The sequence below is a fragment of the Neodiprion virginianus genome, chromosome 7 (genome assembly GCF_021901495.1).
Source record: "Neodiprion virginianus isolate iyNeoVirg1 chromosome 7, iyNeoVirg1.1, whole genome shotgun sequence".
NCBI classification, from domain to species: domain Eukaryota; kingdom Metazoa; phylum Arthropoda; class Insecta; order Hymenoptera; family Diprionidae; genus Neodiprion; species Neodiprion virginianus.
In genome coordinates, this window is record NC_060883.1 from 17708909 (window position 1) to 17852169 (window position 143261).

A 143261-nucleotide genomic window follows, 5' to 3' on the forward strand; every position below is an offset into this window, starting at 1 on the left:
AATTACAATTACATCGAATGGTTATAATAATTGTACCATATTTTCTTACAACTCCAACAATATTTAAGCCGTTATTTTACAATGGTACCCGTTTCACTAAAATTTTCTAGTCGCTGTAAGAATTGGAATTTTTCTCAGTGTCTTGATGAAAATTATTAGTGCACGTAAAGACAGGTGCAACGAAGAATCTTCGTTATTAACTTGTTATACTCGTTTCCAGAGATTAATGAGGCCGATGCATTTTCAACTGGGCCTTAAAGTTTGAACAGGTAATAAAGAAACCCTCAACGTCAACGAAAGAAAATTTTATTCACTTGTTGGCGTTTTTTTCTTATTTTTTTTCCAGACACTCCACGATCATAAACACGAATTATTCTTGAAAGTTTGTTTCTGAAATATTTATGTAAAATCAAGTACTATTTCAGGGGAAATTATATGTAAAAAGAAACGACAATAACAAATACTGGAATTATAAACGAAAGTATATATATATGTGGGCTATTCCGCGTCAACCGGATCAGTCATCTCTCAGATATTTTTTTAATTTGGCATGTGGATTGTGTGGGAGGAGTTAGATTTTTGTGCCAAAGCGCGAATCTCATAATGCAAAATTCGATTTTTTATTAACAATAACAAATTAGACTCCCATTTTTTTCAAAAATTCATAACTTTGGCAAAAAATTAGATACAATCTATTTTTTTTTTTCAAATTACGCGGAAAGCTCCATAGAATTTAAAAAAAAATACGGAATGGTAAAAAAAAGTTGTTATCAATTGTTTATTTAACAATTAATTTTTCAAAGATTTTTAAAATAGTGACTGACACGATCAAAAAATTTTTTTAAAATTCTGACATATTCCTTGAACTGTACTACAACCTGTGAATTAATTCCAGAGGGGTGTTTTTCTTCGTTTTTGAGTTAAAAATCATTAAAGGTGTCGATGCGCATGAAATTGCGGCGCGCCGAGTCTCTACGTAACGGCGGGCGGCCGGTTGTCGTCCACCGCTACCCCGCGGTGGCGTCGCAGCGTTATTTTAGAGTCATTTTCACGATGTAGGACATGATTGAAGAATCTGAAAAAAATACTGTACCTTCACAAGGCCTGCTCGAAGCGATAAGTGAAGTTTCAGGAATGTATTTTTTACCATTTTTTTATTACAGAGATTCAAAATAACGGTTACACACCATGAGAGTGCACATAAATGATAATAATTACATAACTTGCTACGTATTTCAAAATAAAAACACATTCTTGAAACTTCACTTATCGCTTTGAGCAGGCCTTGTGAAGGTACAGTATTTTTTTCAGATTCTTCAATCATGTCCTACATCGTGAAAATGACTCTAAAATGACGCTGCGACGCCACCGCGGGGTAGCGGTGGACGGCAACCGGCCGCCCGCCATTACGTAGAGACTCGGCGCGCCGCAATTTCACGCGCATCGACACCTTCAATGATTTTTTACTCAAAAACAAAGAAAAACACCCCTCTGGAATTAATTCACAGGTTGTAGTACAGTTCAAGGAACATGTCAGAATTTAAAAAAAAATTTTTGATCGTGTCAGTCACTGTTTTAAAAATCTTTGAAAAATTAATTGTTAAATAAACAATTGATAACAACTTTTTTTTACCATTTCGTATTTTTTTTTAAACTTTATGGAGCTTTCCGCGTAATTTGAAAAAAAAAAATATATTGTATCTAATTTTTTTCCAAAGTTATGAATTTTTGAAAAAAATGGGAGTCTAATTTGTTATTGTTAATAAAAAATCGAATTTTGCATTACGAGATTCGCGCTTTGGCACAAAAATCTAACTCCCCCTACACAATCCACATGCCAAATTAAAAAAATATCTGAGAGATGACTGATCCGGTTGACGCGGAATAGCCCATATATATATGAATGATGCATGACGAATAATCAAACGATATTTGATTATACAATCGATCGGCGATGCCATGGAGGTCCATAAAAAATCCCGTCTTTGCTATCGGATAGTGAAAATAAATAAAATATATATAATTAATTCAATATCATTAACTCTTGCGTTACACGTTTCTTGTCGTTAAATCGATGGAATATCTCCAAATTCTTTGACCCCGTCGTTGTTTCCAGTATGCGAAAACGATTTTTAATTAATCCCTCCTATACTGGGACAACCTCTTGAAACTTTAAAATCAACCGCGCATGCGCCAAATAATCCAATCTCATAGGTTGGTGAAATCTTCCCGCAGCGATATTCTTGCCTGCAATGCAGGCGGGCCAACATACACAAAATGTGTACGTTTGTATTTTCAAATAGCAAAGTCATTAAATTCCGACCTTTCTTTGAAGAATCAACTTTCCGACCCAACAACAAATGCTTCTCAAACCTTTCCGAGTCACTACCTCAATTATTTGCGATTCTAACCTCGAAAATTCGTATCAACTACAATCGCCGCCAGGAACAGAGTTTGACAGCTGAAACTCGGCATGGCCAGCCTGCGCGAACAGCCGATAGAACTCGCGCATGCGCGGTTGACTTTCAAGCTTCAAGAGATTGTTACGGTATAGTCGCCGCGTTGTGCCGAAATCGAATTCTTTGCCAATTCGGTAAACAGTGTGTTTGCGAATATGCATTAACGGCAATACACGTGAAAATAATGGATTAAACTCGCCTCCTGCAATCCGGCGCGTAATTAACGCCTGTGTAAACAGGCACATATTGTCCCACTCTGCGTCGTGATTTCGCAACACGGGATTAAAGCTGGGAAAGCGCGGGTTTTTTGTTCCCTGATCGTGTTTTTTTTTTTTTTTAATCATTACTGTTGTTACCGTTATAATTACCGTGGTCTCTCTATCACATTAATTAATGCATTAACTAATTGATGCCGCAGTGCAGGATTTATCATCAAAAGGTACGCAGAATATTTTGTATTAATTATTGGTGTACCTTTAACATTGTTATACATATCGAAACCGTCCTGAAAACCTCAAGATTGCGGTTGTATTAATTAAATTGCAAAACTCAGCGGGCAATATGCTTGCCGACGTTAAATTAGCGCACGCTTTAATAAAATGTAATTATAGAGGTATGAAGTGAAAATTTAATACATCGCACCTCGCTCTCTTTGTTGTCTCTGTTTTTCTTTTTGTTTTTCTTTTCTTCTTCTATCAACCGACTTAGTTTAATAACGAGACAAAACATGTCAAAGACATTTAGAAAAGTATATTCATTATTTTATGCCCTCAAATAATTTGGAAGAAATTGAGAGTTTTCCATTCGTCCTATAGTCTGGTCGAGATCCGATTAGGAATTAAGGTAATAAGAAAAACAAGATGAAATGAAATGTACGGAATAATAATTTAACTTCGTTTCATCAAATTGTTCGTCCCTCTTTCTCATTCTCTCGTTACCTTTCTCCGATTCATTGAATATTCATAATTACTAAACTTTTATATTATTCTACGCAAGTAAGGCTACTAATTGATGCACGGTTTTTTATATTAAATTATTGATGCGCCGTAATTTTAAAGCAGAACCGCAAAAGACATGTTTCAATCTTATTTCACAACGATTGATATAAAATGTAGCGTTTTGGCTGTCCCAAGAAAAAAAAAAATAAAGATAAGTAAAAAACTTTGCAATCGCAACTAGTAATTTTCGTCAGCAAATGGTTGAAAAATGTCACCAAAGTACGAGCGAGCTTGAGCTTTATCGAAAATCTTTTTTAATAGAATTCCAAAAACGTACACGGAAGCTTCGCTTCGATGGAAGTTGACGCGTTCAACGGCTTAAAAAATACACTGCGTCCTATCTCCATACCTCGCGGCCTGGAAAACTCATCGATATTTGTTGGAAAACTGCTCACTGAACCGTAAGTATACGCATAACATATGTAAGCTTTTACGTTATGTACAAACTATAACTCCACAATTGAAATCGCTAAAACGTTGATGCGTAACTTATGATTACTTTTCTGCTTCGATTCAACAACCAAAATCGTGGCGAATATACATGGATGACGATAAATCTGTTTGCTCGCATTATAGAAAAAAAAAATTGCAAAAAGCATTATTAGTTAAAAAAAAAAAATCTGAACTTCTGTGCATTTTTTCTTTTTTATTTTCTACAAATTCCAATCAACTTGACTGTTCAACTTTAACACTGTGGATGTGAATTAAATTGACAACACATTGAAATAGTATTAAAATCAAGATATTCTTGTTAATCACAACAATAATACATAAGACAATAATCGAAATAATATCTTTGAGCATACATTCAAAATAGTTGATTTTATAATACATCGAACCTTTTATGTACTTCAACTCATTATCAGCTTATTAGTCAAAGATAATTTTTTTACAATATTACGTATGTTAGTAAGAATGAAAATCGTTAGAATCCTGCAGTCGAAAAGGTCTCACCCGTAACCTTACATTCGGAAGAAAAAGCCATCTAATAATAAGGTTTAAATAGTGTTCAAATTATTTCATTACTAGATCTCAATAATTATTTAATCATATGACCATTCACTCGAGATTAAATTAAATGATTTCGTCCGCAAAAAAGTATTTTCTCTTCGAAAACTAACGTAAATGAAACTAGGTATACATACTTTGTAATAAAGCAAACCCTAACCGAGCTGAATAATTGGTTGTTGAGATATGTCACCAATCTTGACCCACTTTTTTTAGCCGCTTACTCGTATATTAAATATACATTACTACTATTCTATAACGTGACAATACATTTTTATTGGGTCAATAGGCGAATACGAATAGACTTCTGTACCGTTTTACATTTCCTACCTCTATACCAGTTCATATTTCGTTTAATACACATATTTAAACGGCAGTAACTTTCTTTATTTTGTTAATCCTGCCATTCACGTCACAAAGATCATTAAACAGCAACACCAGCAATCGGTCAGCTACGCGTAAAAAGATTAGACTACGCATCCGAATTTACCGCGTTTCCGAGTACTTCTGCCGTAGTGAATTCTATCGGAATATTTCGGAACTAACGTTGAATTATCAACCATTTGCTTTTTTGTACGTCATAGTGTACAATCTTCATTTACGTTATTTACGATTTTCTCGAGATATGCTGCATACCAAATCATTGTGAAGTATGTGAAATCGCGCTAAAATTTTCTGGCAAATCGATTGCCATTATTCAATTAGCAGAATGATTCTCACGTAGCGAAAAAAATTCGAATTTTAAAGAAACAAAACTCATGGTTTCTGAAACATCACCAAAAAATCTCAAAATCGTCCAAAAAGTGTTTCTTTACTCAAACAAACATATTTTGAGTCAATATTTTCATTTTAAAATGAACGGGTTTAAGCAATTTTTAATGGAAAGATGTAGACATTGGACCCTCCTGAAATTACTTCATCATGTCCATAACACATCACACACCTCTTACTACACTTGAAAAACCGCATACTATTTAACCGGTACTATTAGTAGCAGCAGTAGCGTTAGCTTTTGCCGGAGCAGCGGTAGTCGCATTAGTTGATGAGTTTGCCGCCGGCGCTTCAGTCGTCACCGCTTTCACTGTGGTTGGTGCTTGAGTCGTGGTAGTAGTGGTTGTCGTACTCGCCGCGGTCGGCGCTTCCGTCGAAGTACTCCGAACACTCGAAGAAGAAGAAGCAGTCGGAAGTGATCCGGCCGGTGGAGCTATCGGGATCGGTTGAAGACCAGGGTAATATGGCGACTGTTGTTGGTAGGGGTTGTAGAAGGGCGGTGGAAAGGGCATCGCTTGTCCTGAAATGAAAACAGGGAGCCAAGTTCAGATAACCAATAATTAAACTGTCTCGTTCTCTCCTCTAATCTAAATAATTAATCTTTGATCCTTTCCCAATCTCTATCGCTGTCGTTATCGACCTCGTAAATTTCGGCAGCAATCCCTTTCTTCTCTCGTCCCGATATCTTCATCGCGCTCTGTCTGTGTCTATTCTTCTCCTCCCGGTCTTTTATATCCCCTATCCTCCTCGTCAATATTAACTATCTTATCAATTCCACCTCTGTCAACAAAACGACAAGCTGTATCCTTGAGACGTCTTACAGTCGCGTTGAAATTGTACAATGTAACTTATATGTAAGACCTTATTCAGGCGCAAAGACGTCTTTTCTCCAATCTCTGTATCTACCAATTGTCAAATTTTATTTTATTGGACCATTTAGTCTATTTTACGACGTCTGAACGATGTGTCTTGTCTCTCTATTGACCGAACATTCGTACAGCTTGTCAACAATTGACGAAACCGTACGAAATAACTTCTTAATCATCATCAAACAGTCAGAGCTTCGTGCTTTCGAGAGAAACTGATCGGCAGTAATTTCTCATTTGCTATTGAATGACGTAGAAATGAACAAAAAATTTACCGTAATTGTAAGGTGGCATCGGCTGTTGCTGCGGAATGTAAGCGAATGGCGGCGGTGGTGAGCTTGAGGGTTTACTTGTTGAACCTGTAATTCAAACACCTTGAGTACACGAATAGACCACTGCGTGATGAAAGAATCACATCACGGCCACTTATCCTTGGTGGAATCGGCGTTTCTATCAGCTCAGCACAAATACACCCGCTTTTTTGATGTGTGCGTGTAAACAATGCCTGACCCAGTAAGTTCGAACGATGGCAGGTAGCTAATTCAAACGACATAATTCACCTGCGCGAGCCGAGAACGCGAGTTTTTATCACGAAACCTAGTACTGATGTACTATGAAAAATGTCCTGATCTTTGTAACCAATTCAGAAATCTAGCATCAGATAATATTACATCAACATTACATAGTAATAGACTGACATCGGCAGTGTTAGATTAAAATCAGATATAGTGTCAGATATTTGATTGATACTAAAGTATAGTCTATAGAAGTTGAGACCGACATCCTTTTTTCACAGCGATGAAAAACCTTCATGCCCTTGTTAAACTCTTACTGATTTTTTCTCAGTGTATATTTAAGTACTTTCTGCCTCACTGTTTGTCGGTTTATGGTTCTTATGTGTTCCAGCAACTAGAAGAAGTTGATGATAGAATTGAAAGAAACCGATGCGATCAGATTTAACTGGTTTGTAACGATGACCGCAAAAATAACTAGCCGACGTTATTTAAGAATTGAGTCTTGATCTTCCTCAGTTGTTTCAAAATCTGGATGTAAAGAGCACTTAAAAGACGAAGATTGTCAAGAAAATGCAAACCTGTCTCTTCGGTTTCTTCTTCTCCGGAATATTCTTCGAGCCAACTGACCAGCTCCTTGTAATCCGTGTCATCGTTGTCAGTAGACAATCCTAACAAGTCGACCCACCACTTGAGTATCGTGTCAAATAATCCGTCAGACCGAGCAACGTTAGCGAGACCAACAGTGAGGGCAAGAAAGAAGATGAACCTCATGATGAATTATTTGCGGGATAAGATGCGATGATACGATCTACGGAGAAGCCGCGTTCTCAATGGGTCGAAATACGGAAGAATCAAGAACACACTACTGCCCGAAGAACATCATATACCCACCGGTAGGATGACACAGTTGTGCAATTAATGCGGACGCGAAGACACTTGGGCCAATAGTAATTACCAGTAATCAATAAGCCCCGCGCTGCTGATACACCTACTCTTTACACACGTTCCGACATTGCCTTTCCATCTCACTGTATGCACGTAGTCGATTTCTGATTTCGTCATTGCCGGTTCACAGTATCAGAAATAGGCTACGGCTTGTCTACGTGTGTATTTTCATTCATAGGTGATAGATACTGAACGAATTCTGTAGATGATAGCTTATGCGCGCATGCTTGGGTCTCTATTATATGCGTTCATCTTAGTAATAGATTATGAAGATGATCGGTGGGGTCGATTTCATCAATAATGATACGAAGAAGTTGTTCGGTGCTCATGTTGACGTATCGTTACCAATTTTTTTTTATCTTCTTCAATTGCTTGCCAATCATTCGATGGGCTGAAGGGTACTAAAAAGCTGACACAATGCAATCCGAACCATACTGTAGGGAACAGAAGATCCCCTTTAGAACTGTTATTAAGGATGAATGGACCTGAAGGTCTAAATTAAAAGTTACGAATGGGAAAAAATCGTTGAAATAATTTCCGGCAATCTTGTTTACACCAATGATAGTGAATACGAATGAAATAATAAGCCTCCTATATCGTGACATTATTAATGTATAGACAAAATCGAATGACACAAGTTAAGGTAACGACGATTTGAGAAAAGGTTTTGTAATTAGAACGTTCAAAATGATCGAGATCCGGTGTTTTTAATCCGATTCTAGTTGTGAAGGCTCATTTTTCTCACTGAACGGATTCACAAATATTGTTCGGATATCGATTTCGTGAAACTAGGTGAAAATACCAAAAGTGTGCAATCCACGCGATTTTGTAGCTTTCAATTTGATGAAAATTGAGACATCGTGCGTGAGATAGCTAGACATAAATTCATGAATGAATCTGTACGACTGGAATTGAGGTGAGTTATAGTGTAAGAAACGTGAAATGACAACAAAACAAGGTTATGGATTAAGTAACTTTGCGAGAAAACTTCACTAAACCATAGACTAAACGTTATTCTCCAGATTTCAAGAATAGTGATGTCACAATTTGACATTTTCACAAGCTACATAGTTACAAAATCGCGTGAGGAACTTCACGTGGGATGAAAATGTAAAAAGTGAGTAGGTTCGCCCAAGTTACAAAATCGATGCCCCAAAAAACATAGGGATAATCTTATATTATAGTACAGTTGTAACACGCAAATTTAAGTACTGACGAACATTTGGGGTGCAGCACCTACGCAATTTATCAACTATTTTCATCGACTTTGGAGATAACTACTCGTAACATTTGTTTCAAGTGACCTCTGAAGATCTCTATGATGATTAAAATGACCCCAATCATTTTTTAACCTTCTAATTATGGAACCTAAAAGCCCATTCATCCTTGACATTTGCTTTAAAGGGTGCTGAATGAGCTGAATCATCCCCCTTCACTGGATTAGAGTGACCAAAGTCCATTCAACGCAGTGCTAGTTGAATGCCTGAAAAAGAGTGAACGAAAGCTGGAGACCCTCCGACGACCAGGAATTGAGAATATGCTGTCCCAAGGGGTAAAAGGGGAGAAAAAGATTGAGAGAAATTTCTAATCGTCCTCTGCATGCGGCCCGAGCATCGGGCTTGGGTATCGAATACGAAGACTGAGTATAGCTGAGCCTTGCTGAGCCTGGTAAAGTCTAATTCCTAATAGCTATTGATCGCTGTTCGACGTACCTCCACCGCTGTGCAGGCGCGGTTTCGCAGGTTGTCGACTGGGATGGAGGGCACGTCCTGGAGGCGAGAGGGATTCCTGGGGTCCCGGGTGACCACGGTAGGTCAGGCAGATTCCTCCCCGCAGGACCTAAGTAAGATAAATGATCCCCTAATGCCTACGATCCGTCCCATCGGGAGCTACCGGACTGCGACCCGAGCACGGGAACTTGCGAGATGAAGAGGTGGCAGCTAGGGAAAAGGTGGAAAAAGAAGGAGGATGAGGAGGGAAAACCCTAGCAGACCCGGTTCAGCAGCTATTGCCAAGTTCCGCTCATTACCTTCATTCCCATTTCTTTCGCCGTCTTTCTACGCCGATTTAGTCCTTCGGTAACTCCAGACCGTTGCTAAATCGCTGGGCTGCAGCTTAATTGTTGCGAGGGTTAAAGGATTCAATTCCCCCCCTTTTTTTTTGTTAGTTCTTCTTTTCTCCACTTTTCCCTCCGTAACTCGCCGTCAACAACCCGTGCCTTCGCGATCAAACAAAGAGCGCGTTTTTCTATAAGTGAAAAAGTGTTGACGGAAACTAATATGGCCTCCGCTCTCCCACTTGCGATTTTATTTCAGCGATAAGATGATTTTTATGGGTCATTCATCACCCGGCTACACTTCTCAAGTAAGAAGACAATGGCAGGAATATTTCGGTCATACTTTTAACATTTAACGGAATATCGAACACCGAGTATCGTTCATGGTTAGTTTATCGATTGTAGATGTCATTTACAATTCAAGCCGGGAAAGTTGCCTAAAGCAGACAACCTGAATGTTGAAATGCAAGTTGAATGGTATGAACCAACTCAGGATGAATAGGTTTAATAACTTCGTTGCTTATTTCAAAGCCCTGCAGTTCCCAAGGCTCGTAAACTCGCAGTCAACTTGAAGTATAGTTATTAAAAGTTAGCCGAAGCCATTTGCGATATAGAACTACTCCTAGGAATCCTATAATTAAGAAAACATTTCTGCTGCAGTAGGTCTTAAGCGATTCCGGGAACTGATACAGTTTGAAACGTAATTTCAGCATCTTCATTTCCTCAGTCGAAACAGTAAATGAAAGGAATGTTGCAAAGCTACTGATTCGATTGATGTCTCATAACAAACTGTTATCAAACTCGTGATTGCAAAACTTGAAAAAAAAACACAATAAAAAAACAACAGCACCAACAACAAAGCAAGAGCGCGAGAGTACGGCAGGAAAAAGAAAGACAGAGCGGCATTGATAATTAATGGGAAAGACAAGTGACCGCTAATCTGTGCGATCATGTAGTTGTTGGGCATTTTTGTGGCCGGGTACTCGGCTGGCTGACTGGCTGGCTGGCGGTAATTGTGCGAATAAATTGCAAGGGTTGCGGCGGAATAACTACATACGTGGGTCGCCGGATGGCTGCGGGGGTGTTCGCCTGGTCCCCTTTTAAAAGTAATGCGAGGTGGCGTTGCGGGGGTGATTCAGGCGATGCGTTGCGCCGACGAAAACGTTTCTCGTTACACTGTGCCTATCCCGCAATATCGCGGAACTCGTTATTCCCTTATCAATGCCAAGCGAGTACAGTAACTTGCAGGGAAATTATTCCAGGTCGATATCTCCGATTCGATTTTTTTTTAACATGTTATAGTAGACCAAAATCTAAGCGACACATTGCATGGCAGTTCTTTTTTTTTTTTTTTTAATTGAAAGAATTACATTTTTCATTTCTCGCTATGAGAAAATTTTTTCAGTTGAATTTGTTAAAAAAATATGACGTCTTTGTGAGTGAAAGTGCCAAATATCCCCTTGGCACGTCTTACTTTGGACGGTGGTATCACCCCTTTGAAGTGTCTAATGGCAGATGGAAGAAAATATAATTGTCGTTTAGTTTTTAGCCTACTATATAACGTATTGACAAAGAAATGAAATCGGAGAAATAGACTTTTAATACCTTCCTTGTTAGGCAGATTCTAGCACGCAGATGTACTGTACGTACCACTCGTTTTTCAACTTGTTTCGTAAGTTTTGAAAATTTTTCTCCCCGGAATTAGGTACAGAGGAAAGTCAACGAAATTATCCGAAACCGGAAACCCTGAAGAAGAACGTTATTTTTTTTTTTTTTTGTTTTTTATATAGTAATATGTATGTGGAGGCATGATTTTGTTGTAACTGCAGGTGGAAGTAGCCTGCTTTAATTACAAAATTTCAGGTACGTAAATTCTGGCAGGCACAAAGCTTTTACCATCAAAAACATCTGAATTTCTGGTAACGAGTCTCATTAAATATTCTCGCCTCGTGAATAATTACCGGCACAACAGTACGAGCAGAGCGTGCTCTTGTTTTAAATAGCCATAATATAATTAATCAAAGGCAAAAAACCGTAAACGGGAAAGAGCTGGTGAAATTTGAAGGGAAAATGTTACCTTTTTTCGTATCTTTATTTATTTGTTTTTATTTTAATTCATTTATTTATTTTTTTTTTTTTTTTGCTCTTTGCTTTTTGCTTTTTTCTTTTCATGTTAACCTCGTAAATCAAGAGGGTGAGTCGACCGCAAACATTCATGACAAAATTATGGTGATTGGTTTGTTCAGTCTTTTTTTGCATTACGTAAGGATTTTAGAGGAAAAAATATCCATAGATATATGGTGTTTCTTATGCTGTGTATTACAAGATTTATTATACACTTATTATAAGATTATCATTATTATTTCGTATGATCGACTAAAAAGGCAAATACGAAGAAAATCTCAACAAATTTCCTTTCGAATTGATAATTTTTCGATATAACTTAAAAATTGACCAATAACTGCAATGTGGATCAGGTGCCATAATTTTTTTCTTCAACATCTCAAATAATGTATTGAACATAGTAAAAAGGTTTTTCAGATGACGAAAAATTCAGGCTTCAATGTAACTGCGAAGATGTGAGAAAAACTTTCGGTGGAATACTGATTTTACGTTTAAATTTTGACCACGAATTTTCTTGAACAATTTCAATATTTTTAACAATTTTTTTCACTTCATAATCAAAATTTGATAAATTGTCGATAATTTGTAACGCGATTGGAATTTTTTTCTGGTTATAATAACAAGATCCATGATTAGAAGAACGAGAGAGAGGAGCATGAAAATCTGAAAACAGAAATTGCAGGCGAGAAAAATACGAAGGAGCCGAAAGCATTGAAGCTAATAACGAAACAACAGATTTTTCTAAAGCATAAACAATAAAAAAAAATATAACAAAGCAACCGCCTCGGAAAAGAACGATGCGAAAATTTTTCGCGAGAATAAAAGGCACGTACGTACAGTGTGTATATTTGTGTGTATTATGAGTATAAGCATGCATAACTTTTCCCCAAGCAAAGGTCCCAAAAGCAAAATGGAAGTAAAGGAGAGATTAAAAATTTGTTCAATCTCTGTGTCAAGTCCTGTGAACTTGCGAAACTTTGAAAACAGTTGGAAAATTAGCGGGAATGAAAAGCACGAGTTGTAAAAAGTTGTCTGCGAAATTTTAAGGTCATTCGCTGTATGTTTATTATCATACAAAATTGTCGCTTTTGCATTATGTTTTATTACGGGGGAAACGGTGTACCTACAAAATAAAACCTCACGCCTAAAGCAATCAAACGTTTATCTGCCATGGTCTGTATAATTTCTCACACAAAAGTGTACATTCGATTTTCATCCTAACTCAGGTATAAACAAATAAAAAATCAATTGCTTCAGACATATAAACAGCAATAAAAATTTCTCTACGGACATTTTTTTAAATGTTTACCTATTTCTTGGTTCGTCCAGGTTTTATTTTTTCTCTCCTGCTTCTTTGAAAAAATGACAAAGTTTTTTAGTAAATATAAAACTCTTTAATCTCTGTCAACATTGACGAGAATTAATCGATACGTTATTGCAGTTTCAATTCATCGTTCGTTTCAAATTCAATATTTGATGGCAATTATCATTGTTGTTCAGTATACATATACATGTCTGAATACATATATTCCCAACATATTTACACCAATTTTGAAATTAAGGTCATGTAATACTCCTACCCTTACCGACCGAGAAAAGTCACCCTTTATCTTCCTATATCCCGTAAACAAACGAACGGAAAGGGTTCAATTCTAAAAAAAAGGTTGAGTTTTCTCAGTTGGTAAGGTTAGGAGTTTCAAATACGTGTATTCCCAACATATTTACAGCAATTTTGAAATTAAGGTCATGCAAGACTTCTACTCTTACCGACCGAAAAAACTCACCCTTCTTCTCTTTATTTTGCACAAAAAAACGAACGGTAAGGGTTCAATTTTAATAAAAAGGTTTACTTCTCTCGGTCGGTAAGGTTAGGAGTACCGTATGAGCTTAAACTAGAACATTGCGCGTATATTATATTACATCAAAGCGTGACTAACAATAAGCTTGAAAGCTCAGAAAAAGAAGTTTAGGAGCTTATTGTATCCCAGCACACAGCTAGTTTCATAATTTACGCGTGTATTCTCACCTCTATATTTTGTCTCATATTTTCCGCTTAGCAGAGAGATACGAAAACATATTTACAAGGTGCGCCTTTGTAATTGAGCGCAGATGTGATTATATACAGCCGTATAGCCATGAACAATAAAATAATAATGACGATTAACGAGACTGATACATCATCGCATCGATAAATGGAGACGATAATAATGAATTTCAGAATTCTGAAGTTTTGTGCTACGTTTTTTTTTTCCCAGATCAAGTGTCGATATGTTTGATATTAATTCTTCGAAAATTCTACATTGATGAAAAAAAATGATTCCTTTATCGGTAATATCCTTTAAACAGAAAGTAATAATTTTTAATATCGAACAATGAAAAAATGTTAGCCCGATTCGTTATGCAAATTCTTGCTTAAATATTATTATTGAAAACATTTGTTCATTTAGGAACTCGTAAAAAAACTATCCAAATTTTTATACAGGAATGCTTTGGTTGTTTATAAAGTATCGACAAAATCTGGGCCCGAGATATTATACGCATATTAAATTGTGTCTATACTCAACCTATAATAATTATCGTGGAATGCAAAATTTTTGTCCTTGGTTTTAATACGGTGGAAGTTAATTTGCGACAAATTCAGAACTTCGTACTCTAATTAACCGAGTTTTTGCAGTTGGTATTATACGTATATTTTTTACACATCTCACATTGCTATAAAATCGAAATGACCATGACTATAATATAAGTGAGTGAGCCTGCCTACAATTTGTCATATATACATAATTATATATATATATACATATATACATATATGTATGTATGTACGTATGTATGTACCAGGAATACGTTAACAAATATTAATTTTACTTAGAAGGTGGAAAGAATGTTTTTATCAATTAAAACAAATTGAAAAATAACAGTGAATATTACGTCCTTGTTATTTTCAGCCTCGTGTTAATTAATTATGAGTGATAATACCGAGACGTTGATATTTACATGCTGCTGGGTGAAAAAAATATATTGCTAATAACCTTCGCTTCATATTTGAAATAATAATCGATCCATCGACGAAATTTTTTAACTCACATTTCGCGTTTCGTTGATTGAAATTCGAAAAGACGAAATTACTGTGATTATATAAAATTTTGTCGTAAGAATTTTTATAATATTCTCAAGTCAAAGTAACAATTACTGTAATATTCTATTGCAAATAAACGGCGAAGTTTCCGCAATTTTCTCTTTCGTTATCGGGATAGAAAAAAAATGAGTAAGAGACAGCTGTGTGCATTTACTCGAGTGAACGAAAGTACTCTATTCGAAATTTCCGGTCTACATATTCCACCGACCTTTGTAAAGAGAGATAAGAGCATATACATCGTGATGTGCAGTTATTTTTCACGAACGAAATGAGCGAAAAGGGAGCGGATTTTTGATACCGAATACTCGTGAAAAAGATTCCAGTTCGTCAATCGGGCGAAAGTGACACATGATGTGAAAAACGGTGGGATTTTGCACGAGTATAAGAGGAGATGAAGAGGGAGACGAGCAGAGATCGGCAGGCAATGAGATCGCGTTAAAAAATTTAAATATGACGAACGTTTGTTTTGTTGGTGGGTAAAACATAATGTCACATCGTATGGATTGCGATAAACGATAAGAAAATTAATCTCGGGTAACTACGCGATATATTTTTTGGCTCCTTTTTTTTTTTTTTGTTTTTTTTTTGACAAAGAAAAATATACATATATACGTATGTATTTACATGTTTATATTTTGAATGTAATAAAATGTCGATAATGTATAAATATTTGTCCGTTAGACGACACGCGATCAGCAACAGCCGCCAATAATCGCTGCGGAATTTGTCTGACGAGCGATTTTTCCTGAGGATAACGGAGGAGAAAAAGAAAAGGGTAAATTGACAGGCTAAAAATTGTCTTAAAGATAAAAGGTGAGTCGATTTTGCAGTTAATACCTTATGTACGCTCGTTAATTAATGTATTTGCGGAAACAAGCCAGGGAAATAATTTACTCGAATAAATTAAACGTTCGTATGAATACCTGATCTCGTAAAATATTTGCTCAATTTCAGTTGCGCATATTTAATGCTTGCGGTGATTACTATTTTTTTTTTCATTTATTTATTCATGTTTCTTCTTTATTGCGCATGAAATATCATTTTGCAGTAAAATGCAATTTTATTCAAAAGAATCTCCCGCCTGTATTAATACGTTTAAAACTTTTTCGTAGCTTTATCATTTTTAAAAATAATCACTCTTACAAATGGCGGGAAGGAAAATATATGAAACAGCGGAAATTTGGGAGCAAATATTTTCGAGATTGTCAGAGTTAAATTACTAGTTAGAATCTCCACAAGAAAGATAAAAATTGAAATTAGAAGTTATCCAGTTATTTTCAAGAGTTTCCGAAACTAAAATTCAACTGTTGTTTCACTATATACTTCAATAAGATTTGAACAATTTTTATACAGCTTGAAAATTTCGTCACTTTTTTTCCTAACTTTTCAAGAGTTTTTTTAATATCCTCCTGATTCGCGTATTTCTAGCTTCTCCAGAATTCTGGTTTCTTCATACACTTAGCCTGAGATTATAATTCGTATTTCAATTTTGTTTATCCGTCGTTTCCAATTTTCTTGAAAATTCTGAAAAACTTCATTCTCATCGTGTATTTTATACTTGCATAATTGATTCATCTCAAATGAAACCCTGTCTCTAAAAGTGTAATTACATTTCTGATTGATTGCGGTGATATAATCAATGATATAAAATAACTAAAAAATCAAAAACGCAGGAGTTTGAATCGAATTAAAATACCCTTGAAAAACACAGCTACGTTCAGTATCGAAATCTAGTGATATTATAACAATTGTTGCTAAAAATTGCCAACTTTTATACAGACAACGGTTATAAACGTCGAGGAACAAACTAAAATTGATTATAACCAAAAAGGATATCCCAGGACGTCCATCCGTCACAGAGTTACGCAGTGTATACCGTTAAATTAAAAACTAATTGGATTGCATGCCACCGCGGAGGGTATAACGGTTAGAATAGTTAAAATTAAATGGGATAATAAAACGAATGTCATATCGAGATAGAAGGGCGGCCAATCCATGATTGTTCGAAGGCAAATTGCGCCCCATTTATCAGCGTACCAAAATAGCGGGACTGCATTCAAACACGGGTGAAAATTTATTCGCATAATTCTGCCTTACACGTTACCGAAGAAAAAAAAATCTACAAAGAGCTTTTTCTCTGTACGCTACATATTTTCTAATTATATTTACACGTTAAATCTGATTCTCTTATATTTTCTACATATTTTCAGGCCTACTATACAAAGCCATGGAGTCACTTTATTGTTTCACCAATATCAAATTATCGCATTATTTAAAACAAAGTATAGTGCAAGTAACCATAATCAAAAGGCAATATAGTACTAGATTTTCTGGTCACAGGTACTAAACCAATTTACACTTTGTACCCAGAACTATATTTTTTATACATAGTTCAGAGCGAATCACACCTATTTTTTATTGTTTTTTTTTTTTTTCTTTTAAATACATGAAGTACAATTGATTTTTGTGAGCTAAATTCTCGGTTTTAAGAATTTAGCTAGAGATGAAATTATACTTCAGGCTCTTTAACTGTCATTTGATTTGGCGTACAAAAACATTTCATACCTATACAATTACATATTGTGAAAATCAGTGTGGTGCCAAAATAAAATTATCATTCTGCCCAACGGCGGGCGTTTTGATTCTGTGTGAAAGTTCGAATCCACCTGACGAACTTTGAGAATAAGAAAAAAAAAAAAACAATGTTTTCCTCGACATCGTAAACCAGAAATTGTCGGTCGTTACTTCATGCAAAAAATTTGTTATCAAAAATATTGTTTATCCATGTCAAATAACAAACATTAGTATAATATAAAAATAAAAAAAATTAGTTACAGTGTATACACGTATTGCAGAAAGAAACGGTTATCGTCTGCTCATACGAATAGAAAAAATAATTATACGCTGTACTAGGAATTTCTCTCGGTGGGAAGATTCCTTTGTTTATGACGACGTAAAATTTAAGTACTCGCAAGGACTTTTTCTCGTCGATTCATAGTCAACCTGATATTTCTTTCACCTATGAAGGGGTATGACATCGGGGTATGCTTAGCGTCTCTTCCGCGTACTTGACCTGTTTGTTTAGGCCATCGAATAGGAGGCAATTTACGACCCTGAGGCGACGACACCCACCGCTTTCCAGGCCTCTTGTAAGAACATGCCTCGAGCTCCTTGGACTTGGTCTATTTTATGGTGTTTTAAACTGAATCTGTTCACCGCGCTATTTTCCGGGCTAAGTGGAGTTTTTATATAACTCCATTAACGTGTTGAAACTTAACAGATGATGCCGAAAAGAAACTTCGCATCTTTAACTTGAAGATTTAACTGTCGAGAGGAATGACTTTTGTTATTGACATTCGACTGCAAATTTTTATGAAAAATCATATCAAAACGATTCTCTCGGTAAACTCCATTTGACTTCTTATCAACCCTCTATATTATCAGACATAACAATACAGAAATACTAAAATTTACTGAAACATTTTTCTTTGAAAAACCATTTGATTTTAAATCTGAAATTTTTTACAACCGGGTAAAACTCTTCGGATATAATGAAGGACTGCAAGAATTCTGTTTTATCGCTCGTAAATGTCGCATATTTTACAAAATTATTTACTGCTTACATGTTATATTTTTCATAACGTTCTGGGGTTGGTTTTACGACAGTTTAGAAATGGAAATAACAATACATAAAGCGCGATTTCGTTATATTCATTTTCTATTGAATCCGTCCAACCTGTGATAAAAAAAAATAATGACAGCGCTTGGATGATAAAGAAGAACTTTCGGACCGGCGCAATGTGAATCGAGCAAAAATTTGTACGGAAATTATCCGCCATAAAACGCAGCATAAGCAATATATCACAGACCAGAACGAAGCGGCAGCTTAGTCGGCCATGGTCCGAAATTAAACACCCACGGACTGTTCGGTTTATCCTAAACGGTCGAGAGTCGCGTAAGCTTGTGGGTTCCGATCTTTATTTATAAATTTGATTCATGCCGCGTCACGGCCACGTGACGCACTCGACGAAATTGAATCGAGGATCGACACCTCAATCTCGATACTCGACGCACTTCACGTGAATACATCCGGCACGCGATTGGCCATTGCTGATGTGCCAGCGCTGCGATTAGTGGATGAAGAGCGCCTGCGCAACGCGGCGATTATACTCGCTTGCCACTTCGGTACACGTGCGCAGCTCTCATCGTGTATTTCGCTTTAGGAATCAGCAGACTATAGAGTCTAGAAGCCAGTGGGTGAGCAGTCGAGTGTCGTCAGGCAGCCTTTCCTGGAACCGAGATTACGCGCCGCACGTAACGCCGCAGAGCTCCGAGCCGCCCTTCGCACCAGGATAAATTAAACTTAAGCCGAGGGTAAGTCCCTGCGATATAATAAGCCTCATTTAGGGCGGGGCCTTTCCGCCAGTTCGGCAAAGATGGTAGCCCTGACTGCCGGCCACGTGTGGATTCATTTTTGTCACCGAAAATCGAAAAAATCCCCGAGCGCTGTTCTGCCGGGTTCCGAGCATTCCCGGAACTTCGCCAAACTTCGCGCCGCATCAACAACGTGAACAAATGACTGGCTCGTCTCACAACGCAACGAGCATTTCCCTGTTCCCGATCTCTTCCGTCATCCGCGAGCCCCGCAAAATCGTGAAAATCTGTTCATTTTAATCTCACAGTTTTGACCCCGTTCATTTATTCCTTCGTCGACGTTTATTCGTTCATCTCTGCTAGTCCGGCGGCGATATCTCCGCCTACGAATAGGCGAGTCAACGAGGTATCGACGATTCCGATACACGTAAATACGGCCTTTTTATCCTTCTCTCTTGTTTACTATCTGATGAACCGAAAACAAAGACCTTTGTTTGAATTGGCTCAAACACACTACGCTAATCTGGAGGTTAATCCCGTTGTTGTGACAATGTCAAGTGCCAGGTTTTTTCACGCATTTTTTTTTTTCGTTTTTTGCCTGACAACGATTCTCACTAACATGAATTTCAGCATCATTTTTCCTTGTTCTTTCCGGTGTGACTCTTCCTGGCTTAATAATCAACTCTCCCATTTCCTCTGGGTTTCAGATAAGTGATATTGAGAACCAGCAAATATGGTGTCGTCAACCGTAGTCGAGAATGGCGAAACAATCGCCCCGGTGGTAAGTTCGTCACCAGCTGTCGGCGTGCCACCTGGTGATTATAGGCTCGTAGGATGGGACATGGACGCCACTGGCAGGAGACTGATCGACGAGATTTGCCAAATTGCCGGGTATACGCCTAGTTCCAGCTATGGCCAGTACGTCATGCCTTTCAAGGACCTCAATCCACCTGCCAGAAAGAGGCACAATATTAGAGTTGTTACCATCGGAAAATACCGAATGCTCAAGGACAACAAGACAAACAAGGTGATGATACCATAAATAGAGCAGTTACACTTATCCTTGTGCACATATTGTTTCTATTCATTTGCAGAGCAAACAGGAACTGTAATCCTCGCTGAATATTTTTATCTCACTTTCTCTACGCATCGTTGTTGATTTCGTTGATGGAAAAATTCAAAGACCTCAGATGATGCATTAACGATCTACTTCGGACCAGAATTTAACACCAATATCAATATATTATAATGTTTCATTTTTCTATCATCTTATCTAGTTTTTCTTTGCTGAGATTAGCATTAGTAAACAAACATTAGTAAATTTCATATCGTTGTAAAATCTGAAAATTTGCATTATTTGAAAAGTAGTAAATACGTTGCAACATGTTTTTCGATACGGATACATTTTTTTTTTTTTTCTTGCATTGTCACAGGTCCTAAAGACGAAAAGTGAGATATCTGCGCTGATAGATTTTATCACGTGGCTTGAGTCGGTCAAGGGAGATGCGGCCGATGGTGTGATTCTTGTTTATCATGAGCCACGCAAAGTCATACCTTCCATGCTGCTTGAATCGCTGAGGAAATTCAACCTTTTAGATCGATTCAAGCAAACCGTTAAGGGCTTCGCTAACGGGTTTAACGTTGCAGAGGTCAAATGCGCCGATACAGTACGCACATTTTCCCTACGCACATTATCGCGTGTTATGCTAGACAAGGTAAACCCTGCATTTTCTAATGCTGATTATAAAAACAATGATCATATCTGCAGATACAGATTTCAAAAACGCTAAGAATTTCATGATATCTTCCAATCATCCGTTAGTTTTCATGTAATCAACTAATTGGGAAAAGGAAAATTGCGTCAATCTCTTAACTAATATCAATATCGTATTTGAATTCCAAGGAAGAAGAGTTAGACAACGCTGTTGATAGAGCGCGTCTAGCTCTTCAAGTCATACAGCACTTGAGCGCTGGTGAAGAAACTGCAAAGGGCGCCGAGAGTAGCGGAAGTGGTGATAGCGACGCAGCGACAAAAGGGACCATAGAACTGATAAGAGAATTCGTACAGCCAACGCATGTCGAAGAAAAGGAATTAGCTGGTACAAAAGCACAAAATTTCCCTACAGATATCTTTCATTGGTTAAGGATATAAGTTGATGGCTGAAAAGGTGGGTAAATTTTGAGAATTTATATCTCAAAAACCAATAATTCAATTCGATTGTTTTTATTCAAAAGTATGTAGATCAAACTTCATTTACATATTTTTGTCACTTGCATCAATTAATAGCCAACATTGTTATTGACAATAACATCAATGATTAGGCTCCGTGACATGTTTTGCTTTGCCCACGATGTGTCAGAAACGGCTTAAACGATTTACCTCAAATTTGGAAACCGTATATTCTTGAATAGTTTATCCTGTTTGCAACAATCTGAAATTTTTTTCAACTAAATGGCAAGCGTTTGAAATTGTCATTAGATTTTTGCCGAAAATTTACCAGTATTTTATTTAAGTAAGAAAAAAAATGATGTTTAAACGTAAGTAGGATCATTGCAAAGAGGATAAACTATCCAGGAATATTGTCTTCGAATTTGAAGTAAATAGGTCGAGCTGTTCTTGAGATATCTTGGGTACCACAAACATGTCGCCAGGCCAAACGGTCAACGTTATTTCCAAAAATACTTCAGCAAAACTCGATCTACTTAAACTTTTGAGTAAAACAAACCCCAAATGAATAGAATACTTGGTTGTCAAGACATAAATTCCCAAAATTTACAAAATTTTTCAGTCCTACTTGTGATTAGTTTTTGAAAAGATGACCAAGGAAATAGATACATGATTGGAAAGAATTTGACAAATGTATTCGTGTTACAGGTTTGAAATTGGTCCTCAATCGTCAAAATAGTCTAAGACCTGTATTCGGAATGCTACTGCGCCAAAGTCGCCGCGAACGACAACATGCTAGCCTCTTACGCCGATTATTAGCCGAGGCTAATGTCGACTACGTAGAACTGCAGGTGAGTTATAATTTTAGGATTCAAATTTCTCACGAAATTTCGATAAGGAACTAATACGGTAATAGAAGTAAACCAACGATTTTCGGATTTCGATTTCTGGCTGTCTATATTTGACCTCTTCGAATAAATTCTCTATAAATGTTAAACTTCTTCGATGAAATTATGCAAGTTAACAAAAAATTCGATGCGACCAACTCGATTATATGCATGAATGCTTCATGGTCACTCTTACTTTACTGATAACTCAAGTTTTTGTACATTCTTATCAGTTTGTTGGTTCTACGCACATGTACCTTTTCTTTGACTGAGTCACATTGTTTTTGTTTGTAATCAACAGTCGAGTGAGAGCTTCTGAATTTTGTACCCACTAATAAGATATCTCTTTTTAACTCGATTGTGATTTTCAATAATTTTAGGAAGTATGGTCGAACGAGAAAAGGGAAGGTTTGCAAAAATTAATAAAAGAGAAAGTAACAGGAGCGAAGGAAAATGAGGAAGAGGAATTGTTGGAGGTACTCGAGTGTCACTTTGACCCAGAAAAAAAGATGAAGCCGAAGTTAAGTGTAGAAAAAAAAGTAGGAAAGAAAGGAAATATTGGCAAAGGTGCAGTGGAATCTAAAGAGAACATCAAAAACGAATCCGCTACCGAGAGTCCAGATACAACAACAACAAGTTCTCCTTTGAAAGAGAAACTTGTACCCCAGGAAAATGCTGAGGTAAAATCTTCGGATGTGAAATGCGAATAAAATCAAAATATCCTGATGCCAGTGCCTTATTTCAAATACAGAATGAACATTTTTGTTCTTGAATTTCCTACATTGGTATGATAATCTTTAAAAACTAAGTGAAAATGTTGATAAAAAAAAAAAAGAAAAGATATACTAAGAAAAGAAAAACGGCAGATGAGGTTAGCTTGTTATAGAATTTTATTTAGATTTCTCGTGATATTCGAACAGGTTTGTCAGTCCTGGAGACTACAATGTCCGGTTCGATTCATATAGTACTATATTATATTATATTATATTATTTACTTTAGTTCGTCACAAAATGAACGTATTATTTTTTTCGTTTTTTTTTTCTGTTTATTATCTACCGAGTTTATGTTGATTTATTTTTTTGTATTACTCAGTTTTCTATCTAAATAATAAGATTCGTTTAATCTCCTTATGGAATTACGTTGGGGTCACAAAATTAACCAATAAATAAATAATCCCAATGTAAAAAATTTATACTTACATCGCACTTGATGATTGAATTATCGATTTATTGTTGTCATTATAAATACATTGGATAACTTCTGTGCATAACTAAAATTGCAATTATTTAATTTTTTTAATTTTTTAATTTTCTTTTTTTTTTCTTTTTCTTTTTTTTTCTTTTTCTTTAAAGTATAAACTGGCGGAACATTCATGCTGCGTCAATAAAAAAAACAAAGCAAAAAAAACAAAAAAACTACAAATAAAACGAGCAAAAAAATAATATAAACAAGGTGCATGATAATTACAGGATTACTAAAAGTAAATAAATGAAAAAATAAAAAAAAAACTTACATAAATATTCACGACTTGAAAAGCAATGAGGATAATTGTTGATTAATTCATCATACCGTGCTAGTTACGTTAGGATCTCATTGTATTATTAATATAATTAAAAAAAAAAATGTTAATAAATATATAATTTTGCAATTGCATACTTATCATTATCAAACGATGCCACTTCAAATTTGAAACGAAAATAGGAAAACCATCGTTTTTCCCAACATTAAGTATCAAGTTCTACAGTGTATCATAAGACTAATAATTATGATAAAAATAGTGGTATGAACATTCACGATTGAAAGAGAAAAAATTTATTCACTATTATCTCTGCACGTGCCGTGTTTAAAGTACAAAGGAATCTTAGAACTATTTTTTCTCTACAGATTGTGAGGATAAAACTCCATGTGCTTGATATTTAGAAAACAAGGTCTCCGATTCTTTGACAACAAACGATAAAGTAGCTTTAGAATAATATTCTCCCATCAGTTCAATGTTGTTAATGACTGTGGACAGCAGATGAGCCTTTTCAGTGAATATACCTGTAAAAATGGGCGGACATAAATATTTGACAATACAAAGAAATACAGTGAAAGTGCAAGATAAGGTTTACCTGGAGCGTCATATTTCAAATATGTGAAATGAATGTGAAGATGATAGAACGAGGGTTGATAGTGAAAATAAATTCTAAGCTGCGATGCTGGAAATCCGCTGTATTTCTTAGAAATTGCTTTTGTGCCGGCGTCGCGAATGTTCTTAAGCAACGGCAAATGCGATTGGTCCAAATCTCTAATTGATTTGATTCCCTTTAGCATCGGAATTGCCAAGAGGTACAAAGTTTCCAGACTTCCGTCCCATTTCAAATCTGGTATCAAAACAAAGCCTGTTTTTGGGTCTGGATCCTCAAAGACTATTCTTTCTTTCTCGGCCTTGTGCTCCAAAATGTTATACACCCACTGTAGACAAACATTAAGGGGTTAATATGAGTTAAACATTTGCTCAAGAAAGTGGTGCAGTGAAAAAAATGATGAAAAGGTCAGCGCTGTAAGTAAAAAACATTATAACATTAATAACAACTTTAGAAAGATCACATTATTGCAATGATGTAGACGATGCTAAAACATGTTGTCTGTTCAATTTTCATGTGTGAAAGATCAATTTGTGCATAAATGAATTTTCTAAAAAAACACTCAAGACAGATTTGTTATAATAAAGCATAAATTTACTGCTCGTATAAAATGAACCCAACACTCATTTACATTACTGATGTTGCAGTGTTCGTTGCGTAACTTTCTTCCATTCATCAAAGGTCAACTAAAGTTATGTATTTACATAGAAAATACCTGCAGCGAAAATTGTTCCTTTTTCAAATGGGGCAAAGTGATTTCCTCGTAAAGTTTTGGAGTTTCTTCAACGATATGGATCGGTTGATTTTCAAATTTTGCAATATGTTTTTCCATTGCCGGGTGAATGATTGTAGTCTTAATACCTTGGAGTTAGAATATAGAAAAGAAACAGAAACACGAAAAATCACATCGTTAAATTGAGATAAAAGAGTTGAAAGAAGAATGAAATCGGCCAGTTTGCTCACTATTGTGCTCAATGGATGGAAAGCAATTGTAATTTCCGTAAACATCGTTTTCGAATTCTTTACTGAGTTTGGAGCTTTCGGTGAAAAGATGCTCGTCCAGCTTCTCCTCGACAAAAGCTTTCTTCTCCAGCAAAACTATGGCTGCGCCGTCGTGATCTGCAAATGTCCCTTCAACGCACAGTAATTTCTTTTGCGCATTGTTATTCAACACACGTTTCAACTGGAACTTTGACAAATCCTTCAAAGACTCGTGCACACTGTATTTTTTGCTCTCCTTCGGTTCCTCGTTCGACGACTTAAACTTTTTCGGATTTACATACGTCGCTTCGTCACTCGCCTTCTCAACGCTTGCCATTATCGATTATATACTTACCGGTTTAATTATTGTCTCCAAAGTTGCGAATTTATCATCTATCGGTGTTTAACCTAACCAATTAACTGTCATTCAATTAAACCGTTAGGTTAGGTGTTGTTATTATTTTTTATCTCACTGACTAAAGTTTGCTAAAGCAGCCATCTGAGCGGGGCCTTTTGATACTTGGCCGTGGGCCAAGACTGGGAGCTTCGGTACGAGAATTTCCTACCGTTGCCGACTTAATTAACATTGCAAATCCATAAGTGAGTCGGTAAGTGGAGGCACTGCAATTATTTCCGCCCTCTCGCTGCCATTTCACTTGTTTCAAAAGAATACTCATGGTTGGCTATTTTCAGCAATTTTTAGTCAACGTATTCACGCACGTGACCCTCCATACCTGTGTATATATTATTCCCGACTCAATCGTAGTGGCCACTTTATTGACCTGAAAAACGGTACAAAAGTAGCCTATGATTCCCTCTTATACTTGTTTGCCGCAAGTGTGAAAAAAAGTAGCTTAGTTATACCGAATAGCGGTTTTCAGTTTCTCTGATTTTATTTTTTTCTCAACCTTAACTTAACTACACTTCTTCCTGCATTCGCCCCACTTTTTAAGTCAGTAAAGTGATCACAGTTAAATCAAAGATAAAGTCCTATATGCAACACGGGAAAAAAGCTGATTATTCCCTTGTTACGTACATTGCTGTGTGATATGCTTCAACAGATCTAATTAATACGAAAAATACTTTCAAAACCATAATCTAAATGGGTAAATGTAAATGGTTAATTTCAGAACATTTATAATGAAAAATATGAAATAGATATTCAAAATGGTCTACATGATGAAATCGTTTTTATATCTCATCTGTAATACAACACATGTCGATTATCTTTTTGTCTCTCTTTTTTCTTTCAGTATTCGCTTTGAGGAACAGCTGCTTCTTCTTCTGGATCGCACGATTATAGAACCGTAGGAAAACAATCGTTCCAGCGGTGCAGATGACGGCAAAGGCGTATTGTACTTTATACATTGCTGGGTAAAATGCTTCAGTAGATCCATTTAAAACGAAAATTGGAAAATGCTTGGTTTTCGTTGGATATATTCAAGTTTAATACACTGACATACAGACAAATGGGTACAAATGTACGGTATCCTTGTATTTGGTCTACGAATATGGGATGGAGCAAGATGGGATACCGTTTGACACTAGAACTATATTACATTAATATAAAGCTTTTCTATTATTACGATTAATTGAAGACCAATCATTTTTACTAGTTTGGTATAAATAGCAGCGACTTAATTTCAGTAGTTTTAGTATTAAACAGTATTACCCCTTCTAGTGCCCCAGTAGCTAATTTCAAAAAAAAACAAAGATTGTGACAAAAATATGAGCGGTAATTGAAAAATCGTACGATCACCTGCTGGTGTACTAATTTCTGCTGATATTAACTCCTAGATTCAAACAAATATGTTAAAATATTATATCAATGTCACCTAAACTATTTAGATGGAAAATTATAACAGAAAGGACGAATTTTCGTTTTTTGTCTAGTGACGAAAGAGCGTCCTTCATCTATAATGCGACTCGGTCGGTTGGCGGCGGCCGGTGAAAGACACTAAACGTCGCTTAGAGTCTCGTGATTGATGCATTGTATCACGTGTTATGACGTCTGTACCGTCTGGCCCCCGCCCCTGTCTTACCCCACCCGCCCCTGAATGTAAATGGTTACTTTGAGAACATTTAAAATGTTAAATGCAAAATGCCATTTACATTTTAAATTTCTATTTTAAATGCTATCATTTTAAATATTACCCAGCAATCGTTATATAATGTATTATTGTATGAACATTATCGATGAAAACAGAACGTTCCGTGGAAAAGTTCAATTTGTAAATCGGGCCATTACTGAGGAATTACCAGCTCCTCACATCTCGGGCCGCAGCCGTTCGAAACGTTTATACAATCGTTCCACAGCGGTAAATGATTACAGCGATTGTTGTTCTATCACATATATAGGTATAAAAGACTCGGTTTAATATTATCATGTCTGATTTCGTTTTCACCGGTGAAAACTGTGATAAATGCCATTTTGATCAATCCAAACAGCTTGAACCGGAATATTTTCTTTTCGCCAATGTAAAGAAAATGAAAACCGCATCGGGAATCTCAATAATCGTCCGGATGTGCAGAACGCAACTCTTGATCACCTGTTGCGGTTCCATTTTCTTTTTCATACTGATTAACGGATTACTAGATATGAAAGAACAAAACATTTGCTATTTATTATTTCAACTAAAATGACAATTTGCAATTTTCCAAGTTACGTGTGCTACTGATTGTCATTTATTAATTCTCATCCACATCACTGATGGTAAGTACACTGATGTATCAGTAGGTAAGTACTAACCGGTTACCGAGGCACACTTGCATCGAAAACCAGTTGCATTTAGTTCCAAAAATCTATTTTGTGCCAGAGGGCGCTAGTACGAAAAACGCGAGCATGAACTATGATTCGAGTTCGTTTTAGCCAATTACATAGCATTTTTCGTTGTCAAAAATTTAGCGCATGCGCATTGGAATCAGAAACCCAGGGTGAATTCGGTGACCCTCAATTGCCTTGAATATTCAAGTATCGCGGAAAGCGTACTTAGCCTTGTCGGTCTGTTGACCTAACGATAACAAATGAATAGAAGTCCACGTAGTAGTTGATACAATTTTTCTTTTTGTTTCCATCCTTTTCTACGGTAAATTTAGAACGTTACGAACGTTAACAACGAGTGTTCTGTTCAAGATCCAGAGGTGCGCAATTCGCTACCGCAGAACTTGCCGAAAATGTTTTCGTTCTTGAAAACTGCCAAGGTATAAATATTGGTTAAAGTTATTAATTTACTTTTGCTGATTTCGCTGCATTCCTGCCACGCTTTGACTTAATCAAAATACGATTCTTTTTCATCCGTTGCAGGTACTCACAGCCAACTCCAGGACTTTCAGTTCTAAGGTAAATCTCAACGAAGTTGTTATCGTTAGCGCAGTGCGAACGCCGATCGGATCTTTTCGAGGCTCTCTGTCTTCCCTGCCAGCAGGAAAACTCGGGGCTGTCGCTATTCAGGTAAAAAAAATCGCCAACAGCTGACTCAAAGACAATTGTTTGCCCAACGTGGATGTACTTTAACTCACCTTCGTGTATTTAATTAACAATATCCCAAGTGTGAGGAAGAATATTAGAATATTAACGTACATTCGTTTCCTAATTCACACATTTTTTTCATTTCATTAACTTCTCCTTATTCTAGGCAGCCGTCGAGCGCTCTGGTCTCACCAAGGAACAGATATCGGAGGTATATATAGGAAATGTTTGCCAGGGTGGTCAGGGCCAGGCACCTGCTAGACAGGCTGTAATATTTGCAGGTTTGTCCATTTTAAAAATTTCAAACACGTTGTTGCTGTCGTTACTTGGTTGCTTCAAAAATTTGTCCAAGTTTTATTATTCTTTTAACCGAAGATTTCCAAACCAATTTCATATGCAAAAACCACAACGCTTAAATGTGGAAAATTTGTTCTCTGCTTTTATATTCTTATGTAATTGATTTAGATTGGTTTTTTATAAGGTCTTCCAAAGTCAACGATATGTACAACTGTGAACAAAGTCTGTTCGAGTGGCATGAAGTCCATTATGCTGGCCTCTCAAGCGCTGCAGTGCGGCCACCAAGACGTAATACTCGCTGGTGGCATGGAGTCCATGTCTAATGTGCCATTTTACTTGAAACGAGGAGAGATGACCTACGGTGGTATGAAACTGGAGGTTTGTAATAATTGCGCAATTCGTAGATAACGCGTTATCTCTTATCACTCGAATACGAAAGATTTCAACAAATAAACTACGCCATGTGAATTGATGATAAAGCATTCTCCTGTGCAAATTGTACTTTTAGTCAATATGTTCATAACACGTTATATTTTAAGGAATTTTCGATAAGCAAGAACAGTTTCTTTTCTTCTTTCAAACAACTAAAGAATCTATTTCTCAACTAGAGGCATTGATGATTAATAAGAGGATCGATCAAGTTATTTCACTTTAAAAGAAAATTGATATTACGTAAATTTAATTATTCTAGTTTTGATTCTAGGACGGGATAGTTTTAGATGGTCTCATTGATGTCTACCACAAATTTCACATGGGAAATTGTGCTGAAAATACCGCATCAAAATTGGGTATCACTCGTCAGCAACAGGATGAATTTGCCATAAAGAGTTACACTCGTAGTGCAGCTGCTTATGAACAAAAAGCTTTCAAAGATGAGATTGTTCCGGTTAATGTGCCACAGAGGAAGGGAAAACCTGATGTCGTCTTTGCCGAGGATGAAGAGTACAAAAAAGTTGACTTTTCAAAACTTGCCAAACTTAGCACTGTATTTCAGGTAGGAAATAAACCCAGGTATGAATTTAATCGCTGGATAGTTGAGATACTAGATATGCTAGACCTCCTGTAAACCAGAAAAAGCTATTAATGTTCCTCGTAACTCTGCATTTAAGAAAGAAAACGGCACTGTAACCGCCGGGAATGCATCAACGTTGAATGATGGAGCTGCAGCCCTTATACTGACGACAGCTGACAATGCGAACAAATTAAATCTCAAGCCTTTGGCCAGAGTAGTAGCTTTCCAAGATGCCGAAACAGAACCAATAGATTTTCCAATAGCACCTGCATTGGCTATGCCGAAGGTGAGCCTTTGGATTCCATAAAAAAAACGATTTCGTCGTCATGAAAAGATACGATTTAGACGAGAAATTTGAATCCTCACAGCTATTGGAACGTGCTGGAGTCAGTAAAAATGATATTGCACTGTGGGAGATCAATGAAGCCTTCAGTGTCGTCGTTCTTGCTAATGAGAAGATACTTCATCTCGATCCCAGCAAAGTAAACGTTCATGGAGGAGCAGTATCGCTTGGTCATCCGATTGGGTAAGAGTCCAGTTTTGACATATGTCAAATATACCATATAAAGAGAACAAGATCATTTCGTATATTTTTTTGTTAAAATTTTAGAATGTCCGGAGCGAGAATTGTTGTTCATCTGGTGCACGCTTTGAAAGCTGGAGAAAAAGGTGTTGCTTCAATCTGCAACGGCGGAGGTGGAGCTTCGTCGATTTTGATTGAGAAATTGTGAGTCCCTTGAACTTTGATACAATTCAAAATACGAATCGGCAGCCATTCCTTTTAACCTAGTGATCGAAAATCACTCTCAATAGTTATTTCTACTGAATAACTTTGGTGTTTGCAAATTATTAGTAACAGTAAGTGTTAATTGAGTCGATCACGGCCTAAATATTCTGCTCAAATCTTGCAGGCGTTTGTTTGTTTTTCTTTCAATTATTGGCTGTTTCGGATGCTTGCTATGAATTAAAAATCCGTTTGCAATATTTATATTGCGACGGTAATTGTTGATTGAGTAATTGTTACTTTTTTTTTACAAATATATTATATAATGTATTTTTCACATTTTCTACAATGTTATACACACAATATAGAGATATTTTAATGGTTATAAAGATAACCGTGCCTTCAATTATTCGAGCAATCAATCTTATATTATATTGTTTGTTTAACTACTTTATCGGTGATAATATTTTACGGTACGCTTTCATTCGGTTCGATCGTAGTCAGATTTTTATTGTCTTTTTTTCATTATTTTGTGAAAAAAAAAAAAATTGTATTTTCTTGTATCATGGTGCGCGAAATCATTCCGTCTAATCTCCTGTAGGTCTTACAGCTGCTCATCGCCGCCGAAATTAACGCTATACACAAAGGATCCGTGTCCGTTATGCGATGTTTTGAAAGAAGAATTGAAAAATCGATTCCCTGGTCGTTATCAGTTAGAGCAGGTCGATATCAACGCGCGTGGGAATGAGAACATAAAGAATCTATATCGTTACGAGATACCAGTGCTCTTTTTAGAGGGTCAATACCTTTGCAAACACCGATTAGACGCGGATCTTCTCGAAAGAAAGCTCAAAACTCTCGAGTCTGCTCCGAACTGTTGAAAATATTACAGTGAAAAAATAGGAATTAATCGTTTTTCGGATGAATCGCATCACCGTTCATCATTTTTTATACGTGTAAATAATTTATTACGAAAACATCACGTTACAGTTTTCATGTTACTGCTTGGGTTGGCGGTGTATCATCATTGCAAATTTAACTGCTACGTGAAGTAAACGATCAATGAAAATCAGGTATATTTTCGTTATTCATTGCAGTGAAGTTTTATTCAAGTTACGCAATGTTTAGATTTTGTGTCGCGAAAATACGTGTGCGCTAGGTATATAGAGGTATGTGTATCGGTATAAGTAGAGCGAATATTTCGCAACTGGTACTCTTGGTATTTCGACCTGCAACGTATTTACATCGTTTAAAATAAAACAGCGCCGCTAGTCGTCAACGCCAAGGTGTTACACTGGGAAAAAAATATTCACAAATAATCCGGTTACCATTTACTGTATCAAGCGTACTTTGTACAATTTCATTCAAGATAGCATAGTCGAAAACAAATGTATTTGGTTCGATGAATTTTCGTTCAACGTATAGAATAATCAATGGAGAGATCGCGTATTTATCGTTGGTTGAGTGTAAGAAAAGTTTAATATGAAAATATTTAATACCGTCAATTGCAAATTGATGTGGTTTGATGCACTGATTAAACTGAATTAAGAAAATAAACTGTGAATAGATAACCAGGTGTGTGAACCGGAACAGGTAGGTAAATCTTAAACAGTTTTGTATAATCTATTTCTTGAAAATCAGTTTCATCGGTCGTTCGGTCGAAACGATTAACGTCTGCATTCCTGGCTTCAACGAATTCTTCTACGCCGTTTGGCAAGCGTCTCTTTAATGTAACGGGTAGCTGTACAAAATTTGCGAAAGTTATAGAATTTTCCAGCGTCACTAATAAGGCGGCAATTTACAATCTGGCGTAACGGATTAGAATTAAAAATTTCGACGGGATATTTAATTTAGGTGATCAAACGTACGATTTGAATCATCCTACAATAATATGCATTTTTTTTACACATGCACGATTTTCGCGTTTACTTCGTTTTTCTTTCCCCCACCTAAAATCCGTGATAAGAAAAGTCATGTTACAACCGGCGGGACATTGAAAATCAATAGCGGGCGGAAAAGTTACTTCCAAACTTTTATAGTAATTAATAGTATACTATAAACGAATCGAAAAAATATATATGTATAAATTGTATCAATTTCCTGATAACATACAAATTTCAATTTATCGACCAATGTGATTTGATCCCGGATTTTTGATAGCAAAAAAAAAAATCTATCCGTGTGTTACAAAAAATATGGTATTTACCAAGGACGAGGGTTTATTTTTGACCTTGGTACACCATACACCATAAACTATTCACAACTGTACGGTTATAGCAAAGTCTCAAAGTTCCGCCTGTATCGACCCCCGGTGAGGAAGTTATCGAGAGGCTACTGTGTGAAACAATAATAACGGTATTATGCCGAATTCCAGGAAAACTATCGTCTGAAATCCTTAGAACAATCCATTCCTAATAGGTTCAAGTAGACCGTTATTTTGGGCCCAAATGTTGCAGAACTTGTTTCAAAACTTTCGCGGCATATATTTGCCGAAAACAGGATTTTTTCACCATACCAAGTTTAAAAATGCAAAGTATGGATTAGAGTTTCGCGATAATATGTTAAACTTTGAAGAAGTGCCCTAAAAGCAAACCTAAATATATCGATCTATTACAGATAATCGTTTTTGTGGCAAAGTTATTAAGGATACGGAAACAAGTTATCTCAAGAACGAATAAACATGTATTGATTTAAGTTCACGGTGACAACAGATGTTCGTGAACTATTAAATTTGCGAGTTAGATATCTATACCGATACGTTTCAATTTCTCGAACGTTTTGCAGACAATTTTTGTAAGTCTGGTCAGCGAGCGAAATAAGTCGAAAAACATTAGAATCGAATAAAAAATGGCATAGTCCAATCATTCGAACGTTCGTATAAATATGAACCCTTTTCTGAAATTCTTGATGCCTCATCAATTGTGTGCATAATTCGAATTTGTTCAGAATAATTTATATCACGTAGTAGTAACGCTTAATTAATAATTCCTGTTTATAATGATTGGTGCAAGTAAGATTGCCGGATATTTGTTAAACGGTTTTTTTTTTTGCTTCACCAACTAAGCTCATTGATCCTTAAAAATTTTCAAAATTGGTAAAAACTTAGGAAGTGTTTTTGTTCCGAACCACGGGTCGCATTATATTTCAGTCGGATCGTAAATTTGAAATTGAAATTTTTCGATACCGCTATTTTCTTGTTCTAGTCGTTGTGGAAGAGGTGTGGAGGGAGGGGGGGGGGGGGGGGGGGATATTTACCATATTCTACATTACCTTCGACCGCCATCTTGAATTTATGGTGTCATTTGTTTTTGTCTGAATTCAGAATTTTGACCAGATTCTGCATCAGCTTCGGTCGCCGTATTGAATTTATAACGGAATTTGTTTTTGCCATCAACTCGCCGATTTTCAATCATTTACTAAAAATGGTCGAGAACTAAACTTATAGAAAATTGAATTCTCTACAACTTTGATAATAAAAATTTTTTTCGGCTTATCCGACTTGAACCATAAATTCAAGAGTGTTAGAAAAATTCTGGATTTGAACTGTCGACGAATGCTCCCCCCTCCCGACGATTAAAAGAAGAAAACAGTAGTACCAAGAAATTTCAATATCAGGTGTTCTTTTTTGTACAACATATAACGACTGGGCTATTAGACAGAAAAGCTTCATCGATCGACTGGCGTGGCTGCGAAGCGACTGCACCGAACTGCATCGCGTTGCACAGCTAGGCAGGTATGTATGCATGTATGTATGTATGTACGTAAGTTGCAGGTGGGTATTAGTTTTGGAATTCTGAAGGCGAGTCATCGCTGCAGCGCCAGTTCGATGCCTCGGCAGGTACCCGTTCATGTTCCCAACTTCTTCTTATCCCAAAACGCGCAGAGCTGTTCCGTTCCGACCTTTCGGGACCGTGCCTCGGTTGGGCCGAGTTCACATGCTTCATTCGTCCCGGCTCAATGTGTGGGTGAGAACTTGTAGCATGTGCTGCGAAAAGGATGCGACGAACTCCGGATAGGAGGACAGAGAGAGAAAGCGATAGGCGAGCGAGTCGCTACGTTCGAGAGTCCAGAGACGGCGCCCGTCTCTCGTGCCTTCAGTATTGCGTGAGCGGCGTACGCGATTGGCGCGTCTCTGTGATATCGTCGTTTAGTTTTATTTTTCTATTCCTCGTGGAGAACCTGCACTATCTCCGCATTTTCCTCCCTCGTTGTGTTTTTATACTCCGCAGGCACTGCGCGATGTGTGTTCGTTATGGTTTATGATTTGTCCGATGGTTGGTCAGTGTGCAAGTTATGTACTTTTAGATAATACATTACCGTTATATTAAAGTGTAAGTGATAATAGCAAGTTGTATTGTATGCGGTGACAGTGCCCCCAGATGCGTATGGATAACGTGGATATTAACAACACCGATGTCCTGCAAGGAGCGAATGTGTGAGTATATACTGCGAATCCAGTTTCCATCGACTTTTTTTCATTACTTGTGTAAAGAGTATGCTTTTAAAATAATGAGGAACGATATTCGTACGTGCAAGTTCGATACCCGTGACGCGTGCGACGCTCTAATACGTATTCATCGCGCGAATCGTATATTCGCGGGGAAACAAAGGAGCGAGAAACAAGAGAACGTTGACTGCATGAACGACTAGCGACAGAAATCGGAGGTAAAAGATGGGAATAAAAAACCGAAAGACGAAGGTCGCCCTGCGGCGAAAAGGCGAACGTCCGCCGGCGTTCGGTTGCTGCACTTTATACGTGCATTGCAGCAGAAGCAACGAGCTGGTGCCATAACGCAGGTAGTCGGCGGCTAGTGGTTCTTCGATCTGACCCTGCGACAATTGAGCGTCGCAGGTTTTAAATTTCGAACGAAGCGCGAGACGGCGATCAAACGTTCCTCTATAAAGAGTTCCGTATCGGCGAGGTTTTGACCGGCGTTATATGGGTATAATAATAACAACGTATAAACCAAATGCCAAGAAACCCGTTAGCGTCTGCACAGCTATCAACTGTACAGCGCAAACCTCTCGTCACTCGTTTCTCAGGTCCGGTTTATAGCGCACCGCCTAATAACTAACACGCGACCAACTTCGTGTTGGTCATTGTTCGCACCGCGCCGTTCTCTTGCGATATGCGTATGTGTTTTACACGGATATAATAATAATACTTCCCTACAGGTTCGTTCGAATTATACACACATTCACATTGTGGGCATTCTAACAGATATATATAATACTTGATGCAGCTGTTCTCAATCTCTCTAACTAAACGGATCAAGCACGAGTTGGTTTGACTTCGATAAATGGGACAGAAAAATACTGAGAGGCTCAGTCGCGGTGCCAATGTGTTGCACTTTTTCTTTCTTTGCTTTTTGAGGACCACGGATATACTGTTGTTTGTTTTTGTTTTTTAATGGGGAGGAAAGAGAATGAAAAAAGCTTATGCCCTTCACTTCCGTTATATTCGGGCGAAAATTGAAATTTCATTCAATCCTGTAGAATGATCATGTTGAAGTTAGTAACGTTACCCTAATGATTCATGCTGAGGAAAAACCGCTATATTGCGGTTTTGAAACTGTTCAAAATTCGGTGAACAGTAATAAAAGAAAATATAATCATATTTTTCAATCTTAGTTCTTCTACAATCATTGTAAAAATAAGAAATTAGTCATTTTTTCCTAATGTTTCGTTACGATAACGTTAATACAACTTCAAACTCGTGTGTGAAATTGTACAGTAATATTCATTAATGCCTTAATCTTCCGGCTATCTTATTTTGGGTCCGAAACAAAATGCGAGTTCGATTCTATACGAATTATGTGACAATAACTCCAAATCTCGCACGTCGGCTGCATCGCCAGTCATTGTCGCGTAATTCGCATAGAATCGTTATCAAATTTTGTTTCGAACCGAAAATTAATTGGCCGGAAAGGTGAGACAATAATGAATATTACTACTGTATCTAATGACCGAAGAAGAATTATATGCAACGCTTTGATATAGACTAAAGGATTTTTTTTTTCATTAACGATGCAAATCGTATAAAATTGAAACATATTTCATTGCACCTGAACGAAATGTTATTATACCATGTTAAATTATTTGTATAATTACCGAAAAAACCATTGCACTTTATCCATTGATTACATAATTTGTACATAAAAGCGTTTCAATGTTTACACCGGAAGTATTTATAAAGAACGCGGTTGGTACATGGTCGAGACTTTTTTATTTTTTTTTTAAGTACATGGCGAATTCGACTTACAGAAAAAATGCACTGCGCCGATAATGAAAGGAGATTCACTAGTTTTGCAACCTGTGGAAATAGAGGGAAACCGCAGTCACGATGTGCAATACTTACAATTGAGTAACAATGAAATCTGTTCAGCTTTTCAACGTTCCTAATTGAGTCACACTTTCCATAAAAATAGTAATTCTCGATTTTCCAAGCCTGATATTGAATGTGATTGAGAACGATAATAAAACAAAGCATTGAAAAAAAATGAGTGCTTCCGACTTTAGGGTGACTTTGAAGGATTCAAGTTTGAAAAATATGAGGTTATTTTGTATTACCTTTATCCAGTTACTGAATTTCACGAGACAATCCTAAAGTTGTGAAATAACGATTCTTTATTTACTAATGCATCGTTACGCTAATACGAACTTCAATTTCGTGATATCGAACGGTTCTAAATTAATTGCATGATTCAGAGTTAAATAAATATTGCAAAAAGGCAGCCACCGTTGCATAACGTTATTGAAGTTTGATATTCCCGTATCACCTTTAAAATAGATGTGGCGTATAATTGCGGTGATTTAATTTAACAGTTATTTGCCCCCGAATCGCACGACGGTCATAATCATCGCGACATCGTTTGGTTTGGAATTTTTTTAAATTTTTTATTTTTTTTTTTCATTTTATATAATCGGGTATTACTGACGTGTTGCAATAACGCCCGACCGGTTTTGTAACTTCTAATATCTTTCTCTTTCATTCTTTCGCACTGCAGAAGCTTCAACTCTGCGTTATGTATATATGTACTTAGAAAGCCGTACCGTTTCGGTCGTTATTCAATATCCAATGGTATCTCATTGGTTTCCGGTTGTTATTGGTTCGTAGGAAAACCCAGCTGCACTAACGCTCACCTTTTGTAACCCCTTTTGAACAAATCCGATGACGCAGTGTATCCATAGTGTTGGCCAACAACAGCTGTGTGTTTTTTCACAAGCTTCGAGGTTTCTCCGCCGAGTGAAAGTCCGGCAGCACCGTAGCCACGCGACTTTTCACGCGCATAATATAATTCCATCCGTTGCGATTTTAATAATTGACGAGTCAATTCTAGTATCATTCCTAGTCATTCCTAGTATCGCATATGTTACGTGGCTGAAGTAATGATTCGTGTTTAGGGAAACCCGTCATTTCTTAATTTTAAGAACCTCTGAAATGCGGTAAATTATACTAAGGCAAAAGTAATTGATATTCCGAAAACTTGGCCACTTGAAAGTCACTAGAAAATTGTGAAGCAGTGATATTTTTATCAATCAAAGTTTCGTTACACTAACGCTACTGACTTCACCCTCATCGTATGTATATTGTATATCCTAGGGAATTACTCACCTCTGTCCTTTGTCATCTGTTTTCGTAATTACGCATTTCCCCCCAGTAATATCAGCAACTCCTTTACGCGTCATTAAAGTATGTTATCTACTATACTTGGCGTAAAAGGTTCTCCCATACGGCTTTGAGCGTGTCATCGACCGTCCGGGTCATCGCAATTACGTCAGATTTACCCTATGACGAATGTTTTTCATGCTTTATTGGGTAGACGGGCCTGGATTTTGCGGACGGGGATCCCAACCGGCAAGGATGCCAACTAATGTCTGGTTTAACCGCGGCAGGGCTCTTTTCGAAGAATTTATGTAGCCACATTATATCTAGATTTTATTATTCACCGAGGATATCCGGATTGAATTAGCAATTTCTATACATGTTACGCATTACATTACACAGCGATATTAGCAATATTAACGCAACGAATCGTTATGCCGGAAAAAAAAGGATTTTTTACCGTTACCGAAAAATATGCTTATCAAATCTCGGTACAAAATCAAAATGAGTTCTGTCGCTCTGACCTGCCGGAAAAAAATCTAGTACGGCCAATTAGTAACTAATCTTTTCGAAAATGGTAAGTCGGATTATATTTTCTTGTAACTAGTCATAAATTAATTAAGATTATACCGTTACATATATGTATATATTTTAATGCGATTATGAGTCTGGATAATATTATAAGAACGTATCGGGCGTAATGTCTAGACGCAAACGTGTCGAAACATATTTATAAGAAAAAAGAAAAGTAGTTCGAAAAATGTGATTGTAAAATCGGTGAGGTTGAGTTCAATCAATACAATATTTCCCCACGGCTTGAAGTAAAGTTTGAAAACAATTACAATTATTTACAACTGCGAAAACTCGATTGTAATAATATTGATCCAGAGCAATCAGGTCACACAATATCATATTTTTTTTTTAAATTCTATAAACGTTGAACCCTATTCGTCATACGTTTATCAAATTAATAAAGTTTTATCACAAATCGTACGAGATGAATGTTTTCCCCACACGAATTATACGTGTATATTGAAAATTGAAGTTGAGAGTTGATAATTAACCGAATGACATGATTTCGTAGCGTTTAAAATGCCTTACAAAAAAAAAATCTAGTATTTCTGCTGTTGATCTCGAAAAAAGTGAATTTTCACATGATTTCAACTTTAACTTTGAACAACTTTGCAAAGAGTTGAGTTATCAAAAAATCATGGGAAAGCTTTTTTTCAGAGCATTCAATTCCCTACAAAAACACGTATCGATCATTTATTTAAATTGACTCGTTACTGAGCTACAAAATTCGGAATGAAAGTAAAATTATTTTCGCGTGTTAATCAAATGAAAAATGAAGAATGGCGTTCAGAAACCACCAAATACTAACATTAAGGGCTCAAATTTTAACAGGCATCTTATTTCCTCTTCCTACAAGTATTGAAGTTGTGACTTTGAAAAAAAAAACAGCTCATTTTTTGTAACCACCCTGATATATATACATATATGTTTATTGGTTGATTATCTTTATAATACTACATCTTGTTAATACTGGTTAGTCTTAAAAAATCTTATCTCTGTTGTTCCATAATCATATAGCTAACGAATCTCCTGCGTAAAAATATGAAATTCCTTCGCGAGTCTTGCGATGATTCATAACGCCACAATTTCTCGACGTTGAAAACGCCTCAGTGCTGATATTAAAATGAAAAAAAAAAGTAAAAGTAGAAGAAGAAAGAAAAAGTTTTTTTTTTTTTCATTATTTTTTTTATCTATACCAACACTAAATACGCGATTCATTTCACAGCTGAATTATCATTTTCTCAAACATTTAAGTCTACATAAATGCATGAAATAGTCTGAAGGTTGACATTCAGAACGCCTACTTTATGTTACATTATAGCTGTAAACTTGCAGGGTGATAATTATTATTCCGTTGCTTGAAGAACGAGTCGAATTCACTTTGCGAAGAAGTAAAATATTTTTAACGCGTTTAGAGCGATTATGCACAGCTGAAATAGTCCCACCGCCACTTACAGGGTGTCCAATTGTTAATCCAATGGTCGATTAAATCCCTTCGCCATGTAGTATAGGTATACATACCGGGACAATCTCTTGAAACTTGAAAATCACCCGCGCATGCGTCAAATAATTAAATCTCATTGGTCGGCGAAATCTTCACGCAGTGATATTTTTGTCTGCTATGCAGGCCGGCCAACGTACACAAAATGTGTACGTTTGAATTTTCAAAGAGCATAAGCATTAAATTTCGACCGTTCTTTGAAGAATCGACTTTCCGACCCAATAACAAATGCTTCCCGAACCTTTCCGACTCACTACCTCAATTATTTGAGATTCTAACCTCGAAAATTCGTATAAACTACAATCGACGCCAGAAACAGTGTTTGACAGCTGAAACTCGGAATGGCCAACCTGCGCGAACAGCCGATAAAACTCGCGCATGCGCGGTTGATTTTCAAGTTTCAAGATATTGTCCCGGTATGTATACATTGTACGTAGTGCATGATAAAAAAGCGTAGTTTTTCAAACATTCCATCTCAAAACATCGAAGAATTCATCTCGAATTCGAATACTTTATTCTTGTATATTTTCCGTTCATTTTCCAGACTGGTTGACCAAACATCAATACCTTTTATCAATTTTACTACAAAGTAATCGTACATTGAGTATTTTTTCAACGGGTATACATATACGAAGATCCGTTTAAAAAAAACAAAAATAAAAAACACTCCAACTTCAAAAGAATTGTATAGTCGATACATCGATTATTATCAATAAATGTCAATCTGTTCGAGACGATTGTAGTAAATAGTGATTTTTAATGAAATAAGCGATCGTAGAGTGAAAAATTGATAAAATCTACTCAATTTGTTTTTACACGTTTCAATCCATTCGAAACAACGCGTACCTAGTTTTATAAGCCTTCGTTTACAATGCCAGTATTTTTTACGCAGCTAACGAATATAATAATTTAACAAATACTCGATATATTACGTGATAAAATTTTCAAAAATTATTCATTTTTGGCCCACCGACCTAATCTTATTTATTCCTCTGTCTCTGCCTCTCTGATGTTACGTGCAAATTCTCTATTACACGTTTATTTGGCTGTGTCTATTTTGAGCTTATACCTGTTGGAACAAAGATCGAGAACGAATGTCGGCCGATCACGAGTATAACAATCTGCCTGCATAGATTATACAGATACCTGTTTGCTCTCGGAGAAGCTGAGCTAACAATTTCTGTTTTCTTATCTGTTTTATTTTCACTGATAATAATCTTTTGCTTTGTGTGACGTGATGCGCGTACTTTGTCGTTGGCTATTCATATTTGTTACTGTTTTTATTATCGCGCTGAACTGCAAAGAACAAAGATGAAAGTCAAGATCGTGCCAATATATACGGTGAATTCCATGCAAATCCGAGGAACGTCAGACCCTCATTATTTCTGATTTTGTTTAAAAAAAATCTCAGCAATTTTTCCAACTCTGAAACTGTACCCTGAAATTTTTCAGATTTTATAGTCAACTGCTCTATTATTTATAAATATTTGAAGCGATATTGAAAAGGATCTTTTTTAAAATTGTCTATTTTCAGAAATTGTATTTTCTATTTCAAACGTTTCAAAACCCGGCCTATGATGGACTGATTTTTTTCCACGTTTTTTTAAACACCTTAAATTTTTTCGATCAACTAAAACATTGTTTGAACGTTCTGAAAATTCCCGAAAAATACTCTTTTGGTGGATTTAACTTCTTTTCTATCACCTTAATAATGAAACCGATCTCGAAATCTTCGAAGTGAAAAATAGAAGTTTTGAGAATTTCTTGGAAATTTTCAGTGTTTAGACAATGTTTTAGTTGATAAAAAAAAATAAAGAGTGCCATAATCAAGCCATCCTGGGCTAGGTTTTGATATATTTGGAAAAGAAAATACAGTTTTCGAGAATTTAAAAAACATCATTTTCAAAATCACCTTTAATATTTATAAATAATTAAGCAGTCGAATAAAAAATCTGAAAAAATTCGTGGTACTGTTTCAGATTTGGGACAATTGTAGAGAAAATTTTGAATAAAATTAGAAATGATGAGGGTTAGACGTTGGTTACTGCAGGCCAAAGAAGAACTCGTTGAAATAATAACATTGAACAAAGAGAAAAGATCAAACGAATTTTCAAAAGCCACGACTGAAGGAGACGATAAAGTTGAATTTGATTGAAGCGAAACAACAAATCTTTTCGACGTAAACATACAAGCAGGAAAAATGTCCAAACCCAATTGATTTTCCCTCAATTAAATGATTTCGCGATTTCTTCGACGATTGTTTCAATTTCATTTCGTTAAAATTTTAGTACTCCGTTTGTACAGTCAACGAATTCTCTACTGCCTTAAAATCCTGAATAAATTCTGTTACATCAAAAATTATCAAAGGTTATGCGACATCACTGAACGTATGCTTCGTTAAAAATAACGTTGACGTTGTTAAAACTTCATTTTTTTTTTCTTCTTTTTCCTCCAACTTCTTCCGAAGTTATCAATAAAAACTTTCCTCGTTCGAATTCGAGGTTATTCAAAACTTTTTTCCCGCACGAGTTAACAAGAAATTCCTTAAATTAAACCGAATTCAATTTAAACGGTTCGATTTTATTTACAATTTATTAAAACTTTGATAATTTCATCGAATTTTTTCTTTTGTTCTCATCTATGTATTTTCGAACAACGATACGTATATTTTTTATTATATAATTTGTGTGAAAATGTTGGAATTAAATTAGTCAAGATTCTCCGATCTGTTTTGCTCAGTGTATGTATAAACATTTTTTAATTTTAACAAAACATATTTTCCTCGATAAAAATTCGTCTTCACTTAGTCTTATTTATTTCTTCATATAATGACGTTTATGGAGTACTTGTACGTGTGTAAGAATCCTTATTATAATTTACCGATCTCAATCATCTTCTTTGAAACTTTGTAAGAGAATTAAACGTTTATAAGTGCATTGTGCATATACAACGTATATATATACATATATATATGTATATATGTAAGTTCGTTACCCTGAGGAGATTAAAAGTAGCGCAGAGAGAGAAAGGAGGTATATCTCGGGAGATGGAGGAGGAATAAATTGGTTAATGGATATGATTCACTGGCTCGCCATGCACATATGTACGGGGTGTCCGATTTTAACTTATACAGTTGAATAACTCAAAAAATTGCAAATTGCCAATGAAAAACAAAAAAAAAAAAAAATGTTTCAAACAAAAGTTACCGGTCATCGAAAGGCAGACCCAACTACGACAATCGCTTTGACATTGACCTTCGTTTTCAAGATTATTCAAAGGTCAACGGGTGTTTTTAAAACGAAAACCCCTATTCTTGAATTTCGTGCGCCTTTGGAATCCGAGGTGAAAAATAGGGGTTTTTTGTTTTATTCGAAAAATACTCGTTGACCTTCAAATAACCTTGAAAACGAAGCTCAATGTCAAAGTGAAGGTCATAGTTGGGTCAGCTCTTCGGTAACCAACAACTTTTATTTGAAACACTTTTTGATCGGCTGGCTTGCACAATTTTTTGAGATATTCAGCTGTGCAAAATAAAATGTGACACCCTGTATATGTATATGTATATGGATGCACTTGTATGCATGTATAGGCAGGGTTCGTGTTCGTTAGTTCGTTCCTCGTCATTATGTTGAACTCTGTAATAACCGCGAGGTCGATGAACTTGAATTTTTTTTTACCAAAATTCTGAGGTTAAAGTATAGGTATACAGTATATGGACAATGCAACGTTGATAAACAATACGCGATTTTTTTTTTTGGACAATTTTCTCATTTTTCAACTTCAAACAACCGCAACCGAATCTACAATCAAGAACCGTTCTTTTGACTCTGTGAAAATTGAAGTGGAGAACAAAGAAAAAAAAATCATATATTGATACAAATTACATTTGATTTGTTCTTCAAAGTCTTTGTATAAAAAAAAAAAAATGGAAACAATCCGTTTATTTATTTATTTTTTTTCCATTCTTTCTTTCTTTTTTTCAATCAACCACCAGCTATATGTGTATGTAATTTATTTCAAAACAAAAATCAAACAACTTTCGTTTATATCATTCGTCAAAAATTATACCAATTATGCGAAATTAATCGATGTTTTGCACATTGCGTGAAAAAAGTCCGAATCAATGGTTTTTTTCTTTTCTTTTCCTGAAACGACTCGAAGAATTTGAGAAATTATCAGCGCAAAGAGAATTTTCGGTTACCTTTTTTTTAATCTATGCGATTATATGGATACTGATTTTTTATTCGTATACGTTGTAAACGAGAAAATGAATATTCCCGTTCCGTTTTTGAAAATATTACTTTCTAATCTCTTTATCCAAATTTACAAGTTCCATTTATAAAACAAACTAAATATAATTTATAAAACATTTGTAAAACAAACTAAATAATAATTCTGCACGGTATAATCATTATTGTTTCCCGGATATTTTTGTTATTTTTATTCAGACATGCAGATTTTCGCTAAAACAATGAAACGATCAAGTGTTTATCGGTAATTTTTTATTTTTTTTTCTACATTGGACTATGCGTTTTTTAAACAAAAAAAAACGAAACGTCACCGCGTTTTCTCCGATTCCGTACACGTGCGACGTTACATAAGTTATTCAACTTGCAACGTATTAATGAAAACGGAACTTTATTGTTCGATTCAAACCTGCTGTCTCACCATAATTTTCCATTTTTGCCCGAAGAGATTGTATCGCATGTAAAAAATATCCACGAGAGCTCCGACTGGCGATAAACAAAACCGAGTAAACTTCACTGTTTTACTCTTTCGGCCTTGATATTCGATCATTATTATTTTATTTATTTTTTTTCTTCTTTTTTCATCGTACTGTATTACACGCTTGACGAATTACTGACTTCTTCTTCCGCGTCCGTTCGCTAATCCGTCGTAATCATTCGCGTTTAATTATTACACCTGAAGGAAACGAAACAGTATATAAGCAATGTGGTCCGATCATAATTGCAGCATTACAAAGCTGAACTGTAGAAGAGGGCCGATTGTGTGTTGACTAAACGCGTCTCGTTTCCTACTACTGGAAAAAATTTCAACATGGAACATCGAACAACGATGGAATTTGTTGCGGTAAACACGCTGGCGTGTTGTGATACGTTTATTGTATACCTTATACCTTGTTGTTGTTTTAGAAAATGTACTTTCTTTTTTTTTTTTTTTTTCTTTTCTTCTTTTTCCCCTTGTGTGAAATTAGGTGAGAAATGAGTGGGGGTATTTACATGTATATGTATATGTATATATATATATATATATATATATATATATATAAGGTATGCCACGCCAAATCGACAAACTTTGTAATAAATTTTTATACGATTGCCCAAAGTCTGAATAGCAACAGCGAATTATTTCAGATTTTTTTTCTGTAACCCTTGTTTTTTTTTTTTTTTTTTTTTTTTTTTTTTTTTTTTTTTTTTTTTTTTTTTTTTTTTTTTTGTGATAAATTTTTGAAGATCAAAACAGTATGACATTTTTGAAATTTTTAAAACAATTCCTCGATCGATTCCTTCATCGAAATCCGAAAGTGGAAATTATTTTTTTTATACACATTTATTTAACTAATGTAATAATGGAAACGAATAATTACCAATAAAAATACCAAGTAACGCAAATTTAGGATTTTTTTATTTTCTTGAAAATGGATAAACAAATGTAAGAAAAATATATTCCGCTTCCGGGTTTGGCTGAAAACAATTACGTTTATATTTTTATTTTTCATTTTCAGAAATTTTTACCAAGCTTTAAAAAACGTCGTTTTCCTTCGGCCTTTGAAAGTTTATAAAGAAAAAAAATAAACAAACAACGATCGGAGAGAAAAATGTGTAATAATTCAGGAGTGCTGTTTAAAGTCGGGACATTCGTGTGATAAAAAATTGTCGACAAAGTAAAAAATTATTCAGACTGAGAAAGGTTTCATCTTCAACTAGAAAAATTCAGTAAATCAGGTATCGTTAAAAAAAAAAAAAAAAATAAAAAAAAACTGTTCTTCTTCGCTATCGTCGATCCTTTTTTGTTAATTGCAACGCAAAGTCAGTTTCTTCGGTTCACTCTACTTTTTTTTTTAGTTAACTAAGGCTTTTTAACATCGATTTATTCTTGCACGAGCCTTAAATTCTCGCAACAGTTACAAGAAAGTATAGCAACAGTGATCGTAATGAGAAAGAATGTAGTACTTAACGGATACTGAAAAACCGTAACCGGAAAAAAAAAATTCTCGCAGTGAAGAAAAATCGTTTGTCGAGTTCTCGTGGAATACCTTATACACTTGTTATAGTAGTAGGGGAAAATAAAAAAACAACAAGAAAAACAATGAATTTAATAGGTATTTTCCTTTCACACACGCAATGATGACGTTATATATATATATATATATGACGTGCTTCTGCTCTCGCGAGTTATTGTTTCGATGCTAATCACCGCACTAAATGAGCTGACGCATCCGAGACTCGAATACGATATACAACATATATTATGTCCCTGTTCGAGACACTCGGTTCTCTATGCCTTAATTTTTAAACTGCACTCTTATTGTATCAATTGTCGCCGCGCGATTAGACCGGCTGCACTATTTCCAACGAGCGAAATTGCATCGTCGTTTAAACCTTAGGTGTTCAGTTTTTAAGTTTCAATACCGCAGGAAAGTTGCGCGACGTTCGCGGTTTTAAGTGTAAAATATCATAACGTGAAATCGATCTACGAGTCGGTGCGAAATTTGAAAACACCGATCGAACGATTACATTTCTTTCGTTCGAGTTACATTTTCTCTAGTAATATTGCGCAGTGCGTCCTTTCATTGTCAGACATATATTCGAATATCAGTCATGTATACGAGAAAAAACACTAGGTCGACCGCTTCTTCGAATATTCGTGAATTTATTGTTAATATTTTCAAGTCCGGTAAGTGGATTGATTTTTATTTTTATTTATTTTTTTTCCTATTGCTGTTGTCTTTTTTCGCTCAATTTTTCTCCTTTTTTTTTTTTTTTCTTTACGGGTTTCCGGAGTCTTTAATAACAACGGTGTTAATTTTTACTATTTTGTAATTATGGTTCTGTAAACAGACTTGGAGTATAAGAATGTTTAAAAACGTTTATCTGTATCGTCAAAAAAATATAGCGAGAAAAATGTTTAGTTGTGGTTATTTTTACAGTTCTTAACTGTCTTCATTGATTTATTTTTTTTTTTTTTTTCAGTATTCGTTACTGTATTCTAGTTAGGTGTAGTTACTAGTACCATTCGTCCTTACAACTGTTACGATTATAATTTGATTTTCATGCAAGAATAAACCGATGTTTAAGAATGAATGGCAAGCATAGTCTTTGTGAAAAGTTGGGAAATGGAAAAAAAACCGTTGAAAAAATGTCTAGAAATGTTACTTTCACCGAGGATTTTTTAAACACGAATGAAACGACACGAATTTGGGCAAATTCGAATGACACGAAACAAGGTATCAACAATTTCAGGGAAGGTTTTATAATTCAAAACTTCCAAACGATTAAGCGCTGGTGTTTTTTTTTTTTTTATCCGTTTCAGATGTTTTTCGGCCTATTTTCCTCGCTGACTAGATCACCATAGATTGTCCGAAAAACTTTTAAGAAATGCCGTACTACAGTTTTTTTTTTTTACAACACACAGACTAATTTGTTCGTGAATATCCGTTCCGCAGTAAATACTTGTACAAATTTATTTTTATCTTTCAGAAACGGATATAATTATTTGTAAACATTCTTTTTCCGACGATCTCTGGAGGACTTTACGTTAAACAAAATAAGCCGAAAAACATTAGAATCGGATCAAAAACACCAGAGTTCAATAACTTTAAACATTCCAATCATAAAATCTTTGATCAAATTGTTGATATCTTAACTTGTGATATTAGAATTTGTTCAGATTAATTTCTATCAGTACGGTAGAAGTGTCTTTAGCAATTACCGTTTGCGCAAATAGCAATGCTGGATGTTTTTTGAACCGTTTTATCGGAAAACGTTTTAAAGGAAAAGCAAAAAAAAAACAGATCAATATGCGTTGCGCTGCTTTTCACGTAAAACAAGAGAATGAAGTTAGTAACGTTTTTACTTTAACGATGCATGCTTAGGAAAAATCGTTACTTCGCACCTTCAGCAAGGTCCGAGATTTATTAAACCATGATAAACATAACATACATTTATTTTGAAAGGCCAACTCATTGGAAATTGTTTTAAAATTGAGCACCAACGATTTTCTACTTGACGTTTCATTACGTTAACGTTACTAACTTCGGACTGATGAGAAAACATAGTGTTGGCGACTTACAATCAGACCAAACAGATATTTGCTGGTACCTAGACCACATTCGCACTTGTAATTGTATCTATTTAGCTATGATCTAAATTCTAAATAAAGGTGTAAAATTTTCTGTTTCAAGGAGCTGCGCGATACGGTTACAAAATGGCTGGAACTGAATTGGACGATGGTGATTTGATCGACCTTGGTATAAGAGGAGTCTGCATATCGCGCAGACGAAGCCAAGGCTCGCCTTTGTCGTTTGAAGAAGGTCTCGAAGAGGAGCACGAGCACCTGTTGGACGTGTGTCCCCCTAAGTTGGAGGAGAAGCTGTCCCTCTCAGAAGGAGGCAAAGTGGATCAGTCCGCGGTGTCGATCAGCGAGGAGGACCCGCAGGATCAGGATTTGGGAAGCGACGTGCTGGTCACCCTGGGACACGACAAGTTCGTTCCAGCGGCTAAGCGGATCGACGTCGTCTCCTCGGACACGATAAAGCGTGTCAAGGACATAACGAAGAACCTCGAACTGCCGGCGGAGGACACCGTCGACGGTAGTCCGGAGGACCTGGAGGACCAGGACGCGTCCTTCGAGGCCAGGGAGATAACGAACGCGTTCAACTTCCTGGCAGAGCTCGAAGACGAGGATGACGAGGACGGGATCCTGAACGAGTCCGTTTCGTCCGAGGGTCCGTTGATGGACGATGAATTGTTACGGACGGTTAATTGCCCGTTGGATTCGACCTCATTTGCGGGCGAAAACAGCTTCGGGCGGGACACGTTCGAGTCGTCGAATTCGATACATGTCTTGGGAAATTCCGGGCCCGAAAACGACGCCGAGGTTTTGATAAGACGGACCTCGCGAGGATCTGGAGACTTCGAAAACCTTGGATTCGAGGCCTCGTCGCCTTCCAACGCTTCCGGAAAGCCTCGGCGAGCCTCAGTTGCCTTTGACCTGGGATATGTAGCTCCGAAAACTCGACGTCTCGTCAAGTCTCACTCTCTGCGCACGTCTCTTGGGCTTTCCAACAAAAAATCGGGACCTGATAGCCTAGAGATGGTCCTCTGGAACGGGGCCAGGAACGTTAAGAGGACCGTTAACAAGCAGGACCGGAAGTCATGGAGCGAAGGTGCCGCCGGTCGCGAATTCAATGATGATACTGGTACCAGGACCCAACGATCTACTAGCCTTGGTCTCGATCCCATTGATCTGCCGTCCACTTCACGTGGATCCACGGCTTTCCAACAATCCGATTGCTCCCTCAGGTGAGTTCGTGCTTTTCGTTCTATTAGATACTTGTGTAACAGTTATTGACCCTGTCAGAATTATTGACCTTTTTTTTTCGGTTGTATTTGTTTGATCATTAGTTATAAAATTACCAAAAAATAAATTTGGAGTGTCTAACCCTCTAGAAATTGGTTTTAGTCATCGAGAAATTCACAAATTCTGCCGTGAATTTATAATTTTGTAAAAGAGAAGGTTCAATAATTGCATCTACACGTGGCAATAACTGTTACACTTACTTTACCAATGAAAGAGACAATATTAGTGCTTGGTCAGGTTTGGGAATTTGTATCTTAACAACCATTTGCTTTATTCGAAAGTGTGTGTGTATTGAGCTTCATTTCCATTCTTGTTCTTATCTTTCATCAAACTCAATCGATATTCGGAAGCATATTGTTAATTGACGATAACGTCAACCGGTTTTCGGTCGGTAACTTGTTTCAAATTTGGATACAGTATTTTTAGACAGTTTATCCTCTTTGGTACTATTCCACTTCTTTTTTATTACCACAGTTTTATTGTTAATCAAATAACAGAATCAGGATGAACGTTCCGGTTTCGTCCACCTTGTTATACCAGTTATGGCCATCGATTTGATCCAGTTTTGGCCATATTCATTACTCGCAGTCCAAGGTTATGTCCACAAGTGGTTAAACATATACGGAGTTGATTTAACGTACGTGATCATTAGATTTCGAACATTGTGGTGTGTGCCAAGCATTCAAACTTGTTTCAAAAATCTTGTTCAATATCAGATTTCCGTGATTGAAGATATCGAAATTCAGATTGAAGTATACAGAATTTTATGATAAAGTGGTCAGAAAGTGTAGGTACACTTGGGGAGAATGAATCTGAGTCGGCTAATTTTTCAAACTAGACAGTTATATTGGCAACACGGAGAAACCTACGACGCCATAGTCGACCGAGCGCGAAACTAACTCAATCTCAATAAACGTAACATAACCAATGGCCGTCGAATCTAACCTTAGAATACCGCGGGGATAATGACTTGTTGGGTTGACACGTATTTTAAGGTTAGATTCGACGGTCACGGGTTATGTTACGTTTGTTGAGATTGAATTTGTTTCGCGTTCGGCCGACTGTGGCGCTGCAGGTTTCTCCGTGTTGCCAACACAACCGTCTAGTGTAAAAAATTATCCGTCTCAGATTCATTCTCCCCAAGTGTACATTAATCACAGATGGTCATGTATCTGACCAACATTGAATCGATTTGTTTGTAAACGTTAAGAAGTAAAATTGAGTAGGAACGGTGCAAGTGGAAAATAGAAGAGTGACACAATGAGAAATGCTGCAGAGACAGGACAGAGATGAATAAGAACCTGACAAATTTTCTCAATATATATTTCGTCGTTCAATTTATTTTTCTACCGTGCACCAATTTTTTATAGTCCGCTTGGCAATTTTGACGAAAATCTCGTGCGGTGTTTTGAATCGTTGTAACCCTTGCTCAAACCCTTTTCCCCCCAATGCTCATTCGGTCAGAATATCCACGTGCGCGTTATTACACACCGACCCCCAGCACCGGTGTACTTCACCGATGTGTAACGAAGTGCAACAGATGCGTCAGTCAGGCCGGCTTGCACTTGCCTTTAGTCATACTACGTAAGTTGTATACAGGGTGTCCGGTCACTTGAGTATAGAAATTTGAAAATATGTGGTATTTGTGAGCGCTGATTACAAATTTGAACCAAGGGGTGTTTCAATGAAAGTATCACGGTATTCCTATTTTAACGATCTCAAAAACTACGCCCGATTTTTAAATTTCGAGTCGATCTCTGCTGGTAAGGAAGAATGCATAATCCAATCTTAATATGTCAAATGGATATTATTTAACAGTATATAGTATTTTTATCAATCTTTTTAATCAGACAATTTTTATACATTCACTTTGCAGTCAATAACTGGATGACGAATAATAATTTTCAAACAAACGCGTAGAGAAATGAATATATCAGAAAAATGTATATCGGAACTGTGTAAAGGAACTGATTAATTTATTAAAAATATCATTATACTTGGAGAAAATTCACTCATTGGAATCTCTTAAATTCAGTCGTATCGAAAAAAAGATAAACGGCTTCGAAAAAAGCAGTTGCTTCATCTTTGAAAACATCTGTGAAAAATATTCTACTTTACTTATCGTCTAACGCAGTTCAGCACGCATAATTAATACGCATAGAATGCATGAAAAAATGTAGAAAATAAAAGATATCAAATTTCGTTTTAGAATCAAATTACAATCAAATAATTTTCTTCAAATTATGTAAGAATATTCGAGTTGTAGATTATGGGTTGAACTTTGGTCGAATTGGCACGGAACACCCTGTATATTAAGTGAACTTAAATTATATGCCTACTATTGTACATAGCTGCACCTACCTTATACTCTCCCCAACAAATTAAGGCGGGGTCCTGCAGGAAGTATACTTCCTAGTTCGTATATAATGTGCATAGTTTTATCTATATATATATATTGCAGCTGAAATATAAAGATTCAAATTTATCAGAGTATCTAGTGAGAAATATCTAAATCTAATTATGTATTTATATTTAAAGTAATCAATTTGTAATCAAAAATGCGCTATCAAATTTTTACAAAAAATAACGATATTCCCTATCGGCAATCTAGTAAGTTCTCCCCTCCCCCCCCCCCCCCTTCCCTCCTTTTGGTTATTCTGATTATAATATGATTTATTTGAAAATCGGAAAAAGTCATCAGTTCCAAAGAAATTTTTTATAGCTATAAGAATGCCGGAAATTTATATACGAATGAATCATTATTCAAGATGTGTAAAAGTTACAGCGATGATAAATATTTGAAGAATTCTTCAATGTTTCATAGGCGTATGTATAACTCAAAGTCTGAATTATGTGATGCTTATTTTCTTGGCGGGAATTCTAATTAATGGTTGAGAACTCAACGATTTGGTGAAATGATTATGAATTATTATTTGAAAAGAGGAGAAAGTATTTGATTTTTTATAATCGATGAAAAAATTTGATAAAACGGGTATCGCGACAATAACGGTTCACCAATATTTTTGAGTTTCGAAGAAAGTGTGATACGAGTAACTATTTAGTAGTGAGATTACAGTTGGCAGTACTGAATTTCTAGGTTACTACAAAACTAAATCCGTGCGTTTAATGCCCTAGATATTTTCAGACAACCAATCGCATCAATTCAACCTAACAGTTAGATAAAAATATGACACGAGTGGCTATAACCAAAGAAAAACAATAACCCAAAAACTAGATTATCTGGTTATTGTTACAAAACTAATTCTCACTTTCTACTCAGAATAACGTATTTTTCGTTTATGGGTAAAAAATGATGGGACAAAGTACTGGATCATACAACAACTAAAAAGTCAAGAAATTTCTCTCGGTGTGGAAAATGAATTCGGTACAGCAACCAAATTTCGATTGTTTGTTCTTATAATAATCAATACCACCACTCTTACTAGTCAATTCAATTTTCAACCGTTATTTTTGTTACTGCGTTAATGGAACGTCATAAGTTCTGAAAAAAGAAAGTGCCACGGAGGGGATGTCATAAATTCATAGTTGCAGAGGGAGCGCGAAACGATCAACGATAGTGAATAAGAACCACTGATTGTAAGAAAACTGGAACACTTTCGCGGTTAGAAAGATAAAACGACAATATCATGCGGGTATATCACATACAGTGGAAGTGGGTGGGTCATACGGCCATTGTACGCAGTGTGGTAAATATTTTTGTGCCATATTCCTTATGTCTATGACGGGTTGTGAAGGTTCAGACCGCAGTGACTTAGCGATGAGTCCTTTAGGTTAGACAGACGAAGTAATCGCGCCAGATAGAAGGGGAACCCCAATCAGTTCATTTCCACAATGCGAAGAGCGATTGGTTTGTCACATTTTGCCACGCGTTTGAGATCAGTGTTCACTTTTATGGATCTTAAAAGACATCTGTAAAATTAAATACAAGTTCATTCGAATAATAAGCAGCTGTGAGAGAACCGCGAGTGCAGCGATTATTAATGATCTTTCGGTGAAGTGAAAACGTGCAGATTGTTATACGTGTATGTATATAGACGGTGAAATATTATATGTGCCAAAAATAATTATGATACGGTACATGTTTCTTTATTTTTATTTCACACACTTGCGTGAAGGTTAAGTAATCTTGTTACCACTCTGAAATATAGAATATATCTAAATACGAAACCAATTGTCACTTTAGTCCGCACATTGTTTTACCTAAATCGAGATATATTGTAAAGTGATTATTGAAAAATTAGACAAATATTGGCGTAGGCATTTCCGAGATATCGCTTTTTTTATATAATTTTTTTTCACAAATACAAGTTATCTGTACAGTGGATAAAATAGATTTCTGTACTAGTGCGGTACAACGGATGTTCGTAAAAAATAGTTTTGCTCGTGGGAACAGCAGTGTATACCATACATATTATACGCTAGATTTATAAAATGTTTCATAAACAATGTTTCGGGAATTTGACAAATGAGCAAAATAAGCCTAAAAACACTCGATCCGGATTTGAAAAAAAAAAATACCACAGTTCTGAATCATTTTCAACGTTCTAATTATATACGTGCGTCGAAGCTTTTCTTAAAATCTCGATGTCGTAGCTCGTGATATTCGAATTCCCTCTGCAGTTTCATTTCTGTTATCCAGTATGGATATCGTTTTATTCGCGTTCACTGTCCTTGACACAAATAACGTTACCGGATATTTTTGAAACGGTTTTTTCAGACGGTACCATTGTTTCAACACTTTCTCTACCTGACGCATGGCACAGTCAGGTCTCTTTCTATCAAATGCAAATATAAATTAAATTAAGATAACAGTCTAGGGTTGTACGATTCAATTAAATTGCTTTTTCGGATAATCGATTATGAAAGATTGATCGGACTTTTCTCAATAAATTGTTTCTCCTTCGAATATCGATTACGTGAAAAAACAATCAATCGACATCTAAGTTTATTCGATTAATCACACGGCCCTATGCCTTTTTTTTTCTCTCGTCTTGAAATTTGCAATAGGATTAATTTCGAAAAAGAAATTTTCACAGTTTTCTCGTTGTCTGAATGCTTCTTATAATCCCTAAAAATCATAATACCTATACATATATCCATAACTCCGTGCAAATTTACTTAACAGTTGAAAAAAAAGATGTAAACTGCGCACATGTGCATTGTAAATAAAGAAAAATTTTCCACCAGAAGCCGCAAAACGGAAGAAGGTGGAGACGACGCTGGTTCAGTGACGTCATCATCCTCGTCGTCGTCATCCTCGTCAGCGTCAGAGGTGGATTGGTCGTGGGTCGAAGAAGTCGAGACGTCGCGGTCAACGAAAGCGCGTCGCGTCATGGAAGCGGAGAAGTATGACGACGAGGAGGCGTCGTTCGGCGGCGGGATAGAGGGGGGAATTACCGTCTTTGCCCCCCACTCCACTGCTGCCAACCCCCACTCCGCCGCCTCAGCGAGCCTCGAGCGCACGCGTCCGGCGGGGAACGTGTCCCGCGGCTCAGTCGGCAGTACAGTCATGTCTGCCGTACCGGCGGCCAAGCCTCCGAGCGTCTCGGGCGCGGGTCCCGCGCCTCCGCCTCCACCCGCCGGCCCCGGGGGCCCGACCTCCTGGGTCCGCGCCTCGATGCGCCGGCTGCGCCACCTGCGCCTTCCGGAGGCAGCGGAGCTCCGTCCGGGCCCATCGGGCCCAAATTCACTCCCGGACATCGCCCTCGTCGCTCCCGACATCCTCGCCGCACAGACCAACGCCGCCTCCGTCAGCCTCCGACCTGCTAGCGCCCCCACCCCCCGCCTCGTTGGGCCCAATTCCGCCGCCCCTGGCAGGGGCGGACTTCCCGGCGGGAGGTCCCGGGGAAGAGCTGGCAACCCTGCCAGGCGAGACAGCCTCCAGTCTGGGGCTACTGCCAGCGATACTTCCTGCTCGACCTCCTCCGCCGCCTCCACTGTTACCAGCCCCGCCTCCAGCCCTGCGGGGACTCCTCAGCACGCTGGGTCCGTCAGAAGGTGAGTCTTGAATTTTTTTACTTTTTTTTGGGGGGGTTTGCTTGTGGCCCGATAGTGGGGGTCTTTTAAGGTTTAGTTTAACCTTGTATGTTCGATGAACGGTGGTAGGGATCGAATGGTTGAATTTAGGTACTGGAATATTTGAGTGATTGGCAAGGTGTACGCGATTTCGGATCGTCAAAGAAACGAATGGTTAAAATACTTTGTACTTAAAACCTCGAATGGTTAAAATCCTTAGTAGTCAAAACCCTGAATGGTTAACATACTTAATAGCCAAAACCTCGAATGGTTAATATACTTAATAGTCGAAACCCCGAATGGTGAAAATACTTAGTAGTCAGAAGCCCGAATGGTTAAATCTCCAAAATAGGGTGAAGTTCCAAATGATCACAACTTAAGCGTTTGCCGCATATCGTATAAACGTTTGTAGTTTTGACCATTCGACAATTCAAGATTTTCGCGCATCTGTCGTTTTGGTGTTAAGAAAAAGCCGGAATATCGGAATCATGCAAGTGAAAATCTGATCCGTAGAATTTTAAAATGTTACATGTAAAATTCTATGTCATAACAGTAAGGATGATTATAATTTATATGCAATATACCGGGAATTTTCTCTGTGAAACTAGCACTCTCAACGCCAGTAGATAGGCAATAGGTGATACATTTTTTTATTCGGACACGTCGAAATGTGGCTTAACGTCAATTCGGTTGCCTATCTGCCGGCGTTGAATGCGCCAGTTTCACAGAAAACTCGATATAGAATGGCAATTAAATTATTGTAGATAGACAGCTGGGTGACCAGCGAAGTGGTAAAAATCATTTAAAACTCGGAAAAATTGTAGAAACTTCTTGCAGATTTTCTAGAAAATTCCACGAGATATAGTAATTATTATAACGTTCAAACGATCTTTAAAATTTTTAATCATATTACTAATAACCTAAATTAATTGTGGATAATCTTTTGACTACTGGCCTCCCTTGTTTGTTTATATTAAACAGTGTATATATTTTGGTTTTTTTATATTTTTATAACCTTTTTTATAAAGTTCGACGTACGTAATTAGTTCATTTTTTAAACTCTGGGAATTGCATTTTCGCGTTTATGTAAACTCTATATTACGTGGCATTCTTCTACCGCGTTACGATCCTACTTTTTCATCCCCGCCCGAGAAAAAATCTTTGGCAAAAGGTGCTTACTTTGACTTATATTCTTGTTTCTCGACTGCTAGAATTCGCAAGACTGAAATTAGTAACGCCAACGTAACAAAACATCGAAAAGTATCCTCGATTTCGCAACTTTGGAACGACTTTGAATAAGTTATATATTTATAAGCAATTCAAAGACAGAAAGTTTTGAAAGAAATTATCAATAAAATTCCGGAGTTTTCATCCATCTTTAAATTTCTACTATATGTATATACAATTGCTGCAAACTTGAAAAACTTTGACGCGTCCATAAATCCTATATTCACTCCGAGAATAAATGTTTATAATACTTGTAATTATAAGAAAAATTGAAGAGAAAAACGTACATTGTATAATATATGTATATGCAAATAATGAAGTGGATTGCTTCACCCTGCATTAACATTCGCCGGAAGGAAAGGGTCGTTAAAAGTAACGATTCAAGTTTGTGTGCGTATTTTTACAAGCATGCACACGCATTATGTGCGACTAGGTACCGCGAACCATGAACTCTTCTCGTTTACGCAAGTCTCTCGGCGAATGAACGTGAATACCGTTGCTCCACGATTGCCAAACTGTTACGCGTTATAACGCGATTGTTGTTCCTTTCGTTATCTCTTCTTCGTCGCCTAATTTCCTCTTTCTTTGTCTCTTCAAGGCACCGTATCTGTACAAGGTAATGCCGAAAGAATAGTGAAGTTTTAACACACCTTTAAGTTGAGTCAATAAATTACTACATCTTTGATCAGCTTCTTAATATTGACGGATATTATTTGTAAGCTAGAATTGAAAGAATAAATAATCGTATTTATTCAATTTGAAAGTGAAAGAAATTATTGCTAAAGTTTTATCCATTTTTCAGAAGCTCGTTTCATCGTTTATAATGTTGAAAAAGTTTTTCCATGTTCTATGAAAATACATAAAACACTTTAAAACACACCTCCGTAGCATAACATCGAAATAAAAGATTGTAATAGCTTCTTAGATGTTGTGAAACTTCGTTTGTTTTTTTTTTTTTCTTTTTCGTGCTATTATTGTCAAATTTTTTGACGCAATGGTTCATTTATTATCGATCCGTTAATTATATCGATTTTAATGTCGTTATAAGAAGAATGACCTATTTAGAAACGAAATGAAAATTGTAGAAATAAACATGACGCGATTTTGACATGAGCTTATTCAACACCAGCGCGTAGAAAATTAAGTAAAAGTTAAACATGGAATACGGAGAACCTAGATCAGCTATATTTATAAAGCGCCACCTATGCTAGTCGGTAAAACAGTTTTAGATAATATGGCATTATAGGTTAGTTTCAACTAATTTTATATCCTTATTGTAGTGACGTACAAAGAAAATCTGTATAACAGACGCATTTTACTTTGTATTGTACTACATGGATTGTATATAGTTATGTATATATGTGCACCATATACTTTTATATATATATATATATATATATATATATATATAGATGATGTAGATGCTGAGTCCATCTGGTTAGTTTTTACTTGTTAGTCGGTGGCGTGAAACGCGAGAAAAACCGTCACAATGAGAAAAGACAAAAAATATGGGAAGGTGATCTAAGAACTGACTGAGATTACATACCTTACATAAAATCCTTAACTTGGAACAAATCGAACGACTGAGTGTCTAACTATCACGAATTCAAAAATCTGTTAAATAATTTCCTGAAATATAGATTTTTAAAACATTTATTTAACACGATTATTACACTTTAAATAAATTCATTTCTTGCCTAGGGATTAAAAAAAAAAATCGATACCCGCTGAATAGATATATTTTTCAAAATACAATTTTCACAGAGTCCCGATTATTACAAGTGGTATAGATATTAAATTATTTTCATTTAAGGTTTGTTACAACTCGTGTAAAAAAAATCGTTCAAATTGTATGTGTTGGAAAATTTCCATAGTTTCAAATTTTGTAAAAAAAAAAAAAATTCATTATTCTTCTTCCGAAATTTTTTTAAAACCGGCATAATTCCGTAACGAAAATTTCTCGAATGGACAAAATACAACAGAAACCAAACAAATCGATGTTACAATTTCAGCTGTGATGCTTGTAGTCCTAAAAATGAGTTTAAAAAAAAAAAAATGTTTCAACCGCAAATTAAAAATGGTGAGTTCAAAACCGAGTCTATAAGATACCGGCGGCATTAGCAGCTGTATGTATAGGTATACAGGCAAGACACGCACGAGTACCGTAGCGTAACATCCGGTACAGATATTTTTTCCTTTTTCCAATGATCTTGGCCGGCCGACAGGTTGACCAACGATCTAGCATTATGAGCTGTTAGTTTCAAAGTTTTTGCCCGAGTGTCTAACATTGGCATTGCTGTTTCAGTCTGCCACAGTGTCTGTGATAAAAAAGAAACCTCAAGTATATATGGTGCATTCCACGCCAACCGAATAAACGGTTGACCATAAGATTTTTTGATTTTACTGAAATTTTTTCGTCCGGATCAGTTACACGAACCCTGAAAACGTACCGAAAAATATTTTCAATTTTTTTTCTTCTCTTTTCGAACACTCGTATTTGCCCTACGAATTTTTCACCACTTGTTAGAAACACCGTAATGGATTTTTTTTTTTTTGAATGAACGGATTAGCAATTTCTTTTCAACTAATTTAGACTTCGATTAATCGAAGCAAAATTTTTTTTACAACGGTGATAAACTGTTTTTTCTTTGCTGTAAGACGTGAATTCGTATCTGAACGTTATTTTTTTTTTTTTGAAGCAAAGAGGCCGCAAAGTTTCAAATTCCCGTAAATATCGATTTATGGAATAAAAAATTAATCTAAAAGGTCGATCGATCGTTTGAGAAGAACTCGTTTGATTGATAAATGTCGATTAATTGCAAAAACTATGAATTTTCAAAGGGCCGATTAATAAATTAATGGAAAAAACGATTCATCAGATTATTCCTCATCAATTGATTAGTTTAAAAAAGAAAAAACCAATTGATAGATTATTGCAAAGCTCTGCGTGATTGTAATAAGTCATCGTTTGCTTCGAATCAGGCTCCTTGTAATACTCGCTGAATTATACAACTGTATGATAATTTGTTTCAATCAGGTTTAATTGGTTGAAAGGTTTTTTGTGATCGAGAAAACGACGAAAAATTTACCGAATATTTTCTACGCATATAATTATATTGTGAGAGCTTGTAATCAAATTGTTTCAATTTATGTGAGTGAATAATGGATTCTCTTTTTATTGTCTAGGTATACATTGAATATCGTTTATATGTGTAGATGATGTCAAAAACAAAAAGAAAAATGCGAGAGTTAAAAGTTTTGTCCGAAATTGATCGTAAAAATTGAATTTAATTTTAAACAATGTGAACAAAATTGGAACTAAAAGAAAACTCGATCTTCAACGAGAAATACTATTCGTTCTAAATATGCATACACATTATACATAAGTTATATATACATTTATCTAAGTAACAAAACCTTAAATTTACAACTTTCGAATCAGAATTTGATCATCTTTATGTTTTTCTCCGTGTTAATGTTTCGTTTTTCCAATACTTTCAGTTGGTGAAAATTCGTTTCTTCTTTCATTTGAATTTAAACTTTGAACTTTGTACAGCCAGCTACATTAGAGTTATACTATTTTATATTCTTATGATATTATAATTTTTCAATTTTTGTTTTGCAAAAAACAAAAAATTTCCTATATCTTGGAATTTATTTTTAACGATGATTGTTAACAAAAATATATTCGTCGTTCTCACACCATTTTCCACCAATGACATAAAAATTTATCTTCAATTCCCTGATCTTAAAAAAAAAGTTTCATCGATTTTAAAAATCTCCACCTTCGTGTCAAAGATATTTCCTCAATTCACGAGGTCGCCACACTTTTAAAAAATGTCGGGTAAATTTCGAAAAATCAGAGTTATCATTTTCGACCGAAAGCAAACCAAAAAAAAAACCAATTATTCATCAAATCCCAGGCGGTCAGGACGATGAAGCTTCGATTTGACGTGGAATGCTCCATATATACCCACAAACGCGTTGATCCAAATAAATTTATCGTATAAATTCTAACCCAATTGTAATAATACCGAATTAATCGTTTTAATCTTTACAATACTATATAAAGCTACATTTAATTACTCATTTATTTACATGACGTAACAAATATATTAACAATTATAATCGAGGACTTATTTACGGATAAATCGAGCACCTGTTCACCTTTACAACTTTACATACGTACTGTATGCATATTATATATGTACCTATTACACATACATGTATACATGTATAAAACTTTGCGGCTGTTGTGTGTATGTGACGAATTTTTATTGATTAGTTTTTTGTCGCGAGGTCGGGTTGTTGAGGCTTGGCTCTTTACGATACCTAAATACGTGAGCTAAGTGACCGTATTTCTCGATCGATGTGTCGCGCTTTATACAACACGTTATACGTACGAATCAGTTTGTATATTTATTTTTTAATTTTTTTCTTTTCGAAACAGGTTTAAAAAGTTTCATTTACATACAAAAATACCCCTGTTAAAATTTTGGATCTTAATATTTACACCGAGATGTTGCGCATCGCACTTTTTCCTATTTTCCATACGAATAACACGTGATAAAATGGTTTTTTGATCATTCCGATTTTTTTAATCAGCTAACGATGCGTCGTACAGAAAATTCACAGACATGTTTTTAATAATCATTGAACGCTCTACAAATACTGTCTTTTATCATTTTATGATAAGTCTATAATCTTTCAAAACTTATTTGTGGTGAAAAGTTATTTAAGGAGCTTAGTATGTTACAAACGCATACAAGATATACATGTAGAAAAGCTTTGATACCGAATTTCAGTGCTTTGGTTAATTAGCCAGAGTAGTCGGGTCTAAATTATGGGAGGATAATAATAAATCGGAGAGGAGAATTAAAAACGGCCGTGTAATTGCCTGGTTTTCCAAATTAAAATACAAAATAAAACATTGCCTTTGGCACTTAAACATTTTATGAAGACAATCTTCTTTTTTTTTTTTTTGTTTTTTTTTTAACAAAAACAGACACTTGCAGCCGGTTTTAATCCTTCTTCTCTTAATCCTTCTTTTCAATTGCGATAAACAGTTGATTTTAACCGGTTTAATGTTTTTTTTTTTTTGTTTCTGCTCTCGTAAACAACCGCGTTGTTTATTCAAATCGATTTTTTTCAGCGTTTGTTCGACTTGATTCTAAAACTGGCTTAATTATCTATCAAATAAATCGTTAAATATTTAATATCACAACATAAACGTCAATATATTGAATTGCGAGCGGTAAAAAGAAAAAAAAATATATAAAATACCTTTCAACTGTGTCAGTAGTTAAAATTTCTCTTTGAAACTGTCATCTATTTACCGCGTCATCGACCGCACCAACAAATATAACCAAACAGAGATGTACGAAAATGCAGTAAACGAAGAAAGAAGAAATATTTTTGTACAACATTTTTAGTCTGCAACTTCTTGTTAAATTAACATCTCATTGTAATTAGTCTGTTATACTTAAAATTGTCGTTAAGTAAATGATTTTTTTTTTTTTTTGAGAAATTTTTTCATTTTCCTAAAGTTTGAGCTTTGAAATTTAGGGTGAGAAGCGTTCGCAAGTAATTTTAGAAGATTTCGTCCCTGGATACACGGGTATAGAATAAATTGAGAAGTTATTTTTGAAACTCTAGTCGCGGTTTCAGTAAAGTGAAATTTTATCCAACAGGGAAACCACTCGGTTTCCGATACTCACCGTGCACTCAGAGTTTCAGGTACATGTAACATCGCGTGGAAACGGAGACAAATTTATTCGCTAAAGTTTCATACCTTTTTCACTTTTATTTATTTACTTTTCTTGTTTCCTTTTTGTTTTTTCAAAATTGAAACTTGCGAAATTTGTAGCAAAATTATACGAAGCTACTTCTTTTAAACAAATAAACATACGTAATACATAAGTTTTTCTAAAATCCTAACTTTGAGGAGAAAATAAATAATTAGATGAATAAAAAATTATATAGAAATAATCCAGATTAAAAACTGACGAATTTTTGAAATATTTAACAATTTTATTATACGATTGTTTCGGTTGACAAATTTTAAGTTTACGATTGTATAACTTGTGTGGAAATTTCATGTTATATTAATTTTATTTATTTCATTTCGTCACGTCTCTAATGAAAGAGCAAGAAATTTTTCTCTCGTTTCAGGCTAATTACTTTAATATTGTAAACTCGTTATGTTGGCTGTATAAAATTCCATACTGCAAGTTTCTCACGGTATATTTCTCTACATCTATAACAATTAATTGTATTTCATTATATAATATAGCTGTATGTATATATATATATATATATATATAGAAATATATATAGAAATCGAAGAAATATTGCAATTGTAATTAAAGCTGTACTATAAAAAACACAATATTTCGCGTCACTAATTTCGAACAAAAATATCGTGGATGTATTTTTTCTCCGACAAAATTGACCTTCACGTTTTTTTTTTTTTTTATACATCTTGTTTAAAATTTGAATTACCTGTTTACACCGAGATTCAATTAGACTTGAACGGTTTTCATGTAAAATTAAACACGTGTTATTGTAAAATACGTTCCATCGATCGATGCAAAAAAGAAAAAAAAACAAGTGGCTAATACTTGGAGAATGAAATTTGATTACAGTTAGGATTTGAAAGAATTTACGTTCGCGTTTGAAGAAATTTAACAGAAAAAAAAACAACGGAGTTTCCTCGGGTTCGTTTCACAATCCTCGAAACTTATTGTTAATATAAATCGCACATCGGATATTTGCACACGTGATTCAACATCTTGGCCTTCGACTGAGGAGAATTAACATCCGCATAGTTTTGGCCAAATTACGAGCGCCTCTTTATCATTCCGATCATCGCATTGAACGGGATTTACAGTCTGATTCAAAAGTTAGGAACATGAACTAAAAAGCGTTAAAAATAAAATCCCGAGAAATATACGTCGTTTGCAAGAATGATGGTGAAAAATACTGTCTGTGATGAATATAAATCCGATCAATTTCGAATAACAAAACTGTACAATATACCTATGAAATTTGAGACAAGGTTTTTACAATTAAAATCTTCGAAATGATTAAACTCTGCTGTTTTTTTTTTGTTTTTTTTTATCGAAAAAAAAATCCTACTTATCGACGGCATCTGGGGAATTTTGGTGAAATAATTTCTTAATGATAAAAAAGAATTCTACTTATCGACAGTATCTAGGGAATTTTTATGAAATACTTTATTTTTCCTTAATTTGTTAATTCCACGCCGTTTCCGACATATGAGGACATAATTCGATGTAGAATTTTTCGCTCTACACGATGATCAAGTCATTTTTCATCTATCGATAGCATTCTATGAGAAAAACGCAAAAAAACCTTTTGCTGTTTTCTCTAAACGCCGGCTATGCAGCTCAAAAATGACTTCATATTTTAGTTCCTAAGCGTCGATAATCCCGTACACAAGAAATGCAGCCATATCCCGATCATTAATTAATTCAAACATATTTTTACTGGACTATATTTATTACGCAGTCTCGAAGAATAAATGTTAATATATCCATAGGTAGCCATACCACGTTGTATAAGATCATACTCATTAGCGTTGGCGTTAATGCCTTCGGCGTTCATGAACACGACTAGAATATCAACATATGTATTATGTTTCGTCTATGGATCATTCCGCGCGAACTCCATCTCGCGTATTTTTAACCACGTTTATTTTTCACTTCGATCAGTTTCTTCCTTTTATTTTCATTCTCGAATTCCCGAAGCTGTGTGCTCATATTTCGTCTCACCTATTTCGTGAGATTTCCAAAAACCAGGGAAAAAACTTTAGTCGTCTTTAATTACACATTGTGAGAACAATTTTTCATATCCTTTACATTCGCCCAACTGATTGAAGAAATCTTTATTTCTAAACGAATAAATGAATACAATTTCTAAAAGAACATTTTTTTCACTTCAACGAGGAACATTCTACATCGAATTATGTCCTCATATGTCGGAAACGGAGTCGAATTGGTAAATTGTAAAAAAAAAATCCTACTTATCGACGGCACCTGGGGAATTTTGGTGAAATAATTTCTTGATGATAAAAAAAGAATTCTATTTATCGACGGTATCTAGGGAATTTTTATGAAATTTTTTCTTTTTCCTTAATTTGTCAATTTGACGCCGCTTCCGACATATTTGGACATAATCGGCATAATGAGGCATAGAATAACGATTTTTATCTACTCATTCTTGGATGATGCGAAAGAAAATTAAAATTACCGTGAAAACGGTTAATAATTTCTTTGCTTCTACAGGTGATAAAATTTCTCTCAATTGCGGTTCAATAGTTTTTTTTATTTTATTTTTTATTTTGTTCCTTCAATTCGAAGTTTCGCAATTCCTCTCTATTTTTTTTCAACACAATGAAAAATCGACAAAAATTCTTGTTTTAGTTGTGAAACTACAATAAAAAAACAAACACAAAATATCGAACACTCGGATGAATAATTGTTTGAGAGAAAACAATCTGAAATAAATATGATAATATTTTACTACTTTTTGTTAATTCAAGTTTTATAATTGACAAAGAATGGACCATATGTTTATATTATATATATATATACTACTCAGTATATTTTTACGATAAATTTTATCACCGCAATTCGCCAAGTTAAGCGTACCAGGAAGAGGAAAAAGAAGAATTGCGTTGGTTGTTTATACAACTGTAAGACAAATATTATCGGTACTCAAAAGTTAGATACACTTGTTGAATTTGTTTGGCAAGGCGTGCGAATATTGAAATGAATGATTTTCGTTTACTTTTTATTTTATACCTACAAGTTCGTACAAAACGTATGGAAATCGACTCGAAGCACCTGAATAATCGATATTTAAATTATATGTCATTGTTTTTCGGGCGAGAGTTTATCGAATAATCGTAAAAACGGTTAACTAATGAATAAAACAGTTTTTTAATGAGAAAAAAAAAATAACAACATCAACAATAATAAGAATAATAATAATTATGATGGTTGACATGGAGAAATCCTGAAATTTCCATATTATACCTAATTCGTTAGGTAAATTTACAAATCGCATAAAATTCGTCACTTATAGCGGATGAAAAAAAAAAGTGGTAAAATAAGAAAAACGTGAATCGCGTCCAGCAGCCATTTTTTATCCTCATTAGTATTATAATGATTATTTTAAAGGATACTCGAGATTCTTCGGAAATTACAATCATGAATCATAGTCCCATTTTCATAAGACTTTGACATGAATTTATAAAATACAGCTATTTCTGCTTCACGATTTTTTCAATTTTTATCGAATTTGTAAATTTTCTATGACAATATAAAACTTTTTACCGGTATTAATGTAGGAGCGAATTTTATTTGACGATTTTGTCCCCTATTTTTCTTCGATTAACAAAATTTGAACAAACTGATGAAATAAACACAAGAATTAAACGAGCGACCGCAGATTAAATCTAATGTATTATACAGGTTTCAAAATGGAGTCACGTAAATATCTACATGTAACGGTTATTTCGATTTTAACCGCTGCAATTGAGCAAACTTCTTATGTTCGTCATTTTAACTTCTCGCGTCATAAACTTATAAATTGATGTGATTGGTACTGAAAATGAATCGTGTATTTTTGAAATAGTAAAGAAAACCTATAAAATTAAAAATTATTTTAGCAAAATGATCAATTTTTTTCCGAAATAAGTTCTTCAAGACTCAAGTACAGATAATCACAGCATATTTTTTTTCTCGTTGTATGAAAAATATTGTAAAATATTCATCGTTCAATTTATTTATTTATTATTATTCAATTACAGTATATGATCGCAATTTGTTATTATCTGGTAGAAAATTTTGAAAAAAAAGTCAAACTCCTAGGTTTTTAATCAATTTGTTATCACGCTTTTATATACACAATCGATTATTAATTGAAATATCGATAATCGATAGATATAATGTACTCTTATAATGTTATTACAAACGGTTTGTAGTTGATTGACGATCTTACAGTTTTTGATTTTTGAAGCATCTTTCGCTCGAAATACATTATACAATTTGTAATGTTAATATATCTTCGAAATTATGCATTATCTATGCAACTTTTGATCAACGATATTCATTAAATATAAAAATATATGTAATACATTAGACTGTGTCAAAAAAATCGACTATTCTCTTTTTCAAAATTCAATTCGAAAATATTGTTCCAAACGACGAAAATAGACTGCTGTCCAATTTTCAGCTTTAAAATTAATATTTAGAGGTGAATAATCGCGATTTTCTATTTTCCATTTAAATAACATAGGGAATTTGTTGTCTTTAAGTTTGGAATTTTATAACACGTCAAAGCATTAACGTACCGATAAGACGAGACCGCATTTTTGTAGTAAATTGAACTCTCTACAAAAAAGGTCTTTTATCATTTTGTGATAAATCTACCCTTTAAAAAGTTAATCAAGGTCCTTAACTTTTTATATTTTCGACTTGAATTTTGAAAAGAAAAAGTAGTCTGTTTTTTTCCATACGATATAGCATACAGATGTAATATATACCTAAAGTTAAGTGCTATATAAACGCAATACGATCGCTCTAAAAGTCCCGTATGATGAACTCGAGGCATCTGGTCCTCAGTGCGTTGCATTTATAGCCGTTGCAAGCTGCGCCAGAAGTGCATAATGTAGGAGAAGCTGCTAGCTGCATGCCACTTCTGCGCTCCTAGTATCCCGATGCACCTTGAAAACTGCATCGATGCACCGCCGCAGAAACTCTCGGCTGCATTCTGGAGTGAAAATCACCGAGTGCAGTTTTACCGTTTTCACATTTTCATTCTGTCAAGTCGACTCGTCGTCAGACTAATATACGAATTATATAATTAATACATTTAATATGCAGTTTGGTAAGAATTAATTAATTTGTCGTATTATTACCAAAGTCTTTCAATTATTTTTATATTTATTCGACCAGTTGTACTGCTAGTCGTGGAAAAGCGCGCAAAGAAAATCCCCCCCCCAAAAAAAACAGCTTAAGCTTTGTAAATATAATTTTTTATTTATTTTCAATTTTTTTTTTTTTTTTTTTTTTCATTTTAAATCTAAAGATGGCGAAAAATAAAATTTATATTTCAATACAATTTCTGATGCTGACGGAAACGGGAAACGCGAGTGAAAAGTGAACAATCAAACGATTAAACAATTTTACGAACTCGTCTGTATGTTGAAAGCTTAAATATTCACTGATGACTTGTCGTTGTGAGAAATTTTTATACCAAAGGAAAATAGAAACGAAAAAACCAAAATTCTCCGAATCAATTTTTGTATAGTAAAAGATAATGTTCACCAACGATTCGTCGGTAAAGAAATTTGGAAAGAAAATCCGGTAAAACTAATAAATTTGTTAAATGTATGCATATTTTTTTTCAACGCAATTCGATTTTTTATGTTTCAACTAAGATATCTGATATTTTCAGAATATTCCCAAACCTGTATCAAAAGTTGTAGGCGTGTAATTGAATATTTTATTTTATTTTTTTTTTTTGTGTTCAGGCAAAAGGTCAACTTCAAATTAATTACATGCCTGCATTATCGACTACTTTAGCTAGACTTTTTCAACTAGAAAATATACTTACAAGTAAACGAAAATACAGACGTCAATATATTTTGTACAACGCAAGCATGTTTTACGAGTTTTTCATGCTCATTTATAGTCGTTACGTAAAGTACATATTTAAAAGCAATGAAGAAGGTAAACTAAACTATTTAAGAAAATAACGAGCATCTTTAAGTCCCAGGACTTTAAAGGTGTCTTTTCCGTACTCCGCGCATGCGCAGTCGCAAATTACATTTGACATTACGCGACCCTAACCTCAAGTTCGTGCTTAGTGTCACAACTCGTAACGTACTCTTGTTATATGAGACTGAAGTTAGTAACGTTGACGTAACGAAACACTGGGGGGGATTATTATTTTTAAACTTTATAGTGATTTTGAAGTAGTCAAGTTTTCAAAATATGAATACCTTTTGTCTTATCAGGATTTTTATGCATTTCAGACAAGAATTCTGCAATTGTGAAGTAACGATTTTTCCGAAACATAAATCATTACGACAACGCTATTAACTTTAGCCTCATCTCTTGTTATATAAAATTTCGGTCCGTATTTTCCATCACGAGAGCCAAAGAAAAATCGCGACAAAGTTCAAGACGATTTTGAGGTTAGAGTGCTGAAAACTATTCATTCAAACCGATATTGGAAGTTTTGACAAAAGCCATTTATTGAAAGGAAGATCTAACGAGTAAAACTTTTTTTTTTACGAATTATTATTGAAATATATTTCCACTGGAATGAAGAAACGTTCCAAAAGGGTTAAACGTAATTCGTTCGATAGATCTCTGCAGCTAACGATCATGAGATCGTCATCGAGAGTTTTATGCCGGTTTCCTCCTCCTTCTGCTTCTCCTTCTCCTCTCGAGCGTAATTCGACGGATTCCATCCTCGATACTGAATCCGCCAAACCATCCAACTCCAGTCACCGACGCGAGTCTGTCGAGTCAAGTCGCGATCAGAGATAGAAAAAAAAAAAAAAAAAACAGATAATCGGGAAACTCAAAACCTCAAAACACGCACGCAGAGAAAAAAAACATTTCGTCTGCAGTTAACATATATATATATATTATATATATTAGGATCACAAACGCGTCCAAATTTAAAGAAACAGAAATACATTTCCAAAGTACGCAGTTGAACTTATTTCTTTGATTCCGCAAATTGTAACGGAAAATAAGGTCAACTTTGTGCATACGTTTAAAAATCGTCACATTCTTTCTTCTTTTCTTACAACGAATTTACAGTTGATCCGGAAAAATATTTTTATTTTTTATTTTCAACACTAACAAGTAACATAGTTTATGAGTGGTAAATAAAGAAGATTAAACGAGACATGATTTTGTATTGATTAAAAAAAAAAGGTCAATATTTCAACTTTTTCAAACAAACTTTGTATCCTCGAGCAGCATTTTCATCGTTATCGACACGTGCCACGATCATCAGGTTATACAAATATCAATAATAATTCACTTTTACCTCCAGTTATTTTCTAACAATAACATATAATAATAATAATAATAATATAACACATGTAAAGTGATAATCGTTAATCAACACCTGCAGCACTTTATTCTTTATTACACATACTACATACATGGAAGTTGCGGTGATCAAGAAATCCCGTTACATAACAGTCTCGGTGTTTGATCCTCCGACGACTTGAACTTCAAAGTGTTGTTCCAGTAAATCAGCGCTGCTGAATTTCTAGTTTTTCTACCTTCCTCGATAACCGATCAAGGAGTGAAAGAAAAAAAAAAAAAAAAAAAACCGAACAATGAAAAACATAAATAAACATGAAAACTTGTAAATTGACACGCTGATAAAGTGCGGAAAATTTTCGATATGGTCCAACAGCAAGGATGAATTACGATCAAGCTGCTTGTTATGACTACTTTTACTACAGTCAGAGGCGACAGCGTGTCAGGTATAATAATAACAATTACACTGCATGTTGATTGATCGATAATTTTTCCTACAAAATGTGAAAGATTCGTGAAATGGAAGGAAAAAGAAACAAAAAAAAAAAAGCATGCCGACAACAAATTATGTCTCGTTATCGCTTTTCTGTGATTCGTTTCCTTGCGTTTTCTTTTGTTTTTCTCTTTTCACAAAAACATGTACGTACGTTATAACACTTCATTGAAACGTATGTATTGTTTTTATTATTTCTTTCTTCTTTCGCACACATAGAATTTCGAAGATACTCGAGAATAAACGACAATTTTAAACTTGAGAAATAATTTGTCGCTGTACATTTTTTTTTTTTTTTCCACAACGATTGTGAAAAAAAATGTTAAACTCTCGAATGAAAAAAAAGAAATTCAACAGTCGTGAAATGATAATGATTATTATTGTTAACAGGTAATCGTATAAACAAATCCAGGATATTTATTTTAACCAGCAATCGGCTGACTCGGTTTATAAATTATTTTTTTCTCACTTTTGCGAGATTCCACGTAAGCTCGCTATGCATACATACATACGTACGCAAATAAATATGTACACATTTTTTCTTCTTCACTTTTCGCAACGAACAAGGACGAAGCAATTAACCGCAAGACGTGCTAAACGGTATGAAAAACATTACAAAGTCGTACAATTTTCTCTCCGCGTTCTATCGTGTATCATACACGGTAAATTTGACTCAACGTGCAACGCGAGATAAAAAAAAAAATATGATGTGTGAATGAAAAAAAAAAAGAAACAAACAAACAAATAAATAAATAAAAAAGGATGAAATACGCGAAATTTCGCCGAGGTTCGTGCAAACGATATCCGAAACATTGTTGTATTACTGCAGCGTATCGTTTATTTATCTCTCACTTTTTTCTACCTAATATTACGTAACGATATATGAACGTTACTAATTTATACCACGTGATAATGTGTCGAGAATGATAAAAAAATAACGTTATTCTTTTTTTTTCCGTTCCTTTTCGCACCGTAATCTCCACGAATGTAACATATTGAAAAGTATTTCCGCCTTGTTTTCATACGCGATACATTCAATTAATATGCATAAGGACATTCGATTTGTACACCGCATGTCATTAAAAACGCGTCCCGGCGTTATTGCCTTTTTTTTTTTTCTTCTTTACATTGAAATCAATTCCATCTATTTTCCTTGAGGTATTCTCTCTCTCTCTCTCTCTCTCTCTCTCTCTCTCTCTCTCTCTCTCTTTCTCTTTCTCAAACATTTTTTCATCATCACCGCGCAATAACGATCGTGACGTCATTACACACACACACACAACAACACAACATTTATATATATATATATAAATATATGTATGTGTGCGAGCATGTCCGTCGATTCTTGGTCATTCGTGAATGCAGATCAAGGCTAATGTATAATCTGTGGTAACGTTGTTGTTGCTGTTGCTGTTGCTGTTGTTGTTTATTATTTGTTTGCTTGTTTGTTTTTTCTTTCTTAAGATACTTTGAACATTCGTCAATATCGCGAATACGCAACTTTGCACATATCTATTTTACGTACATAGGTATGTAATTTCAGAGGCCCTTATACATAAATATATATTGAGGAAGGTACCGCACGTTGTTATCTAACGCGAGTTTGAGAATTGTTTGATAGCACTTTTGAAACTAATTATAGGATGCGTAAAATATTAGTGAAATTTGGAAATTACGTAATCGTGGCTTGAAAATTAAGCTCATGTAGTACTCCTACTCTTACCGTCCGAGCAAAATCAACCTTTTGCTTCTTGTTTTAAGAAAAAGGGAGGGTTCGCTCGGTCGGTAAGGGTAGGAGCGCTGCGTGACCTTAAAGATAAAATTACAATTGCAGAATAATACGTGAATCTTCGATGAAAGATATGTATGTGGCGAATTTGTTGAAGTGGAGAGTAAATATTAAACCGCAGATACATATTATGCAATAATTTTTTAAATATCACGACGCTGCACGTCAAATTTTTCATACTAATCGCCTGAAATTAATTTTTAATAATGCTAAAAGGTAATAAACAGGCTTCCAGTGAGACGAAAGTTTCTTACAGATCAACGTAAATCAATGAAGTAAGGAAAGTTTTAACATAATTAGTATCAGATTTATTCCACGTAAAGTATAATTGATGTAAGAATTACAGGAATAAAACGTTGAATTTTTATCGAAATTGTTAATCAATACTCCAAATACTTGGAGTAACGCAAAATTAAACCGCAACGAAGAATTCTTCTATTACGTATTACAAATTCTTCTTATTGTTATTTATTTATTTTTTTATTTTTTTCACACTTTCATTTTATAATATAACGACATATTGTTATACACTGATTATATAGTTCAACAGATCTTTAAATTTTACAACGCATCAATGTAACCCCCCGCCCCCCCCCCCCCCCAAAGAGAAAATTCTTCCAAATACAGAAAATTACATGTTTAAATGAACCTGTGACGATATTTCGGCGAAAAAATAATTTATACAAGTTTTTAATGAAAACAAAAAATGTCAAAAAAAATATCAATCGATTCCGACAATCGACATGTTTGCATTGATATTTTTTTTTTTTTTTTCTCTGTTCACTCTCATAACTCTATTCGAAATAATATTCCATATATTTGCACCATACCAAAAAAAAAAAAAACCAAAAAATTGACCGAACGAAGGGAATAAAATTTTGTTAATTACATCAGTTGGAATGGAAACATTTCGGGGAATAAAATATTACAAAATATAATGTAATTATTTGAGAATGAACAGAAATGAATCGTATTGAAACAAAAATTTGCCAAAACTCGGATTCTCATTTTTTTCCTCGTCTCGTTTTCCGTTTCTATTCTAAATTTGTGGACCGACATATATATATATATAGATTTTTTTTTTGTTTTTTTTTTTAATTTTAATCTTTCTTTATGTGCATAATTAAGAACTGGGAGTGACCGCTATGGATCGCGTGAGGTGTAATGAAGCAGAGGTCAGGGTTATATTCTCCAGTGGCCAGTTTCGTAAATTACGTATACCTTATACGGTCTGCGAAATAATCAATATCTTCATTTCCTGTCGAGTTTCGTATATACCTGTGTACATATGTAATACCTATGTACATTGCGCTCACGATAATTTAGAGCCCTTCGTATACTTTCCCCTTTCCTCGAATTCTTTCGTCGTTATAGAATACTGTTTGAAAATTGATTAAAAAATTTTCGACGACTCAATACAGTGATTATTTTATTATTACCTTTCTCGAGGATTGCAACAATGATTTACGATAAACTTTACGGTGTATACAAAAATTGTGAAATATTTATTCGCAAGTAACGGAAAATGAAGGACAAAATTTTGAATTTCAATTAATCGTCGATGATTTCGAAATGATTATGAAAAAATCTAACATTCTGTTAATTTAAAATTTTTTTTTTTTTTTTTTTTTTAACGATTATTCAAGAAGATCCAGATCTCTCTGTCGAAAATCTGATCAATAATTGTTGAAAATTTAACATTGCAAAATTTTCTCGAATAAAAATTTTAACACGTACGATAAAAATCGTTGATCGGTAATTGTATCTCTACAGTTTTTTATTATATGTTTTGTATAATAACAATACGTTGTACCGGGCGTTATATTATCGTTATTGAAAAATACTGGATTGCGATTTTGGGGTATAAAAAATTCTTTCACCGACTCCGTAATTTTATTCCCCGTCATTATATGTGCCAAACATTCAAACAAACCAGAAAACAGAGACGCAGATTCCCCAAATTGTCTGATGTATTTGTGAATGTATTGTATTTATTATTATACTTGCTCCGTTTATACCAGCAACGGCCGTGACAAAGAATCCGCGAACCGTCCAGTACAAATCTATATGAATATTTATACTATACGCGACGAATAATTACAAGGTTGATTTGCACGATCTGTAGACGAATATTTTCATTTCCTTCTTTACCATACAGTGACTCACGTTATGACAAATTTTTATTTTCTTTTTTTTTTATTATTATTATTATTATTATTATTATTATTATTGTCATTTTTCGTCGTTTCATTTTCTTTGGTATCGATTCGCCTGATACTTTTATTGGAGTTAGCGAAACGTGTAGCATGAAAAGTAAAAATAAAACCAAAAACAACACAATCAGACGAATGAATAAGAGCGCACGTAAAATTAGCAGGATAATAAAGAATTCAAAAAAAAGAAGGAAAAAAAATACTCCTATACGTCTTTTATTTATATACATTGTACGTACACATTTCTATGTATATTTAGCTTTGGTATACATATAGAATATATTTCAAGGTTACATGAAAGATCTGAGCGGAACAGCAGTAGTTGCCGCCTCCTGAATTCAAAGAGACCGATACCAAGATCCGGTCTTGAGTCTTCCTTTTTCTTTTTCTTTTTTTTTTTTTTCCTTGTAACGTAGATAAATCTATCAAGCATGAAAATTCATCAAATTCTCGTAACATGACATTACAGAAAAAGATATAACAAGGATAAGACAAAAAAATACCGTAATTTTTTAACGTGAACTGTGTGAATTCAAACGTTGCGTTCGGAGAGTAGGAAATAAGTTAGATTCTAAGAAAATTCTTATTTCAGGAAATATTTATTTTAAAAAATGAAAATAATTGATAATATAAAATATCTGTGGCTGAGTTTCCATGAACGAAAATTGATAGAATAAAGTGATTTCACGCGAGAATTATTTTTGAAAAATACGAGTCATCAATGTATTGACTTTTGAAGGAAAAAAAAAATCATTGAAATAGAAAACAAATAGTGAAAATTTGTAGGATGTGATAAATTTTGATTCAAGGAATATTATATTTTCGTTCAGTTTGTTCCGTTAACGGAATTTTATTACACACGGTTGAATAATTATACAATAACTGCAAATTTATGATAATGATACACCTCCATCCCGAGTTATCGAAGTTACGTATAAGTCAAGTGACATTCTGCAGTGTATAATTCTCGAGTAGTGGCCATGGTAATAATATCAGAGTGCCACATACATACGAGGGTAAATAGTCGTGCATTATGTATAAGTAGATGTAGAAAACATAGCTCATACAGAGAGATTCTCTTGAAAGGACCTACTCGTAGCATGCGCGATTCAACTTGCTTAACTTTGATTGGCTGACATCCGTCCTCAGAGCATGAAGCAAACCTTCGCAGGCAAAAAAAAAAAAATCCCTAGAATCAACTGGTTGACAAGTGACAGTCAACCATAACCTATCGGGTATTAAGAATGGCCGGGTTACGGTGCCGCCGCGATCCGCTACGCAACGATTACTCTTCTTATCACGCTAGTGACATTTTTATGTAGCTGGCTACGCATATAAACTAGACGACCTGCAATTTAAGCCAGTCAAAATAGGTCAGAACTGAAAATGTTCGGGATACGGTTGCATTATTGTAAATAGGGAATTTCAACCCTCAGGAACTCGAAATCTCAAGTCATTTTTGAGCTACATAGCCGGCGTTTCGAGAAAACTGCACAGTTTGACGGTTTTTGCGTTTTCCTAAAAAGCTGCTATCGATAGGTGAAAAATGATTTGACCATCGTTTAGAACGGAAAATTCTACATCGAATTATGTTCTCATATGTCGGAAACAGAATTGGATTAGCAAATTTCAAAAGAAATGAAATTATTTCACCAAAATTCCCCAGATGCCATTGATAAGTAGGATTTCTTTTTTCTTTATTTCTTAATCTAACTCCGTTATCTACATATGAGGCCTTAATTCGATGTACAATTTCCGCTCAACTCGATGGTCAAGTTATATTTTATCTATCAACAGCAGTTTTTGAGGAAAACACTAAAACAACAAAAAATTTGGTTGTTTTCTCGAAACGCCAGCTATGCAGCTCAAAAATGACTTCAGATTTGAATTCATGAGGGTCGAAATTCCCTATACACAAAAACATCTCGGATACTTCTAATTCAGACCTATTTTGACTGGATTAAATTGTTGAACAGGTTCTTTTAGGAGAACCTCTCGGTATAAGTGTGAACACATACGTTTGGCCTAGTTTTTCGTACGTGCAGTATCATTGTGAATGTTTATAGCTAAACCTCGATTTCTTCGGACACGTGTAAAAAGCCATGTTCACTCATTGTATTAATTTATCTGCACTTCGATCAAATTCAGCCTTCTGAATTCTACTTCCTGGTTATATATAATGGGCCATTCCACGCCAAATCGATCAAGCTCTGACCTTCCACCTTTTAGATTTGCTGCACGATCTTTTATGTTATTGTTCAAACTGTGAAAATCTTTCAAATTTATTTCATTTGATTTTATTGAATGATTTGTTTTACTTGTCATTTTTGAATACCAGCATGTCTTTGGACGTAATTTAAGAACTGAAAAAATACTCAAAAATCTTGAGGCAGATATCAACATTTTTAACCCTAGACTTTGAGCGGCATTTGTTTCCGTTTCTTTTGAGCTATTAAAGCAAAAAATTTAAAAAAATATCGAAGCAATATTCAATTGATGGCTTAACTCTGGGTATGGGTTTAAAAATTATAATATCTGACACAAGATTTTTGAGAATTTTTCATATTTTTATATTATGTCCAAAGATATGTTGTTTCTGATAAATCATAAGTAAAATTATTTTACTAAAACATATCCGAGTGATTTTCAGAGCTGGAAAAGTAATGTAAAAAATCGCGAACCAAATCCAAGAGAACGAGGATCAGTGCCTGGTCGATTTAGCGCGGAATGCCCCATATACTAAAATATCGTATCTTGTCGCGCTTTTCTTAATTACGTTTTCGAGAAGGGTGTTTGGCTATAAATCGATACTATTGATTCGTTTTGTCAATTTATTATATTCCTAAGCTGCCAAAGATTTATTTAAAATGCACAAAATATAAAAACATTCTAGAATTATCAATAACTGCTTGGATATCGATGTGTTTGTTATTCTTATTTTCATATTTTATTGTTCATTGTTATAAATCCGGTAAATTCCTTCGATTTTGCCCTTTATATAACAATAGCTCGTTTTATTCAGAAGACTGTATTTTCTACAAAGTCAGTGAAACGGTTTTTCTTTTTTTTTTATTAGGTAATTCAATAATGCCATTGATTGTTCACTGAATAATGAATATCAGTATAATGTCGTAAAATTAAATATTCAACGATGACAACGTGATAAAAATAAAATACCTACTTTGTATTTCAGTGAAATTCAAGAAAATAGTTTTCTTAATAAAATGAGCCTTCCTCAGATGAGATCCAGCAAATTATTCAATAGACTTTTAATTATTCCAAAGCAATTTGAAACAAAGCATCGACGTCTATTGTAAGTCTTTCTTTATAATTCCAGTATTTGATACTTTTGTACGTGTATTAAGATTCTATATAAAGAAAAAAAAAACTTCGCATAATTCAATTTTGCAAACGACTAATTCTATAATATAAAATTATCGATATGACAGAGATTATACAAGAGAAGTTGTTATAACGAAAATTCGTTTCACAGAAAGCGAGATTTTTATCATGATTATTAATTGCAAGTCGATCAACGTATTATTATGCTTCAAAAAACGGCTAACGCTTTTCTTTCTCTCTGTTCTCAAATATTTTTACAGACTTGTTTATTTGGAATATTGCAACTTTGAATTCAAACATTATTGAAACAATACACCATTTTTTTACGTATAATACGTATACCTCTATATCTTTCTCTTCATCTTCAAATATAATTTATCAACGTAATTACTAAATGTGGTTTCCTTTAAATAGTTTTCATTTATACCAACATTGTTCCACCACGGACAAATTTCTAAAATAGAAACATAAATTTTAGTGTATATTATATTCTGTATCATGATTATCCTTGACCTTTAAAGAATTTTATTATCGCATATTAATTTATACCTTGGTAAATTCAGCACGTTATAACTTCATCTGCAATATGGAAAAATTATTGTTAACTAATACACACATATTAATTTTGCATAACATAATATAGGAGAAAAAAAATAATGTAAGAACTAAAAATACGAAATGCAATAAATCGGAACAAATTTCAAAATTTCAAATTATCAAAATTATAGATCAAAACAAATTAATCTTTGAAGTATTTGATTAAATTACATGAAAAACTCGAATTTCGTGAATTCTATTCGGTTTATAATGGCCAATATTGATTTACTAAGATGACAAATTGACAAGTCTGCATACTTTGGGTTCTCTTCAATATATTTCAATTAAAATGACGAAATGATCGCCGTGTAGATGTCTGTATGAATTTAATCTGAAAGCATTGATGAGCGAAGGAAAAAGAAACAATAATGCAATCAATAAATTCACATAGCTTGCCAAAATCATTACACAAGAATTTTTATTTTTGTTTCATCAGAGTCTGCGAAAGGCAGAGAGGAGTGGACAGAGATGACGAGAGAGGAGAGGACGACGACGAGAATGAGAATCCTCTGGGAAGGTGGCCACATGCGCTGAGCCCAGCTCTGGCCTGTTTGGGATGCACTCTTGGTCTCTTCAACATCAGTCGGTTCGCCATACTCAGCATACAGTTTGGAGGTACGATTTGAATTAAAAGTTGAGACTCGAATCGAAGATGCACTTACGAGTAGCGTGCTGAAAAAGTTGGTCAATTTTGAAAATTTATACCTCGACGAGTAGACCATTTTCTCTTATTATACGGCACGATTCTGTGCATCCTTATTTGCATGTTATTCAGAAATTGTTAACAGAAAGGTGCGGATAAAACATCTCGAGTCTAGACTTTGTTATTGTATTTGTGAGTTCATTTCACAACGACAGATTATAACTCATTCAACGTTGTTATCGCTTTGTCTGTTCGCAGCCAACTTCATCGTCCAGTTTTTGGTCCTATCCCTCGTGCTTGGAATCCCATTATTCACGCTCCAAGTATGTTTGGGTCAGAGATTAGCTGCGGGAGCCGTAGATATGTGGAAGATCTCGCCACTGTTTCAGGGCGTCGGAATAGCGCTGCTAACTGCTCAGGCTTTCATCGGTATATACAGCATTGTTGGTGTCTCATGGATGTTTGTTTACTTCAGGTAAAAAGCCCAGAAATCGTACAGAAGAATGTTGTTTCATCAGGATATTAAGAACCGACTTATTTATCTGAGACGAACGAATTATTTCCTTATCTTTATTCGCAGGGATTCATTCATCACGAAGCAAGACAGGTATCGATGGGCTGAGCCGTTTTCGTCGTATCGAGATGACACAAAACCAACGCATAATACAACTCCTTACAAGCTACACGAAACGGTTCCCGACTACTTCAGTGGCGCAGTACTTCAAAGGCATCACTTGAACGTGCCTGATAACGGAGTTGTGACGCTAAAGTTCCAGGTCGCGTTTAACCTGGCTGTAGTATGGATGATAGTGTTCGTCTCGCTTAGTAAAGGTGGGTAAAAAATGACCCGAGTAATAATCATCGTTCTTAATGGTTGAAGATCTGCGAAGGATGATAATTCTCATTGATTATGTTTAAGGTTTAAGATCCTACGGCAAAGTTGTCTACGTTTTTACCTTAGTACCGGTATTTGGCACTTTGGTACTCTGCGCCAAGCTATTGGGACTGACGCCTACCGGTTCGATTCATCAACTCTTTCCAGAGACTGATTGGAGCGAGTTTTTCATCAACGGTAAATCGTGGATGGCTGCTTCTACCGAAGTCTTCCTCACTTGGGGGTTATTCGGAGCCGCCGCGATGCAGGTATGTGACATTCATCATTTTCATAATTCAAGCCTTGCTCCGAAGGAACGAATTGATTCGAATAATATCTGGTTACATATCTACAATCGTATTTTAAATTTTACATTAGTCAGCTGTCGATGAGCTCATCTTTTTTACCCAAGACGAATTCCCAGCTTTGATATATACTCGAAAATGGGACAATCTAACGTAATTAAGAACTTCTTTTTAAATTTACAGATAGCCGCTCACAACAAACATAAGCATCTTCTTCAACGAGATACGAGTCTGGTGGTCGTTTTGACCTTTGTTGTTCTTCTACTGTCGGCTTTTTTAGCAAACACTTGCGTTCAAATCCTCAGGCATCACAAATACATCTATACAACGAGCTCTTTTGGTACGTAATGACATCGAGCATCTAAAAATCTATCGACCTTACAATCTTTTTGATCTTTTCTAGATGGATGTAAGGATGATCTTATCTTTCATACAGATAATCGCATGACAAACTATCTTTAATGTAATACAGATTAATTCGTATATGAATAGTCTTATTTTCATATACATAGTAATACTTACTATCTCGTACAACACTGGATCTTAATTTTGATTCGGTTCATTGCAGAAAGCATATCGGGTTACACGTTTATGCATCTGGCCAACCAACCAGCTCATCGAGGCCAGGGTAGCATCCCCGAAAGATATATGAATCACGCCTCATTTCTCGCTGGTCAACGAGTCATCAGACACGGAGCAAATCTAAGTGCTGAATCTGGTTATCAAGTATTAAGACTGGCCACGGAATTGGTACCGGCTACTTTGGCTCTCCTGGGATCTGAACAAGTTTCTCCATTTTGGGCCGTTCTATTTTACTTCATATTGATCCTGTTCGGAATAGCGCAGCAGGTGACTAAATCCGTTAAACGACCAAATACATCATGTAGCTTCTAATGAAAGCCTAAGCTGTTCTACATCCTGTTCTAATATTCTCCACAGTTGAAAATTATCTAACTCGATAAGAACTTTTAATGAACTGAGTATTTAACCTATGCGTTTTTTGACCCACTTCGAAAACATCTGTCTATTACAGAATGTTACACAGTGTTACGCAATAACCACTTGTGTTTGGTAACTTACTGTTGTATTATTCACCTTTCAGCTTGCTATATGGCATTGCGTTATAACTGGGATAATGGCTATCAATGCAAAGACCATGAAATTGTGGGAGACAACAATCACCTTCTTCAGCTGTGCTTGTGGATACATTTTAGGACTCCCAATGGCCACAGAGGTGAGTTCATTTATTTATTACAGGAATTCGATTTGTTGAGAAACTTTTAAGTCTACAAACCGAACTCGTTATGGCTATACGATATTATTGTATCCATTTTTTATATCACTTCAATTCGCAATTCTTACCTGAAAGGACTTTGAATCTTTTATAAAAAGACTTTTTTTTCTTCTATTCTGCGTACATAATTCATCAGTATATTAATACTTGACAAAGTATGACGTAACACTTTAACATTTGATCAATGAATTAGTTAAAAGATTGAGTCACCGATCCCAAACACGTTTCTTGCGGTTGAAATACTGTATTTATCTAAGCGTACAGTTACGTAATCACGTAAGTTTGATCAAGATTGGGGGAAGTCTTATCAGGTGTTATCATTATCATTTATAACACGACGATATCGTTATGACGTGTCGCCTCTCACAGTTCTGGCAGATATTAAACTCGTTATTTGGCTTTGGTCACTACGTTAAACGAAAATGAGCAGCAACGTGAATTACATCACTCGTCGAAGTGTGCCCTGTTATTTCTGCAGTGAATTTATCGAAGAGAGATATATATCCGAGCATGTTAAACATTGCGGTGCCGTACTAGAGGAATGTCCCGACAAGTGTGGGGTTTATATACCGAGATGTAATGCGAAGGCACATCGTGCCCAGTGTAGCAGTAGAAAAAGTAAAAAGATGAGCAAGTCGGATGAAATGCAGTTACCCGCGCCAACCGATTCGGTATGGAAAGAGAGAGTTATGTCTATATTGAATATGATGCGAACTACGATTGCAGATGGTAAACAAGAGCAAAAGGAATTGGAGGCAAGGATTGCGCAGAGTTTGGAAACGCTGCGTTCTAAGGAGGCAGCTTTAGAAACGTTGAGAATTCGTTTATCCGAAGCAAGCTCTGAAAATCGTCAGGCTAATGAAGACATAAATTTTCGTATAAGTAGACTAGAGCAAAGCTTCACTCACATTGACGAACAAACGAGTTTGAATTTTGAACAAGTCTACGATCAGTTAAACATGCTTCAAAGCCGATTGACTGATGGTGAAATTGAACGAAAAACAGCAATGAAGGAATGGCACGCAGAATTGGAAGGATTCAAAAACTTTTTGTCGGAGGAAAATGTGATGATCAGTGCAGTTTGGCATGAGCAATTGAAACAGATTCACGATTTGAAACTGGAGCTTGAAATGAGATGTAAAGCTTCCAAGGGGCTGGTTAAATCTCACGATATTTTGGCAGAGAAAATGGATATTCTTGTCGACGAGATGAGGAAGCATTCTGAAGCCATTGAGAACCAAGTCGCCGAAACAAAGGCGTTGAAGTTTCAGATGAAGGAACACATAAATTACGTCGAAGATACGATGAAGGAAGTTATGAGTCAAAATTCAGCCCAAAGCATGAAGTGCCGATGCGTTACAGAAGAATATTTTGAACCGGTACCAAGCAACGGTCGTCTGTTGTGGCGAATTGATAGGTACAAGGAAAAAATGACGGATGCTAAAGAAAATGACACCCTACTTTGTAGTCCAATATTTTACAATAAGGAGTACGGATACACACTGAGAGTTGAATTGTTTCTAAATGGAAAAGGACAGTGGAAAGAGAGACACATAATCGGTTGTCTGCGAGTCTTGGAAGGAAAGTGGGACGCTTTGCTAGATTGGCCGTGCATTCTTCAAGCTACCGTTGTCTTAAGAGATCAAGAAAATCCGGCTAATAATGTGAGAAAAACATTGAAAGTCAAAAGAAAAGATGCCGGCGATGATTCCAACAAGCTCGACAAGGATTCTGGAATGTACATGTTCATACCTCACACCAAATTAACGAGATATGATGGCTTTACCAAGAACAATGTTATGTTCTTAGACATTCAAGTCAAGGACTTCAAGATTGGTGGTTCGATGGTATCTCTGCTATCGTAAATCAACTGAAATTGAAAGTCTCAAGTTCACCAATTTTCATCCACTGTGCAATATAACATTTTCCGAAAGTTCGGCGCTGTAAGGAAGTATCAGTCACCATTTTCAACCATAGTAAATTAGTTTTTCAGCAGATCAATTACAATCAATCCTCTCTTCAAACATTAATTAATAAAGTGCATGTGTTCAAAAGTGTTATTATAACTGGCACAGGTAAACATCATTTTAGTTATGGGTTTTTTCCTGTTAGCTGTACTGCTTAGTAGTAACGCTCAAGCATGTTCATGGTAATTGTTTATTTCAAGTGTTTCTATTTATTTAAGCGTGACGATTATACAAAACAATACAAAATTATTTAAGTAACAATAAAATTCTTATTGGTCTGCCGTAATTTGTTGATCATTCTATCCGAAATAGAAAAACTGCACGTAAATACTCATCAAATATTTCTTCCTGCGATCGATGAGAAAGTAATGAATTTTAAAACAATTTTTCTCTGCATTGTTCGCTAAATTGCAACTATTCCAATAGCGACCCTTAGTTTCTATGATATATGAGTATTCTAAAAAAATTTCATTTATAAAATGATTGGGTTCGAGATTCGAAGAGAAAAATTATAGGCAGTGTCTTCCACTACGAATTCTATGAAAAATCTAGTTTAATCGACGAAGACATCCTTGTATATCGAAATGTTCGAATTGTAGTGACCAATTATTGGCATGAGGTTGAAATACGTTACGTAAATGTAGCGATACGCGTTTTTAAGAAAAATCTTTATTTTTCATTTGAGCATTATTTAAAATTCAGTAATATACTAAATGACAGTGATATTCAGTAACATAATGATACAGCAAAACGTAATCGTACTTTATGAACTCCTCGCCTTCTAAGTAATTCTAAAGTCACAAAGCAATAACGCTTCTCAAAACCAATTCCTTATGTTAACGTTACTGATTTCAATTTCGATTATTAGAATCATTTCCTTTCCTTTCATTTCGATTTCCATTATTTACTTTCAGTTCGGTATCTACGTCGTTTACTATCTGGACTACACGGTTGGTGGTGCCTGGTGGATAATGGTTTTGTATCTGGTCGAGGTTGGCGCAGTCTTTGCAGTTAGGGGTCGGCCACACACAGGTGAAGCTGTAGTTGCTGAACTGTTCCCACCAACCGGAAGGTGTCTCAGACATTGGGCCGGACCACTTCTGTCCTTCACTTGGAACGTTGTGCTACCTGTTGCACTCATGGTACTAAATAGTCTGTTTAATTTTGGTGAATTTTAAGCAGTAATATCTCAACAGCTGATTATTCAATTCAGTTGAGCTTTGTTTTACTCAAAGGTGCGTAGATCGAGCTTTATTCACATATTTTGTTTGCCACAGTCAATTAGTAGGAAGAATTGTAGAAACCTTGAGAACCGTTTTGATTGCTCATAAATATATAAAAATATATACAAAAGATAAACTATCATAGTATACTGACTCCAAATTCGAAGTAAATCGGTTAAGCTGTTTTTGAAATATTATGGGTACCGCAACACATATCACAGAGTCAGTATATAGCAATCCTTCGTACCAATTGATTCGCATCAATTGATTCTAATAAAAAAATACATTAACGAAGCTCGATCTACATATTTTCAAACAAAATTAACACCAGTGGAATTGAATATTTGGTTTTCGAGATGTAGATTCTCAAAATTCACCATCTTAAATATGCTTAATTTATTTCATTTGAAATTTAAACTTCAACAGGAAATGTTTTAAAAATGATGAAGTAAAATTTTTTCAGGTTCTGAGTATCATGATATTCAAGAGTAGCGGTTTCCGAGACTTGTACACTTATCGTAGAACCAGCAAAGACTACTGGGCTGTCTGGACAAGACAACTTGGCGCAGCCATTCAGCTTATACCAATATTGATGATACCGATCGTTGCTATTATCCAAACATGTCGATACCTGAATAACGGACCTCCCGACATATTTGATGTAAGGGTTCGAGTGAGTTTTATCGTTTTAATATAGTTACAACATTTTCGGTTCGACTTGAGTATATTTTGCATAAAAAAACCTATGGACTGGTTGCCAAACCTTATATTAGTACTAGCATTCGTTATCTGGCAAACCTTATAAATTTCAAATCAGTTCCATTTCAAGCAGTACTTAAAGAGACGATTTTTCTTTCTTATGCAAACGATAGAGCGAACAAGTGGAAGTTAATGTAAGTCACTGCGCTCAATGCAACGGAGTAAGTGTAAGTTATTGCGTACATAGTGCATGCGTTAGTGTATCCGTTTTAATATATCACATGTTGAATTCACTCACTTAAGAACTATTTGACGAACATTGATCGATTATTCCAGAGAATTCAACTACTGTACAGGCCCTCCCTAGAACCAGAAGATGCTGCCGATGCCCAAACACAAGTGGGGAATGAAACGACTACAAGTCTTCACGGTAATGGAGTCTTACCGTCAACGACAGATGTGCCTTTTGAAGATCCTCCTCCCAAGTACACGCCTCCTCCAAGTTACACGACTGCCACTGGAGCCAGAATAGCAAAAATGTTACGTCAAAGTTTCAGACGAAGCGTCAGAAGAATAGCAAACGTCTTGGGGGAAAGCAGCACTCCGAGGTCGAGACCGGCGCTGCAGCCTCCACCACCAGACTACGCAACTGTCTTGGTTGAAATGAACCAAGGAATACCGTCACGGGACATATCGATAATAGTTACAGAGGTTGAACCCGTTGTGACGGATACAGGAAGTGGGCGGCCCAACACTTTGGAGAGGCACAGGCCGAACACGATAGACAGAACGATGAGGATAAGCACGATAGACAGAACGGCTAGCGAACGTAATCATTCGACGATGGACAGAAGTCGGAGGGTGCAGTCGAGCAATGGTAGTTCTAATTTAACGGCTGCTGACGTCGCCAATTTGTTGCGCAGCAGTATCAGGAGGGGTGCTTCTAGAAATAATCAATCTTTGCACAGAAGTTTTGCTAACAATGCACCAACGGCCGCAGTATCGATTGAAAATTTAGTCGAAGCAGCAGCACCGATTGGTCAAGATTCGTTGGTTCTTCCTAAAGATGAGTCTCTAGTCCTCGATCGAGATGGAAATGACGATAAAAAGACTGTCAATGAAACGGAAAATACCGCTACTGTGATATAGACTGGCCGTTTTTTTTTTTTTTTTTCCCTTAAATATATGCAATACAATTAGCGATTACGTTTCTTCTTTCTTTTTGTTTTTTTTTCTTCATGTTCGACACGAGTGAAAATCGGCATATTGTAAATTAATCCCCAACTGCATATCGACAAGGCCTCAATCATAATTTTTCGCGACTTACATTCTTCATGTACTCTATGAAGACAATCTTCAGCAGCAATTTCAACATCTATAATTATAAATCAATTTCCCACTGTATTCAGACTTGTACTTATATTATAATTATGTGAATATTATATATATACGATTATGATTGAGAGTCCAAATGATTCCGCGAGGTCACAGCAGTGATAATAAATCACCTGTGAACAACACTTTCAGATATAAAGCAGTATATATCTGAACGTCCTTGTTTACTCGAAATTATTCACTTTGCGAGTATATATTTATCGATTTTCGTGTGTTCAAAGGCATTTAGTTTTGTATTTCGACTACTACAATGTCGCGTGTTTTTGCAACGTTTCCAATATAACATTTTTAAAAATGAGATTAAGCGAGCTATGCTTTATTGCAATATGTATATTATATATCCTAAACGCTTCTTCTATTACTGAAGACCTGTTATGTACATAAATTTATTATTTTTACGATTTAATTAATAATCCTTATAGTTTAGTCTACGTATTATTACTATTATTAATATTTACCGTCGTAAGTGATTCATGGTTACTTTAGGTAACTATTCGATTCTACGAGTGCTTAGTCCGTCCAGTGTGTCAATGTTAGTTTCAGCGGCATGTGCTACATAAATCGTGCAAAGAATTAGTAGTACAGTCCAAAAAAATTTCGCGTTCGTGTCATGTTGTCGTTACATTTCTTCGTACCATGTAATGGTTTTTCCCCTCATGATTTGCATGGCCGGAATTTGCGAGGAGAAAACAAAAATAATAAAAATAAATATAAAATACGAACAATGCATCACTATTACTTCTTCTTAAAAGTTGACGACCTTTTTTATATCGTAAAACTTTATAATCCCTAATTTAATATTAAAAATCGTTTCCTACGATAAGTGTAACTGCTATACCTGATATTATGGACCATAATAAAAAAAATGTATGTTTTTTTTGTACCTAATCAAACCACGTCGCTATAATTGAATTATACCTTTATATAGTGACAAGTATGATAATTCGTACAAATACTAATACTTTTCGAGTACTTTTAACTAGCCCAATTTATCGAGCAAACGTGACAAAATTATAATAATATATTACGATAATGTATCATAATTTCTGTGACATAGAAGCAGAGAAAAAACGCGTTGTTTCTTTTACTACAATTTCTATTCATAGATGAGTATGAAAAAGAAGTAAAAATTGTCAAATCCAGTATGAAAATTAGAAACAATATTATCATATTTAATGACAGCTGTAGAATAATTGCTAACAATTCTTAGGTGAATTTTGATAACGGATATTGTGGTGTGAGTCGAACAGCAATTTCTCACTGTGATCGCTGCATGTCCTCTGAGTTTCAATGCCATGAAATCAGTTGAAATTATTGGGAAGGCCATCAAATTTCGGAAAGTAAGCATTCAAATTTTAAGAACTAATTGGTTTATTACACACGTATCAGTTTTAGTAAGTATGAAGAATATCGTGTAACACAATACTTTAAGTTTCGTTTATGTATTTATTTACGCTATCTGGTGAATTTATAAATAATTATATTCTGTTATAACAGCCTCAATTTGAATTGATAAAAAGTAAATTATTATTGAAAAGGAGATTAATTTTTTTAGGCAACATAATAAATTATGTGGTTCCTTCTATTTCTAAGTGTCATTTATGGTGCCCTATATCAGTCAATTTCAATCAATTCCTTACTCTATAAATACCTACAAATATGTCTTTATTTCACTTTTTAGGGATTAAAAATTCATAGTAAAGAATCGTATAAACAATGTACATAAGAGATAATAACTTTTCCAACGTGAGTTTAATGAGATTACATCGTAACTTGCCAGTAGGGAGATTTTGTCACGGTTTGGATTCGAAAATCGAAACCAGTTCAATTATTTTTATATCTATAAGCCTCCCGTCTGTATTTTACCTCTTCCATTTAAATCTTTTCTCAAACAATCCAAAAATATTTAACAACCGTTACTCGCACATGTTCAAATTAGAGATTCATATCGGTGTTCCACACAGAATGTAAGTATCATTAAGTAATGATATGCACCGATTTGCGAAATATTTGCTGTAAAGCTAGAATGTGTTTTTTACCTAACAGTTAAAGAAACTGTACAACATATACATAACAGTATTGACAACTTAAGTATCACAATAATTGTGTCAGATTTATATTATAATTATAGCAGAGCAGCAATTCGATAATATTCAAATTTTATAATTCTATTGCAACTTCGTTTTACAGTTATTGATCATACGGCTTGTTGTTATCTGCTCGGTCGTTCCTCCTCTATGATGGATATTAATCGCTGTCGGGTTTTTTTGTTGTTTTGACATCCGCACGATATAAGACCAATCAAATGTTTTGTAGAATATTCCTGTAATCAGTAGTAGGATCCATCAGACAACAATGAAATACGTTCAATCACAAACGGGCGGGTAATCATGTACTGTATATAAATAGAAATTCATACCTTATGTTGCTTTATCCACTCTTCCAATATGTTTTCAGGCAAATAATAAGCCTTGACGTATGCCTCGACGTATTCTCTGTGCGGCATAGGTCGCAGAGATGTTAATTTTTCAAACTTCGACATTAATTGGGTAAAATCCAACTGCATCAAGGCTCTGCCTCCATTTGAACATTTCTTTGCATTCGAGAAACTGAAATCACAAATTCAACCTGCTAGATTCAACATTAACCGACAATTTGAATGCCTACGTATCCATTCAGAATATCATATTCATTTTTATGTCAATACATTCAAATTACTTTGATCTGTCCGAAGTCCTTACCCTTCGACTAAAGTGTGTGTGATCAAGTGAGCAACATTTTCCCACACTGAATTGTACACTATTATAGGAAGTGGTATTCTGTTCCCAATTTCCTCAAGCCTCATGCTTAAAATTTGAATGTCCTGAAACAGGAATTCGTTTCATTGCTACTGTATTTGTACATTATGACATAATTGTAACAATAGCATCAACTTTCCGTTCAGAACCCATTTTCACAAATGTTTGTCACTAATTACCCTTAATAGATTGTCAATATAACTGCTGTGCTGTGACATAACATCTCTCACTTCCCAATTAACTTTCGACATCAGCGTTAATATACCGCCAACATCGAAGGACTGAGATGCAGCAGCCATGTAAACAGGTTTTCGGAGATCTGTAGCTGCTGCAATCGTTTGGGAATAGAATTGATGAAGAAATCCGTGGCAGGGAGAAGCTACTAGGTGCTCCAAATAAGGCCTCAAAATTTCGTACTGCTGTCCCAAAAATATCAGAGATTCAACGGCTATCACTCTTTTCATCAAGCCATGAATTTTTTCTGGCTGAGTCAAGTTCACTATCGAAGAGAGACACGGTTGTGTTACTTTATGTGACTGAGCTCCACTCTCAGTCGTAACTGCACTGTCTGCCATCAAAGTCTCGCGTATTCGAGCCAAGGTCAACTTTAATTTTGGAGTGTACAACGTGTCGCTGTTTATTTGCTGAAATAAAATTTTGTGTCGTAAGGTAGTAGAAATAGCGTAGTAAATTTAAATGCAATTATAAGCGATTTTTGTGTAACCTTAATGCTTAATCGTGAGAAACATACCAGATCCGAAGTGAAGAACATGTGTACAGTGTAAAGACACAGTTCAAAGAATTGTGTCATATTTTGAATAACAGTAACAGCAATGGATCTAAATAATCTTGACATTTGTAGATACTTTCCACAAACTCTGAGCACACTCAACGTTGTGTTTGTTACCATTGGCCCAGCAAATTGTTGTTTATGTTTTTTTTTCGAGGGTTTCGATTGGTCGGGCTCATCTACAAAATCACATTTCAGTTCCTCCAGAATGTCGTCGTCAGAATCGTCTGAAAAATACCCAGAAGGTGCATCCTGTAAAAGGTAATATACTCTTTATAAAACCTGGTGATTGAGTGTTTAAAAAAATGTCTAAAATAAATGACAACCACTACAGATTGCTAAAAGTTTTATTACTTTTAGCAACACTTTCTTGCATTCTAATTAATTATTAACGAACTTTGAACAGTTTCTTTCATTTATACTTACTCCAATGTTGGCCAAAATGTCTTCGTCAGCAGCTTCATCCAGGATAACATCAAAGGGTGTTACACCGTTATCCAAATATCTTTGGACCAGTCCTCCAATGACAGAACTACCATCCTGACTCAAGGTAGATTCGTCAGGGCTATTGCGAGGCTTACAACTATTGAGGACAGTCTTCAAGCTTTTAAATTCTTGCAGTTGCGTGACAACGAACGATGGCTTAACAGGACAAAGTTCCCAGCCATCATTTTCCAAAAATATCTTCAACTCGTCTAATCGAGACGCGTGGTAATGAGCGAAGTAGGAAGAGCACTGTTTTCTTATTGATTCTTGGAGATTCTCTGACTGACTTGAGCAGAGCTCTTCCCCAACTTCGATTAACCTAGAAAATTGAGGAACATGGTTCAGGACGTCTCGTAATTCGACAGTAAATGTAAAATATCAGATCTCACCTATGAACGATTCCCAAAATTTGTACAAACTGCTCAAACTTGAAGTAGGCCAAATCAGCGCCCAACAAATACGTGGATATTTTGGTTTCTACATCGTGCCACATTCTGGACATTCCATTTTCCAGCTTTTGCTTAACATACTGTTTATTAAAGGTAGCTTCTAGATCTTTTTCTTCAGTCTCATCTGACCAGCTTTCATGCGTATTGTGCCAATTGACAACTTGACAATAGGAAATTAAAATGGCCCAGAGAGACTTGCACAGTTCGATTAAACAAGGTAGAAATGTCTCGTGCGAGACTGACTGGCAGAGCTGTTTATAAGGCCTCTTTGTGTCACCACCGGTGAAAGCGTGAACTGCCATAAAAGCAACGTTATGAATAGCTGCTGTAAAGTGCATGTGAAGTTGGTCCATTGCCGTCTGTGTTTTTCCTAGAAGTCTGTACGCTCCTTGGACAGACAAATACGTCCCAACTTCAAATTCTGTACACATTTTTGCCAGCGTTTGATCCAGAGTTTCTTCCGCCTGTTCCAAGGTGTCCTGGAGTTTCCCATTCAGTGCGGCTACGCAATGAAAATGTTTATATCTCTCAGCAGCTCTTTGGCATTCAAGGAGCAGCGATATTGCTCCTGGGTAATTCCCTTCGTTCAGAAGTTCCTGAAGGCGGTCCTCTGTTCGTTGCTACGCTTTCGAAGAAGAAAAAAACAAGCATTGAGTTAAAAAAATGTGTGACGCTCAAGTATTTGCCTATGTATATCAACTATTCGTGCTTCAAATCTGCAACTAGTTAGATAATTTTATCGTTATGTTATTTCTGCAAGCTGGAAATAATGTTTCTATTTATATTTACAATTAGTTAAAAAGAGTTGGTAAAGAAAAATTACAACATTGAATTTTGGTAAATTATTAGGCTATCTGTAAAGAACAAAACAAATTTGAACTCTCCAATTTTCCAAGGGTTTTCACAGGGAAAACTTAAAAAATGTTCCATGATATTTTTATATGTATCAAAAGATTGATATCGATGTGGAATAGTTTGTTATACGTTCAGACTAAACAATTCACCTGGTTTTTGGTATAGAATTACTCTATTTGTAATATCAGTAGGAACTCACTAAGGTTTTTATGGTGTTTAAACTATGCAGAAGCCCTTGAACGACTTGTTTCTTTTGATAGTTAGCCAAAATCCCAAGACTAGCAGTGGTGAACTGTTTTTTAGCAAGGCTTAAATCCGTCCTTCCAGTTCGGCAAATTTCCAAGGCATTTTGAAGTTCTTCTTGAATGTACAAGATTCTTTCGAACTCCTTTTGGCATAAGCTTTGCTTTTGCAATATTAGCTGTAACACTTTTTTAGAAACAACTTGGTGCTCTTGTTTAAGCCTTTTGTAGTCTCTTTCGATTACTTTAGAATTCAGAACTTCGGGAAGTTTCTGTAACTCATGACGACAACAATCAAAGCAGTCATCGCTCTCGTAATACACAGATTCTATGGATTCCAGAATGTCTTGATCGGGAAGCAGCTCGCTTTCAGTCGAATGACTAGCATCGGACTGAATGTCGTTAAGGCCTTGAGATTCGATTGGGTTGAGGAGATCGGGATTCAATCCCATTGACGGGATCTTAGCCTGATTCTAAAAATAAAAAAATACAAATCAGTTTTTCGCCATAAAAAAAGCAACTGTTTCGAGTCTTCGGTTAGTTTTACTAGCGTTCAACAAGGTGGCACACATACTGGTATCGACAGAGTGCCAAGTGAAATTTTACACTGAAACAAAGTTGTATGCTATTGTGAAACTCGTTGAGGAAGATGCAAAAATGTAGTAGTAGGTAGAGAGCAATTTTAAATCAAGTACAAGAAACAAGCTGAACAAGGAACTGACCTGCTTGTGAATCAGCGATAAGAACTTGAACTTGATATCCTCCATGTCGATGTGTTTTCTCAACAAAACTCCCACTTTACTTTCATCCATTTATATAGCTGTTATAATAGAGGCTGTTACCACCTCTGCTCAGCAATGAATCATCCAAATAATACCGTTAGCACACGCGCTTTCTGGACATTTGGAGGACTTATTTCTATTCCACGCACCGTGTCATGTGTCAAGACTACATCAACGTTATCAAGGCTGTCAAATCGGTCAAGTTAAGTCTCGCGACACGAAAGCTCTGTCATCGATTAAAAAAAAGTATAGAGATCCGAAACCTTAATAGCTCGCAGGCCGCTTTCCTTTTACATCAATTTTCTGACACAACACTATACTAAGTAATTTCATTGGCCTATTTCATTAGATCCGTCCAATGAAATCTCTTATAGCGTTATCCACTGGTTGCACTGGGTGCGCACTGGCTCGAACAGGGGGCACTCGTTCCGTGCATGCATCGCCCGGCATCGGGGCAAACCTTCTGAGGCCCGTATTCATAGTCAGTTCTTAAATTTAAGCACGGTCTTCATACCCTGAAGTCCTATCTCAAGTCATGGTAAACGAGGACTTAAGACCGTGCTTAAATTTAAGAACTGACTATGAATACGGGCCTGAGTGGAACACGCCGTAAAACGTATAAAGGCAGACTAAATCATAATTTCTCCTGAATCAGAAATAATGTGACGTTACTTGACCGACTGCGCGACTGTTACAATATACTCGAAGTTTTAAGAAGCTTCATTCTGTCTCTCCTTATTAAAGAAAAAAATCGCCGTCAATCACCTTTTGAGAACTTTAAATCAGGACGCTGCGTTAAATACTCTCTCATATACGAAGCATCCATTTCATCTCGATCAAAATCAGCGCATCCGTTATGTATTACAGTTACTCTGAATTTTATTCCATACGAACACTTTTTCAAAAACAATTCTGTTTCTCTACCCAACGTAGATACTTCACTTGCTACTAGCTGAAACAGTATTTCGATTCTATGCGTACGAAAATTCAAGATCAAGGCAGCAAATGAAAAGTTGTTGGAATAATTATGAATAGTAATGTAAATACATGGTTGAGCAGTGGGACGAAGAGGACGAAAGTGGTCGAAGGTGGTTGGAGGTGTTTGGAACTAGTAGGCGGCGGTAGACGCTGGTACGAGGTGGCAGGGTGTGGTAGAAGGTGGTTGGTGATAGTAAGAGGTGGTAGGAGGTGTTTGGACGTGGTTGGCGGTGATCGGAGTTGGTCGAGGAGGACGAGGACGACGAGGATGATGTGGGGGTTGTGGCGGAGCAAGACGAGGAGGGAGACGAGGTGGATGAGGAGGACGAAGGTGGTCGATGGTGGTCGGAGGTGGTTGACGGCGGTTGGCGGTGGACGAGGTCACGCTTCTTCTCACGGGGATGATCGAGCTGATCGACATTTTTAAGTCGCAGTCGACAAGTAGTCTTATGTACTCACTTTGTACCGAGTCAATCTCAAGCTTTCATACCAACACTACTTTGGCTGGTACGAATGCCGGTGCGAGCTCGTTGGGTAGAGTTGATAGAGCAGAACCCTGCTACGCTCCCAGGCCCACCTGGGCCCACTTGCCTGGCGAAAACTGGACACAAAAATGTACCCAGGGGTATCCGTCTTTATGTTCTTCAGCCAACGCACAGACTCAGCCACCCCACTGATGTTTTTCTAGTTCTTTCTGCCCTAAAAGCATCGAGTGAAGCTAGTCAACGACAAAAACTCTGCTCATCGTGCAGGTGAAACGCGGGAAATATGAAGTACTTTGTACTTTTGTAGACTTAACTAGTGCTGGTGTTCAAGTGAAATTAACACTAAGTCACAGTACATATTAACAGAACGTTTATTAATTTGGCTCCTTTCTTCTGGTAACTTGAATCATAATTAAAGTTTATTTGACAGCTCAAATACAATTTTTTTAATCGTAACTATGGTTCCCCGTATTCTTTTATCAGGTACCGTCATCTTGGCAATTTTACAGTAGGAAAAGAGTCGGTAACAACGGTAGCGAACTAGTAGATGAACCGGTCTTCTGCATTAAGAGGATACTACAGTCCGTCTTTATCGACCGCCTTTAAATATCGCTTATTTTAACTTATCAAAGCCTACGCATCACTGCTGTGAAAATACAGCAGCTAGTGCAATTTCATGTGCAATGCCGAATACAAATGTCCAAAAAACAGTTACGTTTTATTAGAATATTCATCTAATGCCAAGAAAAGAGTTCCTATAATTGAATGACTAATTGTGTTTCGAACGAAATCAAAGAGTTTTTGAATAGTTTTGTTCGGCATTGCATGCAGAATTGGTCTGACTGTGGTATACTTGCATCATCGCTAGTATCAGACCGGATCATGGATTCTGCTGAAACTTCTAGGGTTGTTTCTTTATTTTAATATTTTAGACTTGTGATGCGCAATTTCATCCATTGAGCCGTTCTTCACTACGGTTGATATTTGTGTCAATCAATCCCATCTTTAGATCTCTCTGAATGGTTAGCTTTTGAAACTCAGAGAATACTTTCCTCTGTTATTACGGAATTTGCATGTTTTAATGACGTTACGAAAATTATTATCACTCATTTTATGCTTAAATTAAAACAGTTCAAAAATCAGTTCACTCGTTGACCTCATTGACAAAAAGGTTGGAATAATATTCAGCTGATTACACCTTATCCCATTTCTTCATAAGTCATTGGTCAATCTTGTAAATACATAGTCTCATCATTATTAAATTTCACCTCTGATTGTTTAATATATTTGAGCAGGTTGTTCGGTTATAAGTCGTTATATATTACTGATTAATTTTATTACGAGATAGTCGCAAATTAAGTACTCGGTAAATTCGTTCGTTAGTGAGCTATAAAGATCTGTTCGAAAATAAATAAACAGAAAGATTTCTTAGCTATTGATGGTTAATTGAATGTCGTTTGAAAGTTATCAAAAGTCTGATAAATCGGCTCCATTTCACCCTATTGATGGCTCCTTTTGTTTTGGCGTCTATATTTTCTATAAGTCGCTGACACAGACCTTCTTTAATAATCGATTTTACATTGCCAATTATTGATCACCATCAGAAACGATGCATTGCTGTGAAATTGAATACTTTACAATGCCACTTACGGTAGTTTTTTAAGTCAATGGCTGACTTTAGTGTAAACAGTTTTCCGAATAAAATGTGCCGTCGAAGAGTGAAATCGCACGAATTTGCTTCATACTTAATCACCTTGGATGGCCGTTCTTTTTACGGTATCTCAAACCGCAAAACTATTCAACGCAGAATTGATTTTCAGGAGCTGCTGTCTACTAAGTCGCCCTGCAGAAAGTTGAAAAGGTCAACCAGAATATCAGGAGACCTTAAACTAAGAAGACACGATGAGAAATCTCTGATTTACATCGGTAACTTGGAATCTGTGATCGAAGCGACTGAGAACTACGCGCAAATTACTATTACTGTGAAATTGTGTCGACATAGCTTCTGCTCAGATTGATTTTTAGCTTTTTTTTTCGAAAACTGCCAAAACTGACCGGATAAAAATCGAAAGATTGGGTCTTTTGTTTCTCCGATTTTCAGAATCTGAAAGCTTTTACTTCAGATTTGATTTCCACGAGCGTTTGCCCAATAATTGGTACCTACCTTGGAAACACAAAAAACCACGATAATCATTCTTAGCCTTTCGCAACCGCTTATAACATACATTACATACGTCATATACCGTCTAATTACATACTTCGATCTGGCCTGAATCGGTAGATGAATGTGAATCGCAGAAATAGGAATATCCAAAGTCACGGTGCGTTCTCATGATTAAGAAGTTATAGTCTCCCAATTGTAAGGAGCTCTACTTCTTTATTTTGAACCCGACCAAAATAGAAATCATCATTATTCTATATCTGATCGACTTGGTCCCGAGGCTGCATTCAAATGATAGGATAATTTTCTGACAACACCAGCATGAGGCCTCTTATTAGTCCTCTTCGAAATCTTTTGCTGTGACAACTACCAAATCGAGGTGTGATCTTTTCGCCGATCTTCAGACTTTCAGCGTACCCCATTTATTTCTGATAATGTTTTTATTATTTCAAATATGTTACTTGCAACGCATGATGAAGGACTTTTCTTTCGGAGCGTGACGTTGTGTGAAATACGTTGAATCGAAGGACGTTAATCGCATTGTACGATTGCAGTTGACTCCAAGGTGATGAAAAAATCTCTGGTAAAAAAACGGCACGACTCCCATGGATTTGTGCGTGAACTTTGACCGACGCCGATAACTGCAAACTTTGACAACACGCAACAATAAGTATCGTACTGCAAAAACATACGTTATGTACGGAAATTTTTGATTACGGCTTGATTGTCTTTGTCTTGTTCATATCTATTTTCGCGTTATGAGGTTATAATAAAAGTATGAATTGTAATCGATAATCTAATATTTTACGAATTCAAAAAACGAATTGACTTAATAGATTGTTTACATCTCTGCGAGTTTTTGGATAGGAACGGTTGCCTTGACGATGGCTCTTTTAGGTCAAAGATAACTGACAACAATGCGACAGACTCAGTATAAAACGTGGGCGAAAGTGAATTTGGTCATCAACGACAGTGACTGCTCCAAGATGACGAAGGCTAGCAAAGAGTTCCTCGTTAAGCAGCAGAAGGTTTTCGACTTGCTGTGGCGCGTCGATCAGCCTGAACTTAAACCTGAGCTCTACGCCCTGGGAAAGTCATACAAGATCGAAGCGGACTTGAATTGTTACTCAAATCAGGTGAGAAATTACGTCACCTTATTTTTCTCTGGACCTCGGACTACAGCGATAATTTTCCTAGGATGCCGTTAAAGAATTGCTGGCACTGCATCAGCGCGGGATGCTGTCTCGTGGAAAAATCTTTTCGATTTTCCACTCGGACCACCTGCACGAGGCCATAGCTCTTTTCAAGGTACTTTATCACTCCAAGGACTTTGATACCTTCTGCAAGACCGCCGCTTGGGCTCGAATCCACGTTAACGAGGGGATGTACGTCTACGCCTTCAGCGTCGCCGTAATCCGCTACCCTGAAACCTTTCGAATCCGACTTCCTTCTCTCCACGAGTTATACCCCCATCTCTTCTTCAAGAACGAAGTTATCCGAACTGCTTACGACGCGAAACTCTACAACGGTGAGTCAGTCAATCACTCGTTCAAGCTCTACGTGGCTTCGAACTTCTCTCACGCATACGGCTTCACTAACCAGTCTTCATTTTCGCTATTTTCAGATCCCACCAAGACCGTGGCGTCATCCGATGGTGCAATTATCATTCCGGATAATGATTCTATCCCGTCCTCGGAGTGCTGCTCCCACGACGAATATAAACTTCGTTACTTCACCGAGGACGTATATTCCAATGAAATACATTACTTCTCTCAACTTAGTCACCCATTCTGGATGAAATCTGGAGAATTTGGTCCACACTTCCCAAAACGTGGTGAAGTATATTTCTATGCATTGAGGCTCCAACTTGCCCGCTACAACATGGAACGGTTCAGTAACGGCTTGGGGGAGATCGAAGATTTTGACTGGAGTTATCCGATCCCGTACGGATACCATCCTAGCATGAGCTATCACAACGGTTTGCCGGTCCCTTACCGAAGCGACGACGCCATGCTTCCAAACCACAAGCTCGGTTTAATCAAGGTAAACGATTTTGGGCCTCGAATGCACGTCCATCAGTAATTATTTTCCACTTGAACGTGTCGATCCAGTCCTCGAGTTACCATTTGATTTTTCAACAGGAGCTTCGCAATCTTGAACAACTTTTCGTGTCGGCAATCGATTCGGGATTCGTCTTTCACAAAAATGCTACATTCGAATCTATTCGCACTCGAAGTGGTATCGAGGTTCTCGGTAATCTCATCCAAGGAAACGCTGACTCGGTCAACCATGATTTGTACGGCAATTACGAGCTGCTCGCTAGAGACGTGCTCGGCTTCAGCCCGGCGCCTCGTGGCAAATACGACGTTGTGCCGAGCATCATGCAGGTCTACGGCCTGAGCCTACGTGACCCGATGTACTGGAGTCTTGTCAAGAGGATCATGAGCTACCACAAGAAGTTAGTGTTCATTATCCATAATTCTACTGAGCACTTCTGGCTGGCTAGCAATTGCGCAAACGCAAAATACGACGCAATATTGATCAGGAAACTTAGTAATAAGTGGCGTGATTTTCTTAGACTGGAGATTAGAGAAGACTGATTCTCGGCTAGAGCGCGTACAATTGTCGGATAGGTGCTATCAATGTTCTTTTCTTCCAGATTCGTGTCATACCTGCCAAAGTACACGTACAAAGACTTGGCCTTCCCCGACGTAAAGATAGAATCCGTGGATGTCGACAAGGTCGAGACGTATTTCGATGATGTCGACTACCTGATCTCGGCTGCGGTGAAAACACGCAACGCAGACGACAAAACTTTGATCAAGGCTCGACAATACCGGTTGAATCACAAGCCTTACACCTACCACATCACTGTGAACAGCAAGGCAGCCATGCAGGGCTACTTGAGCATCTACATGGGACCCAAATATGATTTGAACCACGAGGAGATTGATCTCACGAAGAACTACGACCAGTTCATACTTCTGGACGCATGGGGCGTTGATCGTTAGTATAATTTGCTGATTATATATACAGGGTTTCAGCTCGATGACTGTTACATCGTCTCTTCGTTCAATTTCAGTCCAACCCGGGATCAACAAAATCAAACGCAGCAGTGCCGAATCTGAATACGTAGGGTGCGACCCAGTGAGCAGCGATGTGTTCTACCCGGAAATCGAGAGAGCTATCACGGGTGAAACCCTTTACGAGATTCCCAAGTACCCTTACAGATATCCGGAGCGCCTGGTTATCCCTAAGGGATCCCCGGAGGGTGTGCCCTTCCAGTTCTTCGTCCACGTTACTCCCTACGCCGAGAAGAGCATGTACCATTTCCATTCTGCGATGTTCGGAGAAAAGAAAATTTTGGACAAGCCTCTAGGATTCCCGCTGGACAAACCGTCGAACTTCAACATCGCCGATCTGCCGAATGCGTACTTAAAAGAATTTACAGTTTATCACAAGGAAGAATCGGAAATCAGTGAAAGCGCCTAATTCAGTGATCTGCATCGCCATTTCCACTTATTGTGAAAGCTTATTGTAAAATACGATGTAATGTAGTCTCAAAACGTATAAATAAAAACGTTCGAAATAACGCTACTCTATTCGATGCTCATGGAATATATGACCATTTGTACTGGATCTTGATATTCTTCAGACATTCCACGCCTTTCAATAAACATTGCTTTGTTTATCCGCCTGTCTTCGTCTCCGAATTTGGGACAGATATACATCGCATCTCTAAGGGCACAAGCTCGTGAACGTCATCTTACGACCTTTTGCTGTTCAAACCAGCAAAAGGGCGTATGTTTTGTGTTCATCGTACCTAGACTTGGAACATGAAAATGTGGTCAGAAACATTAAAATTGAATAACTGTTTAATTAGGAGCAAAGGGTCGTATGCGCTAGTGACACGATCTTTTGGTTCTCATGCAAATTGGGAGAATATGATTTGCTACTGTGATTGCATGAGGGCGTAACCGCCACAATTCATTAGCGTTAAACATGCTGTTTCGATGAGTGACGACGTGGCTCCATTGTTGTCGAGATATTGCTTGTAAGTCATCGTGGATAACACAGGTTCTCGTTTTTTGGCTGTAACTTGTGATGCGCTGATCGCAGCGTATTGGGACTGCGCCCAATCGGTTCCTCTGGCAAAATTACGTCGCAACAGTGCATCAAAGAATTTATTCCGGCACTTTTCAGAAAAGAAAAAATTTTCGACAAAAATGCAAAGGGGTGAGCCTTACTTTTTCTTCATTTTTCGACCAAAAATTTTGGGTCTCAGATTCGTTTCGTATGACTCTTACCTGACTAATTGGACCCCCAGGAACTCAGAAAACGGAGCGAAAACAGCGTGGGATCAACAGGAGAGAAGTTACGAAGGAGAAAGCACCTGCTGAAAAATGTCGAAAACTGAGGTTTTCGTTTTTCGGCTGAAACTTTTGATGCGTTGATCGCAGCGTATTGGGACTGCGCCCAATCGATTCCTCTCGCAAGATTACGTCGACATAGTGCCACAATGAATTTATTCCAGCACTTTTCAAAATCGCGAAAATTTTCGGCAAAAATGCCTTGCTTTTTTTTTGGCCAAAAAGTTTTAGGTCCTAGATTTGATTCAAACGACTGTTTTCTGATCTATCGGACACCCAGGAACTCAGAAAACGGAGCGAAAACAGCGTGGGATCAACAGGAGAGAAGTTACGAAGGGAAAAGCAGACGCTGAAAAATGTCGAAAACAGAGGTTTTCGTTTTTCGGCTGTAACTTTCGATGCGTTGATCGCCGCGTATTGGGACTGCGCCCAATCGATTTCTGTTGCAAAATTACGTCGATATAGTGCCACAATGAATTTATTCCAGCACTTTTCAAAATCGCGAAAATTTTCGACAAAAATGCTAAGGGGTTAGCCTTGCTTTTTTTTTGGCCAAAAAGTTTTAGGTCCTAGATTTGATTCAAACGACTGTTTTCTGATCTATCGGACACCCAGGAACTCAGAAAACGGAGCGAAAACAGCGTGGGATCAACAGGAGAGAAGTTACGAAGGAAAAAGCACCTGCTGAAAAATGTCGAAAACTGAGGTTTTCGTTTTTCGGCTGAAACTTTCGATGTTTTGATCGCCGCGTACTGGGACTGCGCCCAATCGATTTCTGTTGCAAAATTACGTCGGAATAGTGCCACAATCAATTTATTCAAGCACTTTTCAAAATCGCGAAAATTTTTGCCAAAAATGCAAAGGGGTTAGCCTTGCTTTTTTTTTGGCCAAAAAGTTTTGGGTCCTAGATTTGATTCAAAAGACTGTTTTCTGATCTATCGGACACCCAGGAACTCAGAAAACGGAGCGAAAACAGCGTGGGATCAACAGGAGAGAAGTTACGAAGGAAAAAGCACCTGCTGAAAAATGTCGAAAACACAGGTCTTCGTTTTTCGGCTGTAACTTTTGATGCGTTGATCGCAGCGTATTGTGACTGCGCCCAATCGATTTCTGTTGCAAAATTACGTCGGAATAGTGCCACAATCAATTTATTCAGGCACTTTTCAGAATCGCGAAAATTTTCGCCAAAAATGCAAAGGGGTTAGCCTTACTTTTTCTTCATTTTTCGACCAAAAATTTTGGGTCTCAGATTCGTTTCGCATGACTCTTACCTGACTAATTGGACCCCCAGGAACTCAGAAAACGCAGCGGAAAGAGCGTGGGATCAACAGGAGAGAAATTACGAAGGAAAAAGCAGACGGTGAAACATGTCGAAAACAGAGGTTTTCGTTTTTCGGCTGTAACTTTTGATGCGTTGATCGCAGCGTATTGTGACTGCGCCCAATCGATTTCTGTTGCAAAATTACGTCGGTATAGTGCCACAATCAATTCATTCAAGCACTTTTCAAAATCGCGAAAATTTTCGCCAAAAATGCAAAGGGGTTAGCCTTACTTTTTCTTCATTTTTCGACCAAAAATTTTGGGTCTCAGATTCGTTTCGCATGACTCTTACCTGACTAATTGGACCCCCAGAAACTCAGAAAACGCAGCGGAAAGAGCGTGGGATCAACAGGAGAGAAATTACGAAGGAAAAAGCATACGCTGAAAAATGTCGAAAACAGAGGTTTTCGTTTTTCGGCTGTAACTTTTGATGCGTTGATCGCAGCGTATTGGGACTGCGCCCAATCGATTTCTCTCGCAAGATTACGTCGAAACAGTGCCACAATGAATTTATCCCAGCACTTTCCAAAATCGCGAAAATTTTCGACAAAAATGCAAAGGGGTTAGCCTTGCTTTTTTTTGGCCAAAAAATATTAGGTCCTAGATTTGATTCATACGACTGTTTTCTGATCAATCGGACACCCAGGAACTCAGAAAACGAAGCGAAAACAGCGTGGGATCAACAGGAGAGAAGTTACGAAGGAGAAAGCACCTGCTGAAAAATGTCGAAAACTGAGGTTTTCGTTTTTCGGCTGAAACTTTCGATGTGTTGATCGCCGCGTACTGGGACTGCGCCCAATCGATTTCTGTTGCAAAATTACGTCGGAATAGTGCCACAATCAATTTATTCAAGCACTTTTCAAAATCGCGAAAATTTTTGCCAAAAATGCAATGGGGTTAGCCATGCTTTTTTTTTGGCCAAAAAGTTTTGGGTCCTAGATTTGATTCAAAAGACTGTTTTCTGATCTATCGGACACCCAGGAACTCAGAAAACGGAGCGAAAACAGCGTGGGATCAACAGGAGAGAAGTTACGAAGGAAAAAGCAGACGCTGAAAAATGTCGAAAACGGAGGTTTTCGTTTTTCGGCTGTAACTTTCGATGCGTTGATGGCCGCGTATTGGGACTGCACCCAATCGATTTCTGTTGCAATATTACGTCGGATTAGTGCCACAATCAATTTATTCAAGCACTTTTCAGAATCGCGAAAATTTTCGCCAAAAATGCAAAGGGGTTAACCTTACTTTTTCTTCATTTTTCGACCAAAAATTTTGGGTCTCAGATTCGTTTCGCATGACTCTTACCTGACTAATTGGACCCCCAGGAACTCAGAAAACGCAGCGGAAAGAGCGTGGGATCAACAGGAGAGAAATTACGAAGGAAAAAGCAGACGGTGAAACATGTCGAAAACAGAGGTTTTCGTTTTTCGGCTGTAACTTTTGATGCGTTGATCGCGGCGTATTGGGACTGCGCCCAATCGATTTCTCTCGCAAGATTACGTCGAAACAGTGCCACAATGAATTTATTCCAGCACTTTCCAAAATCGCGAAAATTTTCGACAAAGATGCAAAGGGGTTAGCCTTGCTTTTTCTTCATTTTTCGACCAAAAATTTTGGGTCTCAGATTCGTTTCGCATGACTCTTACCTGACTAATTGGACCCCCAGGAACTCAGAAAACGCAGCGGAAAGAGCGTGGGATCAACAGGAGAGAAATTACGAAGGAAAAAGCAGACGGAGAAAAATGTCGAGAACAGAGGTTTTCGTTTTTCGGCTGTAACTTTTGATGCGTTGATCGCAGCGTATTGGGACTGCGCCCAATCGATTTCTCCCGCAAGATTACGTCGAAATGGTGCCACAATAAATTTGTTTCAGCACTTTTCAAAATCGCGAAAATTTTCGCCAAAAATGCAAAGGGGTTAGCCTCACTTTTTCTTCATTTTTCGACCGAAAATTTTGGGTCTCAGATTCGTTTCATATGACTATTACCTGACTAATTGGACCCCCAGGAACTCAGAAAACGGAGCGAAAACAGCGTGGGATCAACAGGAGAGAAGTTACGAAGGAAAAAGCACCTGCTGAAAAATGTCGAAAACAGAAGTTTTCGTTTTTCGGCTGTAACTCTCGATGCGTTGATCGCCGCGTATTGGGACTGCGCCCAATCGATTTCTCTCGCAAGATTACGTCGAAACAGTGCCACAATGAATTTATTCCAGCACTTTCCAAACTCGCGAAAATTTTCGCCAAAAATGCAAAGGGGTTAGCCTTGCTTTTTTTTTGGCCAAAAAATATTAGGTCCTAGATTTGATTCAAACGACTGTTTTCTGATCAATCGGACACCCAGGAACTCAGAAAACGGAGCGAAAACAGCGTGGGATCAACAGGAGAGAAGTTACGAAGGAGAAAGCACCTGCTGAAAAATGTCGAAAACTGAGGTTTTCGTTTTTTGGCTGAAACTTTCGATGCGTTGATCGCCGCGTACTGGGACTGCGCCCAATCGATTTCTGTTGCAAAATTACGTCGGAATAGTGCCACAATGAATTTATTCCGGCACTTTCCAAAATCGCGAAAATTTTCGCCAAAAATGCAAAGGGGTTAGCCTTGCTTTTTTTTTGGCCAAAAAGTTTTGGGTCCTAGATTTGATTCAAAAGACTGTTTTCTGATCTATCGGACACCCAGGAACCCAGAAAACGGAGCGAAAACAGCGTGGGATCAACAGGAGAGAAGTTACGAAGGAAAAAGCACCTGCTGAAAAATGTCGAAAACACAGGTCTTCGTTTTTCGGCTGTAACTTTTGATGCGTTGATCGCAGCGTATTGGGACTGCGCCCAATCGATTTCTCAGGCAAGATTACGTCGAAATGGTGCCACAATAAATTTATTTCAGCACTTTTCAAAATCGCGAAAATTTTCGCCAAAAATGCAAAGGGGTTAGCCTCACTTTTTCTTCATTTTTCGACCGAAAATTTTGGGTCTCAGATTCGTTTCATATGACTCTTACCTGACTAATTGGACCCCCAGGAACTCAGAAAACGCAGCGAAAAGAGCGTGGGATCACCAGGAGAGAAATTACGAAGGAAAAAGCATACGCTGAAAAATGTCGAAAACAGAGGTTTTCGTTTTTCGGCTGTAACTTTTGATGCGTTGATCGCGGCGTATTGGGACTGCGCCCAATCGATTTCTCTCGCAAGATTACGTCGAAACAGTGCCACAATGAATTTATTCCAGCACTTTCCAAAATCGCGAAAATTTTCGACAAAAATGCAAAGGGGTTAGCCTTACTTTTTCTTCATTTTTCGACCAAAAATTTTGGGTCTCAGATTCGTTTCATATGACTCTTACCTGACTAATTGGACCCCCAGGAACTCAGAAAACGCAGCGAAAAGAGCGTGGGATCACCAGGAGAGAAATTACGAAGGAAAAAGCATACGCTGAAATATATCGAAAACAGAGGTTTTCGTTTTTCGGCTGTAACTTTTGATGCGTTGATCGCAGCGTATTGGGACTGCGCCCAATCGATTTCTCTCGCAAGATTACGTCGAAACAGTGCCACAATGAATTTATTCCAGCACTTTCCAAAATCGCGAAAATTTTCGACAAAAATGCAAAGGGGTTAGCCTTACTTTTTCTTCATTTTTCGACCAAAAATTTTGGGTCTCAGATTCGTTTCGTATGACTCTTACCTGACTGATTGGACCCCCAGGAACTCAGAAAACGGAGCGAAAACAGCGTGGGATCAACAGGAGAGAAGTTACGAAGGAGAAAGCACCTGCTGAAAAATGTCGAAAACTGAGGTTTTCGTTTTTCGGCTGAAACTTTCGATGCGTTGATCGCCGCGTACTGGGACTGCGCCCAATCGATTTCTGTTGCAAAATTACGTCGGAATAGTGCCACAATCAATTTATTCAAGCACTTTTCAAAATCGCGAAAATTTTTGCCAAAAATGCAAAGGGGTTAGCCTTGCTTTTTTTTTGGCCAAAAAGTTTTGGGTCCTAGATTTGATTCAAAAGACTGTTTTCTGATCTATCGGACACCCAGGAACTCAGAAAACGGAGCGAAAACAGCGTGGGATCAACAGGAGAGAAGTTACGAAGGAAAAAGCACCTGCTGAAAAATGTCGAAAACACAGGTCTTCGTTTTTCGGCTGTAACTTTTGATGCGTTGATCGCGGCGTATTGGGACTGCGCCCAATCGATTTCTCAGGCAAGATTACGTCGAAATGGTGCCACAATAAATTTATTTCAGCACTTTTCAAAATCGCGAAAATTTTCGCCAAAAATGCAAAGGGGTTAGCCTCACTTTTTCTTCATTTTTCGACCGAAAATTTTGGGTCTCAGATTCGTTTCATATGACTCTTGCCTGACTAATTGGACCCCCAGGAACTCAGAAAACGCAGCGAAAAGAGCGTGGGATCACCAGGAGAGAAATTACGAAGGAAAAAGCATACGCTGAAAAATGTCGAAAACAGAGGTTTTCGTTTTTCGGCTGTAACTTTTGATGCGTTGATCGCAGCGTATTGGGACTGCGCCCAATCGATTTCTCTCGCAAGATTACGTCGGAATAGTGCCACAATCAATTTATTCAAGCACTTTTCAAAATCGCGAAAATTTTTGCCAAAAATGCAAAGGGGTTAGCCTTGCTTTTTTTTTGGCCAAAAAGTTTTGGGTCCTAGATTTGATTCAGACGACTGTTTTCTGATCAATCGGACACCCAGGAACTCAGAAAACGGAGCGAAAACAGCGTGGGATCAACAGGAGAGAAGTTACGAAGGAAAAAGCACCTGCTGAAAAATGTCGAAAACACAGGTCTTCGTTTTTCGGCTGTAACTTTTGATGCGTTGATCGCAGCGTATTGGGACTGCGCCCAATCGATTTCTCAGGCAAGATTACGTCGGAATGGTGCCACAATAAATTTATTTCAGCACTTTTCAAAATCGCGAAAATTTTCGCCAAAAATGCAAAGGGGTTAGCCTCACTTTTTCTTCATTTTTCGACCGAAAATTTTGGGTCTCAGATTCGTTTCATATGACTCTTACCTGACTAATTGGACCCCCAGGAACTCAGAAAACGCAGCGAAAAGAGCGTGGGATCACCAGGAGAGAAATTACGAAGGAAAAAGCATACGCTGAAACATGTCGAAAACAGAGGTTTTCGTTTTTCGGCTGTAACTTTTGATGCGTTGATCGCAGCGTATTGGGACTGCGCCCAATCGATTTCTCTCGCTAGATTACGTCGAAACAGTGCCACAATGAATTTATTCCAGCACTTTCCAAAATCGCGAAAATTTTCGACAAAAATGCAAAGGGGTTAGCCTTACTTTTTCTTCATTTTTCGACCAAAAATTTTGGGTCTCAGATTCGTTTCGTATGACTCTTACCTGACTAATTGGACCCCCAGGAACTCAGAAAACGGAGCGAAAACAGCGTGGGATCAACAGGAGAGAAGTTACGAAGGAGAAAGCACCTGCTGAAAAATGTCGAAAACTGAGGTTTTCGTTTTTCGGCTGAAACTTTCGATGCGTTGATCGCCGCGTACTGGGACTGCGCCCAATCGATTTCTGTTGCAAAATTACGTCGGAATAGTGCCACAATCAATTTATTCAAGCACTTTTCAAAATCGCGAAAATTTTTGCCAAAAATGCAAAGGGGTTAGCCTTGCTTTTTTTTTGGCCAAAAAGTTTTGGGTCCTAGATTTGATTCAAAAGACTGTTTTCTGATCTATCGGACACCCAGGAACTCAGAAAACGGAGCGAAAACAGCGTGGGATCAACAGGAGAGAAGTTACGAAGGAAAAAGCACCTGCTGAAAAATGTCGAAAACACAGGTCTTCGTTTTTCGGCTGTAACTTTTGATGCGTTGATCGCAGCGTATTGGGACTGCGCCCAATCGATTTCTCAGGCAAGATTACGTCGAAATGGTGCCACTATAAATTTATTTCAGCACTTTTCAAAATCGCGAAAATTTTCGCCAAAAATGCAAAGGGGTTAGCCTCACTTTTTCTTCATTTTTCGACCGAAAATTTTGGGTCTCAGATTCGTTTCATATGACTCTTACCTGACTAATTGGACCCCCAGGAACTCAGAAAACGCAGCGAAAAGAGCGTGGGATCACCAGGAGAGAAATTACGAAGGATAAAGCAGACGCTGAAAAATGTCGAAAACAGAGGTTTTCGTTTTTCGGCTGTAACTTTTGATGCGTTGATCGCAGCGTATTGGGACTGCGCCCAATCGATTTCTCTCGCAAGATTACGTCGAAATGGTGCCGCAATCAATTTATTCAAGCACTTTTCAGAATCGCGATAATTTTTGCCAAAAATGCATAGGGGTTAGCCTTACTTTTTCTTCATTTTTCGACCAAAAATTTTGGGTCTCAGATTCGTTTCGCATGACTATTACCTGACCAATTGGACCCCCAGGAACTCAGAAAACGCAGCGGAAAGAGCGTGGGATCAACAGGAGAGAAATTGCGAAGGAAAAAGCAGACGCTGAAAAATGTCGAAAACAGAGGTTTTCGTTTTTCGGCTGTAACTTTTGATGCGTTGATCGCAGCGTATTGGGACTGCGCTCAATCGATTCCTCTCGCAAGATCACGTCGAAATAGTGCCACAATGAATTTATTCCAGCACTTTTCAAAATCGCGAAAATTTTCGACAAATATGCAAAGGGGTTAGCATTGCATTTTTTTTGGCCAAAAAGTTTTAGGTCCTAGATTTGATTCAAAAGACTGTTTTCTGATCTATCGGACACCCAGGAACTCAGAAAACGGAGCGAAAACAGCGTGGGATCAACAGGAGAGAAATTACGAAGGAAAAAGCAGACGCTGAAAAATGTCGAAAACAGAGGTTTTCGTTTTTCGGCCGTAACTTTTGATGCGTTGATCGCAGCGTATTGGGACTGCGCCCAATCGATTTCTGGTGCAAAATTACGTCGGAATAGTGCCACAATCAATTTATTCAAGCACTTTTCGGAATCGCGAAAATTTTCGCCAAAAATGCGAAGGGGTTAGCCTTACTTTTTCTTCATTTTTCGACCAAATATTTTGGGTCTCAGATTCGTTTCGCATGACTCTTACCTGACTCATTGGACCCCCAGGAACTGACAAACCGCAGCGAAAAGAGCGTGGGATCAACAGGAGAGAAATTACGAAGGAAAAAGCACCTGCTGAAAAATGTCGAAAACACAGGTCTTCGTTTTTCGGCTGTAACTTTTGATGCGTTGATCGCAGCGTATTGGGACTGCGCCCAATCGATTTCTCTCGCAAGATTACGTCGAAATGGTGCCGCAATCAATTTATTCAAGCACTTTCCAGAATCGCGAAAATTTTTGCCAAAAATGCATAGGGGTTAGCCTTACTTTTTCTACATTTTTCGACCAAAAATTTTGGGTCTCAGATTCGTTTCGCATGACTCTGACCTGACTAATTGGACCCCCAGGAACTCAGAAAACGCAGCGGAAAGGGCGTGGGATCAACAGGAGAGAAATTGCGAAGGAAAAAGCAGACGATGAAAAATGTCGAAAACAGAGGTTTTCGTTTTTCGGCTGTAACTTTTGATGCGTTGGTCGCAGCGTATTGGGACTGCGCCCAATCGATTTCTGTTGCAAAATTACGTCGGAAAAGTGCCACAATCAATTTATTCAAGCACTTTTCAGAATAGCAAAAATTTTCGCCAAAAATGCAAAGGGGTTAGCCTTACTTTTTCTTCATTTTTCGACCAAAAATTTTGGGTCTCAGATTCGTTTCGTATGACTCTTACCTGACTAATTGGACCCCCAGGAACTCAGAAAACGCAGCGAAAAGAGCGTGGGATCAACAGGAGAGAAATTGCGAAGGAAAAAGCAGACGATGAAAAATGTCGAAAACAGAGGTTTTCGTTTTTCGGCTGTAACTTTTGATGCGTTGGTCGCAGCGTATTGGGACTGCGCCCAATCGATTTCTGTTGCAAAATTACGTCGGAAAAGTGCCACAATCAATTTATTCAAGCACTTTTCAGAATAGCAAAAATTTTCGCCAAAAATGCAAAGGGGTTAGCCTTACTTTTTCTTCATTTTTCGACCAAAAATTTTGGGTCTCAGATTCGTTTCGTATGACTCTTACCTGACTAATTGGACCCCCAGGAACTCAGAAAACGCAGCGAAAAGAGCGTGGGATCAACAGGAGAGAAATTACGAAGGAAAAAGCAGACGCTGAAAAATGTCGAAAACAGAGGTTTTCGTTTTTCGGCTGTAACTTTCGATGCGTTGATCGCCGCGTATTGGGACTGCGCCTAATCGATTTCTGTTGCAAAATTACGTCGGAATAGTGCCACAATCAATTTATTCAAGCACTTTTCAAAATCGCGAAAATTTTTGCCAAAAATGCAAAGGGGTTAGCCTTACTTTTTCTTCATTTTTCGACCTAAAATTTTGGGTCTCAGATTCGTTTCGTATGACTCTTACCTGACTAATTGGACCCCCAGGAACTCAGAAATCGCAGCGGAAAGAGCGTGGGATCAACAGGAGAGAAATTACGAAGGAAAAAGCAGACGCTGAAAAATGTCGAAAACAGAGGTTTTCGTTTTTCGGCTGTAACTTTCGATGCGTTGATCGCCGCGTATTGGGACTGCGCCCAATCGATTTCTGTTGCAAAATTACGTCGGAATAGTGCCACAATCAATTTATTCGAGCACTTTTTAAAATCGCGAAAATTTTTGCCAAAAATGCAAAGGGGTTAGCCTTGCTTTTTTTTTGGCCAAAAAGTTTTGGGTCCTAGATTTGATTCAAACGACTGTCTTCAGATCTATCGGACACCCAGGAACTCAGAAAACGAAGCGAAAACAGCGTGGGATCAACAGGAGAGAAGTTACGAAGGAAAAAGCACCTGCTGAAAAATGTCGAAAACACAGGTCTTCGTTTTTTGGCTGTAACTTTTGATGCGTTGATCGCAGCGTATTGGGACTGCGCCCAATCGATTTCTGTTGCAAAATTACGTCGGAAAAGTGCCACAATCAATTTATTCAAGCACTTTTCAGAATAGCAAAAATTTTCGCCAAAAATGCAAAGGGGTTAGCCTTACTTTTTCTTCATTTTTCGACCTAAAATTTTGGGTCTCAGATTCGTTTCGTATGACTCTTACCTGACTAATTGGACCCCCAGGAACTCAGAAATCGCAGCGGAAAGAGCGTGGGATCAACAGGAGAGAAATTACGAAGGAAAAAGCAGACGCTGAAAAATGTCGAAAACAGAGGTTTTCGTTTTTCGGCTGTAACTTTCGATGCGTTGATCGCCGCGTATTGGGACTGCGCCCAATCGATTTCTGTTGCAAAATTACGTCGGAATAGTGCCACAATCAATTTATTCAAGCACTTTTCAAAATCGCGAAAATTTTTGCCAAAAATGCAAAGGGGTTAGCCTTGCTTTTTTTTTGGCCAAAAAGTTTTGGGTCCTAGATTTGATTCAAACGACTGTCTTCAGATCTATCGGACACCCAGGAACTCAGAAAACGAAGCGAAAACAGCGTGGGATCAACAGGAGAGAAGTTACGAAGGAAAAAGCACCTGCTGAAAAATGTCGAAAACACAGGTCTTCGTTTTTTGGCTGTAACTTTTGATGCGTTGATCGCAGCGTATTGGGACTGCGCCCAATCGATTTCTGTTGCAAAATTACGTCGGAAAAGTGCCACATTCAATTTATTCAAGCACTTTTCAGAATAGCAAAAATTTTCGCCAAAAATGCAAAGGGGTTAGCCTTACTTTTTCTTCATTTTTCGACCTAAAATTTTGGGTCTCAGATTCGTTTCGTATGACTCTTACCTGACTAATTGGACCCCCAGGAACTCAGAAAACGGAGCGAAAACAGCGTGGGATCAACAGGAGAGAAGTTACGAAGGAGAAAGCACCTGCTGAAAAATGTCGAAAACTGAGGTTTTCGTTTTTCGGCTGAAACTTTCGATGCGTTGATCGCCGCGTACTGGGACTGCGCCCAATCGATTTCTGTTGCAAAATTACGTCGGAATAGTGCCACAATCAATTTATTCAAGCACTTTTCAAAATCGCGAAAATTTTTGCCAAAAATGCAAAGGGGTTAGCCTTGCTTTTTTTTTGGCCAAAAAGTTTTGGGTCCTAGATTTGATTCAAAAGACTGTTTTCTGATCTATCGGACACCCAGGAACTCAGAAAACGGAGCGAAAACAGCGTGGGATCAACAGGAGAGAAGTTACGAAGGAAAAAGCACCTGCTGAAAAATGTCGAAAACACAGGTCTTCGTTTTTCGGCTGTAACTTTTGATGCGTTGATCGCAGCGTATTGGGACTGCGCCCAATCGATTTCTCAGGCAAGATTACGTCGAAATGGTGCCACTATAAATTTATTTCAGCACTTTTCAAAATCGCGAAAATTTTCGCCAAAAATGCAAAGGGGTTAGCCTCACTTTTTCTTCATTTTTCGACCGAAAATTTTGGGTCTCAGATTCGTTTCATATGACTCTTACCTGACTAATTGGACCCCCAGGAACTCAGAAAACGCAGCGAAAAGAGCGTGGGATCACCAGGAGAGAAATTACGAAGGATAAAGCAGACGCTGAAAAATGTCGAAAACAGAGGTTTTCGTTTTTCGGCTGTAACTTTTGATGCGTTGATCGCAGCGTATTGGGACTGCGCCCAATCGATTTCTCTCGCAAGATTACGTCGAAATGGTGCCGCAATCAATTTATTCAAGCACTTTTCAGAATCGCGATAATTTTTGCCAAAAATGCATAGGGGTTAGCCTTACTTTTTCTTCATTTTTCGACCAAAAATTTTGGGTCTCAGATTCGTTTCGCATGACTATTACCTGACCAATTGGACCCCCAGGAACTCAGAAAACGCAGCGGAAAGAGCGTGGGATCAACAGGAGAGAAATTGCGAAGGAAAAAGCAGACGCTGAAAAATGTCGAAAACAGAGGTTTTCGTTTTTCGGCTGTAACTTTTGATGCGTTGATCGCAGCGTATTGGGACTGCGCTCAATCGATTCCTCTCGCAAGATCACGTCGAAATAGTGCCACAATGAATTTATTCCAGCACTTTTCAAAATCGCGAAAATTTTCGACAAATATGCAAAGGGGTTAGCATTGCATTTTTTTTGGCCAAAAAGTTTTAGGTCCTAGATTTGATTCAAAAGACTGTTTTCTGATCTATCGGACACCCAGGAACTCAGAAAACGGAGCGAAAACAGCGTGGGATCAACAGGAGAGAAATTACGAAGGAAAAAGCAGACGCTGAAAAATGTCGAAAACAGAGGTTTTCGTTTTTCGGCCGTAACTTTTGATGCGTTGATCGCAGCGTATTGGGACTGCGCCCAATCGATTTCTGGTGCAAAATTACGTCGGAATAGTGCCACAATCAATTTATTCAAGCACTTTTCGGAATCGCGAAAATTTTCGCCAAAAATGCGAAGGGGTTAGCCTTACTTTTTCTTCATTTTTCGACCAAATATTTTGGGTCTCAGATTCGTTTCGCATGACTCTTACCTGACTCATTGGACCCCCAGGAACTGACAAACCGCAGCGAAAAGAGCGTGGGATCAACAGGAGAGAAATTACGAAGGAAAAAGCACCTGCTGAAAAATGTCGAAAACACAGGTCTTCGTTTTTCGGCTGTAACTTTTGATGCGTTGATCGCAGCGTATTGGGACTGCGCCCAATCGATTTCTCTCGCAAGATTACGTCGAAATGGTGCCGCAATCAATTTATTCAAGCACTTTCCAGAATCGCGAAAATTTTTGCCAAAAATGCATAGGGGTTAGCCTTACTTTTTCTACATTTTTCGACCAAAAATTTTGGGTCTCAGATTCGTTTCGCATGACTCTGACCTGACTAATTGGACCCCCAGGAACTCAGAAAACGCAGCGGAAAGGGCGTGGGATCAACAGGAGAGAAATTGCGAAGGAAAAAGCAGACGATGAAAAATGTCGAAAACAGAGGTTTTCGTTTTTCGGCTGTAACTTTTGATGCGTTGGTCGCAGCGTATTGGGACTGCGCCCAATCGATTTCTGTTGCAAAATTACGTCGGAAAAGTGCCACAATCAATTTATTCAAGCACTTTTCAGAATAGCAAAAATTTTCGCCAAAAATGCAAAGGGGTTAGCCTTACTTTTTCTTCATTTTTCGACCAAAAATTTTGGGTCTCAGATTCGTTTCGTATGACTCTTACCTGACTAATTGGACCCCCAGGAACTCAGAAAACGCAGCGAAAAGAGCGTGGGATCAACAGGAGAGAAATTGCGAAGGAAAAAGCAGACGATGAAAAATGTCGAAAACAGAGGTTTTCGTTTTTCGGCTGTAACTTTTGATGCGTTGGTCGCAGCGTATTGGGACTGCGCCCAATCGATTTCTGTTGCAAAATTACGTCGGAAAAGTGCCACAATCAATTTATTCAAGCACTTTTCAGAATAGCAAAAATTTTCGCCAAAAATGCAAAGGGGTTAGCCTTACTTTTTCTTCATTTTTCGACCAAAAATTTTGGGTCTCAGATTCGTTTCGTATGACTCTTACCTGACTAATTGGACCCCCAGGAACTCAGAAAACGCAGCGAAAAGAGCGTGGGATCAACAGGAGAGAAATTACGAAGGAAAAAGCAGACGCTGAAAAATGTCGAAAACAGAGGTTTTCGTTTTTCGGCTGTAACTTTCGATGCGTTGATCGCCGCGTATTGGGACTGCGCCTAATCGATTTCTGTTGCAAAATTACGTCGGAATAGTGCCACAATCAATTTATTCAAGCACTTTTCAAAATCGCGAAAATTTTTGCCAAAAATGCAAAGGGGTTAGCCTTACTTTTTCTTCATTTTTCGACCTAAAATTTTGGGTCTCAGATTCGTTTCGTATGACTCTTACCTGACTAATTGGACCCCCAGGAACTCAGAAATCGCAGCGGAAAGAGCGTGGGATCAACAGGAGAGAAATTACGAAGGAAAAAGCAGACGCTGAAAAATGTCGAAAACAGAGGTTTTCGTTTTTCGGCTGTAACTTTCGATGCGTTGATCGCCGCGTATTGGGACTGCGCCCAATCGATTTCTGTTGCAAAATTACGTCGGAATAGTGCCACAATCAATTTATTCAAGCACTTTTTAAAATCGCGAAAATTTTTGCCAAAAATGCAAAGGGGTTAGCCTTGCTTTTTTTTTGGCCAAAAAGTTTTGGGTCCTAGATTTGATTCAAACGACTGTCTTCAGATCTATCGGACACCCAGGAACTCAGAAAACGAAGCGAAAACAGCGTGGGATCAACAGGAGAGAAGTTACGAAGGAAAAAGCACCTGCTGAAAAATGTCGAAAACACAGGTCTTCGTTTTTTGGCTGTAACTTTTGATGCGTTGATCGCAGCGTATTGGGACTGCGCCCAATCGATTTCTGTTGCAAAATTACGTCGGAAAAGTGCCACAATCAATTTATTCAAGCACTTTTCAGAATAGCAAAAATTTTCGCCAAAAATGCAAAGGGGTTAGCCTTACTTTTTCTTCATTTTTCGACCTAAAATTTTGGGTCTCAGATTCGTTTCGTATGACTCTTACCTGACTAATTGGACCCCCAGGAACTCAGAAATCGCAGCGGAAAGAGCGTGGGATCAACAGGAGAGAAATTACGAAGGAAAAAGCAGACGCTGAAAAATGTCGAAAACAGAGGTTTTCGTTTTTCGGCTGTAACTTTCGATGCGTTGATCGCCGCGTATTGGGACTGCGCCCAATCGATTTCTGTTGCAAAATTACGTCGGAATAGTGCCACAATCAATTTATTCAAGCACTTTTCAAAATCGCGAAAATTTTTGCCAAAAATGCAAAGGGGTTAGCCTTACTTTTTCTTCATTTTTCGACCTAAAATTTTGGGTCTCAGATTCGTTTCGTATGACTCTTACCTGACTAATTGGACCCCCAGGAACTCAGAAATCGCAGCGGAAAGAGCGTGGGATCAACAGGAGAGAAATTACGAAGGAAAAAGCAGACGCTGAAAAATGTCGAAAACAGAGGTTTTCGTTTTTCGGCTGTAACTTTTGATGCGTTGATCGCAGCGTATTGGGACTGCGCCCAAACGATTTCTCTCGCAAGATTACGTCGAAATGGTGCCACAATAAATTTATTCAAGCACTTTTCAGAATCGCGAAAATTTTCGCCAAAAATGCAAAGGGGTTAGCCTTACTTTTTCTTCATTTTTCGACCAAATATTTTGGGTCTCAGATTCGTTTCGCATAACTCTTACCTGACTAATTGGACCCCCAGGAACTCACAAAACGCAGCGAAAAGTGCGTGGGATCAACAGGAGAGAAATTACGAAGGAAAAAGCAGACGCTGAAAAATGTCGAAAACAGAGGTTTTTGTTTTTCGGCTGTAACTTTCGATGCGTTGATCGCCGCGTATTGGGACTGCGCCCAATCGATTTCTGTTGCAAAATTACGTCGGAATAGTGCCACAATCAATTTAATCAAGCACTTTTCAAAATCGCGAAAATTTTTGCCAAAAATGCAAAGGGGTTAGCCTTACTTTTTCTTCATTTTTCGACCTAAAATTTTGGGTCTCAGATTTGTTTCGTATGACTCTTACCTGACTAATTGGACCCCCAGGAACTCAGAAATCGCAGCGGAAAGAGCGTGGGATCAACAGGAGAGAAATTACGAAGGAAAAAGCAGACGCTGAAAAATGTCGAAAACAGAGGTTTTCGTTTTTCGGCTGTAACTTTCGATGCGTTGATCGCCGCGTATTGGGACTGCGCCCAATCGATTTCTGTTGCAAAATTACGTCGGAATAGTGCCACAATCAATTTATTCAAGCACTTTTCAAAATCGCGAAAATTTTTGCCAAAAATGCAAAGGGGTTAGCCTTACTTTTTCTTCATTTTTCGACCTAAAATTTTGGGTCTCAGATTCGTTTCGTATGACTCTTACCTGACTAATTGGACCCCCAGGAACTCAGAAATCGCAGCGGAAAGAGCGTGGGATCAACAGGAGAGAAATTACGAAGGAAAAAGCAGACGCTGAAAAATGTCGAAAACAGAGGTTTTCGTTTTTCGGCTGTAACTTTTGATGCGTTGATCGCAGCGTATTGGGACTGCGCCCAAACGATTTCTCTCGCAAGATTACGTCGAAATGGTGCCACAATAAATTTATTCAAGCACTTTTCAGAATCGCGAAAATTTTCGCCAAAAATGCAAAGGGGTTAGCCTTACTTTTTCTTCATTTTTCGACCAAATATTTTGGGTCTCAGATTCGTTTCGCATAACTCTTACCTGACTAATTGGACCCCCAGGAACTCACAAAACGCAGCGAAAAGAGCGTGGGATCAACAGGAGAGAAATTACGAAGGAAAAAGCAGACGCTGAAAAATGTCGAAAACAGAGGTTTTTGTTTTTCGGCTGTAACTTTCGATGCGTTGATCGCCGCGTATTGGGACTGCGCCCAATCGATTTCTGTTGCAAAATTACGTCGGAATAGTGCCACAATCAATTTATTCAAGCACTTTTCAAAATCGCGAAAATTTTTGCCAAAAATGCAAAGGGGTTAGCCTTACTTTTTCTTCATTTTTCGACCTAAAATTTTGGGTCTCAGATTCGTTTCGTATGACTCTTACCTGACTAATTGGACCCCCAGGAACTCAGAAATCGCAGCGGAAAGAGCGTGGGATCAACAGGAGAGAAATTACGAAGGAAAAAGCAGACGCTGAAAAATGTCGAAAACAGAGGTTTTCGTTTTTCGGCTGTAACTTTCGATGCGTTGATCGCCGCGTATTGGGACTGCGCCCAATCGATTTCTGTTGCAAAATTACGTCGGAATAGTGCCACAATCAATTTATTCAAGCACTTTTCAGAATCGCGAAAATTTTTGCCAAAAATGCAAAGGGGTTAGCCTTGCTTTTTTTTTGGCCAAAAAGTTTTGGGTCCTAGATTTGATTCAAACGACTGTCTTCAGATCTATCGGACACCCAGGAACTCAGAAAACGAAGCGAAAACAGCGTGGGATCAACAGGAGAGAAGTTACGAAGGAAAAAGCACCTGCTGAAAAATGTCGAAAACACAGGTCTTCGTTTTTTGGCTGTAACTTTTGATGCGTTGATCGCAGCGTATTGGGACTGCGCCCAATCGATTTCTGTTGCAAAATTACGTCGGAAAAGTGCCACAATCAATTTATTCAAGCACTTTTCAGAATAGCAAAAATTTTCGCCAAAAATGCAAAGGGGTTAGCCTTACTTTTTCTTCATTTTTCGACCTAAAATTTTGGGTCTCAGATTCGTTTCGTATGACTCTTACCTGACTAATTGGACCCCCAGGAACTCAGAAATCGCAGCGGAAAGAGCGTGGGATCAACAGGAGAGAAATTACGAAGGAAAAAGCAGACGCTGAAAAATGTCGAAAACAGAGGTTTTCGTTTTTCGGCTGTAACTTTCGATGCGTTGATCGCCGCGTATTGGGACTGCGCCCAATCGATTTCTGTTGCAAAATTACGTCGGAATAGTGCCACAATCAATTTATTCAAGCACTTTTCAAAATCGCGAAAATTTTTGCCAAAAATGCAAAGGGGTTAGCCTTACTTTTTCTTCATTTTTCGACCTAAAATTTTGGGTCTCAGATTCGTTTCGTATGACTCTTACCTGACTAATTGGACCCCCAGGAACTCAGAAATCGCAGCGGAAAGAGCGTGGGATCAACAGGAGAGAAATTACGAAGGAAAAAGCAGACGCTGAAAAATGTCGAAAACAGAGGTTTTCGTTTTTCGGCTGTAACTTTTGATGCGTTGATCGCAGCGTATTGGGACTGCGCCCAAACGATTTCTCTCGCAAGATTACGTCGAAATGGTGCCACAATAAATTTATTCAAGCACTTTTCAGAATCGCGAAAATTTTCGCCAAAAATGCAAAGGGGTTAGCCTTACTTTTTCTTCATTTTCCGACCAAATATTTTGGGTCTCAGATTCGTTTCGCATAACTCTTACCTGACTAATTGGACCCCCAGGAACTCACAAAACGCAGCGAAAAGAGCGTGGGATCAACAGGAGAGAAATTACGAAGGAAAAAGCAGACGCTGAAAAATGTCGAAAACAGAGGTTTTTGTTTTTCGGCTGTAACTTTCGATGCGTTGATCGCCGCGTATTGGGACTGCGCCCAATCGATTTCTGTTGCAAAATTACGTCGGAATAGTGCCACAATCAATTTATTCAAGCACTTTTCAAAATCGCGAAAATTTTTGCCAAAAATGCAAAGGGGTTAGCCTTACTTTTTCTTCATTTTTCGACCTAAAATTTTGGGTCTCAGATTCGTTTCGTATGACTCTTACCTGACTAATTGGACCCCCAGGAACTCAGAAAACGCAGCGGAAAGAGCGTGGGATCAACAGGAGAGAAATTACGAAGGAAAAAGCAGACGCTGAAAAATGTCGAAAACAGAGGTTTTCGTTTTTCGGCTGTAACTTTTGATGCGTTGATCGCAGCGTATTGGGACTGCGCCCAAACGATTTCTCTCGCAAGATTACGTCGAAATGGTGCCACAATAAATTTATTCAAGCACTTTTCAGAATCGCGAAAATTTTTGCCAAAATTGCAAAGGGGTTAGCCTTACTTTTTCTTCATTTTTCGACCAAATATTTTGGGTCTCAGATTCGTTTCGCATAACTCTTACCTGACTAATTGGACCCCCAGGAACTCACAAAACGCAGCGAAAAGAGCGTGGGATCAACAGGAGAGAAATTACGAAGGAAAAAGCAGACGCTGAAAAATGTCGAAAACGGAGGTTTTCGTTTTTCGGCTGTAACTTCCGATGCGTTGATGGCCGCGTATTGGGACTGCACCCAATCGATTTCTGTTGCAATATTACGTCGGAATAGTGCCACAATCAATATATTCAAGCACTTTTCAAAATCGCGAAAATTTTTGCCAAAAATGCAAAGGGGTTAGCCTTGCTTTTTTTTTGGCCAAAAAGTTTTGGGTCCTAGATTTGATTCAAACGACTGTCTTCAGATCTATCGGACACCCAGGAACTCAGAAAACGGAGCGAAAACAGCGTGGGATCAACAGGAGAGAAGTTACGAAGGAAAAAGCACCTGCTGAAAAATGTCGAAAACAGAGGTTTTCGTTTTTCGGCTGAAACTTTCGATGCGTTGATCGCCGCGTACTGGGACTGCGCCCAATCGATTTCTGTTGCAAAATTACGTCGGAATAGTGCCACAATAAATTTATTCCAGCACTTTTGAAAACCGCGAAAATATTCGCCAAAAATGCAAAGGGGTTAGCCTTGCTTTTTTTTTGGCCAAAAAATCTTAGGTCCTAGATATGATTCAAACGACCGTTTTCTGATTAATCGGACACCCAGGAACTCAGAAAACGCAGCGAAAACAGCGTGGGATCAACAGGAGAGAAGTTATGAAGGAAAAAGCACCTGCTGAAAAATGTCGAAAACAGAGGTTTTCGTTTTTCGGCTGTAACTTTCGATGCGTTGATCGCCGCGTATTGGGACTGCGCCCAATCGATTTCTGTTGCAAAATTACGTCGGAATAGTGCCACAATCAATTTATTCAAGCACTTTTCAGAATCGCGAAAATTTTTGCCAAAAATGCAAAGGGGTTAGCCTTACTTTTTCTTCATCTTTCGACCAAAAATTTTGGGTCTCAGATTCGTTTCGCATGACTCTTACCTGACTAATTGGACCCCCAGGAACTGACAAACCGCAGCGAAAAGAGCCTGGGATCAACAGGAGAGAAATTACGAAGGAAAAAGCAGACGCTGAAGAATGTCGAAAACAGAGGTTTTCGTTTTTCGGCTGTAACTTTTGATGCGTTGATCGCAGCGTATTGGGACTGCGCCCAATCGATTTCTGTTGCAAAATTACGTCGGAAAAGTGCCACAATCAATTTATTCAAGCACTTTTCAGAATAGCAAAAATTTTCGCCAAAAATGCAAAGGGGTTAGCCTTACTTTTTCTTCATTTTTCGACCAAAAATTTTGGGTCTCAGATTCGTTTCGTATGACTCTTACCTGACTAATTGGACCCCCAGGAACTCAGAAAACGCAGCGAAAAGAGCGTGGGATCAACAGGAGAGAAATTGCGAAGGAAAAAGCAGACGATGAAAAATGTCGAAAACAGAGGTTTTCGTTTTTCGGCTGTAACTTTTGATGCGTTGGTCGCAGCGTATTGGGACTGCGCCCAATCGATTTCTGTTGCAAAATTACGTCGGAAAAGTGCCACAATCAATTTATTCAAGCACTTTTCAGAATAGCAAAAATTTTCGCCAAAAATGCAAAGGGGTTAGCCTTACTTTTTCTTCATTTTTCGACCAAAAATTTTGGGTCTCAGATTCGTTTCGTATGACTCTTACCTGACTAATTGGACCCCCAGGAACTCAGAAAACGCAGCGAAAAGAGCGTGGGATCAACAGGAGAGAAATTACGAAGGAAAAAGCAGACGCTGAAAAATGTCGAAAACAGAGGTTTTCGTTTTTCGGCTGTAACTTTCGATGCGTTGATCGCCGCGTATTGGGACTGCGCCTAATCGATTTCTGTTGCAAAATTACGTCGGAATAGTGCCACAATCAATTTATTCAAGCACTTTTCAAAATCGCGAAAATTTTTGCCAAAAATGCAAAGGGGTTAGCCTTACTTTTTCTTCATTTTTCGACCTAAAATTTTGGGTCTCAGATTCGTTTCGTATGACTCTTACCTGACTAATTGGACCCCCAGGAACTCAGAAATCGCAGCGGAAAGAGCGTGGGATCAACAGGAGAGAAATTACGAAGGAAAAAGCAGACGCTGAAAAATGTCGAAAACAGAGGTTTTCGTTTTTCGGCTGTAACTTTCGATGCGTTGATCGCCGCGTATTGGGACTGCGCCCAATCGATTTCTGTTGCAAAATTACGTCGGAATAGTGCCACAATCAATTTATTCAAGCACTTTTTAAAATCGCGAAAATTTTTGCCAAAAATGCAAAGGGGTTAGCCTTGCTTTTTTTTTGGCCAAAAAGTTTTGGGTCCTAGATTTGATTCAAACGACTGTCTTCAGATCTATCGGACACCCAGGAACTCAGAAAACGAAGCGAAAACAGCGTGGGATCAACAGGAGAGAAGTTACGAAGGAAAAAGCACCTGCTGAAAAATGTCGAAAACACAGGTCTTCGTTTTTTGGCTGTAACTTTTGATGCGTTGATCGCAGCGTATTGGGACTGCGCCCAATCGATTTCTGTTGCAAAATTACGTCGGAAAAGTGCCACAATCAATTTATTCAAGCACTTTTCAGAATAGCAAAAATTTTCGCCAAAAATGCAAAGGGGTTAGCCTTACTTTTTCTTCATTTTTCGACCTAAAATTTTGGGTCTCAGATTCGTTTCGTATGACTCTTACCTGACTAATTGGACCCCCAGGAACTCAGAAATCGCAGCGGAAAGAGCGTGGGATCAACAGGAGAGAAATTACGAAGGAAAAAGCAGACGCTGAAAAATGTCGAAAACACAGGTTTTCGTTTTTCGGCTGTAACTTTCGATGCGTTGATCGCCGCGTATTGGGACTGCGCCCAATCGATTTCTGTTGCAAAATTACGTCGGAATAGTGCCACAATCAATTTATTCAAGCACTTTTCAAAATCGCGAAAATTTTTGCCAAAAATGCAAAGGGGTTAGCCTTACTTTTTCTTCATTTTTCGACCTAAAATTTTGGGTCTCAGATTCGTTTCGTATGACTCTTACCTGACTAATTGGACCCCCAGGAACTCAGAAATCGCAGCGGAAAGAGCGTGGGATCAACAGGAGAGAAATTACGAAGGAAAAAGCAGACGCTGAAAAATGTCGAAAACAGAGGTTTTCGTTTTTCGGCTGTAACTTTTGATGCGTTGATCGCAGCGTATTGGGACTGCGCCCAAACGATTTCTCTCGCAAGATTACGTCGAAATGGTGCCACAATAAATTTATTCAAGCACTTTTCAGAATCGCGAAAATTTTCGCCAAAAATGCAAAGGGGTTAGCCTTACTTTTTCTTCATTTTTCGACCAAATATTTTGGGTCTCAGATTCGTTTCGCATAACTCTTACCTGACTAATTGGACCCCCAGGAACTCACAAAACGCAGCGAAAAGAGCGTGGGATCAACAGGAGAGAAATTACGAAGGAAAAAGCAGACGCTGAAAAATGTCGAAAACAGAGGTTTTTGTTTTTCGGCTGTAACTTTCGATGCGTTGATCGCCGCGTATTGGGACTGCGCCCAATCGATTTCTGTTGCAAAATTACGTCGGAATAGTGCCACAATCAATTTATTCAAGCACTTTTCAAAATCGCGAAAATTTTTGCCAAAAATGCAAAGGGGTTAGCCTTACTTTTTCTTCATTTTTCGACCTAAAATTTTGGGTCTCAGATTCGTTTCGTATGACTCTTACCTGACTAATTGGACCCCCAGGAACTCAGAAATCGCAGCGGAAAGAGCGTGGGATCAACAGGAGAGAAATTACGAAGGAAAAAGCAGACGCTGAAAAATGTCGAAAACAGAGGTTTTCGTTTTTCGGCTGTAACTTTCGATGCGTTGATCGCCGCGTATTGGGACTGCGCCCAATCGATTTCTGTTGCAAAATTACGTCGGAATAGTGCCACAATCAATTTATTCAAGCACTTTTCAAAATCGCGAAAATTTTTGCCAAAAATGCAAAGGGGTTAGCCTTGCTTTTTTTTTGGCCAAAAAGTTTTGGGTCCTAGATTTGATTCAAACGACTGTCTTCAGATCTATCGGACACCCAGGAACTCAGAAAACGAAGCGAAAACAGCGTGGGATCAACAGGAGAGAAGTTACGAAGGAAAAAGCACCTGCTGAAAAATGTCGAAAACACAGGTCTTCGTTTTTTGGCTGTAACTTTTGATGCGTTGATCGCAGCGTATTGGGACTGCGCCCAATCGATTTCTGTACCAAAATTACGTCGGAAAAGTGCCACAATCAATTTATTCAAGCACTTTTCAGAATAGCAAAAATTTTCGCCAAAAATGCAAAGGGGTTAGCCTTACTTTTTCTTCATTTTTCGACCTAAAATTTTGGGTCTCAGATTCGTTTCGTATGACTCTTACCTGACTAATTGGACCCCCAGGAACTCAGAAATCGCAGCGGAAAGAGCGTGGGATCAACAGGAGAGAAATTACGAAGGAAAAAGCAGACGCTGAAAAATGTCGAAAACAGAGGTTTTCGTTTTTCGGCTGTAACTTTTGATGCGTTGATCGCAGCGTATTGGGACTGCGCCCAAACGATTTCTCTCGCAAGATTACGTCGAAATGGTGCCACAATAAATTTATTCAAGCACTTTTCAGAATCGCGAAAATTTTCGCCAAAAATGCAAAGGGGTTAGCCTTACTTTTTCTTCATTTTTCGACCAAATATTTTGGGTCTCAGATTCGTTTCGCATAACTCTTACCTGACTAATTGGACCCCCAGGAACTCACAAAACGCAGCGAAAAGAGCGTGGGATCAACAGGAGAGAAATTACGAAGGAAAAAGCAGACGCTGAAAAATGTCGAAAACAGAGGTTTTTGTTTTTCGGCTGTAACTTTCGATGCGTTGATCGCCGCGTATTGGGACTGCGCCCAATCGATTTCTGTTGCAAAATTACGTCGGAATAGTGCCACAATCAATTTATTCAAGCACTTTTCAAAATCGCGAAAATTTTTGCCAAAAATGCAAAGGGGTTAGCCTTGCTTTTTTTTTGGCCAAAAAGTTTTGGGTCCTAGATTTGATTCAAACGACTGTCTTCAGATCTATCGGACACCCAGGAACTCAGAAAACGAAGCGAAAACAGCGTGGGATCAACAGGAGAGAAGTTACGAAGGAAAAAGCACCTGCTGAAAAATGTCGAAAACACAGGTCTTCGTTTTTTGGCTGTAACTTTTGATGCGTTGATCGCAGCGTATTGGGACTGCGCCCAATCGATTTCTGTTGCAAAATTACGTCGGAAAAGTGCCACAATCAATTTATTCAAGCACTTTTCAGAATAGCAAAAATTTTCGCCAAAAATGCAAAGGGGTTAGCCTTACTTTTTCTTCATTTTTCGACCTAAAATTTTGGGTCTCAGATTCGTTTCGTATGACTCTTACCTGACTAATTGGACCCCCAGGAACTCAGAAATCGCAGCGGAAAGAGCGTGGGATCAACAGGAGAGAAATTACGAAGGAAAAAGCAGACGCTGAAAAATGTCGAAAACAGAGGTTTTCGTTTTTCGGCTGTAACTTTCGATGCGTTGATCGCCGCGTATTGGGACTGCGCCCAATCGATTTCTGTTGCAAAATTACGTCGGAATAGTGCCACAATCAATTTATTCAAGCACTTTTCAAAATCGCGAAAATTTTCGCCACAAATGCAAAGGGGTTAGCCTTACTTTTTCTTCATTTTTCGACCTAAAATTTTGGGTCTCAGATTCGTTTCGTATGACTCTTACCTGACTAATTGGACCCCCAGGAACTCAGAAATCGCAGCGGAAAGAGCGTGGGATCAACAGGAGAGAAATTACGAAGGAAAAAGCAGACGCTGAAAAATGTCGAAAACAGAGGTTTTCGTTTTTCGGCTGTAACTTTTGATGCGTTGATCGCAGCGTATTGGGACTGCGCCCAAACGATTTCTCTCGCAAGATTACGTCGAAATGGTGCCACAATAAATTTATTCAAGCACTTTTCAGAATCGCGAAAATTTTCGCCAAAAATGCAAAGGGGTTAGCCTTACTTTTTCTTCATTTTCCGACCAAATATTTTGGGTCTCAGATTCGTTTCGCATAACTCTTACCTGACTAATTGGACCCCCAGGAACTCACAAAACGCAGCGAAAAGAGCGTGGGATCAACAGGAGAGAAATTACGAAGGAAAAAGCAGACGCTGAAAAATGTCGAAAACAGAGGTTTTTGTTTTTCGGCTGTAACTTTCGATGCGTTGATCGCCGCGTATTGGGACTGCGCCCAATCGATTTCTGTTGCAAAATTACGTCGGAATAGTGCCACAATCAATTTATTCAAGCACTTTTCAAAATCGCGAAAATTTTTGCCAAAAATGCAAAGGGGTTAGCCTTACTTTTTCTTCATTTTTCGACCTAAAATTTTGGGTCTCAGATTCGTTTCGTATGACTCTTACCTGACTAATTGGACCCCCAGGAACTCAGAAAACGCAGCGGAAAGAGCGTGGGATCAACAGGAGAGAAATTACGAAGGAAAAAGCAGACGCTGAAAAATGTCGAAAACAGAGGTTTTCGTTTTTCGGCTGTAACTTTTGATGCGTTGATCGCAGCGTATTGGGACTGCGCCCAAACGATTTCTCTCGCAAGATTACGTCGAAATGGTGCCACAATAAATTTATTCAAGCACTTTTCAGAATCGCGAAAATTTTTGCCAAAATTGCAAAGGGGTTAGCCTTACTTTTTCTTCATTTTTCGACCAAATATTTTGGGTCTCAGATTCGTTTCGCATAACTCTTACCTGACTAATTGGACCCCCAGGAACTCACAAAACGCAGCGAAAAGAGCGTGGGATCAACAGGAGAGAAATTACGAAGGAAAAAGCAGACGCTGAAAAATGTCGAAAACGGAGGTTTTCGTTTTTCGGCTGTAACTTCCGATGCGTTGATGGCCGCGTATTGGGACTGCACCCAATCGATTTCTGTTGCAATATTACGTCGGAATAGTGCCACAATCAATATATTCAAGCACTTTTCAAAATCGCGAAAATTTTTGCCAAAAATGCAAAGGGGTTAGCCTTGCTTTTTTTTTGGCCAAAAAGTTTTGGGTCCTAGATTTGATTCAAACGACTGTCTTCAGATCTATCGGACACCCAGGAACTCAGAAAACGGAGCGAAAACAGCGTGGGATCAACAGGAGAGAAGTTACGAAGGAAAAAGCACCTGCTGAAAAATGTCGAAAACAGAGGTTTTCGTTTTTCGGCTGAAACTTCCGATGCGTTGATCGCCGCGTACTGGGACTGCGCCCAATCGATTTCTGTTGCAAAATTACGTCGGAATAGTGCCACAATAAATTTATTCCAGCACTTTTGAAAACCGCGAAAATATTCGCCAAAAATGCAAAGGGGTTAGCCTTGCTTTTTTTTTGGCCAAAAAATCTTAGGTCCTAGATATGATTCAAACGACCGTTTTCTGATTAATCGGACACCCAGGAACTCAGAAAACGCAGCGAAAACAGCGTGGGATCAACAGGAGAGAAGTTATGAAGGAAAAAGCACCTGCTGAAAAATGTCGAAAACAGAGGTTTTCGTTTTTCGGCTGTAACTTTCGATGCGTTGATCGCCGCGTATTGGGACTGCGCCCAATCGATTTCTGTTGCAAAATTACGTCGGAATAGTGCCACAATCAATTTATTCAAGCACTTTTCAGAATCGCGAAAATTTTTGCCAAAAATGCAAAGGGGTTAGCCTTACTTTTTCTTCATCTTTCGACCAAAAATTTTGGGTCTCAGATTCGTTTCGCATGACTCTTACCTGACTAATTGGACCCCCAGGAACTGACAAACCGCAGCGAAAAGAGCCTGGGATCAACAGGAGAGAAATTACGAAGGAAAAAGCAGACGCTGAAGAATGTCGAAAACAGAGGTTTTCGTTTTTCGGCTGTAACTTTTGATGCGTTGATCGCAGCGTATTGGGACTGCGCCCAATCGATATCTTTCGCTGAATTACGTCGGAATAGTGCATGAAAGAATTCATTCCAGCACTTTTCAAAATTGCGAAAATTTTCGCCAAAAATGCAAAGGGGTTAGCCTTGCTTTTTTTCTTGCCGAAAAATTTTTGGTCCTAGATTTGATTTAAACGACCGTTTTCTGATCAATCGGACACCCAGGAACTCAGAAAACGCAGCGAAAACAGCGTGGGATCAACAACGTTGACCGCAGCGTATTGGGACTGCTACCCATCTATTTCTCTCGCAACATTACGTCGGAATAGAGACTGAGTGAATTCATTCCAGCACTTTTCAAAATCGCAAATCTTTCCGTTAAAAATGCAAAGGGGTTAACCCTGTAGAAGTCGTCTCATGCTCTAAGATAAACAGTAAGAGTCGAACATCATTCTTGTACCTTCATAGAAATCGCAGTAGCTCGGTCCTTTCCGCCTAAATCATTCATTTAATCCCCTCTTCAGATATCCTTGGTGGTCAGCTCGCGAAACCGAAAGAATACTTTTCTCCATGATTACGGAATGTTCATGTCCGAATGATGTTCCAAAAATTCATATCACCTATCTCATGCCGAAATTAAAACAGGTTCAAAGTTACTTCAATCATTGACCTCATTAACGAAAAGGTTAAAACAATATTCAGTCGATTACACCTCATCCCATGTCTTCATAAGTCATTGGTCAATTCTGTAAATACATTGTCTGATCGTAGTTATACGTCAGCTCTGTTTTCTCAATTTATTTCTGCAGGTTGTTTTTTCACGAGTCTATACTACTTAGTAATGTTATCACGAGATAGTCGCAATTGAGTATTGAGTAAATTATTTTATTTGAGAGCTACGCAGATCCTTTCGAAAATCAAGAAATAAAAATATTTCTCAGCTATCGATGCGTCATTTTATATTATTTAAAAGTTGTCAAAAATCTGATAAATCAGCTTCATTTCACACTGTCCACGGCTCATTTTATTTTAGTGTCTGTATTGTTTGAAAGTCACTGATACAGACTTTCTCTACTACTCGAATCAATACTACGAATTGTTAATCACAATTAAGGAATGATTTTCACGAGCTGCTGCCTACCACTTTGACCTTCCGAAAGTTGAAAAGCTCATCCGGAATGCTAGGCGACCATAAACGAAGTAGATATGACTGAGACACCTCCAATTTACATCGGTAATTTTTGAATCGTGAATCCTAACGAATCAGAACTACGCGCAAATGACTATTACTGTGAAACGGCGTCGACATAGCCGTTGTCTAAACTGATTCGAGCTTTTTTTCCGAAAATTGCCAAATTTGTTTGGGATAAAATTGAAAGGTTTGACCTTTTTTGTCTTCGATTTTCGGAGCTTACAAGTTTTTCACCTCAAACCCGATTGTCAGGAGTGTTTGCCCAATAACTGATAACTACCTCAGCAACACAAAAAGCACGATATTCATTCTTAAACTTTCACAACCACTCGTTACATACAGTGTATTATACGCTATATCATACAGGCATGTGCCGTCTAATTACGCACTGAGATCTAGCATGAATCGGTGAAATTAAAGTCAATGGCAAGAATGGAAATATCCATAATTCACAGTTCGTTCTCACGATCGCACTCTATTTCTTTGTTTTGGACCCGACCAACGTAGAAATCATCATCTAATCATCTTGGGTTTGCGCGCACATTTGAATGATACGATAATTTACTGACACCACCGGCACGAGGTTATAGTCCTCTTCAAAATCTTTTCTTACGACAAATACCAAATCGAGGTGTGATCTTTTCGCCGATTTTCAAACTTTCAGCGTACCCCATTTATTTTTGATAATGTTGTTATTATTTCAAATATTTTACCTGCAACGCACGATGAAAAACTTCTCTTTCGGAGCGTAACGTTGTGTGAAATACGTTGAATCGAAGGACATTAATCGCATTGTACGATTGCAGTTGACTCCAAGATAACGGAACATCTCTGATATGAGAACTGCGCGTATGAAAACCTGCGCGACTCTCATGAATTTCTGCATGAACTTTGATCGCACAAACAACACGCACACAAAACTACGACTATTATACTTCAAAATCATACTTTATAATTGGAAGCTGTTAATTACAACTACTATTCGAAAATTAAATTAATTCAATAATTAATTGACTTGGCAGTTTGATTACAACTTTACGTGTTTTCGGGTTGGAAAGATTGCTGTGACGATGACCTTTTTAGGTCAGAGATAACTGACAACAATGAGACAGACTCAGTATAAAACGTGGGCGAAAGTGAATTTGGTCATCAACGACAGTGACTGCTCCAAGATGACGAAGGCTAGCAAAGAGTTCCTCGTTAAGCAGCAAAAGGTTTTCGACTTGCTGTGGCGCGTTGATCAGCCGGAACTTAAACCTGAGCTCTACGCCCTGGGAAAGTCATACAAGATTGAAGTGGACTTGAATTGTTACTCAAATCAGGTGAGAAATTACGTCACCTAGTTTTTCTCTGGACCTCGGACTACAGCGATAATTTTCCTAGGATGCCGTTAAAGAATTGCTGGCACTGCATCAGCGCGGGATGCTGTCTCGTGGAAAAATCTTTTCGATTTTCCACTCGCACCACCTGCACGAGGCCATAGCTCTTTTCAAGGTACTTTATCACTCCAAGGACTTTGATACCTTCTGCAAGACCGCCGCTTGGGCTCGAATCCACGTTAACGAGGGGATGTACGTCTACGCCTTCAGCGTCGCCGTAATCCGCTACCCCGAAACCTTTCGAATCCGACTTCCTTCTCTCCACGAGTTATACCCCCATCTCTTCTTCAAGAACGAAGTTATCCGAACTGCTTACGATGCGAAACTCTACAACGGTGAGTCAGTCAATCACTCGTTCAAGCTCTACGCGGCTTCGAATGTCTCTCACGTATACGGCTTCACTAACCAGTCTTCATTTTCGCTATTTTCAGATCCCACCAAGACCGTGGCGTCATCCGATGGTGCAATTATCATTCCGGATAATGATTCTATCCCGTCCTCGGAGTGCTGCTCCCACGACGAATATAAACTTCGTTACTTCACCGAGGACGTATATTCCAATGAAATACATTACTTCTCCCAACTTAGTCATCCATTCTGGATGAAATCTGGAGAATTTGGACCACACTTCCCAAAACGTGGTGAAGTATATTTCTATGCATTGAGGCTCCAACTTGCCCGCTACAACATGGAACGGTTCAGTAACGGCTTGGGGGAGATCGAAGATTTCGACTGGAGTTATCCGATCCCGCACGGTTACCATCCTAGCATGAGCTATCACAACGGTTTGCCGGTCCCTTACCGAAGCGACGACGCCATGCTTCCCAATCATAAACTCGGCTTGATCAAGGTAACCGATTTTGTGCCTTGAATGCACACCCATCAGTCATCGTTTTTCACTTGAACGTGTCGATCCAGTCATCGAGTTACCATTTGATTTTTCAACAGGAGCTTCGCAATCTTGAACAACTTTTCGCGTCGGCAATCGATTCGGGATTCGTCTTTCGCAAAAATGCTACATTCGAATCTATTCGCACTCGAAGTGGTATCGAGGTTCTCGGTAATCTCATCCAAGGAAACGCTGACTCCGTCAACCATGATTTGTACGGCAATTACGAGCTGCTTGCTAGAGACGTGCTCGGCTTCAGCCCGGCGCCTCGTGGCAAATACGACGTTGTGCCGAGCATCATGCAGGTCTACGGCCTGAGCCTACGTGACCCGATGTACTGGAGTCTTGTCAAGAGGATCATGAGCTACCACAAGAAGTTAGTGTTCATTATCCATAATTCTACTGAGCACTTCTGGCTGGCTAGCAATTGCGCAAACGCAAAATACGACGCAATATTGATCACCAAACTTAGTAATAAGTGGCGTGATTTTCTTAGACCACAGATTAGAGAAGACTGATTTATTAATGTTCTTTTCTTCCAGATTCGTGTCATACCTGCCAAAGTACACGTACAAAGACTTGGCCTTCCCCGACGTAAAGATAGAATCCGTGGCTGTCGACAAGGTCGAGACGTATTTCGATGATGTCGACTACCTGATCTCGGCTGCGGTGAAAGCACGCAACGCAGACGACAAAACTTTGATCAAGGCTCGACAATACCGGTTGAATCACAAGCCTTACACCTACCACATCACTGTGAACAGCAAGGCAGCCATACAGGGCTACTTCAGCATCTACATGGGACCCAAATATGATTTCAACCACGAAGAGATTGATCTCTCCAAGAACTACGACCAGTTCATACTTCTGGACGCATGGGGCGTTGATCGTTAGTATAATTTGCTGATTATATATACAGGGTTTCAGCTCGATGACTGTTACATCGTCTCTTCGTTCAATTTCAGTCCAACTCGGGATCAACAAAATCAAACGCAGCAGTGCCGAATCTGAATACGTAGGGTGCGACCCAGTGAGCAGCGATGTGTTCTACCGGGAAATCGAGAGAGCTATCACGGGTGAAACCCTTTACGAGATTCCCAAGTACCCTTACAGATATCCGGAGCGCCTGGTCATCCCTAAGGGATCCCCGGAGGGTGTGCCCTTCCAGTTCTTCGTCCACGTTACTCCCTACGCCGAAAAGAGCATGTACCATTTCCATTCTGCGATGTTCGGAGACAAGAAAATTTTGGACAAGCCGCTAGGATTCCCGCTGGACAAACCGTCGAACTTCAACATCGCCGATCTGCCGAATGCGTACTTGAAAGAATTCAAAGTTTATCACAAGGAGGAATCGGAAATCAGTGAAAGCGCCTAATTCATTGATCTGCATCGCCATTTTCACAAGCAGCTGCATTTTATTGGACCATTCGAATACTAGTACAGATTGGTCTGTCTATGACATGAGACAGGCAAGAATGACTCCGCTTTTAATATCCCTCGAAATGTACTTGAAAGCTTATTGTGAAATACGATGCAATGTAGTCTCAAAACGTATGTGTTGCGGCAAACGTGACAATATTCTAGCATATAATCTCTAATATCTTCAAAAAAATTTTGGTCCCTTGCGGGTCGAAGGTTCACGATCGCGCTTGAATTTCTTTTGTTTACATAAGCCTTTTTTTTGTCTCGGCTCGCTTCAAGCTATCGACGCTCTCGGTACCTTCGATCCCGTAACGGAGAGTTAATTTTGTCAGTCGTCCACGGATAATCAGCAGGCTCGCATCTAGTCGACCTGAGCAATAATCATGAAGTCCACTTAATAAATCGACATCAATAATCATACAGTCCACTTAATAAATCGATAAACATTGTATATCACGTAAAATGAATCGCGTGTATTGATTTCTCCTTCTCGTTCCTCGTCACAAATAATTTCACAAACCGGCTTACGTTACTCGAAACAGTATGAATAAGAACGTTCGAAATTACGCTACTCTATTCGATGCTCATGAAATGTATAACTATTTGTACTGGATCTTGATATTCTTCAGACATTCCACGCCATTCAATAAACACTGCTTTGCTTATCCGCCTGCCTTCGTCTCCAAATCTTGTCACAGATATACATCACGTGTCTAAGAACATTAGGTTGTAAACGCCATCTTACGATCTTTTGCTGTTCAAACAGGTGAAAGGGTGTATATTTTGTGTTGATCGTTTTTAAAACATGAAAATATCATCAGAAACGTTGAAATCAAATAACACCTCAATTGAGAGTAAAAGGTCGTATGTACTGGTAGATTACATTCATCAAGGGATTTTTTCCAGCATTTTTCATTATCGTCCAAATTTTGACAAAAAATCCCAAGTGGATAGCCTTACTTACTTACCGACTGCAGTGGCTAAAGTGCTAGCATTCGTAACTGTGGAGCGGGAGGACTTAAGTTCAAATCCCTGGCCTGTCGATTAGGTTCCGAACGCCAACTTGCAATAAAATTTAAAACGAGTCACGCCGTTCAGGCACCGCGTTGCTGGTCGGTGCTTTCGACTCGTGTCCGGCTACACCTGGACAAGGCTTTTGGCAGTTTCCCTTGTCCCTTGTGCAGATGCGGGTGTGTTTCAACGTACCACTGCCAACCCCCTGCTCTTCTCTACTCTTTCTCTCACGTATTGCAAGCACAATTGTGATTAATAAAGGATTACTATTATTATCATTACTTTTATTTTTAAATAATTTTCCTACTCAGAATTTATTTGTATGTTCTCTCCTTGATTTATTGGACCCCTAGAAAAGCAAACAACTCACCAAAAAGAGCGTATGACCAAATGCAGAGGAATTACGTAGGAGGAAAAAGCAGCAGAGATATTACAAAAATAGTTTCACGGTTTTAGTCTGTAACTGACTGAATACTCTATGACGAGATAAAAATCGATAGAAAAATTAACCATAATAGTGGCCATAGGAAAATGAAATTTAATAACAATAATGCCCAAAAGTTATCAATAAACTGGCTAAACAAAACGTAATTTGACAAATTTTTGGGAATGTTTTTCTTTTGCCATGTAAAATAAATCCGTTGTTTTTCTAAACACACGTGAATTTCTAAAGAATTTTCTCATTATTTTAAAAATTTCCGATTTCGAAAATTTGCAAAGGCTGTATTTGCGAAACTGTTCGTTTAATGCCCCGGAAACTTCATAATTGTAAGGTACAACGTTCTTATAAGAGCATATTCAAAATTTACGATGTTTCCTCCATTTTTCAAAATGTAAAATTTTCGGAAAGGGAAATTTCAAAATAATGAGAAAATTCTTCAAACTTCACATGTTCGGAAAAATCAATGATTTCATTTTACATAACAAAGAAATAACATTCTATATTGATTTGTTGAACAATTTTTTGTTTAAACAATACATAGGTAACTTTTGGACATTTTTATTCTTTCAATTTCATTTGCTTATCGTGTTCATTACAGCCGATTCAATTTTGTTTGAGAATGTGTAGCCAGTACAACCTTAACAACGAATAGGTAAAAAAAGGAACGATCAGAAGAAGTTTTCTCATGCTTAAAGATAACTGATAAGAGTCGAAAAGCATTTTTATACCTCTACGGAAACTACAGTAGCTCGGCTCATTTCGCGTAAATTATTCAATCAATCCCGTCATTAGATCTCTCATGGTGGTTAGCAAAGAATACTTTTCTCTATTATTACGGAATTTGCATGTCTTGATTGCGTTACGAAAATTGTTATCACTCAACTTGTGCTCGGATTAAAACAGTTCTCAGTAAATTAAATCATTCACCTCATTAATGAAAAGGTTAAAATAATATTCAGCTGATTCGACCTTATCCCATTTCTTTATAAGCCATTGGTCAATCTTGTAAATAGAATGTCTGATCATTATTAAAAGTCGGCTCTGATTTTTTAATACTTTTGAGCAGGTTGTTCGGTCACAAATCGATACTACTTATTAATTTTATCACGAGATAGTCGCAAATTGAGTACTCGTTAATAAAGATCTGTTCGAAAATAAATAAACAGAAAGATTTCTTAGCTATCGATGCTTGATTTAATATCGTTTGAAAGTTATCAAAAGTCTGTTAAATCGGCCCCATTTCATCCCATCGATGGCTCCTTCTATTTTGGCGTCTATATTTTCTGTGAGTCGTTGACTCAGACTTTATTTACCAGTCGATTTAATACTGCTAATTGCTGATCACAATCAGAAACGATGCATTGCTCTGAAATTGAAGATTTGACGATGCCACTTACTATAGTTTTTTAAGTCAATGGGTGATTTTGTGGTACATAGTTTTCTCAATAAAATATGCCGCCGAAGAGTGAAATCGCACGAATGTGCTTGATTTTCAATAACCTTGGTTAGCTGTTCTTTTTAGGGTTTCTCAAACTGAAAAGCAATTTGACTCACAATCAGAAGTGATTTTCAGGAGCTGCTGGCTACTGATTCGACATTCGAAAAGTTACAAAGGTCATTAAGAATATCATGAGACCATAAATTAAGAAGATACGGCTGAAACGTCTCTGATTTACATCGGTCATTGACCCAACTTACAACTACGCGCAAATGACTATTACTATGAAATGGCGTCGATATAGCCATTGTTTAGATTGATTCTATCTTTTTTTCAGAAAATTGCCAAAATTGTTTGGAATAAAATTGAAAGGTTTGACCTTTGGTGTCTTCGGTTTTCGGAGCCTAAAATTTTTTTACTTCAGACTCGATTTTCAGGAGCGTTTCCCCAATAACTGGTAACTGCTTCGGGAACACAACAACCACGATAATCATTCTCAAACTTTCACAACCACTCGTTACATACATTGTATTATATGCTATATTATACAGGCATGTGCCGTCTAATTACGCACTTAGATCTAGCATGAATCGGTCAAATTGAAGTCAACCGCAAAAATGGAAATATCCATAATCACAGTTCGTTCTCACGATCGCAAAGTTTTGGCCTCCTAACCAATCGTAAGGAGTTCTATTTCTTTGTTTTGGACCCGACCAACGTAGAAATCATCATCTAATCATCTTGGGTTTGATAGAAATCATCATTATTCTATATCTGATCGTCTTGGGTCCGAGGCTGCATTCAGATGATACGATAATTTACTGACACCACCGGCACGAGGTTATAGTCCTCTTCAAAATCTTTTCCTACGACAAATACCAAATCGAGGTGCGATCTTTTCGCCGATTTTCAAACTTTCAGCGTACCCCATTTATTTTTGATAATGTTGTTATTATTTCAAATATTTTACCTGCAACGCACGATGAAAAACTTCTCTTTCGGAGCGTAACGTTGTGTGAAATACGTTGAATCGAAGGACATTAATCGCATTGTACGATTGCAGTTGACTCCAAGATAACGGAACATCTCTGATATGAGAACTGCGCGTATGAAAACCTGCGCGACTCTCATGAATTTCTGCATGAACTTTGATCGCACAAACAACACGCACACAAAACTACGACTATTATACTTCAAAATCATACTTTATAATTGGAAACTGTTAATTACAACGTAATTGTCTTTATCTCATACATATCTGATCTTGCGTGATGAGCTTATATAACGAAAGTAGTAATTACAAACGAATAACTGCTATTTGAAAATTAAATTAATTCAATAATTGATTGACTTGGCAGTTTGATTACAACTTTACGTGTTTTCGGGTTGGAAAGATTGCTGTGACGATGACCTTTTTAGATCAGAGATAACTGACAACAATGCGACAGACTCAGTATAAAACGTGGGCGAAAGTGAATTTGGTCATCAACGACAGTGACTGCTCCAAGATGACGAAGGCTAGCAAGGAGTTCCTCGTTAAGCAGCAGAAGGTTTTCGACTTGCTGTGGCGCGTCGATCAGCCGGAACTTAAACCTGAGCTCTACGCCCTGGGAAAGTCATACAAGATTGAAGCGGACTTGAATTGTTACTCAAATCAGGTGAGTACCACGTCAAATCACGTGAAATCACGTCACCTTGGTTCTCTCTGAATCACTGACTACAGCGACAATTTTCCTAGGATGCCGTTAGAGAATTTCTGGCACTGCATCAGCGCGGGATGCTGCCACGTGGAAGAATCTTTTCGGTTTTCCACTCGGACCACCTGCACGAGGCCATAGCTCTTTTCAAGGTACTTTATCACTCCAAGGACTTTGATACCTTCTGCAAGACCGCCGCTTGGGCTCGAATCTACATTAACGAGGGGATGTACGTCTACGCCTTCAGCGTCGCCGTAATCCACTACCCCGAAACCTTTCGAATCCGACTTCCTTCTCTCCACGAGTTATACCCTCATCTCTTCTTCAAGAATGAAGTTATCCGAAGTGCTTACGACGCGAAACTCTACAACGGTGAGTCAGTCAATCACTCGTTCAAGCTCTACGTAGCTTCGAATTTCTCTCACGCATACGGCTTCACTAACCAGTCTTCATTTTCGCTATTTTCAGATCCCACCAAGACCGTGGCGTCATCCGATGGTGCAATTATCATTCCGGACAATGATTCTATCCTGTCCTCGGAGTGCTGCTCCCACGACGAATATAAACTTCGTTACTTCACCGAGGACGTATATTCCAATGAAATACATTACTTCTCTCAACTTAGTCATCCATTCTGGATGAAATCTGAAGAATTCGGCCCCCACTTCCCAAAACGCGGTGAAGTATATTTATACGGACTGAAAGTCCAACTTGCCCGCTATAACATGGAACGGTTCAGTAACGGTTTGGAGGAGATCGAAGATTTTGACTGGAGTTATCCGATCCCGCACGGTTACCATCCTAGCATGAGCTATCACAACGGTTTGCCGGTCCCTCACCGAAGCGACGACGCCATGCTTCCCAATCATAAGCTCGGCTTGATCAAGGTAACCGATTTTGTGCCTTGAATGCACACCCATCAGACATCGTTTTTCACTTGAACATGTCGATCCAGTCATCGAGTTACCATTTGATTTTTCAACAGGAGCTTCGTAATCTTGAACAACTTTTCGCGTCGGCAATCGATTCGGGATTCGTCTTTCACAAAAATGCTACATTCGAATCTATTCGCACTCGAAGTGGTATCGAGGTTCTCGGTAATCTCATTCAAGGAAACGCTGACTCCGTCAACCATGATTTGTACGGCAATTACGAGCTGCTTGCTAGAGACGTGCTCGGCTTCAGCCCGGCGCCTCGTGGCAAATACGACGTTGTGCCGAGCATCATGCAGGTCTACGGCCTGAGCCTACGTGACCCGATGTACTGGAGTCTTGTCAAGAGGATCATGAGCTACCACAAGAAGTTAGTGTTCATTATCCATAATTCTACTGAGCACTTCTGGCTGGCTAGCAATTGCGCAAACACAGAATACGACGCAATATTGATCACGAAACTTAGTAATAAGTGGCGTGTTTTTCTTAGACTGGAGATTAGAGAAGACTGATTCTCGGCTAGAGCGCGTACAATTGTTGGATAGATGCCATCAATGTTCTTTTCTTCCAGATTCGTGTCATACCTGCCAAAGTACACGTACAAAGACGTGGCCTTCCCCGACGTAAAGATAGAATCCGTGGCTGTCGACAAGGTCGAGACGTATTTCGATGATGTCGACTACCTGATCTCGGCTGCGGTGAAAGCACGCAACGCCGACGACAAAACCTTGATCAAGGCTCGTCAATACCGGTTGAATCACAAGCCTTTCAACTACCACATCACTATCCACAGCAAGGCAGGAATGAGGAGCTGGATAAGAATCTACTTGGGACCGAAATATAATCTAAACCACGAAGAGATGAATATCACCGAGAACTACAACCAGTTTATCCTTGTCGACTACTGGGACACGGACCGTTAGTACATATAATAAATTTTCCGATACTCGCCACGGGATTTCTTTTTAATGACTGTTAAACCATCTCGGTATTTATTTCCAGTCAAACCCGGGATCAACAAAATCAAACGCAGCAGCGTCGAAACAAACTATGGAGGACCTGACCCAATGAGCAGCGATTTATTTTACCGCAAGATCGAGAAGTGTATTGCAGGTGAAGACGTATACGAGCTGCCCAAGTACCCTTACCTGTATCCGGAGCGCATGCTGATCCCCAAGGGCAGACCGGAGGGCGTGCCCTTCCAGTTCTTCGTTTATGTCAGCCCCTACGACGAGAAGAAAATGTTCCATTATCGTTCCGCACAGTTCGGAGAACGAAAAATGTGGAACGATCCTTTTGGATTCCCGCTGGAGAGACCGTCGGACTTCAACATCGCCGAGTTACCGAATGCTTACTTGAAGGAATTCAAAATTTATCACGAGGAGCGATCGGAAATCAGCGAAGGCGCTTAATTCAATGAGTTAGTTTGCCATTTTTATTGATAGCTGTAACGAAATGAGGCACTCATAGCTTGTATCTGTCTTCAGATCTTGGCACAAATATACAAATACAAACCTATATATATGTGTACGAGTATATATTTAAATTGTAACGTATTTGGCTGTCCGACGGAGGGCCGAGTACCGATCACCTGACAGCAACGACGAGTCAACACTTAGCGAGGCATCGCGGCAGAACGCCGGCACACGGACGGACGCATTATAATTACAGTGTCTCACCGACAGGTAGAGGACCAGCGCCGACGCGCCCGCGACGACGGTACCGCAGGAATCATTTAATATAAGTTGAATTCCTGGCGGATGGTAGCTCATATGCGGTAAAAGTCTCAGGTCACTGTAGCACTGATGGTTTCATATAAGATGTACCCATTTGGAGACGGCGCAACCTAAGAATCTCAGTTACCTGCTGAGTCGTGCTCGCAATTAGTAGATCAACATCTACTTCGAGATTCACTTGAGTAGGATCTCAGCATAGCGCCAGCATTAGTAAAATACATCCGAATGGGTAGAGACCTACCTCGTTGTAAAAGAAAAGGCCCATTCGGAATCACATATTTGCATCAGATCAAGTAGTTAGATACGAGAAAATGTATTCTCATAATTAATCTCTGGTTTCCACGTAGCAAGTAGGAATTTTGGCATTACTAACATTTGTTATCGCATGAACTCGGGTACTGTGGGTCCGACATTTTGTAATTCCTCATTTCTGATCTGATTAATTCAATTAAAATAACTTCTTAATGCAATACTTGCTTTCTTGCTGACTAACTTCTGAATAAAACCAGGATTGTGACTCAGAGAACTAACCAGCCTTCTTCCGGATTCGAACACAGCCTCCTCTTGAAATAAATTTAATGTAACTCAATTATCATTTGAATAAGGACAGGAAACTCACCGGCACAGTTTCTTACCAAAGCAACATGCCTTGAAAAACCTGTCAACGTTACAATATGTATATATATACGTATTGTTTGAATAAACAATGGCATAATATTGAAAATTTTGTTTTTTCATCCGTCTTCCTTATATATCTTCAAGTAGTTCCACGTAATGACATCGTCTCTTAATCAGACATCGCAGTTATGATAACGAGTAATTATACATAAATCTATGTGTATCTTTATTCCATGCTTTATTAATCACAATTGTGAAAGTCAATTTTCGGATTATTGAGATGATACGTCACCGTATTATAAACAATCATTAGAAGTGGTGATAGATTGGGACATCAATGCTTATAATTTTGAAGAAATTGGAGTACGTAATTTTATGATGGCAAAAAGTGTTTTTCTTTACTATTAAATAATTTGTATCCTTTGTAAAGTTGAGAGAATTTGTATTAATCATTTCGCGATTAAGAATCAAATAGTTGTTAGCGTTTCAAAAATGTCCTTCGTTTCAGATTAATCAAATGGCTTGTGTGTTTTCGATCTGATTATGAAAAGATTAAAATTACATTCAGCTAATCAATCTCTTATTCTTTTTTTTCACGAGAAACACTGACAAATATAATACATACTTGACAGCAGTTACGCTAACTTTCATTTATCGGTTTGGTAAAATATTCATTCTGACAAATAATTTTCGGATGACTCGGGCGATTTCCGTCAGTATCTAATCAGTAGCTAGATAAATAATTAAAACCAAACCATTGAACCGAATTTTATCGTGGTACCTTTGTTGTCGAGATATTACCTGCAAGTCACATTGTAATGATGCATTCGACATTTTTTTGCTATCGATAAAATGCAGTTTTTGTAGTTCTAAACTCTAGTTAAAGATTTTGAACTCTCGGAAGATACGAAACAAACGACCTTTCAAAACGAAGAATGTACTAAGTCTCTAAAATAGTGACTTGAAATATAAGTGTAATAAATCAGCTAAGAAAATTGTGAATCGAATTATTGCACGCTAGTTCAGTGGCGTAACTAGTGTTCACGTTAGAGATTATGTACCTACCAACAGTTTTAAGCAGTCAATGTGACGTCATTTTTTATGTTGGTTTTCGCCGACTAGAAAACATCGAAATTGAAGATATAAAACCACTTTGAGAACACTAAGGGCCAAATCCTGGGCCAAATTCCGATCAGAGGCTGATAGATCATTGTTAACTGGCTTTTTATAGAAAAAATATACAACCCTTTTACCAGAAATCGTTGAAAAAGAAATATCTTTGAGAAGCGGAAGGTCAAGTGACACTCGAAGACGATTCATTCTGATAACATTAAAAATTTGACATTCTTGGCACTAAAGAGCACTGTTTGTTTTTTATATTTTCAATATATTAGAACCCGAGTATTTCAATTGATTTCAATATTTCCGAAAAAATACTGTTGCACAATTTGAAACTCCATATTATCCAAACTACGCAATGTCAAGGACTATAACCGGCAATGAGACTTGGATATTCGATGATGACTGGAAATGGAATTCTAGACGGGAGCCAAACTCTGTGACCATACGCGTTCAGCGTTCAAAAAGCGGTCTATCAGAAATGGAATATTGAATTTTGAGTGTGATTCACCGAAGGCTTGGCTGAATATCGATTTGATGTCACACTTATAAGCAACATTTCGTCGCACTTTCCTTGATCAACTGACCATTTTAACATCAAATTATATAGCACACATGCAAGCTCGACAAGCATTGTATGAGACGAATGGATATTGTGATATAATAATAAAGTAAAACACCAGTTTTAATAATTTGCAATTGATTATAATTTTCGTAATAATGTATAACTAAATCTAATACC

At 37.5% G+C, this 143261-nt stretch overlaps 11 protein-coding genes across 15 annotated transcripts in view; 7 read left to right on the top strand and 4 right to left on the bottom strand.

Moving 5' to 3' along the window:
- Positions 1-5257: 5257 nt before the first annotated feature.
- Positions 5258-7485, bottom strand: LOC124308902 (nematocyst expressed protein 3-like). The gene is made up of 3 exons (XM_046772064.1): positions 7196-7485; positions 6378-6461; positions 5258-5756 (listed from the first exon to the last, which is right to left on the bottom strand). Exons 1-3 carry the CDS (start codon positions 7386-7388, stop codon positions 5440-5442), a joined length of 594 nt encoding a protein of 197 aa, XP_046628020.1. The 5' UTR covers positions 7389-7485; the 3' UTR covers positions 5258-5439.
- Positions 7486-19072: 11587 nt separating this feature from the next.
- On the top strand, positions 19073-23849 carry LOC124308673 (maternal protein exuperantia). Of its 3 annotated transcripts, none has more exons than XM_046771601.1 (6): positions 19073-19255; positions 19963-20282; positions 20689-20970; positions 21159-21354; positions 22131-22273; positions 22690-23849. In XM_046771601.1, the coding sequence occupies exons 2-6, from the start codon at positions 19989-19991 to the stop codon at positions 23017-23019; spliced, it is 1245 nt and encodes a 414-aa protein (XP_046627557.1). In that variant the 5' UTR covers positions 19073-19255; positions 19963-19988; the 3' UTR covers positions 23020-23849. The 3 variants fall into 3 exon arrangements, with proteins under 3 accessions (XP_046627557.1, XP_046627559.1, XP_046627560.1); XM_046771603.1 differs by lacking the exon at positions 19073-19255 and adding an exon at positions 19438-19682; XM_046771604.1 differs by lacking the exon at positions 19073-19255 and adding an exon at positions 19438-19661.
- A 250-nt stretch (positions 23850-24099) lies between these two features.
- On the bottom strand, positions 24100-25906 carry LOC124308674 (m7GpppX diphosphatase). Its single transcript, XM_046771605.1, has 4 exons — positions 25400-25906; positions 25152-25297; positions 24422-24764; positions 24100-24350 (listed from the first exon to the last, which is right to left on the bottom strand). The coding sequence occupies exons 1-4, from the start codon at positions 25752-25754 to the stop codon at positions 24178-24180; spliced, it is 1017 nt and encodes a 338-aa protein (XP_046627561.1). The 5' UTR covers positions 25755-25906; the 3' UTR covers positions 24100-24177.
- A 2448-nt stretch (positions 25907-28354) lies between these two features.
- LOC124309656 (acetyl-CoA acetyltransferase, mitochondrial) lies at positions 28355-30990 on the top strand. The gene is made up of 8 exons (XM_046773502.1): positions 28355-28618; positions 28722-28868; positions 29053-29167; positions 29368-29561; positions 29887-30177; positions 30293-30481; positions 30564-30721; positions 30806-30990. Exons 1-8 carry the CDS (start codon positions 28592-28594, stop codon positions 30924-30926), a joined length of 1242 nt encoding a protein of 413 aa, XP_046629458.1. The 5' UTR covers positions 28355-28591; the 3' UTR covers positions 30927-30990.
- A 16468-nt stretch (positions 30991-47458) lies between these two features.
- LOC124309652 (sodium-dependent transporter bedraggled) lies at positions 47459-88118 on the top strand. Its single transcript, XM_046773498.1, has 14 exons — positions 47459-47517; positions 49025-50144; positions 55411-56220; positions 79433-79611; positions 79898-80114; positions 80220-80470; positions 80559-80782; positions 81002-81158; positions 81387-81667; positions 81921-82052; positions 84994-85221; positions 85766-85975; positions 86175-86222; positions 86338-88118. Exons 2-14 carry the CDS (start codon positions 49048-49050, stop codon positions 87148-87150), a joined length of 4647 nt encoding a protein of 1548 aa, XP_046629454.1. The 5' UTR covers positions 47459-47517; positions 49025-49047; the 3' UTR covers positions 87151-88118.
- Positions 82064-84182, top strand: LOC124309654 (TNF receptor-associated factor 5). Its single transcript, XM_046773501.1, has one exon. It carries the CDS (start codon positions 82535-82537, stop codon positions 83975-83977), a length of 1443 nt encoding a protein of 480 aa, XP_046629457.1. The 5' UTR covers positions 82064-82534; the 3' UTR covers positions 83978-84182.
- Positions 88119-89044: 926 nt separating the features above from the next.
- On the bottom strand, positions 89045-94028 carry LOC124309653 (syndetin). 3 transcript variants are annotated; one of them, XM_046773499.1, is made up of 9 exons: positions 93739-94027; positions 92974-93489; positions 91860-92539; positions 91411-91789; positions 90946-91236; positions 90374-90838; positions 90138-90259; positions 89816-90005; positions 89045-89719 (listed from the first exon to the last, which is right to left on the bottom strand). In XM_046773499.1, the coding sequence occupies exons 1-9, from the start codon at positions 93826-93828 to the stop codon at positions 89609-89611; spliced, it is 2844 nt and encodes a 947-aa protein (XP_046629455.1). In that variant the 5' UTR covers positions 93829-94027; the 3' UTR covers positions 89045-89608. The 3 variants fall into 3 exon arrangements, 2 of the variants coding, with proteins under 2 accessions (XP_046629455.1, XP_046629456.1); XR_006909284.1 differs by lacking the exon at positions 90138-90259 and having other exon boundaries at positions 93739-94028; XM_046773500.1 differs by lacking the exon at positions 89045-89719 and having other exon boundaries at positions 89867-90005; positions 90115-90259; positions 93739-94028.
- A 4350-nt stretch (positions 94029-98378) lies between these two features.
- Positions 98379-101003, top strand: LOC124308854 (arylphorin subunit alpha-like). The gene is made up of 6 exons (XM_046772006.1): positions 98379-98558; positions 98620-98950; positions 99047-99465; positions 99564-99880; positions 100082-100428; positions 100505-101003. Exons 1-6 carry the CDS (start codon positions 98409-98411, stop codon positions 100912-100914), a joined length of 1974 nt encoding a protein of 657 aa, XP_046627962.1. The 5' UTR covers positions 98379-98408; the 3' UTR covers positions 100915-101003.
- A 29998-nt stretch (positions 101004-131001) lies between these two features.
- On the top strand, positions 131002-133987 carry LOC124308853 (arylphorin subunit alpha-like). Its single transcript, XM_046772005.1, has 6 exons — positions 131002-131155; positions 131217-131547; positions 131644-132062; positions 132161-132477; positions 132644-132990; positions 133067-133987. The coding sequence occupies exons 1-6, from the start codon at positions 131006-131008 to the stop codon at positions 133474-133476; spliced, it is 1974 nt and encodes a 657-aa protein (XP_046627961.1). The 5' UTR covers positions 131002-131005; the 3' UTR covers positions 133477-133987.
- Positions 133988-137892: 3905 nt separating this feature from the next.
- LOC124308909 (arylphorin subunit alpha-like) lies at positions 137893-140564 on the top strand. The gene is made up of 6 exons (XM_046772075.1): positions 137893-138075; positions 138156-138486; positions 138583-139001; positions 139100-139416; positions 139618-139964; positions 140049-140564. The coding sequence occupies exons 1-6, from the start codon at positions 137926-137928 to the stop codon at positions 140456-140458; spliced, it is 1974 nt and encodes a 657-aa protein (XP_046628031.1). The 5' UTR covers positions 137893-137925; the 3' UTR covers positions 140459-140564.
- A 2638-nt stretch (positions 140565-143202) lies between these two features.
- The window catches only part of LOC124308787 (arylphorin subunit alpha-like), a 2821-nt gene continuing 2762 nt past the window's right edge, over positions 143203-143261 (bottom strand). Inside the window, exon 6 of the mRNA XM_046771841.1 lies at positions 143203-143261. This exon is cut by the window's right edge and continues 594 nt beyond it. The gene's annotated coding sequence lies outside the window, so the exon portion shown is untranslated.

Bases quoted from the DNA above. Each gene is read 5' to 3' on its own strand.
- LOC124308909 (XM_046772075.1), top strand. From the start codon at position 137,926: ATGACGAAGGCTAGCAAGGAGTTCCTCGTTAAGCAGCAGAAGGTTTTC. The intron at 139,002-139,099 runs GTAACCGATTTT...ATTTTTCAACAG, and splicing joins ATAAGCTCGGCTTGATCAAG to GAGCTTCGTAATCTTGAACA. The intron at 139,965-140,048 runs GTTAGTACATAT...ATTTATTTCCAG, and splicing joins CGACTACTGGGACACGGACC to TCAAACCCGGGATCAACAAA.
- LOC124308674 (XM_046771605.1), bottom strand. From the start codon at position 25,754: ATGGCAAGCGTTGAGAAGGCGAGTGACGAAGCGACGTATGTAAATCCG. The intron at 24,765-25,151 runs GTATTTTCTATG...GTTTGTCTACAG, and splicing joins AGGAACAATTTTCGCTGCAG to TGGGTGTATAACATTTTGGA. The intron at 24,351-24,421 runs GTAAACCTTATC...CCATTTTTACAG, and splicing joins TTTGAAATATGACGCTCCAG to GTATATTCACTGAAAAGGCT.
- LOC124309653 (XM_046773499.1), bottom strand. From the start codon at position 93,828: ATGGATGAAAGTAAAGTGGGAGTTTTGTTGAGAAAACACATCGACATG. The intron at 91,237-91,410 runs GTAAGTATAAAT...TACCTTTTACAG, and splicing joins ACATTTTGGCCAACATTGGA to GATGCACCTTCTGGGTATTT. The intron at 90,006-90,137 runs GTAAGGACTTCG...TTGTGATTTCAG, and splicing joins ACACACACTTTAGTCGAAGG to TTTCTCGAATGCAAAGAAAT.
- LOC124308902 (XM_046772064.1), bottom strand. From the start codon at position 7,388: ATGAGGTTCATCTTCTTTCTTGCCCTCACTGTTGGTCTCGCTAACGTT. The intron at 6,462-7,195 runs GTTTGCATTTTC...TTTGAATTACAG, and splicing joins AGAAGAAACCGAAGAGACAG to GTTCAACAAGTAAACCCTCA. The intron at 5,757-6,377 runs GTAAATTTTTTG...TTTTCATTTCAG, and splicing joins GATGCCACCTTACAATTACG to GACAAGCGATGCCCTTTCCA.
- LOC124309652 (XM_046773498.1), top strand. From the start codon at position 49,048: ATGGCTGGAACTGAATTGGACGATGGTGATTTGATCGACCTTGGTATA. The intron at 50,145-55,410 runs GTGAGTTCGTGC...ATTTTCCACCAG, and splicing joins CAATCCGATTGCTCCCTCAG to AAGCCGCAAAACGGAAGAAG. The intron at 81,668-81,920 runs GTGACTAAATCC...TTCACCTTTCAG, and splicing joins TGTTCGGAATAGCGCAGCAG to CTTGCTATATGGCATTGCGT.
- LOC124308853 (XM_046772005.1), top strand. From the start codon at position 131,006: ATGACGAAGGCTAGCAAAGAGTTCCTCGTTAAGCAGCAAAAGGTTTTC. The intron at 131,156-131,216 runs GTGAGAAATTAC...TAATTTTCCTAG, and splicing joins TGAATTGTTACTCAAATCAG to GATGCCGTTAAAGAATTGCT. The intron at 132,063-132,160 runs GTAACCGATTTT...ATTTTTCAACAG, and splicing joins ATAAACTCGGCTTGATCAAG to GAGCTTCGCAATCTTGAACA.
- LOC124309654 (XM_046773501.1), top strand. From the start codon at position 82,535: ATGAGCAGCAACGTGAATTACATCACTCGTCGAAGTGTGCCCTGTTAT.
- LOC124308673 (XM_046771601.1), top strand. From the start codon at position 19,989: ATGGTGTCGTCAACCGTAGTCGAGAATGGCGAAACAATCGCCCCGGTG. The intron at 21,355-22,130 runs GTACAAAAGCAC...TTCGTGTTACAG, and splicing joins CGAAGAAAAGGAATTAGCTG to GTTTGAAATTGGTCCTCAAT. The intron at 22,274-22,689 runs GTGAGTTATAAT...CAATAATTTTAG, and splicing joins TCGACTACGTAGAACTGCAG to GAAGTATGGTCGAACGAGAA.
- LOC124309656 (XM_046773502.1), top strand. From the start codon at position 28,592: ATGTTTTCGTTCTTGAAAACTGCCAAG. The intron at 29,562-29,886 runs GTTTGTAATAAT...TTTTGATTCTAG, and splicing joins ACGGTGGTATGAAACTGGAG to GACGGGATAGTTTTAGATGG. The intron at 30,178-30,292 runs GTAGGAAATAAA...TCTGCATTTAAG, and splicing joins AACTTAGCACTGTATTTCAG to AAAGAAAACGGCACTGTAAC.
- LOC124308854 (XM_046772006.1), top strand. From the start codon at position 98,409: ATGACGAAGGCTAGCAAAGAGTTCCTCGTTAAGCAGCAGAAGGTTTTC. The intron at 99,466-99,563 runs GTAAACGATTTT...ATTTTTCAACAG, and splicing joins ACAAGCTCGGTTTAATCAAG to GAGCTTCGCAATCTTGAACA. The intron at 100,429-100,504 runs GTTAGTATAATT...GTTCAATTTCAG, and splicing joins GGACGCATGGGGCGTTGATC to TCCAACCCGGGATCAACAAA.